The 118,027-nt window shown below is 34.9% G+C and overlaps 2 protein-coding genes and 1 long non-coding RNA gene across 5 annotated transcripts; all 3 read left to right on the plus strand.

Moving 5' to 3' along the window:
* Positions 1–9,555: 9,555 nt before the first annotated feature.
* LOC138308330 (uncharacterized) lies at positions 9,556–12,127 on the plus strand. Its single transcript, XR_011206114.1, has 3 exons — positions 9,556–10,344; positions 10,987–11,136; positions 11,501–12,127. It is a non-coding gene; the product is annotated as an uncharacterized lncRNA (long non-coding RNA).
* A 36-nt stretch (positions 12,128–12,163) lies between these two features.
* Positions 12,164–90,657, plus strand: LOC138308329 (uncharacterized). 3 transcript variants are annotated; one of them, XR_011206113.1, is made up of 7 exons: positions 24,731–25,734; positions 26,085–26,196; positions 26,839–26,988; positions 27,376–30,405; positions 30,878–33,237; positions 88,105–88,254; positions 89,324–90,657. XR_011206113.1 is itself a non-coding variant. In XM_069249323.1 (6 exons), the coding sequence occupies exon 1, from the start codon at positions 13,088–13,090 to the stop codon at positions 13,772–13,774; it is 687 nt and encodes a 228-aa protein (XP_069105424.1). In that variant the 5' UTR covers positions 12,164–13,087; the 3' UTR covers positions 13,775–14,004; positions 16,597–23,276; positions 26,085–26,196; positions 26,839–26,988; positions 27,376–30,405; positions 30,878–31,528. The 3 variants fall into 3 exon arrangements, 2 of the variants coding, with proteins under 2 accessions (XP_069105424.1, XP_069105423.1); XM_069249323.1 differs by lacking the exons at positions 24,731–25,734; positions 88,105–88,254; positions 89,324–90,657 and adding exons at positions 12,164–14,004; positions 16,597–23,276 and having other exon boundaries at positions 30,878–31,528; XM_069249322.1 differs by lacking the exons at positions 24,731–25,734; positions 88,105–88,254; positions 89,324–90,657 and adding an exon at positions 23,160–23,284 and having other exon boundaries at positions 30,878–31,528.
* Positions 38,974–41,650, plus strand: LOC138306871 (uncharacterized). The gene is made up of 3 exons (XM_069247378.1): positions 38,974–39,413; positions 40,023–40,172; positions 40,829–41,650. Exons 1-3 carry the CDS (start codon positions 39,206–39,208, stop codon positions 41,221–41,223), a joined length of 753 nt encoding a protein of 250 aa, XP_069103479.1. The 5' UTR covers positions 38,974–39,205; the 3' UTR covers positions 41,224–41,650.
* Positions 90,658–118,027: the final 27,370 nt, after the last annotated feature.

Consider the following 118,027-nt stretch of genomic DNA (forward strand, 5'->3'; position numbering starts at 1 on the left):
CCTGACTGAGCTTACAATTACCGAAATGATATATAAATATTTATCAATTACTTTTTCATAAAGTCTGACTGTATTGCATGGGTAGCCATGCAATACAGCCTCAGGCGACATGAGTGTATTGCCCTAGACCAGCCAGTATCACACCCGTAGGTATGAAAGAAAATTATCTCTCATCTGCAGTTAGTACAATGTATTTTGATAATATTTTCTTTGGTTTTGTTTTTATTTTTAATATGCATATTCAAAAATTCTTATTTGGTTGGTCTTTTTAATTCACGTTATTCGTACGTTGTGTTAGGTGTGTTATCCTTGCGTCTGTGTGTAGATGTATAAAATAATTTTAGTATATGCATGTTGTTCCGTCAGGTATAAAACCCGAAACTTGTTGAGTAAAAATGACAAGAATGCCACATTTTTTGGCAAAATTATTTAAAGGTTGGTTTGTAAAATCCGACCAGGCTCCGATTTTTTTTTTCAAATTTTGCATTAAAGTTGTATGGTCTATGACTTGTTGTATTTTTGGCATAGAAAGTATTTAAAGTGTTATACATATTTTTCTCCGCCTCTCTATGTTTTAAACTTTTGAAATTTACTGACATTTGTAAAATTCGTATTCGCAAAGTTATTAAACAATTAAATTGATGCTTTCATGGATCTGAAACATCATCTATAAGCATCAATATTCACACACTGTATGTTTTATGAGAGTAAGTGATGGCAACTTTAAAGGTCTAAGTACATAATTATTTTCTATGTGCTTTTAATCTATTTTGTATTTTTTAATAAATAAAGGGACTAAAATGATGTTTTCTATCAATACTCTGGGTATGTGGCAAGGGGACCCCTTGTGTTCACCTTTTGAACATATTTTTATTTTTGAATTATTTTTTGTTAATAAAAGATAATTCATTCTTTTATACCCATTTATAATGACATCTACTAATTATTTTCACTACAAATTGATTTTTCAAGCAGAACAATCCAAATTTTTAGCATGATAAAAATTGAGGATATTGGGTTTGCTCAAAATATTTGGCATGTTATCGATTCTGTCCACACTTTTAATCCGTTTTAAAAACATGATAATGGTATAATCTTATATTACATACTTTTTAAAAAAGGAAATGAAATCCTGGAAAAACATTTCTTAGGCTGAAATTTAGCCAGGGGAATTTTCTTCAAAATCAATATTTGCCTTATATGACTGTAAATGCAAAAATGATCATAGATACAGACTATAATAAAACAAAAATTAGTAATAGCTTTTGTAAACTAACATATACACTATAAAATAGTGTAGTTTCCCTAACTGTACAAAAAAGCCTAATAACTATTTATGCTATTGGATGAAACAAATAGTTTCTTTTTAATATGAGAAATCAATCAATTATTTGAAAGAAATGTATTTTTGTCACCAACTCAAATTCAAAGATATACATTAAGATTATCCATCCCTCTTATGTAGATACAAACAATCTTAAATAGAATTAAAAATGACTACAAAGGAAAGTTACATCTGCTTTTCAAATAAAGATTACAATATTAATTTTTTTTTTCACTAATTCAGGGAACCTTTTGTTCGTTACAATAACAACAAAATACTTAAAACTGTCATATCTCATTCGATATACATCATAACTCATATTTACCAATGTACACTTATACACATGTATCTAAAGAACTCAACCAATCAGAAGCCACCGTTTTGTTTCCATGATAACATATCTTTTTGAAAGTGACACCATGATATTAAACATACTTCATAACCCATATATATCAATTTTCACTTAAATCTGACAATATCTAAATTTCAACCAACCATAGGCCTCTGTTTTGTTGCCATGGCAACCAATATTTTAAAAGTGAAAAAATGTTACTCAGCATACCTCGTAACCTATATATACCATTTTTCATTTAATTATGACATTATTCAAATTTCAGCCAATCAGAGGCATCCGTTTTGTTACCATGGCAATCAATATATTTTCAAATGTGTTACCATGATATATAACATCTAAAATTATTACTGTACACTAATTATCACTTACATCGGACTTTAGAATCATAAACTGGCAAAGTATAGCTAGGTATACTTGCAATCTCTATTTTCGAATCACTCAAAAACTGTTTTTCCGGATTTTAATTCTGAAACAAATTTACGTATAGAGAGAAAATGTCATGAGATTATTTTTAATGCCGGGTAAAATTGAAAAAAAAACGTAATAGGGTGAAATGAGACGCTAAAGAGCAATTTTCGTTTTCGGTTTTTCCCTAAAGTGTAAACTTTTCATTTATTTCAAACAAAATTTCCCGTTAAATGATTTATGAATAAAAATGTAGAATATTCAACAAAGGCTAACGTATTTTGGCATATTGTGCAGGTAGTTTTAAGGAAAATGAATACGAAAAATTCCGGCGCTTTGGGCCTTTTTTAAAATCACAAAAAGAAAAAATATTGTCATTCTAAAGGGACAAATAGTAGTTCTTTCGATATGCAAAGTTTCAAGAAGATTGGGCTGTGGGTAGTTTCAATGGGATTTTTAACATTAGCTTGAACACCACCTTTCAAAATCAATTAGTCATTTTACTTTCAGTTTGTATCTTGTCACGATTTAAGTACAATGTGGCGCCTTTTGCAAACTTACTTATGGGGTATTACATTTACGGCCTAGATATGGTTACCAAGGGCGGATTCAGAAAAGGCTCCCATGATAGCCGCAGGCCAGCGCTTCGTGGCCAAAGGCCGAGGCTAAGGGAGAGCACGAGAGGGGATCAGTTGTTAAAAATCAACTATTTCTTAGCTAATAAAATGGATGATTAGGCATTAAAAATATGCTTATTCAGTTCTATCCAACAATGTTTAAAATTAATAACATAGATTATCTTTAAAATATTTTTCATTCGAAGCACATCGTGGACAAATTGAAGTTACAGAAATCTTGAATCGGGGGTTGGAGGGTCCTCCCCAAAATTTTTTGAAAATCAATATGCTTCTAGGTGACGAATACTGAAATCAATTATTTCTCACTTAAAAATGGATAGAATAGTCTTTTTTATGTTGGCAGTGTACAGTAGATTTGAAAACTTCAGCAAAATAAAGTGCAGGCTTTGATTATGTACACACAGCTTTTTAACCTTAAATAACATCGATATAAAAGTACATGTATATATTTTTTTAATCTACACAACATTTGTAATTGTTATGCAGAGTCCATTTTTGGACAGGTCTGCATTTTGTGGTTTTGTGAGCCTGTAAAAACCATGGTAACCAAATTATTTTTTTAATGCAAAAAATTGGGATTTTTAACCCAAAATTACACCCCCTCTAGGATGATTTTTTTTCTTTAACATAGTTTAAAACCAAGCATCACAGCCGTGATAGCGGTACTGAGCCTATTTCGACATAGGTATATCATTAAATATTTGAGCAATCTTACCTCGTACCCCGGCTGTCATTTTCTGCTGCTATAGTATTGAGTTTTTCCATCTTAGACGCACATTCGGATACCCTCTAATAGGCCATGGGCTAGGAGGGTCCCACATGCACCCCCCCCCCTCAAACCTCCGAACCAATATTTTTCTTAACCCTTATGACCCACTGATCACAAATCAAAATGTTAACATTGCATAAGTTGGGATGAACTTCCGGTTATGACGTCATCAAGATGGCCGCCATCTCAAATTTCACTAAAAAATGAAAAATAGTCATAACATTGACATTTTTCAACCGAAGTAGTCAAATGAGGTATCAAAATGACCATAATAGAACACTAAAAACATATCAGGACCAAATAACCAAATATATGTAATGATTTATACGCAGGAAGTGAAAAAATAGGATTTTAAGCTCAAAAATGGTAATTTTTTAGAATTTTTTTCATATTTTGCTTGACGCAGCAAAAACGTTTTCCAACCGCAAACTATTATTTCTAATTAGTTTTTTGTCCACTTATAAATCAGTTTAAACAAAAACAAGAAAAAAAACAATGTTAACATTGAATAAGTTCCGGTTATGACGTCATCAAGATGGCCGCCATCACGAATTTCACTAAAAATGAAAAATATTCATAACATTGACATTTTTCAACTTAAATAGACAAATGAGGTATCAAAATGACCACACTAGAACAACAAGTACATATCAGGACCAAAACATCCAATATATGTAGCAATTTGTACGTAGGAAATAAAAAAATAAGATTTTAAACTCAAAAATGGTAATTTTTCAGCAAATTTTTCATATTTGTCTTCATGCAGCAAAAATGTTTCCCAACAACAAATCATTATTCGTAATCAGTTATTTGATCTCTTATAAATCAATAAATCAATGAAAACACCAACAAAAAATTAAAATATATAGAAATGCAAAAGATAATTATTGTTATACCCTCATTAGGTTTACAAAACATCGCCAGGTGCGTATAATGGGCATATGCTATTTTTCGAACTCGAAACCGCTGACGCTGACCAGCGTCTCAGAAATAATTATTACAGCACAACACCTACTGATAGAGTAACAAATGTAACCTAAGCCTGTGTTTCTCTTTATATCATTTTTCAGAACGTTTGTGTCTTTGAAAATGAGAACATTCATTGTTTATTTCCTATGCATAGCATAGGCAAAATGTTAGATGGTTACTACAGTGTCACATATTTCTTTCATTGGTTCTTTATGATAACCATTATCATTGTACGTGCTTTCTCTCGACTCACTGCTCCATCCACTGAAGAGACTCCGCATGTCTGGTAGCTGGTAGTCCAAATTATCAGAATAATCGAGATATCAGTATCAAATTCGTCGAAAGCCATAGCGCTGTCTTCAATGTCGATGAGCTGATGTGACAGTACATTACCAGTGTTGTTCTAGCCTGTCATCTTTCATAACCCATCCTTGGCCAGAGTTCATATCAGGAACAATAGGTTCAGAGATGTGGGATCTCCCTCAGATTCTAACATATCGTATATACTGTTCCAGACTTCTTCGGCATAATGGAAACTGCACCAGATCCACATTATTCGAATGGTGGAATTGGTTCTCCTTAGCACATAGCTCCATAATTTGAAGTACCATTCATTAATCTAGTGGACCCTCGTGCGCCCATAAATGGCACAGGTGATATCATCGAGGTCATTAATGAGGCCATTAATGTTAAATGTTTTTCATTGGTCTGACTTTTCCCACTCCCTTGAAGGTGCTGGTTGTGTCACATCTGGTGTATGCGTAAAGAGACCATTGAAGACTCTCCAGAAATAAAATTTTCTACAGTGCTTTTCAGACTTGGCAAATAGTGGAACTTCACTGCAGACCTCATTTATGACCTCAAAGAATCCACCTGTGCCATCTATGGTCACTGAAGGTTCACAAGAATGAGGAATTGTGCTTCATACGAAATAAGGAGAACCAGCTCAAACCTTCGCAGAATGGGGATCTGATAGTCTGGAACATCATATACGATATTTGAATCACTAGGTTGGAAACAGGAAGAGCTCCTACATCCCTGACACTGATGTTTCTTATGTTAACTCTGGCCATGGACGGTTGACAAGCTACAACCACGATGGCAACCCGGTAATGTAATGTCACATCAGCTCATCAGCTCATCGCTATCGAAGACAAAGAACTAGTGAAAGAAATATGTGACACTGTTAAGTAACCATCTGACATTTCCTGACGTTATACACAGGAAATAATACTGGATGTGCTCATTCTAAAAGGCACAAAACGTTTCGGAAAGTGTCATGGTATTTACGGTATGACAGAATTACCTCAGTTTTAATTTGATACCATATAGCTATTAGTTGGCATTTTGCAGTTATAATTCAGTTTGAGACGCTACTAGTGTACAACATTTCGAACATGAAAGTGAATTATTTTGAAGTCCCACTTAGATATTCAGCCAACCTAAAATTCTTTGTTAAGATTTAAATTTTCAATAGCCACTATTATATTCAGGAAATTCTAAGACACCAGGAAACTGTAGTCTCGGCGGTTTGGGAAAAATACACTATCATATGACCTGTATACGCAAACGGTGATGCTTTGTAAACCAAATGATGGTATAACAATAATTCTCTTTTGCATTTCTATATATTTTGTTGTTGTTTTTACTGATTGACAAGAGATTAGATAACTGATTACGATCAATAATAATTGTTGGGAAACATTTTTGCTGCATGAAGACAAATATGAAAAATTTGCTGAAAAATTACCATTTTTGAGCTTAAAATCTTATTGTTTCATTTCCTACGTACAAATTGCGACATATATTGGATGTTTTGGTCCTGATATGTACTTTTTGTTCTATTGTGGTCATTTTGATACCTCATTTGTCTACTTCAGTTGAAAAATGTCAATGTTATGAATATTTTTCATTTTTTTAGTGAAATTCGTGATGGCGGCCATATTGATGACGTCATAACCGGAACTTATATAATGTTAACATTGTTTTTTTTCTTGTTTTTGTTTAAACTGATTTATAAGTGGACAAAAATCTAATTAGAAATAATAGTTTGCGGTTGGAAAACGTTTTTGTTGCGTCAATCAAAATATGAAAAATTTACTAAAAAATTACCATTTTTGAGCTTAAAATCCTATTTTTTCACTTCCTGCGTAAAAATCACTACATATATTTGGTTATTTGGTCCTGATATGTTTTAAGTGTTCTATTTTGGTCATTTTGATGCCTCATTTGTCTACTTCGGTTGAGAAATGTCAATGTTATGACTATTTTTTATTTTGTAGTGAAATTTGAGATGGCGGCCATCTTGATGACGTCATAACCGGAAGTTCATCCCAACTTATGCAATGTTAACATTTTGATTTGTGATCAGTGGGTCATAAGGGTTAAGAAAAATATTGGTTCGGAGGTTTGGGGGGGGGGTGCATGTGGGACCCTCCTAGCCCATGGCCTATAAACCATTAATCTCTAACCCATTTTGGTGAATTTCTTTATGCAAATGTGAAGCCTGCATATAATTCTCTAGATTGAATTCACCAATTTTAGGACATATACATTTTTTAATTTTTTATGCATATAATAAAAGAGGGACTTTCTGCTTAATCTCACCCATGGCCATTCGGTCTTACTGTACACTGCTACCTATAAATTAGACTTAAGTTTGTGTATTTGAGTTCTTCAAATTGCATATGAAACTGAATGTTTGTTAAATTTTGCTGAAATCCATTTCTCGTGCTTTGTTTTCATTTTGTTTTGTCAGATATGCAAGAAAACACTACTCACACATTGTACATCCCTTTCAGTTTCTATATACAATGTGTCACTAATCAAGTAATCAGCAGTAAAGACGTTGTCCTGGTAGAGCAAGTCTATGTCCATCCTCGGGACACATTGTGCATGCTTTACCTGTTACTGATATAACATGTGATGAACAGAATGATATGGATGAATGCACATTGTTGTTACTTTTAACATAGGCTACCCACCCGGTTTATAAGTGATGAATGCTTTGTATAGTAGGGTTTTATTAACACAAAAGGAACTGTGTTTTTAAGCTAGAGATCAGCCTCAAACTGTACTATATGTGTAAGAGGGAACAGCACTCGGCTCTAACGAGCCTTGTTGCTGTACCCTCTCACACATATAGTACAGTTTTCGGCTTATCTCCTAAACATATAAACAAGATGTATTAATTTCAGCTCATAAAGATTGCGCGTAGATACTTCGAAGCAATTCATCCTCTATTTCCATTACGTTTGTACATGCAGATTATACTGTACGATGCCATTAGAGCTATGGATATTACAGGATTATTAACGATTTTCATAAAAAATATAGACAAATCATTGATAAAAAATAAACCTCTATATGTCGCCTATCATTATACGGGATATGTAAATACCCCGGCCTACGATGTTTCCCAGCCGGCTGCAAATAAATGAAAATATTTTCGTGATTGTCGGAGTGAAATTTCCGATTTGCAAACGTTTACTTTCAAGATGACTTAAGTTAGTGTTACTATGTGTGAAGAATGATATTTTATTGTATTATAGGCGCAATTATACACGAGAACTTTATTTATGCTACATGTATGTATTATTGACTGGATGTTAAGCTCCTGTACTCTGAGCTAGCAAAAGTGTAGCAAAATATTAAAACAACCCCATGTAACTGTTTAAGCTGCTGAAATAGTGATTTTTTTTATCTTAAACGTTAGCTGGTCTTTATCAAGAATCACGATTTTCACATGATCTTTGATAGAGACGATTCTCTAAAAAGGTGGAGGGGCGGAGACGGGTCGGTCCCCGTCTATCTGCGCCTGGTTGCATCAGTACACAGCAAAAAGTGCAACGCATGTTTTACATACGTTTGAAAAAACATGCGTTAAACGTATGTTTAAAACATGCGTTTTACGTACGTTTTGGACACCATGCGTAAAACGTACGTTTGAACAAAACATGCGTTAAACGTATGTTTAGCATATGTTTTACGTACATTTGTTTTCCACCACATTAAAACGGACGTCTGTTAAATAAACCCTACTAATTATATGTAAAACATTAGTTTTATCAATGTTATTGAAGACCTGCAGTGATTTTATTTTTCAAAAATATATTTCCATATGCAAATACATGTTTAATAGCCTCTATGGTTTTGGTTTCACGTTATCTATATATGTCTTCTACCAACTTATAGTGAACCTCATACTAGCCTCATGATAGAATAATGCAGTTTCAACATCGTTTGATGATACATGTAGGTATACAATTATATGTGCATCTACTGATTGTGAACAGAAGCAAAACGGCTAGTGTGGATTCCGTCTTTTTAAATTTTAATTTTAACAGTTTTGAAGACTAATTCTCTGAATACATATGATCAATATCAGCTGACCAGCGCTTCATGATGTACAATGTAGTAGGTCTACAGCTGTTATTTGATCATACTCGATACTCCAGGGGTTCCGATCACTTACGACCTATGTACAGATCGTAAGTGATCGAAACCCCTGGAGTATCGAGGATGCTTTTTGATCTACGAGATCATGAGTATATGCCCTAGAATTGTCATTATAAATGTAACTAAGGATTATACGTGTAACTTCATTATGCATATGCAAAGGAAAAAATGTATTTACATGTTACAATGTGCAAACAACATAAATTGATTTCTGGACTCACTGAGCCAGAATTTGAAAACAATTGAACATTGGGCACGACTTTAGTAAAGATTTAAGCCTTTATTAAAAATTGATGAAGAAAAAATAAAATTATCCTGAGATTATGAAATTTATCAATATGTAGTCACTCGTTTGTAAATACAACATACTATGTATGAAAAAATAACAGTCATTGGACAGGTCATTGAACCGATAATACAAATAAAATGGAATTAAACTTTACTTTTGAAAATGACAAATATATGTTGCACTTCAAAGACCATGTAAATGTACATAAAACATTTAAAAAGGTGGATTTTGTAATAGGATAAAACGTATGTATAACACATGTTTTGATACGTATTACGCATGTTTAACACACGTATTACATACGTTTCGTATGTACATTTTACATGCGTGGTCCTCAACATGCGTTTTACATGCGTTTTATAACGTACGTAAAACGTGTATGCACTTTTTCCTGTGTAATATGTGAAATAATATCAATATTACTGGTAGTTTAGTCTGATAAGAGGTGTATACCCTAACCATAATAGGAGACCTGACAAGGAAGTTGGGGTAAAGGGGGAAAACCCATTCAATATGTTTACTGGTGTGTGAAGTTGAGATGCACACAGGGAGACGCAAAACAAATCTCATCTGACTGTTCGTAAGCAATACCACCACTATCAGCCTCTGATGCACAACCTGTCACAAAGTAGCACAAAAGAGTGCGTGTTTGGATTGTGTGTAGCACATAATGTGGCTAAGGAATACAGTCGACGATACTTATATTTGATCAACATATTATGACAATTGCCCTGGAGAATACAGTACCATGCATGTCATTTGTTGACCGATACCCAATCAATCCCTACGTATTTCATGACAACATTTTAATATTTTGTCAACAATAATGAATACCCACACATGAATGATCAGCAGTGAAGTATCGTTTACCACGCAGACACAGAACATAGGTTATGTTACCAGCAGACGACATTACCCGAGTTAGTTATACAGTCTGTAACTGAGGGAGGCATTTCTAATCAACAATGCCATCTGAAATATACAAATTATGCAGCCTCCTAGCTTTTCTACAACTCTGTCTGCAGATAGCAGCCTTAGTAACTGAAAGATGGTTCATTGCTGGGAAAAGAGGTACAGGAATCGGACTATTCGAGATAAATTCAAAAGGCTATATCTTTGCGGGACCATCAACTGCAAGTATGTATACAAAGTCGTTATAGATAAGCCGGTACATCATTCAGAATAATGAAAACAGTTGGTGTTGATAATAACATGCTATTTTATAAATGTTTGTCAAAAGAAAACACCACTTGCAGTAAAATCAAGACCGAATTTGCTATATATAGGCTTAGTTCTCAATTAATTGATGTTGAATTGGTGTTCATTTTTAATAATTTGTCTTGAAATTGATACCATGCTTATTCATTTACCGAATAATAAATCTTCTATGATAGCCAAAAACTGCACTCAATCATCGATTGGAATCGCATTACTGATCCGAAGATAAGTGAAGTTAATCGGTTCGATTTTCTGTTCATAGTCATTTTACAGTTCAATTTTTAGACACTAAAATAATGTATAAACAATGGACACATTTTCATTACAATATTTTGTGAAAAGATGTTGAATGAACAATTTAAACACAGAATGAATTCTAAATTTTAGACAGGATTTTCTTTATTTACAATTGATCACCCGATTAATCGAGTATGCAATATGAAATCAATGATTGAATCGGTTGAGTCAATCTAGCAGTTAATCGATTATTGTCAATCATCAGTACACACAGTATTCGGAAACACACCGCCACTATTTGTTCTCTATCTTTTGTCATTTCAGTTTGTTTCTTTATCTACATGGCTTTAAGCCTTTTTGGGTGCCTGTGTAACGTAATATCCATCGTTTATTGTATCGTCGAAGTATTCTTATCTACTCGCAATCAAGACCGGTTCTTCGTCAAAGTGCAAGCTCTAATTTGGTTTTTGTCAGGTAATGCTTATTTTCTTATTATGTTTAGATATCTAGTATTATTCAATACCGATTAAAACAGGTCGTTATGTAATAAAGTACTGATTGCGGATGTACCATAAGCAAAATTAATTATTTTATATGTATTTTTGTGTTTACTAGACACATACAAGAACATGTATATACAAGATTGAATGTTTGTTATTATTTGTCGTTCATGCTTTGGCGGTGATGGAGCATCTTTAAAGATGTTAAGAGAGACGGATTCGAAATTTTGATATGTTTATCATTTCTAACAGTACATCACATCCAACCTATGCGTAGTAACCTTGACGATCAGGCGATGACGTTTTGTGTAAGATATCAAATATTTCTTTGTTTTCAGGTGTAATCGCGATATCTGTGTTAATTTGGATGTCTGAATCGGTAATTAGAGAAATCCATTGTGGAAGATCTTTTTATCTCGGTTGTGGTGCTGCCGCTGCCAATCTGTTTGCCGCCATCGTTTTCATTATCGTCATTGTCAACCGCGAAATTGAGGATGATACATCATGTCTAAACTCCGAAGGTCCCGAAGTAATGATGGGGCCCACAGGAAGTCGGACAACTGGTAATACCTCATACCCACTAAACGACATACCAGGACAGTCTTCTCTCCCTCTCAGTGGCTTATTCTGATACCATCCCACTAGAGGTTTCTGAAAACGCATCAAGAATGTACTTCCAAACCGCCATAAAGGAGTACCCTGAAACCTATACAGTGGAAACCCCTCAAAGGAATACGGTTACTAGAGGATGTCCTACTGAGGATAAACTACCACAGGATGATCCGTCCTTCAAGTACGACCAGGACCCAGGAAACGACTTTCTATCACAATATTGAAGGGATAGTCATGTGCCTGACATCAGTTCTAATATAAAATGGATACCAGAGAGTTGTCTATCCTGCTCTTCTGATATTTTAAGACTAGCTGTGGAAAATCTAAGCCTTGCATCGGTTAATCACGTAACAAGTGGTAGTGGTTAAGCCAATCCTGAAATGGTTATCTGAAAACTCTTAAAGATGAACACGAGGATATCTTAGAATTGATGGCAATTTCACGATAACGATTTGACAGTTGGACCTTAAGGCTTGCGGAATGATTAAGATAAATCAGGAAGCCATCAATCAATATACTGTGTGTGAATATGTGTCTTTTTCACTTATAATTTCTAGATTTACAGTTATGTTTAGCAATAGTTGGAATCGGAGATTATTGGGATAACTTTAAATACCCCAGAGTTATTCATGTTACTTCAGAAAAAAAGGGACTAAAATGATGTTTTCTATCAATACTTTAGGTATGTGGCAAGGGGACCCCTTGTGTTCACCTTTTGAACATATTTATTTTATTTTTGAATTACTTTTGTTAATAAAAGATAATTCATTCTTTCTTTTATAACCATTTATAATGACATTTACTAATTATTTTAACTACAATTTTTTTTTAAGCAGAACAATCCAAATTTTTAGCATGATAAAAATTTAGGATATTGGGTTTGCCCAAAATATTTGGCATGTTATCGATTTTGTCCACACTTTTAATCCGTTTTACAAACATGATAATGGTATAATCTTATTTCACATACTTTTTCAAAAAGGAAAATGAAATCCTGGAAAACATTTCTTAGGCTGAAATTCAGCTGGGAGAATTTTCTTCAAAATCAATATTTGCCCTATATTACCCAGGATTACCTTGTTTTCATCGTGTGGTCCTTCATAAAAACGTATCATGTTTGTATAATGTAACTTTTTCGTCATCCAGCGAAAAGTTTATATGGAATTTCGGAGTGTTTGTGGACAATGTGTTTGTTAGACATGGTTTGAATTGACCACGGTGACCACTACTCACGACGCCACCAGTCACACATACATACATGTATTAGTGAATAGCCCGGACAGTGATACATATTTACTTTTCTACAGGGCAATATGTCTATCTCGGGATCCTCAACCGGTGCTAAAACCAGAAATCAGAGTAGCAGACAGAGTGATGCTGGACTAGATCCACATTCCCAGAAGAAATCAACAGATGAGAAACTTGAGGAAATTCACAGTATGCTCTCCATGATGGTCACCAAAGACTTTATGGAAGCAAAGATTCAGGGCTTGAAACGTGCCATCAAGCAGGAGAATAAGGATATGATCGGAAGACTTGAGGGAGGTATCTATGATCTTGACAATGAGAAAGACTATCTGAAGGAACGAGTACGTTTTCTTGAAGAGCAGTTGGATACAATGGAGACCAGAAACAGTGAACTAGAGTCTAAGCAGAATTTTGTATCGGAGACTGTAAAAATTCCGGTAGAGTCCAGAGATATTGACATTGCCCACCGACTTTGGAGATACGGGATCAACAGGCCAAGACTGATTATTGTGAAATTCACCCACAGGACCAAAAAGGCAGCTATTTTACGCGCGCGACTGAACCTGAAAGGGACAGGGACTGCGATTTTCGAAGATCTTACCAGAGCTAATCAAGGGAAATTAAGTGAAGCTTACAAACTTAACTGTGTGCAGAATACATACAGTTTGTACGGAAAACTTTTTGCTGTTTTTAAAACGGGAAGAAACGAAGATTATCATATAACACCGTACTCTCGGAGGAGTATGTGTTAAACAATGCCAACTTTCATCTTAACAAATAAGTGTCGAAGTGTATTCCGTTAGTTCAGCATGTGACTTTAGATACCACATGTCTGGTGTCTAGCTGAACTCATTTCTTGAATAAGCCTTTTTGGCAAGTTGGATATTATGTGCACGAGTGTGTTTCGGTGTGAAATTCTCTGTGTGTTTGGATTATATGGAGTATAACTTCAAAACGTACATAAGTACATGTACTTTATAAGGTAAGCCCTGTCCACCATACTTGAACCCATTATATATGCTTTTTATCCTCTTTAAATAACACATATATATAATATATTTATTTATACACGATGTACTTGTGGTTTATCCACTTTTACTTCCCTGTCTGATATTGGCTTCTGTTTATACAATATTTACATATATATACATACTGGGATAAAGCTTTTTAAAACAAATATTAGCGCTTGTAACTGTTAAAGCGTCCATAAATAGTAAAGCGTCCCTGAGTAAGTTCGATCGCAATTTTCAGGTCCGGTATTCACGGGTGGTCCATATTATTAACTTACATTATATATAATAATAATAATAAAAATACTGTTAGAGGTATCTTCATAATTCCAATTGTTCTGAAATCAGAACAATTTTTTAAGTGTTCCAGCGAAATTAATGTAGTGTAACTTAATTACTTTTGGATAAATTCGACTTTATGTGTCCCTATTTCCCTGATGCAAATATTCACTTTTGCCATACTTGGAAGGTCTTTATCTCTACGGTGTTTATTCCCGTTGAAAACAAACGTTCTGATGCCCTTCGCGGGTTAAGTTCATTTAACGAATATAAAGTCAACAAAAGAAGCGGAACAATATCAAGAAACAATGCATTTTCGGCTTTAATATCGATATTAGTCGGGCACAAAACTCGATACCAGATAATAAGAATTTCCTGTAATAGTTGCAATAGGAAAATATTACGATGTCAGTAAATAAATGTTCAATTTCTTTCGTTTGATTCAGTTTCTAAATTTGATGACTTGATCCCGAACATTCCAGTGACGTCACTTTTAGTAGGATTGAATGAAACGGCAGTCAGTCCCGCCAAACTGTGACGTCACAATCACCGAAATGACGTCGCTTACATATTTCCCACGGTAGTAAAAAGGAGTACACACTCATAGTGAATGCATCTTTTCTTGATCATCAAAGAAGTGTTTCGCTTTGAGCGAAATCGTGTAAATAACAGACAATTTGCTTTCGTTTTGAATACCATCTTCTGTATGTATAATGAAAAAGTTGCAGGATAAACAGAATACACGGTCACTATCTTAAAATACAATTTTTATCTTGATGTCGACACGGAAAACCGAGATGACTCGGCAAAACCTCCTCACCTCATTTCATCGCACAAACGATAGCAGCGTCGATATTAATTGTAGCAAAATAAAAATGTCCAACGTTGGAAATATTGCAAGTACATTGATTATTTTCATAAACCAGTAATTAGAATAATCATTTATTTCATCTAGACTAAATAATTTGCAAATCCTATACACCGCCTGCAAGGAGACGTCCTTGGCCTATCGCTACCCACGGTGCTCTCTCGATCGTGGTCTTATATTATGTAACTTTTCATGGGATATTAAATCTTGATATATCTGTTTTCGACAGTTATATTTCTAGGAACATGTGTAAAACAAGCAGTCTCTAAATGCTATTCCGAGGCCGTAAAATGCAATCTTGGTCACCTCAGTCAAAACACAGGGGCACACAGAAACGTTTATAAGCAATTTGAAACGTATGTCATTTAAAAGTATTTGAGACCTTTTGATATGCACGTGTATATCATGACGTTTCAAGTGGCTGCCTGTATTTATTTGTGAAAAATGAAATATACATATATGTTATAAAATTCGGAGAGCTTTTTATTGTCATTATTGTTATATACACTGTGATATTTAAACGAAAACACATGTTTTACCTAAGAAGCCAATGATACATCTAATGTAAGTATCGGTTAGCTTGTAAGTATATATATTTTTAATAATTTTTTTCCGTATATATCAGCTTCATTTTATACTGCATTTTGTTTACAGTCAAGGTCGTCTACTAACTTATTTTAACGATTTGCTCATTTAAATATGTATATGCTTATATTGGCACTAATACAGTTGGACCTTTTCGCATTGCAAAAGTACAAGTATTACAGGCAAAAAATTAATCTTCATAGTACGAGTAACCTCCCTTGGAAGGTACTCCTTTACCAGAATCATATATAGATAGAGATTGGCAACTCCTCCATTTTTACGATCGGCAGATGTACCGCTGTATGTGCTTAGGGGTTTTAGATAAACTCTTATATAGTTGAATATAGAAGAATAACTTTTATATGTTGTAAAAGTTCAGTAATTTTCAGACGGTTTGAGTACGATTTTGGATAGAAAAAATAATATTTTAACTTATTTATTAATAAAACAAAACACACTTCCGGTTTTGAATGCCTGATTTTCGGAAAAAACAGGTAAAATGCTTATTTTCATGCTTTCAAAAATCATATTAAATATCATCAATCGGGAAAACTGATCACTAGAGTGTTTAAAGCATTTTAAGCGTTTTGTGATCGTATATCGTAGAACAAAAATGATAATTTTGATTTCAGGAAGTAACGGACATCAACAAGTAAAATCGAGAAAAGAAAATACTACGTTTCTCATGAGATGGCAGCTGTAATATGTGCGATTAAAATGTATGTTCTGTAGAATTATATGATGTACAAAACATAATTAAACAATAGCAAATCGCTTTACAACAGAAATCCAAATGTTAGGTAATTTATGTAATGTTTTATTATAATTTCAGCTGGATGTCTCATTGCTTCAGTAATTTGGATCTTCATATCGCTGGTGGCTGCTAATGATAAACTTTCGACCACGCGCTCGCTATCATCCATTTCGCTCTCTCCCGGGTACTCCTTCTATATAGGCTGTGTAATTGGTGCAGTCCTTTTCGTTTCTGCCATCGTTATTACAATTATTGCCAGACGTCTCCCTGTGGTCGAGGCACCAACCACTGGCATCGTGATCAGTGGACATTCTCAGGCAGTTGAAATGGGAAATGGACAGTCATCTGTAGGAGTTATCTCCCCACCAGCATACCATCACGTCTACTCGTTAAACACCAAAGCAGGACAAGTTTAAACCGCCACAGGAATGTACCCTACGTCCCCCTCCGGACTTCTGTTGAACAAAGAAGCCACTGAAGGGACAGCTGGAGTTTTAGGGTCAGTTGCCGTATGCGTATGTATGAATGCATTGGTGTGTAACATAAATGTACATGCATTGGGCTACCTACGAATCAAGTGTATCGTGGGGAATAAATAGGTTGCCGGGTGAAACACAGAGCCGATGTAAAGATATGATATTAACTGGTTAGACACCTCTAAGGTTATAGTTAAATTAAAAAACTTGTACCAGCCAATAGGAGCCGAACTTTGTTGTAAAAAAACAACACACAATTGACTCTGTAGCTAACTCAGACCAGTGGAAACCTGTATATGTGTGATTTATGATCTCATTTTGTCTAGTATATGTTTAACATGGCCCTGCAGGTAGGGCGTTAGAATTGTACCTGCTGCCCCTATTGCATGATCGTAAAAGGCGACTAAATTTAGGATCTTATCTTTTCTCTTCTTCCTAACTGACTTTATCTTTCCTAATGCCTCCCTTGGCACCGCCTCACTTTTGGCCTTGAGTTGAGCGCTCGCCCCTGTGAGGAAGGCTCTGGGTTCTGTCCCCTGGCCGAGACACACCAAAGTCTATACAAGTGGTAGTTTCTGCTCCTGCTTAGCGTTCAGCATACAGGGAGTGGGACGACTGGTTCGCCCGTTGTCAGTATAATGTGACCGGGTGGGGTGTGTTGCTTGGTGTCTTCGGCGGCATGCTTCAGTGATATAGCACTATAAAAAGGGCAACAGTTCCACTATACAAGAAGACACTACATGAATATACCGCAGTCTCCCGAAACACGCACCTCGCACAACACACACACAACACACCGCATGCATGGGAGGCCGTCCTTACATGACCATAGCTGTTAATAGGACGTTAATAAATCAAACAAACAAACAAACAAATATGTTTAACAATCCAGATAAAACATTTGGAATGATAATTCACCAAGTGTGTTTGAAGTATAGAATGGGTATAGAGCTTTCTATCAAGAATCTTACAGAGTTAAAAACTAGCCGAATGGAACCGGAAATTACTGTATTAATTGATTTCTTATTCTATTTGTTATTCGTGTATTGTTTATCTTTAATTCATCGTACATGTATTTGTGTTGTTGTGTCTTAATAAGTCACTGACTGTTTTAAATTAAATTCAATAAATGCAATAATTCAATAAAACTTTTCACATAACATTGCATTTTTTTACCTATTTTCACGAATTCTTTACATGTTTTACATAACTTTTTAACATAAATTTTGAACATATACATTTTTCATTACATTTCTATTTTCACATTTTACATATTTTGACATCTTTTTAACATAAACTTTTGAAAATATACATCTTTCATTACATTTCTATTTTCACATATTCTATACGCATTGTTACATATTTTCGCATATATTTTAGATAAAATTCTTCAACGCTATGTCAATTTAACTCAATACAGACTACCACAGGGTAACACCTGTCAAAAGATCTATCAGTGCAAGTGACTTCTGCTTGTTCTGGACAATAATACAACCTGAGAAATGTGTGGAACACAAAATTAGGAGTATTATCAGTCAAATGCGATATGTGTTTTCATCGTATGTTTTATAGAAATTTGTGAATTTCTGTAGCTAACATTGTTGTTATTGTTTGGTGGTAACATAAATTATCCCTACCAATGATAATACCAGGAAGTCGTAATGAAAAGGGAAACCCCCTTCATACCCCAAGCCTACGATTGGCCCGCGACATCTGTTTTTCCCAGGTATACAGAAGCAATATGCAGAAAGGAAAATATGTCAATTCTTATAGGAATTTGAATTTAGCTTACAATAATGAGTCATCGCACCTGTTCAGAAAGAAAATTGCTTATTATAGGTGAATAAAGCATGGAGTAAACGTTCACAATTTTTTTTTTGTTCAATATGAATTCAGAAAGTACGTAGAAAATGGAAAAAGATGATTGTGCATAAAGTATGTCACCTCATTGAAACGCACTACAGAAAACACCCGGGGGCATTTTCTTGGTCATTGACTAACATGGCCATAGATTAATTTTCAGTTAATTCCCCAAAATCCAAAAACAAAAATCACGATAATTCTCGCTTTCAAGCACTACATTGGTGATTTGCGAAAATACCCTCCGTTAATAAGTTCCAAACCGTTAATGGCGGTATTTTACACTCATTTATCATTTACACAGTATTTGAGCAATCAGCCAAAGTCATACATCAGAATACCATATATGGCCATCAGCCAAAGTCATACATCAGAACACCATATATTGCCACAATGACATTATTGTGCCACTTCATTGGTGCACAAGTGTTCGTCACATACACCAGAATATATCAAAGCTAATATATACTAAAGGTTTGATGAGATGTACGTTTTTTTACACAACTTGTTAAAAGGGAAAATAAAGAGAAATATTTATTAAGTTAGTTCATTTGATCCACGTCTTGTCTATTTCTTCATCAAAGTGCAGGCAATGATCTGGCTAGTGATCGGTAAATATCTATTTTCTGAAAATAATGAAATTTAAGTAGGAAAGAACAAGCCAGATTAAATGGTCCATGCATTAAACAGATCTATACATTGCAGATTCGACATTATTTTCTCGAGCAAAATGCAGCTTTTAGATCGCAGTAATGATAATAGTAAACTCAAACAAAACAATATAGAGGAATATTATCTTCTTTTTTCGCAAAATTTTGAATATCGTTAATTGGTGGAGGATCAGTAATGATAACCTAGAAATTGAAGCCGGTAGGACAAAAACTATACCTCGACAACATCGGTATGTAAATTTTGTAATATTGTAGAGGATGAAGTGAGTGTAGAGGATAAATCTCATTTCATCCTAAAGTGTTCAGTAAATTCTATTGAAAAAAGTTCTTATCTAAATACAAAATTAATTCTGACCATGAAAATTTAGTAAAGTAATCGCCATCTAATGAACAACAATTTCCGCAAGGTTAGGGTCTCTTCCTTAAAAAGTCGTTTGAACTGAGGAAAGCGGGCTTGTTGAATCAATAAGTTGTACTTGTTTTATTATCATCATATTATACATGCAATGTTTTCTTTGTAATTTATTGTCGATCCGTGTTTGTGGATGTAAAAATGCAAATAAAATTAATCATATTATGAAGAGATTAGGCGACTTTCAATCAAAATCAAAAGACGTCGGCATGTTCTATTTCATGTGTATGCTTACATCAACATATCATTATTGCATTTTTGCTATCAACGTTATTGAAGTTATTTAATGATGGCAAGAGAGAACGATTTGGGATTTTAATGTTTGATTTTTTATTATTGTGTACTATATATTAATGCCATTTTCACTTAATATATTATTCTATGATATATCATTACAGTATACCTTATTGATAATTATATATTACATTAATGACAGCTTTTCCTTGCTTATGCATATATGCTTTGCCTTCCGCATTTTTTGTTTACATTTTTACAGTTTATCTGAGTATGACTTTTATAACACTTGTTCAAAACTTCTTTACCTGACTGAGCTTACAATTACCGAAATGATATATAAATATTATCAATTACTTTTTCATAAAGTCTGACTGTATTGCATGGGTAGCCATGCAATACAGCCTCAGGCGACATGAGTGTATTGCCCTAGACCAGCCAGTATTACACCCGTAGGTATGAAAGAAAATTATCTCTCATCTGCAGTTAGTACAATGTATTTTGATAATATTTCCTTTGGTTTTGTTTTTATTTTTAATATGCATATTCATAAATTCTTATTTGGTTGGTCTTTTTAATTCACGTTATTCGTACGTTGTGTTAGGTGTGTTATCCTTGCGTCTGTGTGTAGATGTATATAATAATTTTAGTATATGCATGTTGTTCCGTCAGGTATAAAACCCGAAACTTGTTGAGTAAGAATGAAAATAATGCCACATTTTTTGGCAAAATTATTTAAAGGTTGGGTTGTAAAATCCGACCAGGCTCCGATTTTTTTTTCAAATTTTGCATTAAAGTTGTATGGTCTATGACTTGTTGTATTTTTGGCATAGAAAAGTATTTAAAGTGTGTTATACATATTTTTCTCCGCCTCTCTATGTTTTAAACTTTTGAAATTTACTGACATTTGTAAAATTCGTATTCGCAAAGTTATTAAACAATTAAATTGATGCTTTCATGGATCTGAAACATCATCTATAAGCATCAATATTCACACACTGTATGTTTTATGAGAGTAAGTGATGGCAACTTTAAAGGTCTAAGTACATAATTATTTTCTATGTGCTTTTAATCTATTTTGTATTTTTTAATAAATAAAGGGACTAAAATGATGTTTTCTATCAATACTCTGAGTATGTGGCAAGGGGACCCCTTGTGTTCACCTTTTGAACATATTTTTATTTTGAATTATTTTTTGTTAATAAAAGATAATTCATTCTTTTATACCCATTTATAATGACATCTACTAATTATTTTCACTACAAATTGATTTTTCAAGCAGAACAATCCAAATTTTTAGCATGATAAAAATTGAGGATATTGGGTTTGCTCAAAATATTTGGCATGTTATCGATTCTGTCCACACTTTTAATCCGTTTTAAAAACATGATAATGGTATAATCTTATATTACATACTTTTTAAAAAAGGAAATGAAATCCTGGAAAAACATTTCTTAGGCTGAAATTTAGCCAGGGGAATTTTCTTCAAAATCAATATTTGCCTTAGATGACTGTAAATGCAAAAATGATCATAGATACAGACTATAATAAAACAAAAATTAGTAATAGCTTTTGTAAACTAACATATACACTATAAAATAGTGTAGTTTCCCTAACAGTACAAAAAAGCCTAATAACTATTTATGCTATTGGATGAAACAAATAGTTTCTTTTTAATATGAGAAATCAATCAATTATTTGAAAGAAAGGTATTTTTGTCACCAACTCAAATTCAAAGATATACATTAAGATTATCCATCCCTCTTATGTAGATACAAACAATCTTAAATAGAATTAAAAATGACTACAAAGGAAAGTTACATCTGCTTTTCAAATAAAGATTACAATATTAATTTTGACTATTTTTTTTCACTAATTCAGGGAACCTTATGTTCGTTACAATAACATCAAAATACTTAAAACTGTCATATCTCATTCGATATACATCATAACTCATATTTACCAATGTACACTTATACACATGTATCTAAAGAACTCAACCAATCAGAAGCCACCGTTTTGTTTCCATGATAAAATATCTTTTTGAAAGTGACACCATGATATTAAACATACTTCATAACCCATATATATCAATTTTCACTTAGATCTGACAATATCTAAATTTCAACCTATCATAGGCCTCTGTTTTGTTTCCATGGCAACCAATATTTTAAAAGTGTGAAAACATGTTATTCAGCATACCTCGTAACCTATATATACCATTTTTCATTTAATTCTGACATTATTCAAATTTCAGCCAATCAGAGGCATCCGTTTTGTTACCATGGCAATCAATATATTTTCAAAGGTGTTACCATGATATATAACATCTAAAATTATTACTGTACACTAATTATCACTTACATCGGACTTTAGAATCATAAACTGGAAAAGTATAGCTAGGTATACTTGCAATCTCTATTTTCGAATCTCTCAAAAACTGTTTTTCCGGATTTTAATTCCGAATCAAATTTACGTATAGAGAGAATATGTCATGAGATTATTTTTAATGTCGGGTAAAATTGTAAAAAAAAACGTAATAGGGTGAAATGAGACGCTAAAGAGCAATTTTCGTTTTCGGTTGTTCCCAAAAGTGTAAACTTTTCATTTATTTCAAACAAAATTTCCCGTTAAATGATTTATGAATAAAAATGTAGAATATTCAACAAAGGCTAACGTATTTTGGCATATTGTGCAGGTAGTTTTAAGGAAAATGAATACGAAAAATTCCGGCGCTTTGGGACTTTTTAAAATCACAAAAAGAAAAAGTATTGTCATTCTAAAGGGACAAATAGTAGTTCTTTCGATATGCAAAGTTTCAAGAAGATTGGGCTGTGGGTAGTTTCAATGGGATTTTTAACATTAGCTTGAACACCACCTTTCAAAATCAATTAATCATTTTACTTTCAGTTTGTATCTTGTCACGATTTAAGTACAATGTGGCGCCTTTTGCAAACTTACTTATGGGGTATTACATTTACGGCCTAGATATGGTTACCAAGGGCGGATTCAGAAAAGGCTCCCATGATAGCCGCAGGCCAGCGCTTCGTGGCCAAAGGCCGAGACTAAGGGAGAGCACGAGAGGGGATCAGTTGCCGCCTTCTGGTAAGCGGGTATGTGGGTTTCCCCCAGAAATGTTGGTATTCTAGATGCTTTTATGTAGCATTTGGACACTTTTTATTGTTAAAAATCAACTATTTCTTAGCTAATAAAATGGATAATTAGGCATTAAAAATATGCTTATTCAGTTCTATCCAACAATGTTTAAAATTAATAACATAGATTATCTTTAAAATATTTTTCATTCGAAGCACATCGTGGATAAATTGAAGTTACAGAAATCTTGAATCGGGGGTTGGAGGGTCCTCCCCAAAATTTTTTGAAAATCAATATGCTTCTAGGTGACGAATACTGAAATCAATTATTTCTCACTTAAAAATGGATAGAATAGTCTTTTTTATGTTGGCAGTGTACAGTAGATTTGAAAAATTCAGCAAAATAAAGTGCAGGCTTTGATTATGTACACACAGCTTTTTAACCTTAAATAACATCGATATAAAAGTACAGTATACATTTTTTGAATCTACACAACATTTGTAATTGTTATGCAGAGTCCATTTTTGGACAGGTCTGCATTTTGTGGTTTTGTGAGCCTGTAAAAACCATGGTAACCAAATTTTTTTTTTAATGCAAAAATTGGGATTTTTAACCCAAAATTACACCCCCTCTAGGATGATTTTTTTTTCTTTAACATAGTTTAAAACCAAGCATCACTGCCGTGATAGCGGTACTGAGCCTATTTCGACATAGGTATATCATTAAAATTTTGAGCAATCTTACCTCGTACCCCGGCTATCATTTTCTGCTGCTATAGTATTGAGTTTTTCCATCTTAGACGCACATTCGGATACCCTCTAAACCATTAATCTCTAACCCATTTTGGTGAATTTCTTTATGCAAATGTGAAGCCTGCATATAATTCTCTAGATTGAATTCACCAATTTTAGGACATATACATTTTTTTATTTTTTTATGCATATAATAAAAGAGGGACTTTCTGCTTAATCTCACCCATGGCCATTCGGTCTTACTGTACACTGCTACCTATAAATTAGACTTAAGTTTGTGTATTTGAGTTCTTCAAATTGCATATGAAACTGAATGTTTGTTAAATTTTGCTGAAATCCATTTCTCGTGCTTTGTTTTCATTTTGTTTTGTCAGATATGCAAGAAAACACTACTCACACATTGTACATCCCTTTCAGTTTCTATATACAATGTGTCACTAATCAAGTAATCAGCAATAAAGACATTGTCCTGGTAGAGCAAGTCTATGTCCATTCTCGGGACACATTGTGAAAATGTGCATGCTTTACCTGTTACTGATATGACATAAGATGAATAGAATGAATGCACATTGTTGTTACTTTTAACATATGCTACCCACCCGGTTTATAAATGATGAATGCTTTGTATAGTAGGGTTTTATTAACACAAAAGGAACTGTGTTTTTTAAGCTAGAGATCAGCCTCAAACTGTACTATATGTGTGAGAGGGAACAGCACTCGGCCCTAACGAGCCTTGTTGCTGTACCCTCTCACACATATAGTACAGTTTTCGGCTTATCTCCTAAACATATAAACAAGATGTATTAATTTCAGCTCATAAAGATTGCGCGTAGATACTTCGAAGCAATTCATCCTCTATTTCCATTACGTTTGTACATGCAGATTATACTTTACGATGCCATTAGAGCTATGGATATTACAGGATTATTAACGATTTTCATAAAAAATATGGACAAATCATTGATAAAAAATAAACCTCTATATGTCGCCTATCATTATACGGGATATGTAAATACCCCGGCCTACGATGTTTCCCAGCCGGCTGCAAATAAATGAAAATATTTTCGTGATTGTCGGAGTGAAATTTCCGATTTGCAAACGGTACTTTCAAGATGACTTAAGTTAGTGTTACTATATGTTTGAAGAATGATATATTATTGTATTATAGGCGCGATTATACACGAGAACTTTATTTATGCTACATGTATGTATTATTGACTGGATGTTAAGCTCCTGTACTATGAGCTAGCAAAAGTGTAGCAGAATATTAAAACAACCCCATGTAACTGTTTAAGCTGTTGAAATAGTGATTTTTTATCTTAAACGTTAGCTGGTCTTTATCAAGAATCACGAATTTTCACATGATCTTTGATAGAGACGATTCTCTATAAAGGGGGAGGGGCGGAGCCGGGTCGGTCCCTCTCTATCTGCGCCTGGTTACATCAGTAAAATGTGAAATAATGTCAATATTACTGGTAGTTTAGTCTGATAAGAAGTGTATATCCTAACCATAATAGGAGACCTGACAAGGAAGTTGGGGTAAAAGGGGAAAACCCATACAATATGTTTACTGGTATGTGAAGTTAAGATGCACACAGGGAGACGCAAAACAAATCTCATCTGACTGTTCGTAAGCAATACCACCACTATCAGCCTCTGATATACACCCTGTCACAACGTAGCACAAAAGAGTGCGTGTTTGGATTGCGGCTAAGGTATACAGTCGATGCTACTTATATTTGATCAACATATTATGACAATTGCCCTGGAGAATACAGTACCATGCATGTCATTTGTTGACCGGTACCCAATCAATCCCTACGTATTTCATGACAACATTTTAATATTTTGTCAACAATAATGAAAACCCACACATGAATGATCAGCAGTGAAGTATCGTTTACCACGCAGACGCAGACAAAGATTATAGGTTATGTAACCAGCAGACGACATTACCCGAGTTAGTTATACAGTCTGTAACTGTGGCAGGCATTTATAATCAACAATGCCATTTGAAATATACAAATTATGCATCCTCCTAGCTTTTCTACAACTCTTTCTGCAGATAGCAGCCTTAGTAACTGAAAGTTGGTTCATTGCTGGAAAAAAAGGTACAGGAATCGGACTATTCGAGATAAATTCAAAAGGCGATATCTTTGTGGGACCATCACCTGCAAGTATGTATACAAAGTCGTTATAGATAAGCCCGTACATCATTCAGAATCATGAAATCAGTTGGTGTTGATAATAACATGCTCTTTAATAAATGTTTGTCAAAAGAAAACACCACTTGCAGTAAAATCAAGACCGAATTTGCTATATATAGGCTTAGTTCTCAATTAATGGATGTTGAATTGGTGTTCATTTTTAATAATTTGTCTTGAAATTGATACCATGCTTATTCATTTACCAAATAATACAATTTCTATGATAGCCTAAAAGTACACTCAATCATCGATTGGAATCGCATTACTGATCCGAAGATAAGTGAAGTTAATCGGTTCGATTTTCTGTTCATAGTCATTTTACAGTTCAATTTTTAGACACTAAAATAATGTATAAACAATGGACACATTTTCATTACAAATTTTGTGAAAAGGTGTTGAAGGAACAATTTAAACACAGAATGAATTCTAAATTTTAGACAGGATTTTCTTTATTTACAATTGATCACCCGATTAATCGAGTATGCAATATGAAATCAATGATTGAATCGGTTGAGTCAATCTAGCAGTTAATCGATTATTGTCAATCATCAGTACACACAGTATTCGGAAAACACACCGCCACTATTTGTTCTCTATCTTTTGTCATTTCAGTTTGTTTCTTTATCTACATGGCTTTAAGCCTTTTTGGATGCCTGTGTAATGTAATATCCATCGTTTATTGTATCGTCGAAGTATTCTTATCTACTCGCAATCAACACCGGTGCTTCGTCAAAGTGCAAGCTCTAATTTGGTTTTTGTCAGGTAATGCTTATTTTCTTATTATGTTTAGATATCTAGTATTATTCAATACCGATTAAAACAGGTCGTTATGTAATAAATTACTGATTGCGGATGTACCAAAAGCAAAATTAATTATTTTATATGTATTTTTGTGTTTATTAGACACATACAAGAACATGAATATACGAGATTAAATATTTGTTATTATTTAAATGATGGGTATCGTTTATGCTTTGTCTGTGATGGAGCATCTCTAAAGATGTCAAGAGAGACGGATTCGAAATTTTGATATATTTATCATTTCTAACAGTAACATTCATTCAATGTTACATGGTCAAAACTTTTTAATCTGGCAGAGCTTACGCGATAACGTTTTGTGTAAGATATCAAATATTTCTTTGTTTTCAGGTGTAATCGCGATATCTTTGTTAATTTGGATGTCTAAATCGGTAATTCACACGGAGATCGGGTTTGATGGCACGAGAAGAGAAATCCATTCTGGAAGCTCTTTTTATCTCGGTTGTGGTGCTGCCGCTGCCAATCTGTTTGCCGCCATCGTTATCATTAGCGTCAATGTCAACCGCGAAATTGAGGATGATACATCACGTCTAAACTCCGAAGGTCCCGAAGTAATGATGGGGCCCACAGGAAGTCGAACAACTGGTAATACCTCATACCCACTAAACGACATACCAGGACAGTCTTCTCTCCCTCTCAGTGGCTTATCCGATACCATCCCACTAGAGGTTTCTGAAAACGCATCAAGAATGTACTTCCAAACCGCCATAAAGGGAGTACCCTCAAACCTATACAGTGGTAAAGCCTCAAAGGAATACAGTTACTAGAGGATGTCCTACTGAGTATAAACTACCACAGGATGATCCGTCCTACAAGTACGACCAGGACCCAGGAAACGACTTTCTATCACAATATTGAAGGGATAGTCATGTGCCTGACATCAGTTCTAATATAAAATGGATACCAGAGAGTTGTCTATCCTGTTCTTCTGATATTTTAAGACTAGTTGTGGAAAATTTAAGCCTTGCATCGGTTAATCACGTAACAAGTGTGTTAATAATCCTGAAATGGTTATCTGAAAACTCTTAAAGATGAACACGAGGATATTTTAAAATCGATAGCAATTTCACGATAACGATTTGGCAGTTGGACCTTAAGGTTTGTAGAATGATTAGGATAAATCAGGAAGTCATCAAGCAATATACTGTGTGTAAATATAAGTCTGTATTGTGTTTCCATTTTGAATATATCAAAATATATGACGTTTACACGTTTTTAGTAATAATTTATAATCATAATATATATATCATTATTAATTGTTAAGCCTCATATTGTACATTTTCATATCTACATAAAAGGTAGTTAAGTCTTAATTTCAATGCATGCCTCTTAAAAATAGGAAGAAGACAATGTTTAATTTCCATAATTTGTACATGTATGTTGATGAGTTATGTGCAATGATTTGACAATACGGCTTAATATAAATGTTCCGTTTACAATATCGGGTTTCCCTTGAAGAACACCTCGCCCGCTAATTGGTCAAACATTTTCTAGAATTTTGTATTATGCTTGCGCCATTGTATATATGCATAAAATGAATTAAAAATTTAAAAAAATAATTAAAATTCAAAATCAAACATATAGTTTTGTATTGGAAGTTTTACTTATTTTTTTTTCTATTTGTCACGATAAAAGTATAATGTTGAACCTTTCGCAAACTTCCTTATGGGGTTCATATTTTACATGTACGACCAATGTACATTGTACGGTTACTAAATAGATATATTCACCAATACAATGTGAAATAATGTCAATGTTACTGGTATGTAATAGACTCATAAGAGGTATATAACCCTAACAAGAGTAACCTGACCAGGAAGTCGTGGTAGAATGGAAAACCCCTACAATATGCTTATTTGTATGTGAAATATAATCAGTTGATATACACATTGGGACACGCGAACTGAAGCAGATCTGACTGTTCGTAAGAAATATCACTACAATATTACACCAACCTACACCGAATATTGGAATTTCATGTGTTAGGGTTCCATACACATTCTCACAAAAAAATCTACATATAGTAGGTATGATTGTGTTGTCTGTGTGTAGTACATTATTCCGTCTTTGCATTTCACAAAATTAGCTCCCTTTTGGGTAGGTATAGATTGTTACGTCATTATTTTGTGAGCGCAATTAACGTCGTTTTCTCCTAAATGTATGACGTTACGCTCGCAAACACGTGACGTCACAATCGATACCTACCCACAAGGGTAGATAACTCTGTAATATGCAAATACAGAATAGGGCTAAGGAATACAGTCAGCGATATCTAATAGACTACCACATTATATGGCTAGCACATTTAAGTATACAGTCGGCAATATTTCCTAGACAACTACATAATAGGGCGACCACACTGAAATATACAGTCGGTGATATTTAGACGACAACCACATAATAGGTTATCGAAATGAAGTATACAGTCGGTGATATTTAGTAGACAACTGTATGATAGGTTATCGAAATGAAGTATACAGTCGGTGATATTTAGTAGACAACTGTATGATAGGTTATCGAAATGAAGTATACAGTCGGTGATATTTAGTAGACAACTGTATGATAGGTTATCGAAATGAAGTATACAGTCGGTGATATTTAGTAGACAACTGTATGATAGGTTATCGAAATGAAGTATACAGTCGGTGATATTTAGTAGACAACTGTATGATAGGTTATCGAAATGAAGAATATAGTCGGTGATATTTTGAAGAAAACCTTGTTATAAGGCGACCACACTGAAAAATACAGTCGGTTACATATACTAGACAACGGTATGATAGGTTGTTGAAATGAAGAATAAAGTCGGTGATATTAAGTAGACAACCACGTTATAGGGTGACCACACTAAATGTATATTTTGAACAAAATATCCGAATATTGCTTATATGTAATGGATAATTTCCGAAAACCTGGCCATTATTAGAGAGAATGGACAGTACCGAGCCCGCAGGGCGGGGTACAATCAATTCTCTCTAATAATGGACAGTTTGAGGAATTTATCCTACTTAAAACCCATCATACCACTACCCACTACCTTGCGTACCCTGTTAGAGAAAGGAGACATCCACTTCAGGTATCACACAGGTGTTCACTCACCTGTGACAAATAATGGACTAACAATGTTGAGATGCATGCACAATCATTTAGTTTTACACCTTTGGAGGTACAACAGTGTTTTTTGAACATGTCGCAAAGTGATATATTCCTTACCCGGTCATCATTTAGGGATGTACGCAGCTGTGATTCAGATGATATAACGTTGTAACTGGAGTAATTGTTTACCTGTTTGAAGTGACCTGTTTATTCGCACAAGGACATGTGCATTGTCTAACTTAACACCAAATACATACAAGCAAGGTGAGTTTTCATTACAATTTAAAATTTACTGTTTTTTTTTGTAAATCGACCATGCGCATGTTATATATATGATAAAATAGCTGATTGATATGGTAGCATTGCACTGGTATACTGTTAAACCGGTCTAATCCGACACCACGTGTTAACAACTTGTTTGGTCAGATTATTCAGGATGTAGGAAAGTCGGATATTGTTGTATACTATTGTTGAATACGGAACAGTCACAGATAGGATGTAGGGAAACCAGGTGTCAGATTAGACAGGTTTCGTTCTACTATGATTATTATGTTATGTTTGACCATAATCATAAAATTATATGTTATAAGGGTTGTGAGATATCTGAGCGAAAAGACGGCATATTATCCCACCTCAGTCAAGAATCTAGAAATCCTATTCCTCCTAAATTACAAATTTTAAAAATATGTAACCAATAATAATGCAAGACTCTAATAATGTGTTTTGTTATTTTCAGAACAGTAACAGCTTGGAAGGGATATAATAATTTCGATGGAGCAGTGAACATAATTGTAAAATTCTGATTGGTCCAATAAACTTTTTTCTTACAAAATAGACTGTTCATTATTCTCCCGACTGTCCATTATTTTGGGGAATGATGGACAGTGGCCCAATAATAATTTACAGCAAGTTGCATAATGGACTCCTATGTGTCCATTATTTAATATAATGGTCATATACAACAAAGGAAACTTTACTAGCTGGATTTTAATATGTGAAAGATTGTATAGTCCAAAAGGAAGCTCTGAAGGGAAAACAACAACGTGATCGCAAATACAAAAAGAGAATACGGTACAAACCTCAGCCTCGACAAAGTATTTAAGTGCAGATGCATTTTGTTTTGATCACTGAAAATAAGATAAACTTCTTTAGCCAAAAGTGAATACTTTTATTAACTCGATTGAACAATCGACGATGGTTTTTAATCAGTACTTAATTAGCAACAGATAACCATTTTCGATAACCCGTGCGCTTTCCGATTCATTTTTTTTTGGACTGACTGCCTTAGGACATTAATGACAAAATTTGTTTCACAATTACAATTATCATGGAGTATTTATGTTGTTATTATATTTGTAATGTATACATATTAAACACTTTGTCTTTATTTGCCTCGTGTGTATTTATGTAGCTAACATTGTTGTTATGATTCCTACCACTGATACAGGGTGTCCTAGGTTACACTTTCAAAATGTTATTACTTTTGACATACATGAGCAACAAAAACGATATTTTTGAACATGAAAACATGCAATCAAACGTTTTATTGTATGCATAATGTAAAATTATAATTTGGTTCTGCTAAAAACCACTGACGTCAAAATGACGTCATCACTTTTAAGATATTGGCACATCAAGACGATATCATGCAGACACTGTGAAATGTTTTGTGCTTTGAAAAACAGTGTTTTTGGTCATGTAATATCCCAGTTCTCTACAACTCAAATATTTCCTTTGTGAGTATTACCAGAAGTACAGAAAATAATCACCAACACCAGACAATGTTGTCCAATGCATTAATTAGGCCTTATAAAATAAGTAACAAATCCTCAATACTTCTGTTCAAAGGTTGCTCAAAAATATGTCTTTTGTGAAACTCTTTGCTAAGATTACCTATATTTGTTTGTTAAGCTGTTTGTTAATCAAAATATGAAATGTATGATTGCAGACTTTCTGGAGATAAAATCCTGGTGCTTCACGTGCTGTATTAAAGGAAACATTGAACTTTAAAAGTGTAAACATAATTTATGGGACACCCTGTACTTCCAGGAAGTTGTAATAAAATTGGAAAACCCCTTCATACCAAGCCTCTGATTGGTCCGCGACATCTGTTTTCCCAGGTATACAGAAACAATATGCACAAAGGAAAATATGTTATTCTCTAGGAGTTTGCAGCTAGCTTACAATACAGTCATGTCACATGTTTAGAAAGAAAATTGCTTATTATAGGTGAATAAAGCATGGAGTAAACGTTCACAAAATTGTTATCATTCAATATGAATTCAGAAAGTACAAAGAGAATACATGCATGGATAATATTATTGTGCATAAAGTATGTCACCTCATTGAAACACACTACAGAAAACACCTGGGGACATTTACTTGGTCATTAACTAACATGGCCATAGATGAAATATTTTCAGTTCATTCCCCAAAATTCAAAAACTAAAACCACGATAATTCATATCACCCTCTCTGACGTGAATAACGCTTTCAAGTACTACATTGGCGATTTCCGAAAATAGTCCCGTGAATAAGTTCGAAACCGTTAATGGCGGTATTTTACACTGATTTAACATTTATACAGTATTTGAGCCATCAGCCAGAATCATACATCAGACTACCATATATTGCCACAATGACGTTATTGTGCCTCTTCATTAAGGTACAAGTGCTCGTCACATACACCAGAACATATCAAGCTCATATATACTAAAAGTTTGACGAGATGTACGTCTTTACACAACTTGTTAAAAGGCAAAATAAAAAAAAAATTAAAAAAATTAAAAAGTACGCACAAATAATGTACCTATGCAGTGGACTTCCGCGCAGATGCGGACAAATACCACAAGTTATGTTTCCAAGAGACAGGTTCACCTGAACCAGTTGATACAGCGGAAGGTAATTGTGTAATTCACAATGTTGTCTAAAGTATACATTTTATGTAGCCTCTTGGTAGTTCTACATGTCGTCCTGCAGGTAACATCCCTAACAACCAACAGTTTGTTCGAAGTTGTTTCTGAGAATAAAACATTGACCCAGATCGAAAACTCGCTGCTTGTGACGATGACATCTGCATTGGAGGGTCTACAGGGAGTAAGTATCTCAAGTGGTTATAAATAAGCCCTCATATCATACAAAATAATGAAAACCATTGTTTTGATGTGAAAGATGGTATTTCGTGATTTAAATGTTTGTCAAAAGATAGAACGTTTGCAGGGAAATCTATTATTTGCTTTAAAATGCACAAAAAGTCGGTGTACATTTACGTAGAAAGGTATCTTGAACCTAAGTAAATGTTTGCACTTTTACCAATGAAATTACTACTATTTCTTACATTTCCTGTTAAATGTAGCTTCGTTACCTTTGCGCTGGCTAACATCCTCGGATGTCTGAGTAACGTCGTGTCCGTCGGTTATTGTATCGTCAAAGTATGTTCATCTACTCAACGTCCTGTCCATTTCTTCATCAAAGTGCAGGCAATCATCTGGCTAGTAATCGGTAAATATCTATTTTCAGAATATGTTTAGAGATTAAGTGATATTTAACCATTTAGTAAACAAGCCTCGATATGTTCTATTTGATTTATAAGCTTACATCAACATATCATTTTTGTTTTTAACGTTAATGGAGGTATTTAATGATAGCAAGATTTGGAATCTTAATGTTTGATTATTTATTATTGTGTACTATATATTAATGCCATTTTTACCGTATTAATTATTCTACGATATATTGTTGCAGTTTGCCTTATTGATAACCCTTACATCATATACATATCAGAACAGGGTCCGAAAAGGAGGGGAGGAAGAGAAGGAGGAGGAGGAGGAGGAAGAGAAGGAGGAGGAGGAGGAGGAGGAGGAAGAGAAGGAGGAGGAGGAGGAGGAGGAGGAGGAGGAGGAGGAGGAGGAGGAGGAGGAGGAGGAAGAGGAGGAGGAGGAGAAGGAGGAGGAGGAGGAAGAGGAGGAGGAGGAGGAGGAGGAGGAGGAGGAGGAGGAGGAGGAGGAGGAGGAGGAGGAGGAGGAGGAGGAGGAGGAGGAGGAGGAGGAGGAGGAGGAGGAGGAGGAGAGGAGGAGGAGGAAGAGAGGAGGAGGAGGAGGGAGGAGAGGAGGAGGAGGAGGAGGAGGAGGAGGAGAGAGGAGGAGGAGAGAGGAGGAGGAGGAGGAGGAGGAGGAGGAGGAGGAGGAGAGGAGGAGGAGGAGGAGGAGAGAGGAGGAGAGGAGGAGGAGGAGGAGGAGGAGGAGGAGGAGGAGGAGGAGGAAGGAGGAGGAGGAGGAGGAGGAAGAGAAGGAGGAGGAGGAGGAGGAGGAGGAGGAGGAGGAGGAGGAGGAGGAGGAGGAGGAGGAAGAGAAGAGAAGGAGGAGGAGGAGGAGGAGGAGGAGGAGGAGGAGGAGGAGGAGGAGGAGGAGGAGGAGGAGGAGGAGGAAGAGGAGGAGGAGGAGGAGGAGGAGGAGGAGGAGGAGGAGGAGGAGGAGGAGGAGGAGGAGGAGGAGGAGGAGGAGGAGGAGGAGGAGGAGGAGGAGGAGGAGGAGGAGGAGGAGGAGGAGGAGGAGGAGGAGGAGGAGGAGGAGGAGGAGGAGGAGGAGGAGGAGGAGGAGGAGGAGGAGGAGGAAGAGGAGGACAGAATGTACTTTTAATTTGTATACATGCTTTTAGAAAGTAACTTGCTAAATTGCGAGAAATGAATTATATCATTTAATATCATGTATGGAAAATAGGAAATCTACATTTTAATATAATTAAACATATAACATATAAATATAAAATAGCATATAAAATGAACATAGTTAAAAGTTTAGACAAGATTTATAAGTTTTATCCATTTTTTCCAAACACTTACTTTTCTCTAAATAAATTTGACTCTTTCCCTATTAAGCAATATATTTCTGCAAACTATGTAATGTTTAATGGATCCAACTATTCTCGTAACATTTGGAGGATTTTATAAGCATCAGTCCTGTTATATTTGTTCTATTATGATTCAATAATTCAACAACACTGTTTCTGTATTGGTATTGTTTCAAAATCAGTAAAAACTTTTTTTTGTATTTCTGTCAGAACACCCCATAAGAGATTGGTACATGTAATTGTCTCCCTTTGTGTATAGCAGAGCATACATTGAGGATTATTAAACAGACCTATATAACATAAAGTCCACGTGACTTTTTCCCTTATAATTTCCAGATTTACAGTTATGTTTGACAATACAATTTTTAAATTGGAATCGGAGATTATTTTAATACCCTAGAGTTATTCATGTTACTCCAGCAAATAAAATATTCATTAAAAATGTTCCACTAGTGATAATCTCCTTTTAGTCTTGTTTATACAGTATTCTTTATCAACTAAATTGGAATAAAAAACATAGTTATTATTTATTTTTTTTATGTTTGCATTATACCATATTGGCGACTTTAACACCGATATTTTATTCTTGATATATTTTTTTAAAGATTTCGTGATTTGAAAACATTAATCCAAAAAGCATCTTTTTATCCTTTTTTATTACTAGGTGTATGTTTAATTAGACACTGCCACAATTGGCCAAAAAATGAAAGAAAATTTATTTTTGTTTTTAGAATCACACGCCATTTACTTTCTGTCTTATAAGTTCTACATATCCAACTATTTTTAAAGCACTGATACATGTGTATGCCACAAAGTTAACCAGTTTAGGCCACTATCCTCAGGTAATTACATCTCAATGTTATCATTGTTACTATTCCACACAAAATGCAAAGAATTGCGTTTAGCTGTTTGATAAAGCTATCATCAGAATTGGGTAAAGAAATAAAAAGGTGATTCAACTGAGGAATTAAAAGTGAATTAATTAAAGGCATTCTGCCAAGAGGTGTGATATTCCTCTTACTACATCCCTTTAATATACTTTGAGTTTTTACTATTTTTTTATCGTCGGTCAATTTTGGAATTTTCTATATCTCAACTTGAAATCAATACCGAGAAGGGTAATTTTATTTTAAGACTCCCCATTTTAAGTTTAGGTAAAAAGAATGTACAATGTATTAATAATATATCCCCCCTCAAAATTTTATTTTGCATAGACATTTAGTTCATCAACTGAAGTTATTCGTATGTATGTATGTATTTGACGAAATAGAAAATTGTTCATACATTTTTTCCATCTTTTGTTAGTCGCATGTCCGGGATCGACCATTCATTGTGTATGTTGAGGGGAAACGCCCTCCCTTCCCCGAGGATGCTGATGGGATATTTTCACTCCGTTCCCTGAGGATTTAAAGGCAATATCTGCCCTATGTTTGTTTAAATTCGTTATTTTTCTACATTTAATGAATCCTTTTCCTAGACGTCAACGAAACATTGGTATATTAAATGCATTTCTATATCCTACCAAAATATATACCGCATCTTTATGAAAGAGTAATTTTGTGTTCATTCATTCAATAGTTTCATACCAAACCAAAAAATGCCTAAGGATATTTTTTAAAAGAATGATATTAATTTAAAGTTACATGTAGGATAATTTTGCAAAAACGCCAACCAAAAAAACACACACATCCTACAAGGCAGAGTCTCGTTTCGACATTGATCAACGAAATTATGAGATTTTCAAATACAATTGATCAATATCTGAAGCAAGTTTAGGATCACCACCTCACGTTGTAGAACGAATATACGTACCTTCCACAATTTTTCACGTTTAGCTATTTCAAAACAAGCGTAAAAGGCTTGAGAAATTTTATATTTTATTGTTACTTGTCAGGAATATCTTTATCTGATAAATAATTTATTTTGACGCTTCTGATGTTAATTAATATGACAAAACCCATATTCTAATTTTCGCAATATTTTATAAATTATCTGACAGCATCCCGCATTGTTACTTCCAACATAATTTCTTGACAAGTACGAAATATGTTCAAATAACGTTCATGTGTGTAGTCATTTCGCCGAAAGAGCATTATAGAGTTATATATACAAGGCATGCAATGAGGAAATGAGCTTATTTGATATATCCGGGTGTATTCTACATGTGAACTAGGTACAGGGAGTATAGAGGTCACCAGAACATAACCCCGAATGGAAGGTTGTCAGATCATATACATTTTAGTCAGATTGGATGAAAATAAATTTTGTAAATGCGGGTTCTACACATCGTTTTAAAAGCAACAACATAGTTTAGGAGAAACATGATGTGCATGGTCTGTTCATTAAGAAGAACTTTGAAGACAATTTTTTTTAAAGTTTTAGTTGAAAAACGAAGGGGCCGTGTGATTTGGTTCAAAGCTGGCGGGAAGGATGGGGGAACCACACAATTTATTCAAATAAATAAGCAGAAACAAAAATCATTGCAAAGAATAATGGGCAAATCAAGGTAAATTACGTAAATTAAATCTTTCGATGAACAATTTTACACTTTTGGCACAGTGAGGACATGCATTAAAATGATTGTTTTAGAAGATTTTGCAACAAAATGATGCAAAATTATCAAGTGTTCTATGGTTATGTATTAATTAACAGCAGTGGTCTTTTAAGGACACATTTTTCTGTCTGCAACGTAAAGCAACGTGTTGCGTATGTCAATGTTTGTATCATTGCGCTTTTTATAGTTCTAATATCACTTAAGCATACCGTCAAGAACACAAAGCAGTACACCACACCTGGTCACATTATGCTGACAACGGGCAAACCAGTCACGACCAGAGGACAGAACCAAGAGCCTTACTCACAAGGGCGTGTACTCGATTCAAACCCAACGTGAGGCGCTGTCTAGGGAGACGTGAAGCAAGTCAGTTAGAAAGAATAACACAAAATTAGTCGCCCTTTACGATCATTTAATTCAAAAGTTACAATCTTAATACTACATCTGAACACTTTAAAACATTAAGAGCAATACTTTTAATTTAAATTAGCACGCCCTCTCCCACATGTATTTACATATGTACTTAATGTCAATTGCTCAGTTTATGTGGGAATGCGTTACCTGGAAATCACTCCTGAATGTTACTTACGCGAGCTACACGGAAGTCTGTCCGTCGTCACAGTCTACCGAGTACCTATACTCACCGATATTTCATTTGTAAATTGAGACGATAAATGAATGTACAATGTTAAGGCAGTGGTGATACACTCACTTGGATTAGAGCTGTACTGCATAGAATATGTTATACACAAACAGTGGTAGTGTTCCGCTTTTGTCCATTTCTGATATTATTACTTATGACTTTTATATAACGCAAAATATCTACATTAACATTTCATCAATAAAAATAATTTTACGAAAATGAATTAAACTCTACATGATAATTCAAGTACCCAATTTTGAAAAAAAAACGTATTATACACTATTCACATTTTAATTTGCTGATCAGCATTGAACATTCTCTAATCCATATGTAGTGTGTTTGCACTTGAAATCATTTACAAAATAACTAATTATGTCAACTATAGAAATTCTTTCTAAAAATAATATACTATGCAAATTACATGTCTACGTTTTTACAAGAATACGTCTTACCAGAATACATAAAAATTAAAAAGAGAGTTTACCTGGAAAGCCTTTCCTGTTACCTGGAAAGCCTTTCCTGCATATTATCTACGTATACGTAATGTGCACGTAAGTCTGTATCCGGCTTCACGGTCTAGTGAATGTTTGTGGTTACCGATTTTCAATAAAATCAATTCGAGGCACATTCCATGGGGAATGTAAAAAAAAAGAAATATGCATTGCAGTATTACGGCGGCGTATTAGGGCCACTATATAATTTAATTTATCTTGTACGTACAAGTTAGTATCTTGTAATATTTTTATAGTGATATTGCGTCGATACCAATCATTTAAAATGAATCAGCATTACTGAAAAGATGCATGTTTCTTCAGGCATTTTATTTTGACATTGATGTACTTTTTTGTTAATTATTCTTGCGGTTACGTGAGAAATAATTTTAAAATGAACGCACTGCTCCTGTATGCGCATGCGCAGATCAGCTTTTAATCTATAAGTCGTGCTACTGTGTTTATTTTGATTTATAATCAGACAGGTTTATTAGAGAGAGCTGTATATGTGTCTTAACCTTGTTAACGATGGTTTCTAATGTTACGATTGGAAGTGGCGTTGTAGCCTTGATGCTGCTAACTCTACATATCATATCATTAGCAACACCGAACTGGTTCATTGTTGCGTCTGACGGAAGGATCCTCGTACGAGTGGGGCTGTTTGCCGTCTGTCCAGAGGAAGGGGACACATGTATTCCGTACGGCGACATTATGTTTGAAAAGGATAACAAGTCATGTAAGTACCTACAGAGTGTATATATATCTAACACACAATGGTAATTTTACCCATTGTTACAAGGGTCCATCTTACCTTCCAATGTTCAATATGTTACATGCGTATGTCCAAAAACAACACAATATTGGTGATTCAGACAGGAGTATGTCCAAAAACAACACAATATTGGTGATTCAGACAGGAGTATGTCCAAAAACAACACAATATTGGTGATTCAGACAGGAGTATGTCCAAAAACAACACAATATTGGTGATTTAGACAGGAGTATGTCCAAAAACAACATAATATTGGTGATTTAAACAGGAGTATGTCCAAAAACAACATTATATTGGTGATTTAGACAGGAGTATGTCCAAAAACAACACAATATTGGTGATTTAGACAGGAGTATGTCCAAAAACAACACAATATTGGTGATTTAGACAGGAGTATGTCCAAAAACAACATAATATTTGTGATTCATACAGAAACTCGAACTCGTTATAAAATCCTAATCCATATTCAAAATGAATGGAATACGTGTAAATATTTACACAATCCATATACATGTATATTTTATACTTCACATTGACCAATTAACATTAACAAAACACTTTATTTCTGTTTAGCTGCCTATTTTGCCTACGTCGGACTCAATGTCATTGGATGTATATGTAACGTTATATTCCTCATAAGCTGTATCGCCCACGCATGCGCCACTCATCCTCATCCGGAGAGATCCTTTGTCACCCGCCAGGCCTCTATTTGGTTTTTCGCAGGTAAACATCGTCTTCTTTTATCATAAAACAGATAAAAAAATGCAACATAATTGTTATTTAAAAGTTGGGGGAATACACAACCCTACAAACGGTCTCTTCCGCATACAGTTTCACTTGTCTCATGACTACATACTTCACCCGTCACTGGGCTGCCAAATGACCAAGAGCATCACAGGCTGATGGGTATATAAAGACCGTGTAATTAATGAGAACTGTCTGTCCATTGGTTGGTCTTTATAAACAGATTTGTCTGTCGTATTAAAGTTTGGTAAATATTTATTCAAAATTATTAAAAAAATATTATCATACAGAATGTATATATTTGAATATTTATAATGTGATTTTTTAAGCTACACACGTATATCGATAGGTTCTGCCCTTAATTGCGCTTATAAAAATGCTAGTGCCACGTGACATATAGGGGGCAATACGTATGTATTACTGATAGAAACAACACAAAGGAAATATATGTAAATTGTGTATTATATTCAGTTCTAATACATACAAGAGAACCAAATGTTGTCATTTACTCGCTTAAACATATAAGTTTTAAAACTAGTATGAAAATAGTTTGGCTAATTCCCATATTTACTTGCGACAAACAAAAACCGGTTGAATTAATACTTTTATTAAATGCAATGTTTCCGTAATTTCAGCTGGATTTCTCATCGCTGCGGTGGTTTGGATATTTGTATCGCTGGTTGCTGCTGAGGAAAAACTTTCCTCATTGGGCTCGCTGTCCACTCTCTCAATTAAACCCGGATATTCATTTTACATAGCTTGTATTACCGGCGGTTTTTATTTCCTATCCGCCTCATTCCTTGTCACTTATGCCAGACGTTTGCCTGCGGTTGTCACATCTGGTGCTGTGATCAGCCACAATCCCCAGGTGATTGTGATGCAGGCAGGAACCTCGTCAATCAGCAGTACAGGGGACACACTGGGACAGTTCTACAGTCCTCCACCGACGTACCCCATTACTGGTACTGGAGGGTACCCATCTAATTACAGGACGCCACAAGACGACCCGTCATACAAGTACGATCAATAGGCATATCTTCATCCTTTCCGTGGGTAAAAGCAGATCTCTTCCCCTCTGGGGAATTTGCTGTTACATGGAATAAGGGATATGGCCAAGAGGAACGAAGGCGTTTTAATGTTTATTTATATAGACCGATGGCGAGTTTAAATCCCTATGGACAAATATGTTATAGATTTGGATGGTTAGATCATGTTAAACAGATTTCAATAATACTGGATTCACATATATATATATATATATATGACAGTGAAATATCTATGAATGCAAGTTTAAAAGCATGAAGATGACAAGGTCGTCGAAAAGGCTGCTTTTTAAATCTTGAAATCTTAACTACTTATATACATATACATTAATATAGAATAATTTTGTTATATCTTAAATCATGCTAAAAATTTGTTGAATTTAGAAATAAAGATATATATTTTGCAAATATAAAGCCTTTTTTATAAGTATGAAACAATAAGTTGCAAAATTGGATTGAGTACAAGACATTCGGGGAGATATGTGTAATGATGTTATTACACGTCTCGATGACTAGTGGGCTGTACCCTATCACCTTGACCCGATCAATTGTGTTAATGGATGTGACACTGGAGATGTAACTACATACATGCATATTCCAACATGAATACAATGTTTTGAAATATCCGGGGAGGTATCTGTCGGAGTAAAACATGTTTTAATTGTAAAACCATTAAGGCACTGACTAAATATATTGTGTGAATACTACCATTCATACTAGTGTAATGTGTAGGCTACTTTTTTATAAATTACATTTTTTAATTAACAGTTAAAGACATTAAATGTTGCATACATCCGTAATTAAGATTCGTTTTGCTGAATTATCTCTGCTTCCGTAAATCATACACAGCCGACCATAACACAAACATGTAAAGAGATTGTAATGGCAACAGTGAAAATTCAATATCCATGTAGAATCTAATGAGCCATCACTGTAGGCCGAATAAAATAGCTTAGCAGTATGCTGCGCAACTAAAATAAAATCGAAAAAACAACCTGTGTTCAATCTTGTATATAAACCATAATATCACAATATCTTTACACAAAATCTCTTATCAACATTTGCCATCAGAATAACATATACAAATGTATATCTGAATGATTTTTGTTTTATTAGTTTAACGTCCTATTAACAGTAAGGGTCATGTAAGGACGTGCCAGGTTTGTTAGTGGATGGAAGCCGGAGTACCCGGAGAAAAGTCACCGAACAACGGTCAGTACCTGTCAACTGCTCCACATGGGATTCAAACCCGCATCTCAGAGGTGGAGGGCTTGTGGAAATATATTGGGACATCTTAATCACTCGGTTACCGTGGCCCCTTATATGAATGAAAGGGTAACGTCCAGTTTTTTTTCATCTTTTGTCCTCTGATCACGTTCAGATCTACACTGATAACTCAAAAGATGACGAGAAAGTTGCAGCAGCATGCAGGTCATCATTATTCATCCACCCAACTTTCAGATGGTGTCTGGTGTCTCGACCATCATTTCTTGGAGGCGTGACCCATCCATCTGACTTACGGCCACATTAAAGAATATTGATCAGTCATTCAATTTTATCAATCATTTAAGATACCCACCATGTTAAGTAAGTAACCTTTGTAACTGAAGAATAATACTAAATCATCAGCTCCTGTTTTTGATAAAACAAAATTACCATTTGTCAGCGGTGGAGCATCTTTAAAGTTTGCATTCAAGACACACCGAAAACACTTTAATACGAAAACAAAAATAAAACTTGTATATACATATTTTGAAAGACCCTAATGTGCATAATTATGTACATTTATCTTGATTCCAATCCATGTGAGGATAAATGATAAAGCAGCCAAGACAGCGCTTAACATTGGGTTTGGTTGATCAGATATTTACGTCCTGTTAACAGCCAACCTAATCCAATATATATGGTGTCTTGTGTGTGTGAAGTGCGAGGTGCTTGTTTTGGGAGAAAAACGTGAGACGCTGTCAAGCGATACGTTAGGAAGAAGAAAGTTATTTAGGAAGAAAAGATGAGAACTTTAGTCGCCCTGTATAATCATGCAATAGTGGCGGCAGGTACAATGCTAACGTCCTACCTGCAGGGCAACAGCACTTTTAATAACATAAACAATTGAAATTGCCACAAACCGATCAAACCCTTTAATTCAATCAGCTATCAAACACCAATGACAAGAAGGCGTTTTACCAACAGGGTTTTAAATACCACTCATCCTGTCCAAGGGGATCAGATTGATGCACACTCTGTTCCCCTTCACCCAAGGATGTTTCTGGCTAAATTTTGTCACAATCCATGCAAAACTGTATGACCAGTAGTGATCGAAATGTTGACGTACGATTGATGGACGGACGCCACACTATGACAACAGCTTAACGTACCTTTGGACAAGGTGAGCTCATAAACCGTTTAAAGCACATTCTACACTTACACAAGTTGATTGGATCGTAGAGAGAAAGTTTCTTTTCTTTCCTCCACACCAGTCACACGTATCTCACTCATGTGCATCCCTCTATGTGCCATGAATATGACTCTCCGTTCACACTTTTCAAATTTTGCAGTGTCATAGGTATACTACTACTTTACATTTATAATGATATTTATTAATTATTTTGACTACAAATGGATTTTACAAGCAAAACATGTCAAATTTTTGACAGAATAGAAATTAAAGGTATTTGGTTTGCACCAAATATTTGGCGTGTAATCCATATTGTCCACACTTTTCAATAACTTTTTAAACATGCAATATATATAATCTTTTATCAGATAGCCAGAAAGGATTTTTTAAAGAAATCCAATTTGTCACAGGTGACTGTAAATTCAAAATTGACCATATTTACCGTAATAAAACACTAATATACATTCCATAAAATTAGTGTATTTTTATTCTTGCATTTTCCCTAACAGTACAAAAAAGCTAGACATGCTCTTGGATGAACCAAATCGTTTTTTCCTATAATCCTTCATCCCTGGAGATCCACCTTGATACAGCTAGCAACTAACAATATATTTGTACTATGGGCAGCCTGATGAGACTTATCCAAACTCAATTTTTGAGTTGTCTCTCTGTTAATATGTTAATATGATTATCATTCTTCTTTTTTTCTTGTGTTATTTTAAAATCATCAAATATTTAAGTAAGGTAACTCCTAAGAAACTAATTATGGATAAACACTAGTTATTACAAATGTAGTTTTAACTCCACAAATCAAATATATGTGTATTTTGTGAGATTGGTTCTTGATGCCCATCAGTGGATGGCTAATTGTGTTAAATACATGTGGACTTTTTAGCCTGTATCTGTTGTGGCGAATAGGACCAATATCATAATATATACATACTATCAAGTATAGCTAGAATTATGTGATGATATTTGGTTATTATATAACAAAAAGGAAAATTAACTGTTAATTTATAGATTTACAATAAATATGATCAAAAATTATGTCATTCCTCATCTAGGAATTACCTCCCCTTATTTTCATAAACCTCACCATGTATATATGTTTTATATAATTATTTGTTTGTACCACCAATATCGGGAGAAGACTAAGATAGGCTATGCCTGATGTCTAATCCAATTGACACTAACATCTTTTTGTCAATAAAATATTTGGAAATTGAAATTGAAATGGTTACTCTTTTAATATACGAAATCAAATAATAATTAGAAAGAAATGGTGTTTTTTTTCGATCGTAACTCTTACTCAAAAGATACAATTTTTTATTGATATCTGAGAGGATTTGATTACCCTGACGAGTATTGATCCTTCAAGGATATTCTAATCAAGTTAATATTATAAGCACTGGATAACACAGAAATAATCTAATACCACATTTTGAAAACTACTGGAAAACCTTTTGTTTATAAAATAAGAAAATATTCCTCATGGTGTGATTATATGTAAAACAAAGTATTTCTCAGAATTGTCATTTGAAATTTTAATTTACACGTTAAGTAAATTCTAAGTGGTAAATTTTAGTAATATCAATTATTTATTATATACATTCAAAATGTATAAAAACCATACAAATTTATTTATAAAACGCGTCTAAGAAGAATTTTTTTTAAAATGTTTTGCGAACATTGGTAAAAATGTAAACGTAATGTTACCCAGAAACATATCCAAACGTATCCAATTATTACATTTTCAGATGTTGTAAATGTTCTAAAAATGCTTTCGGTAGTGTGTACAAGTACAATGGGTGCTATTGTACAACTGTTCTGTCGTTCCTGCATAATAAGTTTTCTCATCAAAAACTGTAATTAAGCATGGAATATCCAACCAAATCACATAATCAACGTGTAATAATTTTGTATAATTATGTCACTAGTGTAATATAACCTGGGTCGCTCTCCATTGGCTATAAAATTGTGACATGACGTCAGTAAATAATGACGTTACGTCACGATTGTAAGAAGTCGCAATCAAAATGGCTGCCTATGCACGATATTCTACGAAATGAAGATTGATGTGAGTGTTTGATAAAAAGTATATATGTGAATTTTGTATGAAATTTTAGGAAACTCTTCGCGAATCTCATATAAAATGGATTCTTGTAAATTCGTTATTCATTTAGATTATTATATATCTTGTTCTGAAGTCTGCAGTTAAATTTAACCAATAAATGTATTGTATCTAACAATTAGATTACTACAATGTAAATAACAGAGTTCAACATATGACCAATAAGGGGGTCAAAAGAGGCCCAAACCAAAATATAGTCATTTGTGTACATTTTCATATATGATTTTCAGATACTTGTGTCGCAGTTTTAAAATAGAAAACTGTGTTATCAGTAATGTTACCATAATAAGTTTTTATGTAGTTAAAAAAAAACACAAAAAAACAATATAAAACTTATATCATCATTAACATTCAAGTGCGTTTGAAACAATAGCATTGTGTGAAATGGCATGCTTGTAATTTTGTTACGAAGAGTCACAAGGCTTATGCAATATTATGCTATTCCGTCTTTGCGTATCACAGAGTTAGCTCCCTTGCGGGTAGGTATCGATTGTTACGTCATTATTTTGTGAGCGCAATTCACGTCGTTTTCTCCGAAACGTATGACTTTACGCTCCCAAACACACGACGTCACAATTTGTTTGTTTGTTTGATTAATTAACGTCCTATTAACAGCTATGGTCATGTAAGGACGGCCTCCCATGTATGCGGTGTGTTGCGTGTATGTTGTGCGAGGTGAGTGTACTGGGAGACTGCGGTATGTTCGTGTTGTGTCTTCTTGTATAGTGGAACTGTTGCCCTTTTTATAGTGCTATAACACTGAAGCATGCCGCCGAAGACACCAAGCAACACACTCCACCCGGTCACATTATACTGACAACGGGCGAACCAGTCGTCCCACTCCCTGTATGCTGAACGCTAAGCAGGAGCAGAAACTACCACTTTTATAGACTTTGGTGTGTCTCGGCCAGGGGACAGAACCCAGAGCCTTCCTCACAGGGGCGAACGCTCAACTCAAGACCAAAAGTGAGGCGGTGCCAAGGGAGGCATTAGGAAAGATAAAGTCTGTTAGGAAGAAGAGAAAAGATAAGATCCTAAATTTAGTCGCCTTTTACGATCATGCAATAGGGGCAGCAGGTACAATTCTACGTCACAATCAATACCTACCCGCAACGGCAGATAACTCTGTAATGTGCAAATTCGGAACATTATACTTTCTGGTTGCAGTGTCGTCAACATGTTGATAGTTTACTACTGATTCTATCTAGCTGTCAAAGTATTTGTTAACAGGTTAAGCAGAAATTAGCTGGACCAGCAAAACCTAAAATAATTATATATGATCATTAATTTGGCCTATTATTCTTCAAACGTGACAATATTTCACTCAAAAATGTTCACATGAAATTCACAAAATACACATGAAACAATCTTTGCTTTGTATGGTAAACCTACCTGAGAAATTGTTATCAAACTAAAGGTGATTAACACAGAGCATTTTATGTTCTAAGCACATATGGGAGTACATCTCGGACCTAACGTAGAGCGATAGTTTTCTCTCCCATATATTGTAGTGTTCATTTGATCTCATAAGGTATTGTTACAAACTTAGTTTCAGATCTCTTTAACTTTTAAAAACAAACAAGCACTTAACTGACCTTAACATTGAAAAGGACGTTACTGTAAAAAAGTAAGATTTGTCGTGATAGCTTCCCTTTCCATAGTATTTATTTATCTTGTATGAAGTTAGACTTTTTAAAGTTATGCCAAATCACCCTTCTTTTCATGACAGCATATTCATTTAAAAGTACATGTAGTATTAATTGTGTAAGCTGTATATACTTCTATACAATACTATAAAATATTACTCGGATAAAAGCCTTCCCCTACTGATACAAGTGAGTTCCTATCCATGTTATTTACAAAATATTTTAAGTCATGTTAACTTTGTCTTTCATTTATTTATTTATTTATTTTATTTCTTCTTTTAAACTATAAAACCAGAAACACTATTGTTTAAGTTCTCTCTCTGTTGTATATGGTAAATATCAAAATGCTTCTTGCAAATGTTTTAGACTGGTAGAACCGGATTATTTAATAACTGCATCAACTGCCCATCTGGCTTTTTGCAGTTGATCACCGTTGATCGTAGTAAACTTGCTGCCTTCCGTCATATATGTTGCCGATTATAATAATGACGTCACGATAGATTATACCGACGTCATTGAATTTGGAAACTTTCGCTACGCTATATTTGAGTACAATCCGACGTCAAATAGGGATTGGAGTTAGCGCCCCACATTGAATATATTCTTAGAGGAATTGCTCCATACATGCATGGTTAACATAAAAACGAAGTCCAATCCCTATATTTACACTCACACGACTTTTTAGTTAAAAAAATGACGTAATTATTCAATAAAAGTCGGTAAAAAGTGGGAGGAGCTTACTCAATTGAACAGCGAATGATGACTCTTCACGTAAGGTAGAATTATTCATCCGCGACGACAAAAGAGTGCAATATTTTAGTGTAAATAAACATGACAAACAAAGTAAATTTCAGAGATAGTTTTATTTAATCGGCTCAAAACTTTAAATATATATTCATTTTGCTAAAAGTTAAAGTGAATAGTCGGGCAAAGAAAACCAGTCTAAATGCGTTCATTGGCCTTCCAAAAGTTTTCACATATTAATACGACGGCCAAGTTCTGCTTACGTTTCCCAGTTCTGACCATTAAAGAAAAGAAAAGTTGAAAGCATTGAAAGCGAGGCTGCGTGGAAATGTAACCACGGACATAGTGAGCCGGGAGGACGTTTTAGAATTTCCATACTTTAAATTAATTTCTACGTATGCAGACAGATTTTGACGAGAGATTTTATTTTTCCATTTCATAAGAAATTGTACTGGATACATTCACACCATTTTTACCGACTTTAGCCATCCTTGCCCGACTGTTCACTTTAATATAGCGTAATAACATAAAATATTTTAACTCGACCACATGTGTGAACTCGGTGACCGTTATTGAGCAGCGAGGCGAAGCTGACGCACGCTTACACACTGGAGTTTATCGAAGTTGTCAAAACACCGGTATTCAAGTAGCTCAACGTGTTCGAGATTGTCGTCTGACTTGACGATATCATAGCCATGTGATTGTATAATCTACGCTTAGATCCATCGCCATCGATAGATGGAACAACTTCACTTGTGATCGATGGATACGATGTATTTGTGCAGTATTGCCAACTCACCCGATCACTTTTCTCCGGGTTGACCCGTTTTTAGACATTTTATAATGTTATATAATTTTATAATAACCCGATTGACCTGGCGGGTCATCAAATTTTCAGCACTCGGACCAAAGTGTCAAAGAGCTCACAAAATTACTACAGATCAAGCCATTAGTGCAATTTTAATTACATCTCAGGGCTTAAGACTCATATCAGGCCCTTGTATAATGCTGGTAGCTATGTTTGTGTTTACACATAAAGGTGTGAAATTGTAGCAATTACTTTATTCAGTCATGCATCACGATGTCCATGATCGTTTTTAGCCAGAGCCAGCTAGCAAAATAAGACATGGCCAATTAATACTGTTCAAAATCAGAAATGATATCTTCAAAATTCTTCAAAAGTACAAACACTTGTGATCTCAGACAAAGATTTACTCACATGAATAAAACAGTCAACGTGAACGATGTCCTGTTGCATGCAGAAGGCAGGCTAGACAATCATAATGACCTCCATTTTGTTTAGTCCAATATAATAATGAAACCGGACACGTGTAGAACAAAAAATCCGGATTTTACTAATTATTATTTCAAAGATTTTTATTCAATAATTTCATTAATTATCAGATATTAATTATATTATTACAATAAAGCATCATAAGTATTATTGAATAACATTAACAATATCAAAATAATAAATATATGCATATTTAAGGCTTTTAAAAAGTGTTAAAAATTACACTAAAATATTGTTTCGCACATGACCCTTGTTTTGACCCTTTTACCCGTTTTTTCAAGGGTGATCACCCGATTTGACCTCATCAGAGGTTGGCTATACTGTTTGTGGTGACGTGTAACTTTCAACACGTGGATTACTAGCGGTGCATGTTTTATAATACACGTGATTAAATTATCAAAGAACAAAGACAAGAGAATATGTTTATAACTGACCTCTGTCAGAGGGTCTCGCGCCGTCAACCCCAAAGACTCGATCGTAGGACACAGACACAGTGGTAATGTTTACATTTGACATCCATCATTTTTAACAAAAATGAAAGCACTGCACGTCGCCCCGGTCGGGATATTTTTACCGTTTCTTTATACAATTGTTAATTAAAAAAATGTTTGTATCATATTTAAATATAAAACATAAATGTATTGTTTACTTTTTTCAAAATTCTATGAAAAACAACAATATACACGTAATGTTTTGTCAAAATGTAAACAAATCCATGTGTTTCTTTAAAATAAAGTAGCCCCCTTATGTTGCATTGAACATTTTCATACGCAAGTTCAAAGTTCAATGTTACCATGCAGTTATGGTAAACAAAATCGGTTAGTATTTGCGTATAGTGAACAAGCCTTGCAAGTGTAAATATAAGTGATTATGATGTCAAATTTAAAGGGATTTTCCCTTGATCTATTTTTGACACAGGTAACTTGACTCGCGAGAGGAATCTGGACTGAGTTCGGTAACCTCGCGGCGTGGTTTTCGCTACCGATTTTGGGGTTGATATCGCAGTTGATGAATACTTCTTACAAACGTATCGTCCAATCAAAATACAGCAAAAAAAGAGATAAAAACGTAATACAAAAGTATTACGCGGAAAAGCATTCCCCAACAGATACAAGGAAGTTTGTAGGGTCTTAGTTATGCGGTAAGTTCACAAAGCATCTAAAACACTATAATAATATATAAGTAAATATGGCTAATAGCCTCGAACTCCTTGTCTTATATACAGAGACCGGACAGAAGTATTCGGACAAACGCGTCGTGATATATACCGCTAAATTTCGCGCGGCGCGTAAAAATCGGAATAAATCCAGTTTGGCGGCTTGGTTCGCGTCATCGTATACGTCATCGGAAAGATGACGTCATGCGTAATGTTGTGGCGGTAAAAATAAATTACGTCGTCTGCTGACGGAATCGCAGGAATTCACGGAAATAACATGGGTCGTCGTGGTAAAGAAGTGACATCAGGCTTAAGAAAAGCGGTCGTAGCGATGATAGAAGGTGGGATAAAACAAACAATTGTTGCAGATAGGTTAGGCATACCAAAATCTACAATTTCTGATATTTGGAAACGATATGTGAGACGAGGAAACATAGAAAATACACATCGATGTGGAAGGGCGCCATATTTGACAGATCGGGACCAGAGAAGGCTCTTAAAAGTTGTGCGTGGAAATAGGAGAAAAACGTTGGATGAAGTAACAGCCGAATTAAATGACTACAGGAACACTGTAAATGATGTACAGGTTAGCAGTAAAACGATTGACCGGAATTTAAAAAATCAGGGATACCGTAGAAGGGTAGTGAAGAAAACCATGGTTGTGCGTGAAGTCAATTTGAGGAAACGTGTGACATTTTGCTTTGCTAAAAGAAATCTGACTGTAGAAAACTATTGGAAAGATGTTATTTTTTCTGATGAAAGTCAAATCGTGATCGGTAATGACAACAGAATTTTTATATGGAGGCGAAAAGACGAGGCATACCGGCCAGCCTGCATCTGTCCGCGGTCACACCGGAAACTTTCCGTGATGATTTGGGGGTGTATTACCCATCATGGAGTTGGTACTGTTTGCAGTGTAAATGGAACCATCAATTCACTAAAATATATTGAAATTTTGGAAGAGAATTTGTAGCCAGTTTTAGCGAGACGCTTCTTAAACCAAAACTACATTTTTCAACAGGACAATGCTCCGGTTCACAAGGCTCGTGTTGTGTCTGAATATTTTACAAACCATGGTATTCACGTTTTAGAATGGCCCCCACAAAGTCCTGATTTAAATATCATCGAAAATGTGTGGTTAAAACTTAAAATACGACTAAAAACAGTGGTCAACAACATCACTAATCAAACAGAACTTTTTGACGCAATACAAATCATCTGGCAAGGCATTGATGTAGAATACATTCAAGGTTTATACCAATCGATTCCCGATCGTCTGAAGGAAGTACGAAAGTCCAAGGGTCAGATCACCAAATATTAGGTCAGTATCACAACACATATATTTTTTATAAAGAGTTTTATTTTCCTAGCGAGATGTACACATGACGTTACGGCGGCCATTTTGTCCGAATACTTCTGTCCGGTCTCTGTAGCTTGTTTGTATTTTGCCAATGTTGAATTCAATTTGAATTTATAATGCAATTATAAGATGGATGTGTGTTTCTATTCTGCCATGTAAGTATAGCATATACCTTGTGTCGATTTCCAGGTGTGGTTGTTAAGGAAACGATACGAATGTCGTATACCAAAAAGAATAATTTAATAATAAAAGTGTTCCGCTTGATGAGCAACTAAGGTAAATTCACTACAGTATAGCGTCGGTAGTGACTGCGTTAACGCAGACACGTTTTAATTTCAATGCAACATTGTGCAACTGCGTATATTGAAAGTTTTCTGACAGCGTACCTGAATGTCGTTAGAACTGGGTCGTTCTTTTCACACTGGGTATAATCATGGCATCAAATGTTATATTTAGATGTGGCGGATTTGCCTTTATACTTCTGGCTTTACATGTGGTATCTTTAGTAACACCAAGCTGGTTTGTTATTTTCTACAATGGAAAAGCCCTCGCCCGAGCTGGAATGTTCACTATATGTTTTGAGGAAGGAGGGTTATGTGTTCCCTACTACGACCATATGTTTCAGCAGAAAACCGTGCACTGTAAGTATGTCATAGTATACATTTATTGACTGAGGTTTCGTTTAACATGACTTATGTTGAACTAGAGTATCAAAATGTTGTCTGAGACTGAGAGTTCAACATAACACATATTGACCGAAAACTATCTTTTTTGTTTTATCTGCTATCAAGCATATAAATACGAATGAATCTCCTTCATTACAAATGTATAATTATAATGCATGGTAACAATTAAAGAATGCAGATATTTCAGTTTTGAAATACAATGTTACTAAGAATTCATTCATTCATTTGTTATTAATAAATGGTAAAATATTTGGCAGAACACAGAACGATAGAGCATTGCGCACATCGGCAGAAATTGCCGAGTAGTGACGACTATGAATGGATTGTAACTTCATCATGACGTAAGCAGTCAACATTTCATTTGGCCACGTTTTACTTTAGAATAGTATAGGGAATACCACATGAAGGTATAACAATGTTAAATGTTGTGAGTGTGAAAGTACAAAACAGAACAACAACTATATTATTTGTTTTTATTGTCTTTATTTGTTCTTTTCACTATTAACTTTATTTTTTCTCAATAGGATGTGCAGTAAATCAACATATTTGAATATGAATACTATCTTATTTTGAAATAATGAAGTGTAACTCAGACATCTACAATATCAAAATAAATTTCTGTAATGACATGTAGTAATGTTTGCTTAAATGCTTTCTTATGTGGTTTTATTTGTGTTACCATAAGAACTACCACGATGCGCTATAATCATACCTATTGCATCAAAGATGTACGTAATCTATATTTGAAATTGAACAATTTAATCACCAAATATCAGATTAAAACATTTAACGGATTTGGGGGCCAAAAAGGCCACAAACCACACAGTTTTTTATTTGATAACTAAGTATTCTTTATTTGTTATCTATATTTGTGTAAATATAATCGTGAATTTGAAATGCATATTCTCAAAATTAAAAAGAAGACATTTTCAGTTTTTCCCAATAATGAAAAATGCCTAAGGTATCACCATGTAAAAGATAGTTTTTCATCATTCTTCATTACCATATAAATTGAAATGTTTTCAAAACAAACACTATCGGAATGTAAAAAAATATCATCGCATGAAGAAATAAGATGGCGTTGCTGTTGCTACCATTCACTGCTTAAAATTTCCTGAAACAACATCATAATTTCATAAAAATGAGGAGATTGTTCACAGATGATTTTCTTACTAGTGCCAAGTCAAAATATCAGAAGTAAGAAACCAACATTTAGATTCAAATACAATTACAACTGTATATGAAATTAAGAACACTAGTCGATTTTACGCGAGTTTCCTATTATAAACCTGAAACCTTCCTGGCTCCGGATTTAAATTGTTCACAAATCCATACAGGAAAGCAAAAAGTTATGAGAAAGTTTACGGAACAACCACTCGAAGTTGGCAGGAATTCCCATCTATTTGTCAATGAACATACAAATAAAATGAGTTCTGATGACGCATGCATCTGGGCTTTTTCGATATGAAACTGCAACTTACATATATGACTCCACACTGCAAATCAGTGTGATTTTAGGCATTTTCATCATATGATTCCAAATAATTCAAATAATTCGGACGTCGATCGAGGAACATGTACAAATACAGGTATGTGTGACACAACACATACACATGGTATTTAGTTAAAAGTTATTTTAATAGTGCTTCGCGTTGTGTTTTACATATCCTTTACATACTCTAGTTCCTAACCCCTCGGACCTCCGTCCGAGGGATGTTGCCTTGTGTCCTACATCCTTGAGTCTCTCTCTCAACTCCCTCAATTCCCAGTATATCTATCAACCTAACACCTACTGCTCCACGCCCCTTTGTGCATATATTAAAAAGGCACCTGCGTCCCAAAATCTCGAATCCCCATCTAACCTAAACCTTACGCTTTGCTGCGTTATCATGTTTGCTGTACTGCTGACCGCTTTGATAAACTGCAAGTCAGGTTCCGCCCTGCTCATCTTGGATATCATCTCCCAAGATGACAGACTATGTGATACTGCGCAAGCCAACACTGCTGCTTCTGACTATCACATATCTATACCTATCAATCTATTGTTTGTTTTACTTTCCCATGTGTACTATACCAAATGTACTTTTAAACTTAGCGTTACATACTAAATGTTAACCTATTTTGTTACATAGTTCACCGCCAAGAATATTAACCAATATTCCAAAACCAATATACAAAATGTTAACTGATAATTAGACCTAACACTATCTTAACTAATAATTAGATTCATTGCCAACTTAACTAATAATTATATTAATCATTAACCTAACTGCTTTCATATTTATCACTAAGTTACTTTGTTATACAAGTATCACCTTCTCCTTTAAGATTATCAAACAGTTAAAATTTTCACTTATATCTATAATAACTTATAAAGACATGGTATTCGTTAATATATTCCCCATTTACCTGTCAACCGATTGCTGAAATGAAGTCAGACATAACATTCCCGACATAATTACGAACCTATTGCAATTAAATATCCATAATGTCACACAGTGTCCTAATCTTTCAATTCACAGCAACTTCCTTTGTATTCAATTAAGTGTACATCCACCAATGAAGCATTTTCATTAATCATTCACAATATCCTAAACTGGCTAACATGTTCATTAAACTTCGCAGTGTCGTAAACTGATTTGCATGTTCATTAAACTTTGTTATATACTCCAGTCATTGATTACCTAATGACGACACCTAGCGTTGTTTATTTGTTTGTTTGAGTTTTACAGCCCATCGACAAGTTAGGTCATTTAGGGCCAAACTACAAGTCATGCATTAATATCAGCATAAAAAATCAGGTTAAGAAAAGGCAAGTAAGGACTAAAACACAGATTGTAACGTTTATTTAATAAAAAAAAAGGTTTGCATGGGATAAAATAGTTTTGGCTAAAACACATGAGAAAACTCATGCACAATGTTGATGAAACGATAAAATATTGAGCTGATACGATGATATGATGAGAAAACGTTCATATTTTGTTTAAAATACCGATCTCTATGAGATAATTGAAAATACGATTATGTCTCACGGCATGAAACAAAGTGTACATGTCGGAGACATCATAGTTCTTATCTCGTATGTGTTTAAAATCAATACAATGCAATAAAACATACTCCACTGTGTGGCATGTAAGGGATCCTCCCCTCTCAATAGATAGGAGTGTGTAAAATATGTGTGTCCAATTCGGAGCCGAGAGAGAACAACTTCCTCTCTGCGGTCTCTCCGACTGGACAAGTTAGGATTTAGTGTAGGTTGTATTTTAAACAGTTTATTGTTTGTTTCGGTAGACCACCTTTGTTGCCAATGGTGTTTAATGGCTGACTGAATGTAAGGTTTGATGTCGGTGTAAGGTAGTTTCAAATGTGTTTGTGCTAGGCGAAGAGCAGTCTTAGCTGCTTTATCGGCCTTTTCATTTCCCTTTATACCCACATGGCTTGGAATCCAGAGATAAGTAATTTGAGTTTTAGAAGACAATGGATATGTTAGGATCAAAAGATTTTGGATTAGTGTTTCTAGGGTTTTTTTTATTTCAAAGCCTGAAGAACCGAAAGAGAGTCGGAACAAATAATTGCCTTTTCAATGCGGTGTTCTTCGATATGGTCAAGCGCCAGACCGATAGCACATGCTTCTGCAGAGAAAATGGAGGCAACATCCGGGAGTCGGATAGAGGAGCAGTGATTAGATGTACAGCATGCTGCCGCAACATTATCACTATCTTTTGATCCGTCAGTGTAGATCTGAACATGGTCAGGGAAAGCCCTAATGCACTCCCGAAAGGAGGATTTGTGTTCTTAGGGTAATGCACTGGATTTTGCCCTCTCATGTAGAGATAAATTGATATCAGGTGTTTGAATGAGCCATGGTGGTACATCCGATACGGTGTACTCGTCAATGGTGTCGAAATTTATATTTAGTTCCAGCAAAAATTTTGAAATTCTGATGTCAAATGTTGATATGAGCTTTTGATTTTGTGTGAATATTTCTTGATGATGTGGATTGAATACAAGGTTAAATGTGGGATTTTTGGGGTTGGATTTTAGTTGAGCAGCATACTGTAAGGATAATTTCTTTCGTCGATCGTCTAGAGATGGCTCATTAGCTTCCACATGGAGACTCTTCACAGATGTTGTTCGAAAAGCTCCAAGTGCGAGACGCAGTCCCTGGTTATGTATAGGGTCAAGCATCTGGAGATAGGAGCTGCGAGCCGATCCATAGACAATAAAGCCGTAGTCAAGTTTTGATCTTAAAAGTGCCCGATAGATACAGGTACGTAGAAGCATTTCACGGTCTGCACCCCAATCAGAATGGTAAAGAACTCGTAGAATGTTCAGCGCCTTCGAGCACTTATCCTTCAGATGTTTGATATGTGGAACAAAGGACAGTTTCGAATCAAATATTAGTCCAAGAAATTTAGTTTGTTCAACTACTGGAATTTTAATTCCATTGAGTGTGAGGTCAGGATCATTGTGTGGTTTTCGTTTTTGACAGAAGTGCATGCAGACAGTTTTTGATCTTGAAAATCTAAAGCCATTTTCGTCAGCCCAATTTTGTAATTTGCCTAAACATTGTTGTAGTTGTCGTTCTATAGTGTGCATGTTTTATGATCTGTAACAGATCAAGAAATCATCCACAAACGGAGAACCTTCCGTAGATTGGCCAAGACATTTAGTTATGCTGTTAATTTTTAATCCAAAAAGTGTGACGGACAGGATACCACCCTGAGGGACACTCATCTCCTATGTTTCTGTTTCTGAATAAGTTGAACCCGTTCAAACTTTGAAATGCCTGTCAGATATAAAATTTGAAATAAACTTTGGCAAATTACCACGTATACCGATATCATTGAGATCGTTCATGATTCCATATTGCCAAGTTGTGTCGTATGCCATTTCAAGGTCAAAGAATACGGCCACAAGATGTTCTTTCTTGGCAAATGCTTCTCGTATAAATGTTTCTTGTCTAACTAAGTGGTCTACCGTTCCCCTGCGGTTTCTAAAGCCGCTTTGCAAAGGACTTAATATATTGTTTGATTCCAGGAACCAAACTAATCTAGTATTTATCATACGTTCTAGAGTTTTACAAATACAACTCGTCAATGAAATAGGACGATAGTTATTGGCATCAGTAGCATCTTTCCCGGGCTTCGGAAGGGGTATAATAGTAGATTCCTTCCAAGACTCGGGAATTTTGCCAGAAGAGTAAACTTGATTAAATATAGTTAAAAGACATTTTAGTGAAGAGTCTGGTAATTGTTTTAAAAAACATATATGGAATTTCGTCTGGTCCAGCTGCCGAGTCCTTTGATTTCTCATGGGACTCGAGCAATTCTGGTATCTCGAAAGGACTACTGTACCTTTCACTATTGGAGGATTTAAAATTAAGACGTCTCTTTTCCTTTTCTTTTTGAAATTTTTGAAATTTTTTGGAATGATTTTTGACGGTTGAATTTTTAGCAAAATGTTTGGCAAAGGCGTCAGCTATTTCGGATTTTGAAGAAAATATTTTATTTTTATTAATGAGGTGGGAGGATGGTGTTGCTTTTCTTTTCCCACTGATTTTACCAATCATTTCCCAAACTTTCTTCAAAGATGTATTGGAATTTATTTTTGAGACGTACTCTTTCCAAGTACTTTTCTTGTCGGATTTGATAGACCTTCGAGCTTTTGCTCTCCAAATTTTAAAATTGTTTTAATTTGAGACGGTTGGCGAAGCCAAGTACCGCCTCAGAGCGGAATTTCTACCAGATCTATTGATAAATGAATCATTTGAGAGACGAAACTTTTTAGGTTTTGGCACGGATTTTTGTATGGTTTTTGTGGCGATAGAAGTGAGCGCTTCTGTGAAAATTTTAATGGGGTCATCGAGGTTCAAAAATTTATCCTCGATAAGCTCCTCTGCGCACAAATTTTTAAATTGAACCCAGTCCGCCTTTTGTAGATTCCAACGAGGAATAGGCTCCTCAAGTTTTGGTGACCATATGTTTTTAAGTATAATTGGAAAGTGATCGCTCCCACAACGATTATCGTTGACCATCCAATCATAATCCAGAAGAATTGATGGATGGCACAACGATAGATTAATGTGGGTAAGCGAGCCAGAGGCAGGGTGTACATATGTTGTGGCATCGGTGTTATAAAGACATAAGCTGTTTTTATTAATAAACTCTTCGATACGTCTACCTCTATCGTCAGTGCCTGGGGAGCCCCAGAGGCTATTATGACCGTTAAAGTCACCAATGATAATACACCTAGCACAGTTCACAACATGGCCATTAGCTACATCACAACAATAATCCAATATAGTTCACATAATCCACGGGCCGAACATTTCAGTCACTGATAAGAAAACAGTTCACGGCATTGCGATAAGCTACAAAACTGAACGTCCACAATATCATTAAGTTACAACATTAATGGATACATAGTCCATGACTTCGCGACATCCACAAGTTTGTACAAGGCCATCTTAATAAATCCACAGGTTCCAGCAGTAGTACTTCAAACCCAGTTCCATTTTGAACCAATAAATTAAGTTTTCAATCTCCACATATCATGTTATCTTTTTCGGTGAAATATACGGCGGTATCCTTCAGCAGTCAATTAACGTTATACATCATTTCTAACTCAATGATGTGCATTGAAGAATTCTATTATTATTCCAGTATTTCCGAAATCGGTCCATGAGACGAATTGTATCTTCCTGTGCTAAAGTACTATCCACGCTATTCACCTGCTTCTGATTACTCGCCTCACTGCTGTTGATATCCGATATAAAATTTGAAATATTTGAGCCGATCCATAAACAAATATGCAGTCATGTCAGTTTCATATGTCTCTTTACATAGTCCTTTTCGTAATAGTTATTAATCACTTAACTTGTAAAGTCATAAAACTTCCTGCTTGTTAAGAATGTTTCAAATCAGCAGGATCCATTTAAGATTTTACAGCGGACCGTGAGTTACAGTTTCATAGTGAAATCTTTAGATACGTTACACAGCTACGTCATGTTTTGTAAAACAACTAGAGTCCACAAACAATGGTGAAAACAGTTATACTTATTAATCCATGATCCACAAACATGGTACTCCAATATGTCACGATACGACAAAAACTACTCTATACTAAACTGTTCCTCCAGGACACAATTTCCCGTAACTTATTCCATTAAAAAAATGACCGTGGTCACACAGACACCTCTGGTCCCTCGGAAACTCTCCTGCAGGAACTTTCCGCTTCCTGCCACAGGATGTGGAATATATCCCTATTCCCAGAGCGTAAGCCTCGCACTCCGTATTCCAAAGGGCATCACACTGGAGATCCCATTCCGGCTCCTCAATACATCAATGAAATAAGAAACATGAACTGTCCTTTCCTTCTGAAGGTTTCCACGACTCCATCATGCACACTGATGAATACAATGAACAATGACTAAACAATGTTTTTTTTACCAAATACAATGTTAACAACAGTTACGGGCTAGTGCTGCCCTCAGACCTAAGCCCCCAGCGAAGTCGGTACACATCATCATTTTGATTCCATGAGGTTGGAGTGCTGTCCAACAATCTTAGTCCAAAATAGTCCAAAAGTAAAGTCAACACAATTTCAAAATGTAACCCGTTCTTCTCCTGGTCACAGCACCAAAATAAATACCGTATGTGACATAACACATACACATGGTACTAGTGGGCGACACCTGAAGGAATGTCGTAGATGAAATGAAGAGGGTTGCAAACGGGATTTAACTCTAGCTAAGAGAACGATTTCACTAGCCCATGAAATAATGTCCCACAGTTTAAAGTCATTTTACGATTTAAGTCTATTTGACCCTTGTGACTGTGACCTTGAATGAAAGGCAAGGTCATTCATTTGATCAAACTTGGTAGCCCGTCATCTCAGGATACTACAAACGTAATACCATGGCTACAGGCCTGCCAGTTATTGATAGAGGAGCCATTTAAAGATTTTAGCCAATTTGACACTGACCTTGATTGAAGGTAATTAGGGCATTTATATGAACAAATTTGGTAGGCTTCCATTTCAGCATGTTACAGGCCCAACATCAGGTCTGTTGACAATAACTCATTGCAGTTGGAATAAAACTTGCACTCCCAATTCAAATCTAGTAGCTAATTCTTTTATGACTTATCCTAATCTTCGAAAGTATATTTTAATTCATTTACAAAAATATAGAGAATGTAAAGAATGTACACATTTAACACACCTATATGTTAGAAGTTTGTAAATAACCATGTATTTTAAGCTTATCTTATGAAATAAAGCAAAAAAAAAAAAAAAAAAAAAAAAAAAAAAAACAATGATTACATAATATTTATTTAACCCTGACATATGACTTCATAATCACTTAAAAGTGACAATTCTGAATATGCATTAAATGTTAATTTATATTGGAATTAACCAGTTCTTTTGAAAGTTGAAGTTGTAATTGGTATCATTGTAATCTGCTTACAGGCATGTACTGTGGAGGGATCCATGTTTGTAGTGCAAAGAAATAAAGAATAAGCTGGACATTAATTAATGAACTTGAACACAACCACGTCAGTGGAGAAATGTTCAGAACTACTCAAATCACTCTTACAATAATGTATTTACCTTTTAGGATGCATTATTTTGTCTTAAAAGTAACTTCCCCTAATAAAAGTAGCACCAAAATGGCTATCTAATGATTTTATGTATCCTTTGTGAAAATCTGCCTTGGTCTGCGAAATTACTTTTTCATTAATTCTATGCATTTTTGGCCCCTGTGGACATGCATTGTTTATTATACCGAAAATCTGCTAATCTATTATTTAATAATATTACTTAAATCTGTGGTGATCGGGTAAATATTTCCTTGTTAAGTATATACGCTTCGTCCGTCATCATTGTGCAATTAGAAGGGGAGATAACTCTGTGTGAAAGATGAACGGTCACTATGGGGACATGCACCTCAGGGAAATATGATGCTTTATTTCCATCGAGGGAAACACAATGTCTTATTTCTCAGCCATGTGATATGTTTCAACTAATCACAGACACTGTTATATATTTTGCATTATACTCGGACACACTCTATATAATAGCTCAAAAATGACTAAAATAGAAAGAAAATTACCTCCCTTTATTCAGTCCCTCTGGTTTCTGTAACAATAAATATGGAACAGCTTACCAGGTTATACATGTATACTTCAATTATAAATAATAACTAGATTTGATCGCGATCAAAACACGGGATTTCAATGCAGCAAAATTATCATGCTATCGATCAGACGAGATGATCTCGTCGACCGGTCGCGATCGTTATTTTTCTTTGATGATCAATATTTCTGCCATTTTGTATGATATGACCTTGAAACTCAAAATTGTTATAGACATCGTTCCATAGTATATACCTACATGAATGTGCGACAAATGGCCATTAAACACCGAATTGTAAATTCGCTGAGATCCCGTGAAATTCATTCAAAGACACGGACAAACATGTATGAAGCTTTATAGGCAGTCGTAACAAGACATATTTATGTACCATATTAGTTTTTGTCTTCACGCTTTATGTATGTTAAGATGAGAGCTTTGGTGAAAAATGTGTAAAATGACCGACAAACTTGTCGATTTAGCTACTTACTGGGTCTAGACAGTGCCCATAATTGTGGCTTAGTTGATGTTGTTTATTAAAGGTTTCTAAGTTTAAAAACATTGTTTAAATTGCACTTTAATGGAACTGATACAATAAAATCATCTGAATGGATCACTACCTGTCGTGTCTCTGGGCTTTCAAACTTTAAACTTTATTACTAGTCTCTTTACAAAATGCGTTGTGTAGAGAAACATATTTGCAACATTTAACATACGCAACATAGATGAAAGACAGATTATATAACTTTATGTTTACATACATGTTCATTGAACGGATTACTGCCTAAGATGCCATATTGGAATATACTATATCTTTAGATTCAATTTCAATATTCTGTGTGATTTATGTATATGTATATGTTATGTTTGTTTTATATGTGATCGTTAACACGTTACACTGCGCGTCCAAGATCTAACAGCATTCATAGAACGATGTATATGTTAATATTATGAAAAGGTGAAAGCACTTCTTTATTCAATTGTTTGTCCTTATGCAGTCTCGTAAATGCATTCTATAGTATATCTGTGGTTTCTTAACTAGTAAGTGAGTTAAGTCATGGTCAGAAGGACGCAATTCGAGATGATATCGCCGACCGGTCGCGATCGTTATTTAACTTTGATGATCAAATTGCCAATTTCATGAGCCAATATATCTGCTATTTTGTATTATATGACCTCGAAACTCAAAACTGTTATAGACATCGTTCCATAGTATATGCCTACATGAATGTGCAAAAAATGGTAATTAAACATCAAATTGTAAATTCTGTTGGATCCCTTGAAAATCATTCAAAGGCACGTACAAACATGTATGAAGCTTTATAGGCTCCCACACCCGTGATAACTAGCATTTATGTACCATATTAGTTCTTGTCTTTATGATTTATGTATGTGTTTAGATGAGAGCTTATATGAAAAAGGTGTGAAATGACCGACAAAATTGTCGATTTAGCTACCTACTGGGTCTAGACAGTACCCATACTTATGGTTTAGTTGATGTTGTCACTTAAAGATTTTTAAATTGAAAAAGATTGTTTAAATTGTATTTTAATAGAACTGATGAAAATAAAATCAATTGAATGGATCACTACCTGTCGTGTCTCTGGACTTTCAAACTTCAAACTTTATTACTAGTCTCTTTACAAAATACACTGTGTAGAGAAACATCTTAACAACATTCTACAAAATTAATGCAACGTAGATGGAAGCAAATTATATATCTTTATGTGAAATATACATGTGTATTGGACGGATCACTGCCTTAGATGGGATATCAAAATATACTTTATCTATAAAAAAAATCTCAATATTTTGTGCGATGTATATGTAAAGGAGGTGTTGCATATACATGTAGGGTGAAAATCTGCCCACGATATTTTTTTGATTTTCGAATTTAAATTAATTAATTGCATTAATACACATATGTCTATAATACTACTTAAAACCCGATTGGACCATTATTACAGCGCCCCCTACATTAACACTGGTAAATTTAAAGCCTCTTGGGCCATTTACCTGGCATAAGTCATAGTAAAACCACTTTAATCACGTTTTTCTTATGATTAAAAATACCACATAAAATTGCCTTTTTAACGACATATCACACTTGGCTATTTCGTGGATTTCGTCTACCCCCTGTATTTTCCATAATATCAAAGTACTGAGAGTACACTGTCAAATATTACCGACTTTAATTTAAGAGTAGAATGTGATGATGAGTTGCGTTTTTCAACCAAACCTTGAAATTATCATCATAAACTCATGTTTATAGTATTTTTTAGCAATTCTACTTATCCGTTTTGAAACAGTGGGACATATAATACTGACAGCTATGATTTAACATGTACACAATGCATGTTGCATTCCAGAAACTGTATAAGCATTAAGGTAATAAATATGACAGTATGTGTCATTTGCCCATTATTAACGGGAACTATCAATGTTGCACCTGCTATACCCATTGCATTATCGTAAAAGGCGACTAAATTTGGTACCTTTTTTGTTAGCCGAGGCGCTATGTCTCATTTTACCTTAGTATCGCGAAATAATACCATCAAAAAGTTAACCAGGTACTGATCACAAGTTATAAGTTTTTTCTAATCAAACATCCTTCATGAGAGTGCATGCTTTCTAGATTATCTAATGAAAGTTCTAGAAACGCTCTAAAAAGTTCTAGAACAGTTTTAACAGTTTTACAACTGTTCTATAACAGTTCTACAACTGTTCCAGAACGGTTCTACTATGTAAAAGGAGACTTTTTCAGTAATGTTCTGAAAATATTCTAGAAATGTTCTAGAAATGCTCCAGTGTTTTAATTCCAGAATTGTTCTAGAACATCGTTCTAGAAAACGTTGTAGAACGATTGTAGAATTCCTTTAGGATAATTCTAGAACAGTTCTAGAACTGTCCTAGAAATCCTCCAGTTTTCAATTCCAGAATAGTTCCAGAATTATTCTAGAACATTATTCTAGAACATTGTTCTAGAAAGATTATAGAACACTGTTCCAGAACAGTTCTAGAGCATAGTTCTAGAAAAGTCTCATTTAACGTTGTAGAACGATTCTATAATTCCTTCAAAATAATTCTAGAACAGCTCTAGAACTCTTTCCGGAACAGTTCTGGAGCAGTTCTAGAACTGTTCTAGAAATCCTTACAGGGGTATAAGCAACATATTCCCACTCAGTCACATTATACTGACAACATGAGAACCAGTCGTCATACTCCCTTAATGCTGAGCGCTAAGCAGGGTGTAACGTGTGTCTCGGCCAGGTGACAGAACCCAGAGCCTACCTCACAGGGGCGAGGTCTCAACCGAAGGCCAAACTTGAGGCGGTGTCAAGGAAGACGTTAGGAAGTATGAATTAAGTTAGGAAGAAGAGATGCTATGATACGATCCTAAATTTTGTCGCCTTTTACGATCATGCACTAGGGGCCGCAGTAGGTACAATTTTAACGCCCTACCTGCAGGACCGCGTTTTCATCGTTAGTTCATTTTAATGTCATAAGGTCATCTAAACCTAAGGGTCAGGATGACCTATTACCAGTCAAACTAGCCATAAAAATAGCTGAACCTCAAACTAATTGCAACAGAAGCAACTATGTATTTTTCTTACTCCTTGATATGTAGTGAATGATGTATTAAAATTCCCAAGAAATCCCAAAGGGGGAAAATTGAAAATTATCAGCTTTTCTTTGACCTATATTGCCTCGCAGATACGCATTGTAGATCAAGGGGGTAGGGGAATAAAATTGTTCTTTCTCGGAAAGTATTTATATGTATACAGTATATACTTGCAATATAACTACAAGACATATTAAACTTTGTTATGATCTTTCTTTTTATGTAAAAATCATTATATTATGAAGGTCAAATAAAGGTCAAAACAGACGAATTGGTTAAAAATGATGAAAGACCAGCAATATTTTCATATTTGCAAAAAATGAAGTTTTCTGGTCTCAAATATCACTAAATAAATTCAGAAGGAAACGTTAACACAATAACATATTCCATGAAACTACAAAATATACATGTAACCATGGCTACTGTATATAATGATCCATACAATGTCTATATTTACAATCAGAAAACACGAAAGTTCTGATTATAGGAAAAATGATCGTTCAAATGACAAACCGAATAAGCACAACTATTCAATTCATAACTTGAATAATGATATCAATATCATAAATGTGTACAAAGTCTTAATTTTCTGTTGTTCTGTAAACAACAAAAAACAGATAAAGATGATCACGCCAATATAACAACTGACCTCCAGAGAAGTCCATTGAGTAATATTCATGAGAGCACTATAAATTGCCAAAGTCTATCTACCATGTATACTGATTTCAAGAGTATACCATGGTCATTATTCCAAATCTGGAAAGTTGTATGTCTGTTCGTTTGTAACAGTTGAATTTGTAGGGATTTGTCCATTCGAACAACTCACCCCTTTACATTCACCACAACTGTGAGTACATTCAAGTCCATGTTTTCGACAAGAACATCGCTTAGAGTCGCAATCCTTTTTGCAGTTACATCTAATGATTTTCAGTAGTTCGGGAGGTGCAGGTGGTAGGCGGGTCTTTTCAGGGCGATACTTTCCTTCATGAAGTAACCAACCCCATTCCTCAGGTGAAAGTAGACACTCCATTTCCAGCCATGTTTGAACTTGAAGGTACACCCGTTTACTATGAAATTCCGCTGCTGCCGACGTTGGAGGAAGCGTGTGGACTTGTACAAAGGTTTTTCCGCAAACAACCTTGTCTACAAACCTATGGTAGCGCAAAATATCCAGCTTATCTTCCTGCTTGCCATTCGTCAGAATTGCTATAGCCTTTTCGCCTGCATCTATAACGTCAGCAGATGAAGATTCACCTCTACAAAAGACTTCTGCATATTTCTGTAGGGAAACGTCATTTTGCATTTTTTTAAATGCAGCAGCTTTACCCACACCGAATATTCTAGATGTTGTATCGCAACCTGTTATTGCATGAAGAAAGGGTAAAACATTGCAGATTATCTCACCCAACTCTATTTTCGTCTTCAGAATGTCCCAGACTTTCACTTTCCTATGTGAAGACACATCTGAGTGAAAGTAAATTGCAGACGAAGAAGTCAAAGCATGGTGTAGCAGGAGAACCAGAAGGTCTGTGTCTTCCCCTACAACAACTGTGCAGCTGTCAGCTGCACTTTGGATGGCCGTCTTTACAATGAGCACATCAGCATCATCGTGTGCGTGTATTGTTTTACAACCTTCTTCTGTCAAAGCTTCACTCAGCATGTTGATAAATGCCTGCTTATTTTCATCATTTGAAAGGAAGCGCTCCTTCTTTGATCGGAATGTCACATTGGTTGACAGGTTGACTTTAGGTCCAACACATCCTCCACTCCGTCTCATATGAGTGCTGTCTTTAGTTGACGGTCCATTAATATAACCATCGAACACGACTGTAGCTGTACCATACTTTGTTTTGATGTAATGAACATATCTCTGACATATGTCTGTGAATTTCAAACCTCTGTCCCACGGTATTCTGTGCAACAGAGAACCACCATCAAGTATGTGATGAACGTCTGTGCCTTTTGGTAAAGAGGAAGAACAGTCATTCATATTCCATATTGCTTCTGCAAGCGTTGCCTTCTGTGCTGCACGTAATAACCCTGATGACTCAAAAAGCGAAGATGGATAAGTGCTTAATTCATATTTGAATAAAGATGATGCATCTTCTAAACAACTATCTGCTGCCATGGTCAATCGCTGAAAGAGGAGTTGTGGGTCAATTTCAACTTGGTCGCCAGACGCTCTCTCCGAAGGTATCGATGATAAAGTAACAGCTTTATTGCATTTACGGAAAACATACTCATTCACTTTCTGACCTTCCATCTTCTTGAGTATATCTTCTCCGATTCGCTTGGCATCATCAGCGGTGGCTCTCCCATCGTCAGTTTCACCAGTCTCGATGCTACGAAGGGAGTCGTCTCCATCAAAGGGGTTTCTTTGGACGAGGTAGTCTAATACCATGGCTGTATCTTTCCCATCCCTTTCGCGCCTGGACTTGGAACATTCTTTGTGCTGTTCATTGGTTATATAATTAACCTCAGTGGCGTCTTGCATGGCTTGGTTGATGTCTGCACAAGCTGGCATGGAAAGCAACCAAACTGCTCTCTGCTGTTCAGACATTCCACGTCCTCGTGTGAGACCACCTACAGATTTTATACTGCGCATGAGAGCTTGTTCAATTACTAAATCTGTAGATAAACCAGCCCAGAATCGATCAGATCTCCGCAGGACATGGTTACCAGATACGAAGGCATGGAACACTTCAGGATGCTCTTGTTCTAATTCCTGCATTTTCTGAAGATACACATAGGAAGACTTTGTGTATAGATTGTGTCCAGCAGCCGCAAAATAGGGTAACATGTCGTGAACCGTCTTCAAATGAAGGAGCCACTGACCTGTCCTTTCTGTCTTAACAAAGCATCGCAATAGTTTCACCATGTGCATATACTGCAGCCAAAGTTTAGCCGTTCTCTTTCCTTCTAGGCCTTGGCATGTAACTGTTAGTTTCTCTTGAATGATATCTAAGACATCAGAGCTTAAAACGGTTTCCATGGACACTTCTTTTCCAATAGCTCGACTGCATCTACCAAATCACAATGAATGCGTGAAGATGAATCATCATTCAAATGTGCATTTCTTGAATCTTCGTTATTGGTCTCTTCTTTTCCCATTGGTAGTGTGATGTCGTAGATACTTGAAAGAAGAATGGCATGTAAAGCGGTATCTACAAGAAAATGCCCCCGTAATGCTCTCTGTACAGCTTTTCCCGACATCATGTGTCCAACTGCGTTGGATGCAAACACAGTTTCTAGTGTTTCATGTAGTCCAGAGTTGCCCATTAGATGACCTATGCATCCAAGGAAAGACATTTCGAGATGAAATCCTCCAAGTCTTAGCACAATAGATTTTAAAGGATTAGACGAAGATTCACTGGCTTGGATCATGCTTGCTTTCCAAAATAGCGGTTGATCAAATGTCAGCACTGGTGTGTTGTTGTACTTTCCTGCTTCATTAGAAACGAATTGGAGCGTAGAGTAGATGCATGATATGTCACTGGGATCAAGGTCAATTATAGGCAGAAAAACTATTGAAGACTTTCCTGGATAGTTTCCTTTCTGAACTGCATGCATCATAGCACCCCAGGCAGGACGCTGAGGAAGTAGTGGCCAAGTAACAAGAGACAGCATATCGAGCTTACTTGTGTTATCTTCTATATATATATGTCGAAGCATCTTGAATGTTAGCGAATCGAAATAAGACGACTGGCATTTGAAAACCTCAATGTTAATCCTTGCTAAAGAAGTGACATCTGATATGGAAACGTCATTTCGCGGTATAGGTCTTCTCCTGGGAGTTTGTGGAGTTATTCCTGCGATGATTCCCATCCCATGGAATGTTCCCTTTCCATCCAGTGTTCTCAGGTTGTGATCAACATTATCGGCAACAAATTGAATCATGTGGTCTCTTGTTACACCTTCTATCTGCGTTCCATGAGACATAGCTGCATTCCGTTCATAGGACTGAACCTCTGAGTATGAAAGGCAAACCCCAAGACTATTTAGAGTATCTACCAAGAAACGGGAACCAAACTGATGGTGAGTCTGAATGCCTAATCATAGCTGCAACGGTGCTATAATACCTCTAGGGGACGAGGATTGCATTATCGCCTGTCCAATGGAGGCAACTTTGAGGTCGACATCTTTCTCGGAGAAGAGAGTCCTTAACAAAAGCTGTAGACAATCAGATACAAAAGCTACGTTGGAATCATTTGATGAAACTTCTTCAGCTGTTGGATAGGTAGATGTGGATTTCCTTGATGCAATATCTTTGATATCACACTTGATAAGTTTAGCAGCAGTGGATATAATTTTCCTCTTCTCTTCCTCGGTATTTGAAGTCTTTGGTTCTTTATAAAAGGTATTCAGTATGTTTGAAGCCGTAGACGTCAGCGTAACGATACTTGAACATCCACTTTCTTCGGATATAGTAATTGAAGAACCAAAAGTTTTTTTCAGTTTTCTTTTCATGTATACTGAGCTATACGCATCAGTTCCAACCTCTTCTTCCATCTTTCTGACCAAAAATGAGATAGAATGTTGTTCTTCGGGATTGTCCATTAAAAGCTGCATAACTCGTTGGAATGCTTCATCTTGGAGATCACAAATGGGTCGACCTTGATGTGTCTTTAACGTTTTATTTGGTGTAAATACTCGAGGTACGTTTCTATTCGTCCTGAAATTCACGCTGCATGCTTGGTGATACAAAGCATCTGCTGCAGGGAGGTCACTTACACATTCCAAACGCCCCAGCACCTCATTAGACCACGCATCATTTCGATCCTGGCAGATTTCTGCAAGTGTTTTCTGAAAGTCCATCGTTCTGACAGCAAAAACGTCATGGCCTCTTTTTTTGCCTTCAAATTTTGCAGGAAGTCCACAGAACAGGCAGCATTCCAAGAAACTGAATGGTACAGCTTTTTGTGATCTGAGTCTAGGTTGCTGTTGTTCATCATGTTTGTTCTCTTTTTTAAACTTAGTTATGTTTTCAGGGCGAACATACCTTTTCCTACAATCCTCATGGACAACGTCTCCTGGTACTGCATGTATGCTATCCCCTCGTTCCGTGCTGGCATTGTTAATAGATACACATCCCTTGCTTCTGAGAACATTAGACGGTTGGTCGACTTGTACGGTCTCTTGGCACACTAGACACGCCATAGTCCTGTAACGAAAATGAATACAAAATATATTTTTTAAATGTGGAGTAAAAAGCTGCAAAGAAGGTAAATGGATTGAAACCATAATAGTGCGATCAGAAAGTAAAATGCTAACTTTCAGTAAGACAGCATATTAAGTGCTTATTTTACACTAGGCCTAAAATGTTATAGTAAAAAATAATATAGTATAATAGTGTAATAATATAGGTAAGATTTACCAACCTGCATAGTATCTGTAACGACCAAACTACGGCTAATACCAATGTCAGTGCCTTCAAGTTCATTAACCTCGCGGGACTCTGTAAAATTAAGAATAACAATAAAGTATGTTATCTATAAATGAAATCACATAAAAATGAACATCTACTATGGAATAACTATTTATCTAACTATGTATTAGATACTAAACTAATTAAGAAGAGGAATCAAAATGAGCAGATAAATTGATACATGAAAAATAACTTACCATGTTGTTATGTAAAGCCAACACACATTGAGACTATAACAAAGTGGCAAAAAAGTAAAATAATTACTGAAATAAAAGAAAAAAAACACACATAAAATACACACTTACGAACAAAAACATCAATAAAGTCACAAAAAATTAAAACACTCTTCGAAAAAAGTATTAAGTATCCAATTTTCACGGAAATATTTGTAAAATAGAAATTTCTGTCAATACCGCGCTAGCACAAAAAGGCTTCCATACTTTTTTTCATCAATGAAACGGGGTTATTAAAACTGACAAATTTAAAACTTAAACACATCGTAATCACAGAATTATTACAAACAAAAGATAAATTAAAGCATACACTGACAAAATATGGAAATTCATATGTGTAATATTTAACATAAATAGTATTATGGTCGTCAGGTTAGTGATGAATTGTCGGGTGGTTGCCGTCACCGACCGCTAACTATTTCAACACTTTATATCAGTGAAAAACATGTTGTTATGTATGATATGAATTAAAAAACTCAATAACTTACCTCACATTATCATAAAACTTGCCGATTGGATCATGATTGCCAATAATCAACGCCTTTGATATGTAGAGACGTGTGAATTGTTATTCGTTTATCCGCTGCATAACAACAATGTAGCTTTTTTCCGCCTCCTTTGTGGAACTCTTCCGATCTACGGCGGCCCATACGGGACACATTTACCGGCGGCGTAAATGGATTTAATAACAGGTGAAATTAACCACTTTCCCATTAAGGGATTTTTTGGGAATTTTTACCATTTATTTATACACGAAATCTAAACACATTTAATCAAAAATAATTTCTGTTGCAATTAGTTTGACGTTGAAACCTAGTTTGACTGGTCTAGTTCGCATTTCGTCGTTCGTATGAACTTTTCATTGAAACGACTTCTTCTCAATATCCGAAAGGCCCAAGAAACTGATATTAGGCATGTAGAATGCTGGAATGATGGACCACCAAGTTTGCGGAAATGAATTACCTTGACCTACATTCAAGGTTACAGAATTCAAAAAGACTAAATCTTTAAATGATTTCTTGTTAATAACTAAGATGTACCTAGATACCTGATACAAGGCCTGTAGTATGCTGGCATGAAAGACTACCAAATTAATTTAAGGTTACAAGGCTTAAACAGGCTAAAACCTTTAAACGACTTATTGTGAATAACTAAGAGGCATTGGAATCTGATATTGGGGCTGTAGAATGATAGCTTAAACGACTACTTCTTGTGAATAACTAAGAGGACTAGAGACCTGATATTGTACATGTAGCATGTTGGGGTGAAGGGCAAATGTTCCTAAATCATCTTACCCCATAGGTCAGGGTGACCTATAGTGATCGTACTTCGTGCGCCGTCGTTCATAAACTTTTCATTCAAACAACTTCTTCTAAATAACTGAAAGGCATTGATACATAATGTTGGACCTAACGTTTTCTCAAATAAAGGGCTACAAAGATGTTTGTCAAATGAATGACCCTGATGTTTATTGAAGGTGACAGGGTTGAAATTGGCAAACATAAACGACTTCTTGACAAAAACTAAGACGCCTTGCAGTATGCTGGAATAAAGGGCTTCAGACAGGTCAAATGTATAAAAATCTTCAAACAGCTTTTCAATATATGAAAGGCCTAAAGAACTCAGATAGTGGGTCTGTAAAATTCCGCATGATTTGTTTACTTGACCTACTTTCATAGTAACATTTTTTAACTATATCAGACACCAAGAACGCCAATTGAAGATTTCCTAGCGTGCAATATCTTATTTGGTGCCCCAAAAAAGTTGAGCAATTTCAGTCCACTGGATTTTTTCTTCATTACTGTATAGTTTGACCATGTTTTATTGTGTGGATAATAGTCAGACATGAAATCAAAACAACAGTATATCCTTTTGAGAAATATCTAAAGTCAACATATAAGTTACATCGATATACGTTTCGCTAAACCGAACATTTGCTTATTAATAAGTAAATAAACCCATAAAGACAGAAAAAAGAAATACTTCTGATGATTGGTGTAGGAAATATAGGTCATATTGACCCTATTTTGCTTTATGACACAAATTACTGTCTAGTTCAATATATGACCCTAAAATTAACATTTTGTGATATATAGGCAAAACAAGTTTTTATTTAGATGTAGATCAAATGTCAATATACATGTCAGTTTGACCGAACTTTGGTACACCAACTTACATGGGATATGTTTTACTCAGCTATGACGTCGCTAATGCGGCTTTTGATACATGATAGAGCCGAGAGAAGGACAGCTTCCGTTTAACATTTTTAACTCACAGTACTCTCAGTACTTTGATATTGGTTAAGAAATAAAGGGGGTAGACGTACAAAAGTGCAAAAAAGTCGGCATATCCAGTGATTCATCGACACAATACTTTCATGAGTCAATAAATGATATATGAAGATATTTTTGATTGCTAAAATTTTAGGGTACTCGGGGTTTGTCATTGTTATCTAAGGAATTACATGTAATTAAAAACTAAAGAAATGAAATTGCTCTATTTTCATGAAAAATTAAGAGCAAAATGGAAATTGCGAGGAAACCCCAACAGATCTGATGAAGTATTGTATATCGTTAAAAAGATAATAAGAAATGCTATGTTACTACACCAAAATAATTTATCTTTGGGTTTTGTATGCCTAAATATGATACATTAAAGGTGCACAAGTAGGAATCGGACGTAAAACTTACAAAAGGTGGCACTGTAGTCGCATGATAAATCTATTCATGGAATAAGTACTGTTCCGTTCCGATACGTATTATGTGCCGATTGATGTATTCGCACCAAAAAATTAAAAATCGATCGTGGGCGGCCATGCAACACCTCCTTTGTTTAATTTTTGTTTATACACAATACATATACCTATATTCATATTTTTCTGTAACAAGCTTTCTGCTCTTGTGATTTATATTTTATACTGAATTTATCGTATGTTGTAATCAGGGCATCAATGCAGACACATAGGGAAGAGGAGGGGGTCAGGGAATAGAGTTGGATGAGTGTGTCAGATAAGGCCTTTGACTATTTCAATTGAGGTCAAGTAGTCAGAGCTACAAATATGTAATGTCATTTTTTTTGTTCTGAACATCTAAAGGAGAGTGTTTATGCATGGGGATGTTATTCAGCCTTGGGCTGTGATTAATTGCTTTAGGTCTGGATAAGGAAGGGCAGTGATGTCAGAAAGGGAGTGGGGTCCTGCACGTGGTGTGGGTACATAATTTAGGGTATTAGAGTTTAGGGGATCTAGTCTTTACCAATCAGTAGAGGACACTTGCTTCAACAGCGTCCTTAGTTAGTCTTGGGCTGATTAGTCACATGACCAAGACAGTCAATTATGATTGGGCAAACCTTATGTGACAGGAATAATATTAGATACTAGGTAGCTGGGCTCTGGTCAATTTCATAATTCTTGGAACAGAGTCAGTTGCTTGTCCCAGATACTCCAAAAAGTTATGTAGTTTTGTTAATTACATATCTTTAATTATATTTTATTGCAATATGCTTTCTGAAGATACTTATCAACATATGTTAATATGATTTGGAGTTACTCAACAAATTACAAATAACTGGTTGCAAACAACAATTTTTACCCCCAATTCAAATCATTGATAAATCAACAAGGACATAGTCATTCAGATCCCCGGCCAATGGAGAGCTAAATCAATTAATGCATTAATTATACTCTAGTAAGTGTATAGGGAAAGTAATTTAAAAACCAACTGCAATGAAGAATGTATACAAAACATATTTATGTTTTTTAACAAAGTGAAACCAACTTTGAAAACATTTACTTCTTTGAAAAATACCAGAATTGATCTTAGCTTTAACAAAGTTCAGCAGCTAACAGTGCGATTTTTGATTTGTTTTAAACAGCGACGAGTTACATAGGAATTAATTGAATGTTCATAGTAATATAAAATAAAATGTGTCTATGAAGTTTCATGGAAATATCTCTGCTGGTTTTAGAGTTGTGCTCCGGAAACGATTCTTACTCAAAAATCTGCCATTTTCAGCAATATTTCCATGGTTACAGAAAAAAGTACAAAAAAGTGAAAACCTTAAAATAGCAAAAGGCACTACTAGACCATAAGAACAATGTGTCTATGAAGTTTCAAGGAAATATCTCTGCTGGTTTTAGAGTTGTGCTCCGGAAACGATTCTTACACAAAAATCTGCCATTTTCAGCAATGTTTCCATGGTTACAGAAAAAAGTACAAAAAGTGAAAACCTTAAAATAGCAAAAGGCACTACTAGACCATAATACCAATGTGTCTATGAAGTTTCGTGGAAATATCTCTTCTGGTTTTAGAGTTATGCTCTGGAACGAACCTGGTACAAAAATATGATATTTTCAGCAATGTTTCCATGGTTACGGAAAAAATGCAAAAAATGAAAACCTAAAAATAGCAAAAGGCACTGCTAGACCATAAGACCAATGTGTGTATGAAGTTTCGTGGAAATATCTCTACTGGTTTTAGAGTTATGCTCCGGAAACCATTCGTACGGACGGACGGACGGACGGACGGACGGACGGAACCCATTTGTGTATCCCAGCCAACTTCGTTGGGCGGGGGATAATTAGAATAATTTTCTGAAATGAAAAGGTACTCTGGTAAATAAGGTTGTCCCTGAAATAAAAGTTTATAAAGTTATACCTTTATATAAGATCTATCAATTAAACCAGAGGATTTAACTTTATACCGGCTGAGGTGCTATCCCTGGTAAATAAAGTTGTCCCTGGTAAATTCTTAACCTGATACCAGTGGGGACGCCCCCGGTAAATAAGGTCCCACGTAGGAAAATTGACTTCATACCAGATTGGTCCGCCCCTGGTAAATAAGGTCACCTCTAAATGCATGGTAGAAGTCTACCTGCAATATTTCTAAAGTTTAACCTGATACCAGATGGGTCATCCCTGGTAAATAAGGTTACATAACAGTTTAAAATTAAGGGTAGAAGTCTACCTATATAACAAGTATATTTGTAGTCATACGAGTAACTCCCAAGAAGCCACATGTTAGGTTCTTTAGTCATAGTAGGATTTAATTGCTTTTGAATTAATGTATCAATAATAAAGCAATTGGAATATAATCCTGCCTCATTGCATTGTGTGTAAAATGAAATAGAGTCACCGAGTTTTGGATAAACAAGTTCTGTATATTTTATATGTAGTCATTAACACGCAACACTGTGCGCCTCAGTGGCGGCCAAATCTAACAGTATTCAAAGAACGATGTATATATTAATATTTTGAAAACATGAAAGCACATCTTTATTCAAAATTTTTGTCCTTATGCATTCAATACTTTAAGTTTCATGGCCAAAAGGACGCAATTCGAGATGATCTTCGTGACCGGGCGAGATCGTATTTAACTTTGATGATCAATTGCCAATTTCATGATCCAATATCTCTGCCATCTTGTATCATTTGAATAAACTTGATAGGCCTGCTTCTCAGCATGCCAAATGCCAAATATCAGGTCTCTAGGACTCTTGGTTTTTAAGAAGAAGTCGTTTAAATATATTTCAGTCTATTTAACCCCCATGACCTTGAATGAAGATCAAGGTCATTCATTAGAAGAAACCTTAGCCCTTCATTTCAGCATACCACAGGTCCAATATCAGGTCTCTAGGCCTCTCGCTTATTAAGAAGAAATCGTTTAAAGATTTCAAGCTTTCTGACCCCTGTGACCTTGAATTAAGGTTAAGGTCAATGAAAAAGCATAAGTTCTGTAGACATTCGTCCATGCAATGTCTATTCAAAAATTTAAGCATGTATGTTAAGTATTAAAAGCGCTGAAACCTTGTACATTTTTGGCGGGAAAACGACAAAATAGCCATTTTCAAAGGGTTATATCTCCGCCAATTTTGTATCAGATGACCTTGAAACTTGCCATCATACATTTCTGAGAGCATGCCCTTTCATATCCAACTTTCAAATCTTTTCTGTGGCAATTTTCGGTTTTGACCTTTGTTTAACTCCGTAGCAAACTCTTGACCTTGACAAATTCTCTGATAACATGTTATGCACAAAAAACGCGCTATGTTACGATCTACCTTAATGACTTAACGGGGATAGCGTACACAGTACGGTAATGAAGTTATAAACGTTTAAATTTTGTTCGAAAAAAGTAGTTTGTTACGTCTGTGAACTTGACCTTGAACATTTTTGTAAAACCTCGAACGTACATTTCAACATGTCCAAAGTTGAGCTTCGTACTAAAAATAATAATAAGAAGAAGAAAAAGAAGAAGAAGAAACAGAACAATAACAATAGGGATTTCCATCCAATAGGGATTTCCATCCGTAAATGCAAATCCCTAATTAAAGGGACAATTCAGCCTAAGAGTACATTAAAATTTGCACACACAATGTGTATCGGAAACAAACCAGTTCTAATAGATATTAGATTAGTTGGTTTTAATGTGATATATGCTAGAAAAGCCCACTGTAGTGAAATGTGTGCGAAATTTTCAAACTCGCTTACTTTCCGTCATAACACATAGTGGTCGGATGTCTTGTATGCCGAACACTTGCCCTTGTCAGTGCAGTAAAGAATTTTTTGTCTAGAACTACCCAAATCGCTCGACTTTCAGTAGTGTGTTTACTTTATTAGATGCATGTTCTTGTCTAAAATAATTTCATCAACTACTCAGTGGTTATGTATTGCATTTGTTTTACTTGCGTGACTTTGGCTCGGGTATGGGTACAGCATACATGTTATACTTGCTTAATCGTATTGATCAACAATTTGGAAACTTAACAATGTCGTGAAATTTGTCAATATTTCCTGTTATATATTTAATAAGGAATGTAGAACAATACATTTATGTCATAGTAGTGGTTATGTAACAGAATTAGCCACACTGAATTGTCCATTTAAGAATTTGGTAATTGAAAGCACACCCTTTCAAAGTCAGTTTTCAGTAGTAATGGAGAAATTCATTGTTTTCAATTTCACAATTGAATCAATCTAGTTATACCATCTTTTCCTATAAGGGCCAACTTTGGATTGCTTTTACAGTACTGATCCAAAAAGAATGTTTGTTTTCGCAATGTTACAGAACTGTAAGTGTATGTTTTCGCAATGTTACCGAACTGTAAGTGTAGGGCCACGGTGGCCGACATAACCATAAGCCCTCCACCTCTGGGATGCGATTTCGAATTCTATGTGTGGCAGCTGCCACGTACTGACCACTGGTTGGCGTCTTTTCTCCGAGTACTCCGGCTTTCCTCTACCAACAAACCTGGTATGTCCTTACATGACCCTGGCTGTTAATATGACGTTAAAATAATAAAACCAAAACCACAAATACTCAATGACAACACCAATATCAGCACAAATCCTACAGACACTGTTGTTCTGCAATACGCGTAGATAAAATTATTCTCAATCTAATGATATTCACATTATATGAAAGATTTGGACATGTCATGTATATTTCTTACTGAAAACATGTATTTTTATGAATAATTATGTAAAAGTTTCCGCTATCCCCATTTTATCAAAACGAGACTGTTTTTCCTCATAAAAAAAAAATAAAAAAAAATTGGTTACAGTCGACAATATCATCCTGGCCGAGCACTCGATCTCTTGCATACATTTTAGGGAACAAGAAAAGTTAAAGTGTTTTTACATGAATAACAAAATAACACAATAGATTCCATGGATATGGATTGTATGACACTCAATAAGTTATTATATATTGAGTTAGTTTTTCAAACAAAAACAATAATTTTAGCCGAATCATGTAACATAAACCTTGATTACATACCATGAAAATGAGAAAATAGGCCAATTACCTACCCTTACCCCAGGTTAAAATCTTGGTTTGGACCAACCTGAACGACATCGGGCATTACACATAATACATGTGATTTATCTCCCATCGGTTGCTCCGGTTGGGTTCGGACAAGATTTGGTCAATTAATTTAATATCAAAGGCACATGTCAGACTTAGAAATCTAAATTTATTCATTCAACTGCTTTAAAGGCCCACTACCTTTCCGAAACGGTTTTAAATTTTTAAAATGGGAATGTAAAACAAGATCGATAATTTTGTAGAGTCGCAAAAATTATTAACTTACCGTTAATACTACATTTATCATCTCCTTCTGAACGATTTGATTAAAATAAATAAAATGTTTATTTTCATAACGCGGGTCGTATTATGTTTCCCGCCGTCGTCCTGAATACCGGGCGGTAGTTGACTATCACTGCGCCAGACGGCAAAACAGCGAATTGACTCTCCACTGTTTTCATATATTACGCAGGAAATCTTGCATATGCTTGGTGTCGTAACCTTATTTTAGGCCATCGGTACGCATTTTCTGATGTTATTAATGTTTTTTTAAGAAACCTTTATATTTTGCTCCGGAAAGGTAATGGGCCTTTAAGCATACCTGTACAAAAGTATATACATGTATATACATGTATAATTAATCTGCACAACATGTGCAATTGCATTATGATATTCAGATAGTATTTCTCCATTTCCTGTGCTTATTCATGCACTTTCTCAAATGTGCATTTTTAGAACATTTTAGTCGACTAAAATTGGTGGCAAAAAGACATGTTTGCAAGAAAAACAGGGGGAGTAGTGTAAAAGGAGCGGGTCGGTGTGACTTGTAAATAGAGCGGGTCGGTGTGACTTGTAAATAGTGTTAAATACGGTCTCTGTCACTCAGCTGACGGAGCATGCTTCTTTGGCTCAGTCGGTAGAGCCGTAGATTTCCACGCCGGAGACCCGGGTTCGATTCCTGGTCGGGGCACTCGACAGGAATGTGTATTTTTTCTGTTCTTCTACATAATATTCAGTTTACTGTTAAGTGCTCTCCCTTGTCACTGTCACATTGTGTCACTTTCCTTCTGATCTTATCATGGTATAAACCTAAACACAAATTATTAATATCATGCTTGGTGCTATTTTCAGACAGCAGACGTAAATTGCTGAAGACCAAACAGGTGTCATCGTATCATGATAGCATCCATGTGCAGAGGTTTCGGCACCGAGTAGTTTCGGAACTTCAAAATAAAGTCGGTACCATCTGAAAGTCGTTTCGGCATTTGCACTTTAGGGTACCGAAACGACTTCAGCAAGTACCGAAACGACTTTGTAACGAAACGACATGTACTGTAAAGCTTACATTGTACACAATACCGAAACGACCTGCATTAATTTATGGTTTAACTACTAGCAATTAAATCATAACAGTTAATTATCAAATAATACAGATTTATTACGAGTTACTTAATGTTGTCAGTTTATGTGCTGTTAAGCCATATGATTTAGAACGCATGCATGGTTCTGTTGTCAGGCACTCGCGATGATGATCATGAAAAGCCAGACTAAGTATGTTTTTTTAAGGCCTACAAAAACAATAAAAAATATCGGATAATATGAATATCTACCGATAATGATATTGGTGTCTATAACAAGTAATACGCATCTACTTACCTGATATTGCCGGTTATAACTTGAACACCTAGGCGGCTTCAACGTTTTTACTCAACCGGATGCAAACAATACACAATCCTCATAGGGGGCGCACTAGTGTGCGGAATGATTTTGTGTGATCAAGACACTCCATACAGATCCATTTCACTGTTGCACATTTTGCACGCATTTTGTAACAAAATTGTGATGATCAGTGCATACATTTTATACGCATTTTATGATGTTTAGTTAGTTCTACAGAAAATTTCATAGATATCACTCATTTTTAATTGGTATATTTGCCGGTATAACGTTGAAAATGGACCTCCGTTGAAAATTGACCTCGGGTCATTTTTCAACGTTGAAAACGGACCCCGAATGCCGTTGAAAATTGAACATGCCGTTGAAAATTGACAGCGTCTAGGGTCAATTCTCAACGACAGGTCTGTTAAAAAATGACCTTGGCAAACTATCAACGGATGGTCTGTTGAAAATGACCTTAGAACATTCACATATATAGCTGTTGCACAAACATAATATAAGCGACCCTTCTGTGCTGGTATTTAAATTACGTAATCACCGCGATTTGAATTGTTATCATCGTAACAAATACCTCATTTAAACATTTTAGGTGCTTGTATATTTATTATGGAGAATACGGCACTAAAAACTTTCATTTTTCTATAGTCATTTTGTCCGTCCGTGTATATATACTGTTAATTAAATTGTTCTCAAACTGAGAAATTGATATATAACACTGAGGTAACGTAGTAAATAAAAAGGAATTGTTGTTATCAACTGCATGCAAAGTTTGTACTACGCGATGTTCACTTCCGAGTACCAGTGGATAGCGTTACAAAACTATGAGATATTATTAATTTGTTTCTTCATGATTTTTATGATTATATTTTCGACGACAAATTATTTTCCGTCACAAATTATATCTGTTAAACAACTGAACCTGCCTTATGATGATTGCGTACAGGAGCACAATTTGTAGACATTAAAAAACAAAAAACAAAATCAAAACAAATCTGCAATCTCTAGCGCTTTCGCAACTATCGCTGCTCTTCAGGAGATGTTTAGTATATATAAATATAGTAAGACCAACAAGACCACTCAAGTGTTCAGATTTTTTCGCTTTTGGTGTTAGAAAAAACGCGAAAAAGCGAAAAAATGCAACCTTTTTACGCGTTTTCCTGCTACGAAAAAGCGAAAAAGCCAAACAAAAAACAAAACGAAAAAACAACGGAATGGTTTTTCGCTTTTTCGTTTTTTTTTTTTTTTTTTTTTTTTTTTTTTTTTTTTTTTTGCTTTTTCGCCTTTGGCTGGCTTTTTCGCTTTGCATTTTTTTGGGGTTTTTTTTGCGTTAGAAAAAGTGCGAAAAAACAACGTCGGATTTTCGCGTTTTTCCAACGCGAAAAAGCGAAAATGGCACAACATGCGGGCAAGTAATTGTATCATCTCCTTCATGTAATTCTGACTGGAACAATTACGAATAAGTTGTTCGTGTTTAATCAGAATCCGGAAAAGGATCCCTTTCCTTTATCCGTTTCTTAAGGGGTAAGGAACAATTGTCGTAGGTACTATGATTTTTTTGTGTGTAGATTTAAAATTCATAACCACATCCCCATGCTTGGATAATGGTATCGGATCAGTTCCTTTTTCCAATATTTCACTACTACCTGCATCAGAACTCCGGGTGTCCTGCATATAGTGCTTCAGTCTCCTAGCATTTATTATGCTACGTAAACCTTCAAGGCGATATGTCCCTTTTGGAAGAATAGATTCAATCTTGTATGGGCCAAGCAATCGCGAATCAAGCTTTCCTTTTCATGGTGTTATGAAGAAGGACTTGGTCACCCTTATGAAATATTGTTTTTGACGCTTTCTTGTCATGATAATGTTTCTGTCGACCCTGTGCCCGTGTTCCGATGCCTGTTTCCGTGATGCAGCTAAGTTGACAAAACACTCCACCTTCAACTGCTTTGCAGCCCCAATGGGTAAATCCTCTCCGACAACAGATAAATCCAGTTCAACTGGCAGCACAGCTTTAATTTTCTACCATATACAAATGATAATGGGTCCATTTTGGTAGACTCGTGATTCGTCGTTCTGTATGAAAACAGAGCAAAATCCAACTTTTCACCCCAGTCGTCGCAATTTCCGTTTGTATATGACGGAATTATAAAGTACATCTTAATTGAAGAATAGGGGACAGAGAGTGGTCTTTGACGGATTCAAATCTACTTTAAAATCCATACAGGCAGGGGTTCCACAAAGATCTGCCCTGTGACCATATTTCTTTCTATTGTATATTAATGATGTTAGTGATGATATTTCTTCTAATGTTATATTGTTTGCTGGCGATACTTTCTTAATAAGTCTCATTGAAGGAATTAGACCGGAATCTGCCGAAGTTCTAAACAATGATATGAGAAAAATATCTTTATGGGCTGAAAAATGGGGCATACTTTTTAATCCTGATAAAATTGTATCTGTTCTTTTCTCAAGGCGAGTTGAACCCAAATATTAATTCCAGATTTATTTTTTAACAATACAAAAATTAATAATGTTACCAATCATAAGCACCTAGGAGTATATTTCAATTTAATGGCAAATTGGTCTACCCATATAAATTATATCTATGAGAAAGTATACAAAAGAATAAACATACTCAGAATACTAAAATTCAAACTTGATAGAAAATCTCTTCAAACTATTTATACCTCCTTTATTCGACCAATTCTCGAGTATTCCAATATACATGTAGTATGGTCAAATTGCAATGTATCTGAGTGTGATACTTTGTAGTCAATTCAGCTTGAAGTAGCACGCATTACAACTGATTTAAGAAGGGTGAAAAGTCACGCTATAATTTACAGGGAATCTGGCCTAATACCACTTATTAAACGAAGACATCTACATCCAAATATAACTTTTTTTTTAAATATATTTACTAAAAATTGCCCTTCTCATATTTGTGATTTATTACAACCCTCTATAGATATAAGTGATAATTACAATTTTCGACATAACATATTATTTAATGTTCCTGCTGCTAGAACCCAACTATTAAAACAGCTTCTTCACATCTATTATGACCGAGTGGAACGAACCGTCCTGTCCATTTCCTACAATGTCATCTGTTAGATCCATCAAAAGTTTTACAGTAAATACATATATCATTGATAATAGAGCTCAATGCTCCGTTTTTTCAAATATAATGGTGGTCGTATGTCAAATATTTTGTTATGTTAGTTGAGAAATTTTGCTAGTAACCTTAATACGGGGCCCGGCACCATAAAACTTTCTCAGACAAATTCATATACTTGAGTAAAAAATCTGTCTGAGAATAGTTTTATGGTACCGGGCCCTGATCTCTTTAATTCCCATCTCAGTGACAGTCCAGCCTGCCTGTGTTATACGTCAACCCAAGACGACTCCTTTTTAATTCTATTCTTGGAACTTGACAATGATATATCACTAACAACACAAACATTTTTATATCGCTCTGAAAGACACGATATTAACATTTATAAAGCTGCTTTGGATAAAGTTCAGTGCTTTATCAGGGATACCAATATATTTCGTTGAAGTTTGTTGAATAGATTTCGTTGATATCGTTGCATATCTTGTAAAATCATTTTATCTATATGTAATGATATAAACTAGGAGACATTTTGTATATGATGTTTATCAATATCTAGCTTGATGTTTTAGAATATCATCATCGTTAGATAAAAAATAGCAATTTACATTATTTATGCTTCTATATAGATATTGATTTGTATCTACTGTTAATATGTAAGGAGAGGGCATGTATAGGCATGTTGCCTGTTGCCCAATTTCGATTGTCTTCAACATCTGACAATAAAATATTCTGAAATGAAATCATTGTACATAGCGTCCTGTTATACCTCTCTGTAAGGCCCTCGGTCTGTGGATGATAAGGAGAAGCTATTCGGTGCTGTATCCCCATTCTTTTGCAAAGAGCTTCGTTTAATACGTTGCAAAATTCACGCCCTTGGTCGGTTATAAGAGTTTCTAGAACACCATTCATGATTCGAGATGAAATGCTCAAAGCACTTGAGTGCTATTTCGGCATTCTTACTTTGAATAGCTTTAGCGTCCACCCACTTTTTCCATGCTTTCGATGAATGTTAATATACATTTATTCCTTGCAATACAAGAATACATGTATTTTATATCTGCGTATGGATCAGCTATCTTGTGTTCTGCGTATGGTTGTGTTGTGTTGCGTTGTGTTGTATTGCGTTGTGTTGTTATGTTGTTTTGTGGTTGTGTGTTTTTGTGTTGTGTTGCTGTTATTTTGTTGTGTGTTGCTGTGTGGTATAGTGTGTTGTTGTGTTGTGTGTTGTTGTGTGGTGTGATGTGATGTTGTGTTGTGTGGTTGTGTGGTGTCGTGTTGTGGTGTTGTTGTGTGGGGTTGTGTTGTTATGTTGCGTGGTGTTATATTTTTGTGTGTTGTGTTTTTGTGCGTTGTGTGTGGTGTTGTGTCATGTTGTTGTGTTATGTGTTGTTGTGTGATGTTATGTTGTGTGCTGTTGGATGCATTGTGGCTGTGTTTTGTGTTGTGTTTTGTTGTGTGATGTGTTTTTGTACGATGTTTTGTTGTGTTGTGGTTTTGTAAGGTATGTTGTTGTGTTGTCTGGTCGTGTTGTTGTTTGTTGTTGTGTTGTGTTGTTTTTGATGGTGTTGTGTTGTTGTTACGTGGTTATGTGTTATGGTTGTGTGTTGTGTTGTTGTGCTGTTGTTGCGTGTTGTGGTGTTGTTGTGTTGTGTTATATGTTGTGTGATGTTTTGTTGTGATGTTGTGTTGTGTTTTTGTATGATGGTGTCGTGTGTTGTGTGGTTGTGCGTTGTTGTGTTGTGGTTATGTGGTGTTGTGTTGTTGTTGCGTGGTTGTGTTATGGTGTGGTTGTGTGTTGTGTAATGTTGTGTTGTGTGTGGTGTGTTTTGGTGTTGTTGTGTTGTGTGATGGTATGTTATGTCATGTTGTGTAGTTTTGTTGTTGTGTGATCTGTTGTTGAGTGATGTTGTGTTGTGTGATGTTGTGTTGTTGTGGTGTTATTGGTGTGTTGTTGTGATATGTGATGCTGTGTGGTGGTGTTGTGTGGTGTGTTGTGTTGTTGTGTAAAAACTAGTTCCTATGGGGTCACCTTTCAACGGGGTCCATTTTCAACGGGTCGGTGTAAAAAGTGCGCTTAAAATTCAGTTTTCAACAGTTTTCGGGGTCCGTTTAAAACGTTGAAAAATGACCAGAGGTCAGTTTTCAACGGGGGTCCATTTTCAACGTTACACCGGTCCAATCGTTCAGAATACCTCCGAAGGAAGGCGCCAGGGACCCCGAAATATCTCGTCTGTTGTGGAAATTTACCGAGAACCTGCGAAATACCACCATTATTCAAGACTGTGTTGTGGTCGTTGTATGTAACATTTCCAAAAGTCAGAAATACCGTTTTGTTCAGAACTACAAGGACTATTTATTTGTAGTCTCAGATTGTTAAGTTTATTACATGTAATTATTTCACTAGGGCGAATTAAACAGAAACCAGTGGTCAAAATGCCGATTTTTGCCTGTTTGACCTAAAATATCCCCTTTAATGAATTTTCGTAGCTGACATGATTAATTCAATCGATAGATCACGCTGGGATTAACTTACATTCAAAATTTCAGCAAAATATATCGGTTAGTTTCCTTCTTACCCAAATCGCGAAAATAAGCGGGTTGATAGGTTTATTTATCCGTGTTAACATTTCGTTCTACTAACGAAAACTCTGTTGTAACAGAGTTGTCGTTCTATCTTCATTTCATATTTAGTTAAACGTTATTTTAATAGTACTTCGCGTTGTGTATTACATATCGTTTACATACTCCAGTTCCTAACCCCTCGGACCTCGAAGGCCATCTAACCTAAACTTTACGCTTTGCTGCGTTATCATGTTCGCTGACCGCTTTGATAAACTGCACTTAATTTAACTAGTTCGATACATTTCCTATCACATAGTCACGAGTGTAAGATTATATTTGACACATGATTTTTGATAATAGAATATAAGTAAAACTTTAGTTTCGTCTCTGTATAAAACAGTAGAAATCCGGCTTGGATGTGACGCTTCCGTCTACTGAGACAAGCATGCGACGTCATATACTACTCAAAATTTGCTAAGGATCACATCTGAAACCTTAGCTAAAATTGGTAGAAAATGAAAAATAATTTTTTTCTTCTCTATAGTTGTACGCCTGCATGTAATCGTCTCTGTGTATCACGTGGTAGTCCAATCAGTCACCCGTAACGCCAGCGACACGTGCGAACACGTGTGTATACCATGTGAATAGCGTACATTGCATGGGCCCGCGATCATGCTAGATGGACTGTCAGAGACTGGACCCCTGTTTTGTTCACAGACGAGTCCAGATTCTGTCTCGACTTCACAGACAGGCGTGCTAGGGTGTGGAGGCTACCAAATGAAAGATTTCACTCGGCTAACATCTCCGAACACGACCGATATGGCGGCGGGTCTGTGATGGTCTGGGGCGGTATAAGTGTCCAAGGTAAAACAGACCTCCATGTCTTTCCGAACGGCAATTTGACGGCCCAGAGATACTGCAATGAAGTCCTTGATGTCTACATTAGACCATACGCTGGCGCTATAGGTCCGGAATTCATTCTTATGGATGATAACGCTCGCCCACATAGAGCTCGGGTCACTGACGCCTATCTTCAGAGGGAAACTATTGAACGCATGGACTGGCCAGCTCGTTCCCCGGATCTAAATCCGATAGATCACGTGTGGGACATGCTACAGGTAGCAATTTCTTCCTGCATTAACCAGCAAAGATCACTGCAAGAACTTGGAACGGCTCTGCAAGAGGAATGGGCATCCATCCAGCAAAACCGGATACGGAACTTAATTACGAGCATGCGTCGGCGATGTCGTAGTGTGATTGAAGCTAGGGGACGTCACACAAGATACTGAAACCAATATTTTACGAGAAAACTGTCTTTAACGCGAATTTCATTTTTGCTCCCATTGCCGTGTTTTTGTCATTTTGGGGGGTTAGCTCTGTTTCGCAAGTAATGCATCGAACATTCGTGAAAATTTCATAGTTTTTATGATGGAACTTCTGTTTAGACATTTTAAAGACATCATCAAATGATTTTTATGAATAATGTACAATAAAATGAAATTGATATACTATAAAAAAAAGTGATCCTTAGCAAATTTTGAGTAGTATATATAGATTATGACATCAAAACTATCTGTGATGCCACAATATATAGTGTTGTAAGTTATTACACATGTGTTACGATATTTATGACATGTCCGTATGACATGGCTGGGCTGGCTAGTTATGTGATCAATGCAAATATGCATATTGTACAACATTGTATATTTATTATACGCACAGAAGCATTGCGATAAGAGATACGGTAGTGACATAAACAATGTAATTTAATTTGTCTACATTAGTTTTATATTTACACACACAAACCAAATCTACAAATGTTCATGTGGTATCTAAGTCACTGAATGAATATTGAATAAAAATGAGTCCTACTGTATTTCTGTTTCAGACGGCTATTTATCGTATGTTTTGCTGAACTTCTTTGGATGTGTATTTAACTTGACTGTCTTGGGACGGTGTATCAGCCACGCTTGCTGGACCTCGGCTCAACGACAAAGTTCCCTCATCTCAAAATATGCTGCTCTCTGGTTCCCAGCAAGTAAAAATAAGTCTCCTATGATGATTAACTCAAACTGATGTATTATTGGAAAATGTGGAAAGCCTGTTTTAGATATAATTACATGTAACTCTCTTCGTTATATCAACGTCCTATTAACAACCATTGTCATTTAGAGACGGCCTTTCGTGTATGTATTGTGTTGTCTGTGTTATGTGTCTGTGTGGTATGTGCGTCCTCGGTATATTTATGCTGTATTTCTTGCAATTATAGTACATACCTTGCCCTTCTAGAAGTGATATTTCAATGAAGCGTTCTGTTGGATGCACAAAAACGCACATCCCATACGTCACATTATACAAAGGATAAGCCATCCCTTAATGCTGGACAGGAGCTGAAACTACCCTTGTTATAGACGACTCTGTTTCTCGGACGTGGGTTAGAACCCAGAGTCTTCCTTAGAGGGACTAGCGGTCAACAGCGGCATTACCAAACGGGAGACGATAGGTAGAAGAGTCTAGATGCATTCTAACGTCTTACATGTAGAGCAGACCAGTGGCTGCGGTATAATAATATTTTGTCCTATTTTAATAGTGAAAGTCATGTCCTTTTGTAGTGCTTTCACATTGAACCATGTCAATCATGATACTTAGGAGTACACCCAGCTTGGTCATATTAAAATAACAACAGGCAAATCAGTCATCAGAAACGTTTTAATGTAGACAATAGTGTGTCCTGGCGAGGGGACATGATCCAAAACATTCCTCATGTGATCGCGTGTTCAATCACAGGTCGAAATTGAGATAATGTCAAAGAAAATGATAGGATAACGAAACTCTTGAAGAAAGTAATAAGACGAAATTAATCATGCCATTTTGGGGCTGGTACATTTATATCTATAGGCCACAAGTTATTTTACATACGTATAAACAATCATTATAATATTATAATTAATTTCTATGTTAAAACTTTGTCTGACACACGTTTTACATAGTATGACAAGTATATCTATCTAAACAAACGTACCCATTGTTGTCGAACAGGCACGACTTTGCAAAGCAAAACTATTACATCAAATCGAATTGAATGAGTCGTTATTTTCTATTGGCAGCTATATGTCTCATCGCTTCAGTGGTGTGGTTCTCTATATCGCTAATGACTACCAAAGATCGACTTTCGCCGATAAGCTCCATTTCCTCCATCTCAGTTGACCCCGGATATTCGTTTTACTTAGCCTGTGTTACCGCTGCTGCTTACTTGATAACCGCCATAGTCATCCGTTTCTATGTCAGGCGTCTGGCTGCGTCCGAGACACCTAATGTCACAGGAACTCCCCAGGTGATTGTGATGCAGACAGGAAACTAGCCAATCACCAATACAGGAAACCCCTCGACTACTGATTTGGGACATTCCATCCCTCCACCGGAGTACTCAAAAAACCCTACAGGAGGGTATGCTTGTGGCGCCACAGGAGAATACCTTAATGGCGTCTCAGGAGGGTACCCTCAAAATTTACCAGGAGGGAACCTTGGCAACTATGGATTGGGACATAACAATCCTGCATTCATGTACGATAAATAGACAGGTCGCGAAATACATATTCATAAATAATATCATTTGAAACATATACATATATATATTATCTAATCTAAAACATTTGGTCCAGGTATTCGACAAGTAATTATAAATTAACTCTTGCTAGGCCTGTTTACTATACGCAAATACTATCCGAGTGCGTTTACCATAACTGCATGGTAACATTGAACTTTGTTATTGCGTATAAAGATTTCTATGCAACGGATAGGGGCCACGTGTCTTTGTTTACATTTAGATGCACATTACATGTTGTATTGTGTTTAATAAAATTGTCAAAAATATACAGTCTACAGTCTATATATATACAATACATTTTTTAAGATTAACAATTATAGAAACGGGGGAAAATATCCCGACGTGAAGTGCTTTATTCAAATTTGCTTTGTTAAAATGTAAACATTACCTCTGTGTCTATCTTCGCCCTACGATCGAATCTTTGGGATGGACGGCCATGAGGCCCTCTGAGAGATATAAGTTATAAACATGTCCTCTTGTCTTTGTTCTTTAAGACTTTGATAATGTGTATTATAAAACATGCACCGCTAGTAATCCACGTGTTGACAGTTACGCGTCACTTACAAATACATTGTATCATTGAACTCAAGTGAAGTTGTTCCATATATCGGTGAATCTACCGTAGATAATCACATGACTCCCAAGGATTAAATATCAAGTCATACGACAATCTCAAACATTGAGCTACTTGAACACCGGTGTTTTGACAAATTAGGCAACTCTAGTGACTGACAAAGTGTGTGTCAGCTTCACCTCGCTGCACAATAGTCACCGAGTTCACACATGTGGCCGAGTACAAATACTTTATGTAAATACGCTATATATTAACTTTTACTAAAAATAAATACATATTTAAATATCTTATCTGAATAAATAAAATTATCTCTGAAACTTATTTTGTTTGTCATGTTTATTTTACACTAAAATATTGAACTTTTTGTCGTCGCGGATTATAATTTTACCTTATGTGAAGAGACATCGTTGGCTGTTCAACTGAGCAAGCTCCTCCAAGTATAACTGGCGTTTATTGAATAATTACGCCACTTTTAATTAAGCATTGAAGTCACTATTTTTTAATTTCATCGGGGTATGAAATAAATTTTGTTTGCAAACTGTGAGAATCCGCTACCTCACAAAAGTTTGCAAACACAATCTAAAAATAGTGACTTCAATACTTATAATTAATTTCCCAGGCTACTTTATAAAATGAAATACATTTACACTTACGATTCCATTGATTTTTTTCCAAGGAATTATTTTTTTTCCAAATCAATACGCAACGTCAATGTTTCTATTGTGACGTCATGATAACGTCGGGAATTCCGCGCCATTCTCGGATTTTTTTTCATCATGTTGTTTATATGAATTATCTAACTATATTTACTAAATAGATATTCTGTGAATAAGCTTTTTAGATAGATAATATTACTATTTTGATCGAAGTGTGATTTAGTCAACTCGTCCTTGTATAATTACATGGGACGAAACGTCTTACAAGGCAAACTTTACTATAGATAACAACTTATTATAAATAATGTACTAAGAGACATTCTGTCTGAAGGTAAATGCATACATATAATGTATTGTGTTCATCTATACAAATATTGTCAAATAGGAAATCCAGGTAATTTACACGTGTAATTTTGTACTCATATCTCATTATTTACATTTTATATCTCTAGTCAATTTTGTGTATTGATATCAAAGTATTAAGGGTACTGAGATAGAATAAGTTTTTAATTAGGCATGTGTAGTTATAAGAACACGTTTATTGCCTTCATTTCCATGTGTTGTAATCTTTTACCTTCCTCCGGGGAAATCTGTGAATCGAATACCTTCTTCCGGGGAGTTCTGTGATTTGGATAATTACCTTCCTCCGGGGAGTTCAGTGAAAGGAATAACTACCTTCCTCCGGGGAGTTTTGTTAAATAAACAACTTAACCTACAGAAAGTTGAGTCATGTCATTAACACCACAGATATGGAATTTATTACACACGAGTGAGTTATTTTTTAAAAGTTACAAAAGACACGAGATTGTGCGAGTGTCTTTTGTAACTTTTAAAGAATAACTTACGAGAATGTAATGAATTCCATATCAAATAACCCGGAGTTGTGTAACCTGTTTCTACCACAACGAAATCATCTACAAGAAGGATAAAAAAGATAACGTTTTTGCCGACATATGCAAATAAGGTGTAGTGACTCAATAATATTCTACAATCTTAATTGATTAAATAGTGTATTAATAACAAATCATTATAATTATGAACAACCATTCCATGCATTTCCACTTACCGACCGTCTTTGTGAATCGATATTTCAATAGGTACTTGAACAATAACCTATTCATTGTCGAACTACATTTGGACATGTTTACAGCACAATGACATCTACTTCCCGCCAAATAATCATCAAACCATTGTTTCCAATTTAGAGTCCGGCCTAGATGCGTTAAGTCACCGAAATTACCCCAAGGGTGCTCGTACGGCAAGATACACCACTAGATAAAAGACAATTATGAATTTTGCGTCGATAGTTTATGATACGAATGTGAAATCCTTAGCCGTACAGTATATGCTGCGCAACTAAATTCAAATCCGAAAATCCTGCGTTCAATCTTGTATCAACCCATAAAATCAAAATATGTTCACACACAATCAAAAGTTACGATGGCCGAAAGCGGTACATATTTGAGTAAAAATTGCTTTGATTGTGAACCATACAAAAGTGTACCACGGTACGCAAACGGATAAAAAATACTTCGTTTGTGTACCATGCAAAAGTGCATCATAGTACACAAACGATTAAAATATCACCCGGCATCGCCTGGTAAAGCCAGGTACAGCCCGGTTCAACCAGATATAGCCCGGCACCACCAGATACAGCCCGGCACCGCCTGGTACATCTCGGCACCGCCAAGTACAGCTCGGCACCGCCTGGTACAGCCCGCAACGGCCCGGCACCGCTCGGTACAGCCCGATACATGTACAGCCCGGCATCGCCCGGAGAACACATTTATTTGCCCGGGCTTTTCATTGAAACACCAATAAAAGTATAGTCGACATTTAGACCATAAAAAGTATGAAAACATTGAAAAACGAAAGAGGTATGGCTTCGCGAAATTTGCGATCTCGCAACCAAACAACGGCAAAGAGCTGTCATATTGTTATTTATAGATGTAAGACCGCCCGGGGTACATTTATCGACCGCCGGACTTTTATCTTTATTCAAAAACGATTAAAAGTATAGTTTAAAGATAGATACATAGCGTATTCATAATTCTGCAAACAAAAGTGTGAAACTATTGACAAACGATGGCGGTACGCAACCGAGCCGATATTTTTTTATTTGTACATTAAGACTGCCTGGGCTTTAAAAAAAAACCAAACACACAAGCACGTATAGGAATTCAACATTGAGAAGAACTGTAAACACTGTAAGATTGGGCGTATTTATCCCCCTTTCTCCCCTTTCCATCTCATTTATTTTGTATAAAGTTAGAACATGTCGTGACTTTTCTCTACCATATTCATTTTAAAGTACATTAATTGTTTAAGCTATAGATACATCTATACAATACTATGAATATTACCCGGAGAAGTTTTCCCCTGCAGGTACCAGGAAGTTTGTAAACGTCTTCACGGTCTGTGTTATTTAATAATATCAAGACGATAAGGTAGAAAGGAATGTACTAGAAAATATATTTTACCGGGGTCTTAATTAAGTTAAAAAAAATCTAAAAATAAAACCTTTCAATCGCTTCGTACGTCATTTTCTCTTGACGTGTATTATCTTTAATGCGCTCTTTGTTGTGTATGACACATTGGCGTCGTTATTAAGTTTCATATATTTAATCTTTTACTGGTACCCCATCTAAACACATTTCTTGTATAGTATTAAAACAATATCAATGTTCATATATATACGCGGTTTGTATGGTGTAAGGGCGTCCAAATAAAGCTTTTTCTATTAACCGTTCTTAAAGGTCCATAAGTTCCTATTAAAACAAATAAGACAAACTATTAGCTGTAAAATATTAGTTTATCAGTTAACAACCGTTTCCCCTTTTCTATTTAAGGTCGGAAATATCTAAGGCTGTTTTATGGTATGTCTCCTTTGTTCTAGTCATATTGTAGTGTACTCGGATTATAGAAGGGTATGTATTACGTAAATAGGGCTAATAGTCCTCAGACTCCTTATTCAATCCCCTTACACCTTTAAGTCTCTAAATAAGTTTATATTTTGTTTGTATTTTGCCATTGTTGAATTGTTTTGAAAGTTTTAGATTGCAATTATTAGATGTGTGTTCATGTTCCGTTATGTGACGTGTAAGTACACCATATATATCGTATCGATAAGCAGGTGTAGCAGTTTCGGAAATGATACGAATGATACAGATACCTCGATGTGACTTTTGTCATATACAAAAAAGAATATTGTGTACGGTATTAATTTGTTTCGCTTAATTAACAACTAATGTAAATTCACGATAAAGATAACGTCAGTAGTGACTGCGCAAACACAGACACGTTTTAATTTTAGTGAAGCATTGTGCAACTGCTTATATTGAAAGTTTCCTGGCAACGTACCTGAATGTCGTTAGGACTGTCGTTCTTTTTACACTGGGAAATAATCATGGCATCAAATGTTACAATCGGAAGTGGGGGATTTGCCTTTATTCCACTAGCTGTCCATATGGCATCTTTAGCAACACCAAGCTGGTTTGTTATTTTCTATGATGGAAAACGCCTCACTCGAGTTGGACTGTTCACTATGTGTCTTGAGGAAGGAGGGCTATGTGTTTCCTACGGCGACCTTATGTTTCGACAGGGAACCTTGCCTTGTAAGTATGACATAGTATACATTTGTTAACCGAGTTTTCGGTCAGTATGCGTTATGTTGAACTAGAAAACCAAACTGTTGTATAAGGTCTCCGGCCGTAGGCAACAGTTCGGTACGAGAGTTCAGCATAACACATATATTGACCGAAACCTCAGTCTACCAATGTTTTGTTTTTTCCTCTATCATGTTTATAAATACTAATTTCCTTCATTATTCATTAATTTGAAGGACACACACCACACATACAAATTTAGTTTATTATTGGAAAACTTTGTATTCTTTATTTGCTATTTATTTTTGTGTTAATATTATCGTGAATTTGATACACTTTGCAGTTTTTCCCAACAATGTAAAAATGCCTTTAGTAAGGTATCACCGTGTAAATTATACTTGTTTCATCTTCCTTTGTTACTGATATAAATTGTTTTAAATACAAACAGTATCGCATGAAGAAATAAAATGGCGTTGCTGTTTATATCATTGCTTACGATTTCCTGAAATAACAACGTCATAATTTTATAAAACTCACGAGATAATGTAGATGATTTTCTTACTAGTGACAAGTCAAAATATCAAAAATTAGAAACCATCATTTAAATTCAAAGCACAATTATATAAAATTAAAAAAACAAATATGCACATACATGTTATATCGTCTAAAGTAATTTGTGGTGGTACAAGAGCAATACGTTATGGAGATAAGCCAAAAACTGTACAATATGTAGGATAGAGAACTGTATCGAGGCCCGTCAGGCCGAGATCTGTTCTCTATCCCATATATTGTACAGTTTGAGGTTTATCTCTAACTTAAAACATAGCAAGTCTTTGTGTTAATAAAGTACACTTTTATTTCTAATATAAGCCAGTTTTTTGCCTTTGTCTATGAACTCAGGTAACTCTACCAATGCGCATTCAACCATGACAAATCCAATATAGACAATGGGAACATAGAATTACCTTTTCCTGTGTTATATGTGATGAATAGCATTCATGAACAGAATACATGAAGCATGCTTTTGGGTTGGACAATTATCTGTAAATTCACTTTCACCATGTTCACCGACAGTGATGGAGGGATATCATTTTCTCAATTTAAGCGATATAAGGTGGCTTTTACTAAAAGGACATTTCTTTCTAATGTCTCATGTGACATATGAAACTAATCTTGTAATTGAGGCTTTTGTTTGAAAGCGTCTTGCTAAAATGAAAGCATATAAAAGTGATTTCCAGGCCAGTTCAAAACAGTCGGTGCCCCCAGAACTTTCATTGAATTCAGGGGATTTGAAATTTCGACCTCTCTAGGGACAGTTTTCGATTTATATATATTTATACCATGTGCAATTTCATTCAACAAGCCAATGGAATTTAGATAAAATTCTGAAATATTGTTGAACCAATATCAAAATAAATGTAAAACTACAGTGTAGATGATTTGAATATTTAAAACAACATGGTTTCAGAATGTGGAAATTGGAGGTAATGTTGAAGATAAGTGTTATATGGTGAAATCATAATAAGGAGGAAAACTCTCATCTGGGATATATACAGAAATTCTGTGGATGTGTTTAATTCCGCATCAATAGAGGATTAAATTCTCTTCATATTCATTGTGTGGGATTTTTTCTTAATTTGGATTTAAAAATAATGGAATATTCCGGCAGGTTGTGTGTTGTGTGTTAACATTATTATGGGATTATTATGCCTGGAGACATGTACTCATCCGTATTGTGTAACTCTCCCATATGCTACCTTTTACTGTCTTATATTAGAGTCACATATAAGACAGTAAAAGGTAACGTATAGGACAGTTACAGGTAATGGTCTGATAATCCAGGAGTTGAAGTACAGAAACAACAATAGATGACATCACAACTATATTTTAAATATTGTTACTGTACGCGAATATCCTAGTAAAAGCCTGAAACATTTTTGGTTCCGAATTTGAAATATTCACAAATCTACAGAGCAATACAGAAGGTTTATAACGTTCAAACTTGTATACCATGTACCTTACAACAGAGCTGGTTTATCCTTAATCCTCTACATGTATATAAATATACAGTGTCTCATCCGTCTTAAGATGTGTACATTGATGTTCTCCTATTACATATCATTTCTTTGCCCCCCTGTACTTTTCCCTTCACTGTTGTCTCAAACTTTCATCTGTCACCCTTACTCCCCCTTTTCTCATGCAAGCATTGAGATGTCGAATGTCAATTACCTCAATACCTCTGGCCACCTATATACCTTACCCCCCCCCTTGATGGGATTTTGTATTGGTACATGGAGGTGTGCCATTGGTGTATTTTATTACAATACTCATTGTTCTTGTATAAACAAAATGTTATATGTTATTAAAAAAGCAGAGTCATTCATGTTATATGTTATTAAAAAAGCAGAGTCATTCATGTTATATGTTATTAAAAAAGCAGAGTCATTCACCTTGTTATTGAAAACTGCTGTATATTCTAGTATGCTTTTCGCTTATCTAAGTTGTATGCAAGCCGTGTCTCCCAAACATAATGTTACTATTTTATTATTGCTGAAATTCGTATTGTTTTGTGATATATGCCAATCACCCGACTCAAATGTGAACACAAATACAAACATTTTTCAAAGCACATGTATGGTGGCAAATTATGGTTACATTATAAAAATGATAAGTTTACTAAGTGAACTTATACTTTCTTTCTTCCATAACTCCGAGTTTTCTTTTATTTTATTGTTGCTTTTATTAACCCATATGGATGTTGAGTCAAACCCTGGCCCGGGCTTTGGCGAGCTTTCAATATTTCATCTGAATATTAGAAGTATTCGAAATAAGTTAGATTATATTGAAGACATAGCAGGAGAATATGATGTTCAATGTTTTACTGAAAGTCATCTAGATGAAAATGTCCGTTCCGATGATATTCTTATAACGGGTTTCCATGCACCCTTTAGACGTGATAGAAACTCTTCGGGAGATGGAGTTATTGTGTATGTTAACAAATTGTTGAAAGTAAGCCGTCTAGGAAACCTAGAATTCCATTGGATACAAATCACTTTGCAGCAGGTCACTTTTATTATTTGTACTGTATATAGACCGGAAAATTCTGTTTCGCCGTTTTGGGATAATCTGCTATTTTCTATACAAAATGCTCTCGATTTGTCATCGAACCTTATCTTGACTGGTGATTTTAATGTAGATTTGCTAACAGTTGCTCCAAACCATGTTTTCTTGGATATTATGAGTTATTTTTGTCTAACAAACGTAATAGTTGAACCTACACGTATCGGTCATACTAGATCTAGTTTGCTTGGCCCAGTTATTCTTAGTGAGTATATATCCTACATTGACTCAGCTGTAATACATATTGATAGATCAGTTAGTGATCACGAAGGTTGTATTGTTTGTATTACATTACCATGTGTTTTTAAATCCGTTTATAGGCGAAAAGTCTGGTTTTATAAAAGAGCCGATTTTGCAAAGTTGAATAATCTTATATCGCAATACGATTGGAATGACTCTTTGCTAAGTAGTGGTTCTGTAGACAATGCTTGTGAAACTTTTACAAATGTTTTTGAGACTTTGTTTCATCGTGTATACCATAAAAAACTGTTATTATTAGGCCCTGCGACAAACCTTGGATTACTTCTGAACTAAGGAGAAACATTAGAATTCGAGACAGGTTACATACGATAGCTAGAAAATCAAACCGTCCTGAAGACATTCAAAATTTTAAAAGACAACGAAATAAAGTTAATAATATGAAAAAGTACAGTCGGTTAGTTTTTTATGATAATGTTCACGGTATCATTGATAATTACTTCTCTTCCGACCCAAAGGCTTACTGGAAGTTAATTAAACGTCTTCTAAACTCTAGTGGAACATCACAGTCCATACCAACTCTAGTAGACCCAGTCACTGACAATATAATAACAAGTGATGATAACAAATCAAATTTATTAAATGATTATTTCTGTAGCATTACCAGGCTCTAGGAAAACAACGCTCCTATTCCTATTAATGATCAAAGAACAAATAAAACTCTACACTCTATCAGAATTAATTACTCGGAAATTAGAGACGTACTGCAAATACTAAAGCTCGGCAAGGCCTCGGGTCATGATGAAATTAGTCACCATATGTTGAAAATGTTTGTCATACTATTTGTAAGCCACTAGAGATACTATTCAATATGTCACTGTCTTCCGGTATCTATCCAAAATTTTGGAAATTGGCAGTTGTTTTGCCTTTGTTTAAAAAAGGTGATAGGCATTCTCCGTCTAATTATCGTCCAATATCCCTTCTGTCAACTGTTGGCAAGGTATTTGAACGTGTTATATTTAAACATATTTTCAATTATTTCATCGAAAATTCTTTGTTTTATAGATACCAATCTGGTTTTCTGCCAGGCCATTCTACTGTTTACCAGTTAATTGAAATGTACCATAATGCATGTTTATCCCTAGAAGAAAGAAAACATACTTGTATTGTCTTTTGTGATATTTCAAAAGCATTTGATCGGGTGTGGCATAACGGGTTGTTCGTAAAGTTAAAATCCTATGGTATAGGAGGCGAATTATTAGTTTGGTTAAAGCACTATTTATATCAAAGGAAGCAAGAAGTTTGTGTAAATGAGTCGTTTTCGAGATTAGGTACCATTGATGCTGGGGTTCCACAAGGGTTTATCCTAGGTCCTTTATTGTTTTTGATATATATAAACGATATTGCAGATGTCTTTGTTTCTGCGGCCCGCATTTTAGCAGATGATACTTATCTTAAATTCTCATCTTCTTGCTGTCTTGAAATTCAGACCATCTTAAACAATGACCTAGAATCTTTGAACATTTGGGAAAACACTTGGTTGGTATCTTTAAATCCGGATAAAACTGATGTCTTTTTATTTCTAACAGTAATTATATTGACGAAATTGTAGAATTAGAATTTGATGGTAATATTTTGGATTTTACAGATCAGCGTAAGCATTTGGGTGTTATTATCAGCTCTAGTGTCAAGTGGTGGAAGCAATATATACTCGTATGTCGGTAATGAAGAAAATAAATGTTATGAGAAAATTGAAATTTTTATCAAACCGAGATGCTTTGTTACTATCGTGCTTTCATCTTACCGGTATTAGAATATGCATGCGAGTTATGGGATGGCTGCTCAAATTCTGAGTCAGAAAAATTAGAAAAAGCTCAACGCGAAGCTGCTAGAATTATAACGGGTCTTCCATCTTACTCTAGTATAGATTCTTTAAATTTTGAAACTGGTTTAGAATCCTTATCTTCCAGACGGAAAAGAAAAAAACTCCATCTTCTTTACAAAATGCACACACTTCAGACTCCAGACTATCTTTCTTCTTTACTTCCTTCCACTGTAAATGAGCAGGCTGGCTATCAGTTGAGAACCAGAGATGACTACAGAATACCCCTTTTTCAGACTTTCATCAACCATTTCTTCCTTTCTACCCTCTACACTTCGTTCTTGGAATGACCTTGACAGTACTATAAAGTCATCAGTCTCGCTAGGTATCTTTAAAAATTCACTGAAACCTGAGGTTGTATCTTCTCCTTCTTACTTTGGCTTTGGGGATCGCAAATTAAATATTATACATACGAAGCTTAGACACCAGTGCAGAGCTCTTAATTATGACTTATTCTGGGTAAACCTTGTGAAAACCCCATGCTGTACTTGTGGGCATATTTGCGAAAATGTTTATCACTTCATTTTCAAATGTAGTCGATATAGTATAGAGAGAAATATACTTTTGGAACGCCTAAATGACATGAATTTAGATGAAGCTTGCGACTTACATCTGCTTTTATTTGGAAATGAAAATTTATCTAGCGACTCAAACTCTGAAATATTTCTACATGTGCAAAATTTCATTAAAGCCAGTCATAGATTTGGAAACCAAGTCTTCTGCACAATATATGTAACTTTAATTTCATTTTAAATTTCATTTTGTTAGGTATCTCATAAAAAATGATTTATGCTAGTATTATTGTAATTCTGAACCAATGTTAATGTTATTTAAGTTTTAATATAGAGGTGGTCCAGTTGGTACTAAGAGGAATGTTTATGGAAACGTGGAAGGACCGGTGTGACAAAGACAGAAGGATAATCAGGAATGAGACGAACATTTTGTATTGTGAGACACGAGTGAGACTACAGTCCAATTGTGGCCACTTTTATATTTTATCTTTTATATTTTATATTTTATAGCTTCATTCTCAGTCATGTATTGTTAATTTACTTAATGGTGTAATACTTTTATACTAGTATTGATAGCATAAGTTACAACCCTCTCCCCCTCCCCACCTCTCTCTCTCTCCCCTCCCTCTCCCCTCTCTTTCTCTCTCTTTCTCTCTCTGTGGACAAATTGCGTATACTTGTATATTTTGTACCATATTGTGGAAAGGGAGTGTATATAAGTTTTAATAACTTGGACCCAATCCGTTTGTTAATTAATGCAATAAAATATGTTTAAAATAAACTAAATAACATTCCGGACAATTAATGCGTAAATACAGTGATCCACAGTTTATGTTACGTAACATATTTCTAAAACAAGAGAGAGAACAAAGTCATTTACAATTTTAAGTTATGATTATTGCTCGATTTCAATCTGCAACACACATTCATATATATTTACACTTGCTATGCTTGGTCACTATACGCTAATACTAGCCGATTTTGTTTACCATTACTGCATGGTAACATTAAACTTTGAACTTGCGTAAGAAATGTTCTATGCAACGTAAAAGGACTACTTTTTTAAACAAACACATGGCTTTGTTTACATTTTGATGCAACATTACGTGTATATTGTTGTTTTTCATAGAATTTTGGAAAAATGTAAACAATAAATACATGTTTTATATTTATATATGATTCAAACAATTTTTAAATTAACAATTGTATAAAGAAACGGAAAAATATCCCGACCGGGGCGACGTGCTTTCATTTTTGTTAAAAATGATGGGTGTCAAATGTAAACATTACCTCTGTGTCTGTGTTCGTCATACGATCTAGTCTTTTGGGTGGACGGGCGTGAGACCTCCTGATAGAGGTCAGTTATAAACATATCCTCTTGTCTTTGTTCTTTGAGAATTTAATCATGTGTATTATAAAACATGCACCGCTAGTAATCCACGTGTTGACAGTTACGCGTCACCACAAATACATTGTATCCATCGAACACAAGTGAAGTTGTTCCATCTATAGCCTAGATGGCGATGGATATAAGCGTAGATTATATAATCACATGGCTCCGAAGGATGTAATATCGTCAAGTCAGACGACAATCTCAAACAAATTTAGCTACTTGAACACTGGTGTTTTGACAACTTCGGAAAACTCCACTGTGTAAGCGTGCGTCAGCCTCGCCTCGCTGCACAATAACGGTCACCGAGTTCACACATGTGGCCGAGAACAAATACTTTATGTTATTACGCTATATATGAACGTTTTGCAAAATTTAATACCTACTTAAAGTTCTGATCTGATTAAATAAAATTATCTCTGAAATTTACTTTGTTTGTCATGTTTATTTTACACTAAAATATTGAACTTTTTTTGTCGTCGCGGATGAATAATTCTACCTTACGTGCAGCGTCATCATTCGCTGTTCAATTGAGTAAGCTCCTCCCACTTTTGACCGACTTTTATTGAATAATTACGTCACTTTCAAATGACGATTTTATTGCATAAAATATAAATAAAAAGTCGTGTGAGTGTAAATATAGGGATTGGATTTCGTTTTTATGTTAACCATGCTTGTATGGAGCAATTCCTCTAAGAATATATTCAATATGGGGCGCTAACGCGCCCCATAGAATATATTCTTAGAGGAATTGCTCCATACAAGCATGGTTAACATAAAAACGAAATCCAATCCCTATATAGAATAGGGACTAAAAAATGTAAAAAAAAAAAAAAAAAAAACTCTTACACTCTTACATGAAATGTTAAGAATATGATCAGAAACCTATTTATATATTTAGAAAGATTGGCAACCGCGCTTTTTTAAGATCAGCTGAGTCTATATACTGGTGTCGCCGTAATTAGCGCCCCGCGCCCTATAAGCGCCCTTCCTTTTTCTGGTGAAGAGTGGAAGTTGTATAAACGCCCTCTTACTTTCCGTGGATTTAACAATGTTTTACAACATGAGATGCCTCTAACATTAACATTAAATATTGTATCCCATATTACATGGCGAAATTTTACACCTGAATCACTACATAAAATGCATCTCAAAGGATAAAAGGCATAAGTATGTTTACTGTAACAGATTAATGTACCATGAGTACAGAAAAAAATATATTTTGGGAAGAAATAAAGGTTACTTGCCAATAATAGAAATGCATTTCTGGATTTGAATGAATATTTTTTAGGAAAAACATGATCCAAAAAAAAAAAAAAAAAAATACAGGCTTACAGTATAGGTTAGCCATCTATATTGGTACTTAAAATAACTTTAAATAGCTGTTCTTCCATAATTTATTTTCAAATAATAGATATACATGTAGCATCCACCGTCATGATGATTATGCATTACATGAGGCCATTTGGCCTTTTCAGTTATCTGTCATTGAACAAACCATCATGAATTTAAGAATCAGTATATTTCGTATGATGAGAATAGATGAATTGAAATAAAAAATAAATAAATAAATAATAAATAAATAAATAAATAAATAAATAAATAAATAAATTTCTCATTAATCAATAACGTCTAGGCAACATATACAATGTACACTTGTATATATACACATTGTTGACATAAGTTTGAATTACAACCATATTAATTCATACCAATCAAATTCATTACCTGCTAATCAATAATATATCATTCCCTTGTAATGTAGTCTACTACACATACAATGTAGATTGAATTACACATTCTTAAACATTTTATTTATTGTTATTTTATTTTACTTTCTAGACATTATTACATTTGTGTATCATGAAGTGATTTAATGTGAAGTTAAGATTGTTTTGCGATATTACAGGACAAATTAGAGCATTCATAGATATTTTGTTTGATACATTCAGTCTTTTTATTAGATTTTAAAAAACTACAACTGAATAATTAATGTATTTGAAAGAATTATAAACTCATTTGTCCAAATTATATTTACAGTATTTTTCCTATGCATATTGAAATAAGGATTTATGAGCAATTATATTCAATTGCAGATCATAAGGAAATACATGAATATCAATAAAAAGATTTCTACTTTAATGTAGTTTGTATTTTGTTTGTTATTTAACAATACAATTTGGTAAATCTTTTCTATATAAATTATCCACTATTCATCAGGATTCACTATTTTGTCAGAGAAACAAAGATCTACTTCTTAGATCTATGCAATGGTCATCAAATCCACTCATTAACAAATATAGCAAAAATATGGAATCATGAATATTGTCTAAATCTAAGGTTTTAGACCCTGTTTAAACCAATGACTTTTCAATGCTGGTATATATATTACTTCTTAGGTGTACTTGAACATGGTTTTGATAAATTGTGTCTATGAATCCGTCCTAACCTTAGATATTAAAGTTGACTCGTACACACCTGCACTGCACATACCCTTTTTATCAACTTTGTTAGTTATGATCAAGTGTACCACAGGTTATATATTATCTTACAAAATATCACTAGTTTGAACATGGTCTAAAATTCTAAGGAACAATTTATACAGGTAGAACTGTCGCCAGGATGGACGACTAATATTGTATACACCGCTACACAGATTTAGGTAATATATAAACTCCATTATTAGGGGACATCGTAGAACTTTAGATATATTTTACTCAACTCCCCTTTATGTCAGGGCTCTGGGTACAAAACTACTAATTTCATCAAAATCAGTCAAGTAGTTGAGGAGGAGTTCGCCGGACTTAACCTCGTTGTGGGGAGAGGGGGTATAGACCTATCCACATCAATCCGCCATCTTGAAATTTTAGAGTTATCCTCCCCTTGATCGGAGTAAAGACACTTCCGGTTTTCGTTACGTACACTGTAATATAGTAACAGCTTACTACCTTTGGAACGAATTTTCCCGATTTGTTACACGTTTCTTTGCTGTGTTGCTGCTAATATTATTTGAATTACATATTTCCATATATGTAGGTGTTTTTTTTATCGTAAATATTGGATAGTTTCCCAACATTTTCGTTCATTTTTTTGAGTGGGCGTGGCCGATATTAAAGTTTCAATGGAGAGTTCATTCAACTTTTTAAGTCCGATCTTATGTCTTCCATCTTCCCCGAGAATGTATTAAAGCATGGTGAAAATAGCATGTGGTAACGTATCTACTTATTACGATAATGTATGCGTTTATTCCGACATTTTCTCACTAAAACCATCATATATATGTACCAGAAACATGCAATGTATACAGGTTTTTGTATACATCTTACATGTATATATATGTGTATGTTTGTGTGTACATATCGAAGTTTTTAAAAGAACTGGGTACATTCACTGGCATATCATGCCTAAATTCCAAACTAGAAAATCAAGATGTTCGTCTGCAGAGTGAGACTGTTTTTGACCTTCAATTGTACCTTTGAAAGTAATTTACAAGTACATTGTACATGATCCAAATTGGTGATGAAAACCACTACATGTAGTTCACGCACCGTGTTTACCTCTCATATGTGGTGTCTATTAAAATATAGGAGTCTTGTCATTTGAAATAGAAATACAATGTATGTATGATTTTTTTCCTCATATAAACAGCACCCTTCCATCCAAAAGTCTAAAATACAATAATGACATTTGTGCATACATAGATTCTTTTTGCATATGTTGTAATATTTTCCATGTGTTCTTTCTGCACCCAAGGCTCTGGAAATAAAACTGTTACATGCAGCTTACCATCACCAAATGTATTGCTTATGTTTATCCTACTTGTAATAGTTTTAAATAAATTATTTATGTGAAGCCAAATCTTACATGGATTGACTTGTACCTTAAAAGGTTTGCTTTCTGAAAGACTTTGTCAATGATGATAGTCAATTCATTCTAATCAGATTTTTGATACCAATCATGATATGTAGGCCCACCTTTATGTAGATAGATATATTTCAATATTTCTTTCAAAATTAAATGCACACTCTTTACACATACTTCATAGCAATATGTTGGTGATTTATTAGATACATATATCCTGAAAGTGGACATGGTTTCAAATAAAAAATAGACAAACATGAAATGATCTAATCCTAAAAGCAGATGACAACAATAGGTACAGGTATTTGTTGCTGTCTAAATGAAGAGGAAGCTGAATGAATGTGCATGTACAGTATGTACTTGTTTTTTTGTGCGTGTATATTTATGTGAATTGTACTCCATCGCCTTCATGAAGAAGTTAAAGTGAACAGTCGGGCAATGATAGCTAAAGTCGGTAAAAATGGTGTGAATGTATCCAGTATAATTTCTTATGAAATGGAAAAATAAAATCTCTCGTCAAAATCTGTCTGCGTACGAAGAAATTGATTTAAAGTATGGAAATTCTAAAACGTCCTCCCGGCTCACTATGTCCGTGGTTACATTTCCACGCAGCCTCGCTTTCAATGCTTTCAACTTTTCTTTACTTTAATGGTCAGAACTGGGAAACTAAGCAGAACTTGACTGTCGTATTAATATGTGAGAACTTTTGGAAGGCCAATGAACGCATTTAGACTGGTTTTCTTTGCCCGACTATTCACTTTAAACCTGTTACCTCTTCCATTTTTGTGTTAATTTTTTTTAAGTGAAACATAGATTGTCAACAATCAAACAAATTATTTATAGATTGATGATTACTATATAGTACAAATAATGCAAGTACATACATCAAACCATGTAGTGATACAAATGCACTATGATAATGTATGATACTACAGTAACTTATGTAAAAATGCATAAAGTCTTTTAAGAATGCAGTAACTATTCTAGAAATATATATACATGTACATGTATATCAAAACTGGGAAGAAAACCTGGTCTATCTACATGTATTGTACATATTTAATATACATTATGTATATATACATGTAAATCAATACAATAATTGTAAATCTCTTGTGAAGTTACAGAAGCTAGTATATTGCCCAAAACAAAAGAAAACAATATCTTCAAATCTTGGCATTTCCAAGATGACAGATATCTTGTAGTCTTCACTAGCCTCATTGAATTTTCCCTTTATGGGAAATGGCCATGACAATAACCCATAGGGAAACTGTGAAACAATTTTACACTATGTTGCTTATATATATTAAGTCACATCATAGATAATGGTAATTGTAGGTAGGTTTGAAGACATATTTATTTATTTTTGTAAATGGAATATAGATGGTGGGACACAGAAAATTCTGAAAATTGATTCTTTTATGCCCTCTTTCTGACAGGAATACATGAAAATATTCAAGTTCATATGATCTTTTCTACCCAGTTTCCCTACCAATGCTTCCAGAATGGGTTATTATTGAGGTTAGTTTCAAGCAAGGATTTATAAGTGTCTGTGTCCTTGGTTTAAAGATTTTATAGCTCTCAAATCACTGTGACCTGGCTTTAGGCAAGTACAATAGCCAAATATGCATTTTTAATCGTCACTACAAGTACATTGTTGCAAGACATAAACATACACTTTTGAATGTTGTCTGCATCTACATTTATACATGTACACAATTACCACATTAATTTAGACTCTAGAGGAAGATAGATTGCATGTTTCCAGATGTGGTTTATTAGATGACAGCTTCAGGCTACAGGTACGGTACATACTAGACTTTTAAGTGGGGCAAGTTTACAGGTTATGATTTTTAATTTCCGCAGATTTTATTATGCATGAAAACACACATACTGTAAATGGATTAGGTAACAGGCTAAGTCTATATAAATCTTCTCCATAGTGGTGTAATACATATATATTGATTATATTAATTTAGTTTTATTTAACTACTCCCCCACACACACACACACACACATATTCATTCTCTTTTTCATTCCGGTAGGCTAATGGTTTATATTCAATCGTCGAATTTAATTAGGATTGTGAATATGGACTTTATGTGTACATGTATAAAAATATTTATACATGAATTATTTTTTTATAACATTAGATAACAAAAGGACATAAATTGGAATTTGTACAAATGGTTAGATATACATGTAGTTCAACAGAGACAATAGAGATGTCATCTTAAACATTTACCAGGGTAGTTACAGAAATACATTTATACCGTGTGACTTTGGACAAGATAAATCATATCCGTTCCTATCTTCATGTGAATCTATGTCACCAAAGTGGGCAACTCCATATTAAAAAAAAAGAAGATCACTGCATTGTTTCTATTGACAATGCATATTATTTTAATTTTCTAGAATTATAATTCAAGAATATAGCAGAAATATGTAGTCCAGCAGGATTTTCATTATTCATTTTAGCTTTAAATAATCCTAGCAATGGTGCTAAAGTTATATCAGGATGGAGTGTGTTCCAAATTGGCATGACATCAGGAAAGAAGCTATTGCCAAAATTGATCTAAACGAAGAAAAACCTACACTGTATGTTACCTCAGATTATGTAGTTATGTACAGGTTATGATAGTAGAAATGTGTACATTCATACAAGTACATATATAGATAACAAGATGTTGTTAACATAGTATTACTTTATTCAGTCAAAATACATTAACTGACATAAGTTTGACGTTCTGTCAATAATAATTAGCATCAGCATAGTTTTAATGTAAATAAATGTATTTCTATGAAGTTAGTGTTGGTATGCGACTCGTCAATCTCCTACACGTACATGTACCTTGTCGAAGCAGATACATATACATAAGTGTACATGTGTATTATGAGAAGACGCAGTATTTACATATAAAAATAAATTGATCTATTTCACTGAAAACGGCAACTTTTAAGTGCTAGAATTAAACTAAAAACGTTTACAAAAAAATAGGATATGTAGACGTTATATTTGTACCTGTCAAATTACAGTCAACAGTAATACAGGGTGTATATGTAAAGTATCTACAAAATGTACGCGTAAATTGTATCACGGCGATATCATCATACCGCCATTATCACGTCACCGGCGACTTAGATTCGGTAGTTTTTGCACTAAATTTAACTTGACAGTTAACGATATTCTTTCATGTGGTTTAAAGCAACAGTTCAATATCCAAACGTAACTCACATATACCTCTAACTTTTCGTAATTAACTAGTTTTACGTTAAAGATCGGCTGACGTTTACTACCATACAATGCTCTGTCCATGTAAACCGGAAGTTGCTTTACTCCGGGCGCCACTATCGCTTTACAAAGGGCGATAACTCAAAAAAAGTTATGTGGATACGTCTATAAAGGACAGAAGATTTAGAAAAAAATCAATGTAAGAATGCATTGGACATCAAGACATTGAAACATTGGCAGCAAGCAGTGCAGTTGAGTTGAAGAACATTTTTGGGATCAACACCGTAAACGTTTTAGCAGAAACATACGAGTGGCATCAATACATTTTTTTTCGGGAACCCGAAAACCATTTTAGCGGCAGAAATCCTCTTGGGACCTAGACACTTTGGGATCAATCCCGAAAAAAGTGTTTGCAGAAACACCTTTGGGACCTACTAACAATTGGGATTTATCCCAGAAATCGTCAATTTTGGAAGAAATTTTGAAAAAAGGTGTGCTCTTTGCTGGTTTTCAAACCAATATGCCATACATGAGGAAATGCAATGGCATAAATAAATGGTTTGGGAGTATTTATCTTTTTACCACTTTATACAAATGCATATTCCTGGAAATGCCCAACGAAAAAAGGAACACCAAACTGTTTTCCTCTTCTCGAATATATTCGGTTAAAAACAATATACTCAAAAACAAAATATTTACATGCGATTTTACTTTCATTCCACCTTTTACTGACTATGATGGCGGCCATACTAAAAAAACGGAAGTACATGTAGGTACTTTTTCAAAATATTTCTTATTCTTATTTTGATTGTCTTTTGCTACTCACATGCCAATTTCAATGCTTTTAACAAAATTATAGTTTGCTATTTCATACCTTCTCCGGGTATGATGTACGAAAATGCCAGCTAGTTTTAATGTGAAAAAAACGCTATTTTGAATAATATCGGAAGTAGGTAATTTTTTAGTGGCTCCAGGTTAAAATCTTATTTTGATTGTCTTGGATACTCACATGCCATTTTTATGCTTTTATCAAAAACTGCAGCCTGCTATTTTATAACTTGTATTGTCTACGAAAATGCAATCTACTAGTTTTGCCTACAGAAACCTACGCTATCTCGAATAATACCGGAAGTAGGTACTATTTTGAATGTCTCCAAGTTTTTATCTCATTTTGGTTGTCTTGGCTACTCACATGCCAATTTTTATGCTTTTATCAAAAATTGAAATTTGTTTTCATAACTTCTCCGGTTATTGCTTACGAAAATGCTAGCTAGATCTGCCTACGGAAATGAACGCTATCTTGAATAATACCGGAGTAGGTATTTTTTCAGTGGCTAACGATTGAAATGTTATTTTGATGTCTTGGCTACTCACATGCCAAATGTTATTTCGTTACTTCTCTAAGTTTCGCCTACAAAAATAGCGGCCATCTTCAAAAATAGCTTTTCAATGGCCTCCTGCTTAATTTCTATTTTTGGTTATCTTAGCTACTCACATGCCAACTTCATGTTTTTCTCAAAAGGTGCAGCTTGTTATTTTATTAGTTTTCTTAGTTTCACCACGAAAATGGCGGCCATCATGGAAAATATTGGAAGAAGGCACTTTTTTGCGATGGCTCCCGCCCTTATTCTGTTTTAAATAGTCATAACTACTTGCATGCCAAGTTTTGTGCTTGTATCATAAAAATGCACGATTTTCCTTGTTTTTGGGGCATATGCCTCTCTACTGATAGGACGTTAATACAATCAACCAATCACAAACAAACGTCTACATTCAAATTCCAGAATGTGTGATAGAGGTGCAAAACCGTTTTGAATACGCACCTTTGACTTTTGTTTCAATTTCTGGGAAAAGAGATAATTATATCTAAAACAGGAGTTCCACATTTTCCAACAATACATCTGTTTGGATTAATCCTCAGATGAGACTTATATTTACCTGCTAAGAACCAGGCAACAGCAGGTTTTGAGATGAGAAAACTTTGTCGTTGAGCCGAGGGGCAACAAGCGTGGTAGATACAACGTACCATGAAGATCAGGTTACATAAACATCCTAGGAGGTTTAACCCAACATACGCTATGTAGTGGACTGAAACACAAATACAGAAGGATTTAAGATAATCATTTAGTAAATTTAGATACCACATGGACTTTGTAGATATAGTTCATACAAATGAATGCACATTACATTTTAATGTCACTACCGTATCTCTTTGGACAATGCTTCCGTGCGTATTATAAATATGCAACGTTCTACAGTCTTGCATGTAGTAATCCTTATGACAATCCAATATTTACATGTTGTGTCGGCAACGCTGTGTTGTTCGCTACAACACGTAGATCCAATATGTATTTGTAGCGTTTCTTGGTATGCAAATGGATCAGATATGGCGAGACAACAATACTCTTGAGTTGAGTTTAATTAAAACAACATTAGAAGCACGACAATATATTATATATTGTGTTCATCTCAGAGGACTGACAAGACCTCTTCGTTAACTTTAGAGATCGTTCGAGAATACCTTACGTAACTTTGGATGCTTCGAAATATAAACTAAATCTTACCATTGGAGCTATTACAACAAATATAATCGACATAATCTATTGAAGTGATTGAAACAACGGTAAAACCCTATGCTACAGTAACACACTCACGGCGCCGGTATTCAAGTCTTTGTAAACATGAACGTATCAATGTAGAACTCAAGTGATCGCAATGTTTTGAATCCGACGGCGGGTGACAACTACGTTAACTAACTATCCTAAATATCGATACCCTACTCAACTTTATCCTTCGATAAAAACACCAGAAATATACTTTAATCCTTGTTTGCAATAAGGTCCCTGATATTTAGTTTAAATATGTTATTTGTATTTTCAATAACCGAATTCAATAAAGTAAGTTTATAGTCATTATTTTACTCTTGCATTTGACTTAGGTTTACTGAGCCAACAGATCCGGGTATATTTGTTATTATAATTACCTTATCTTGTTTTAGATATTTAAATTTAGGAACATTTACGCACATGTTTTATCCAAGTATCAGAAAAGCATCAGATGGATATATATTTTAGTATAAGTATTCCAATAATGTTACTTACACAGTTAACACACATATTCTAATCCATAGGTTCCATCTATCCACTAAAGAGCTATTGCTTTCCATGTCAACATGACCACAACACAAACTAAATGTTCCGCCTTCCTCACATTTCTAAATCACCTTTCTCTATTCTCTCCAGATTGTGTTAATCGGAGAATCAGATTTTTTCACAGATAAACAGAACCAGCAGTGGATATTCCCACAGTCCTAGGGAAAGTGATGGTCACTCTGTATATGAATGGGAGTGAAAGGTAAACAAAGGTGGGTCTGTCAGTTTTAATGTGCTTCAGATGAATATTTACACAGTTTATGTTACAATATATGTTTCGCAAATGTTTCAAAATTTGATCATTTAAGTTAAGTAGATTTTAGATATATTTTCAAATTAAAGGAAGTGATTATGATGCTTATTCCATGTATTGTTCTGACACTGACACACCCCACTACCAAGTATAACCGTCTTATTGTCTCAAGTTACCATCATCTCCCACATGATCAGGCAATCAAACACCAGCCGCCTATTGTAAAAGATGCACAGCTTCACCACTTCACCACCCGATCACCCAATTTATTGAAATATATTAACTATACATATACTATAACATTATGAATTTATAAAACGAGACAAATAGAAATAATAGTAGTCAATAAATATGCATAGACATTAGACAAGAAGCATTTTAGGTCTACTGACTATGGTCTCTATATGCTGATTAGGTGAATATTTATGACCCCTCCCTTTCTTCTCCAATCTCAGTGTAGCCCACTTGTAAAGTTGTGGCTAGAGATTCATTGATAAGCTATAGTGAATGTAGAAGGGGCTGGCATTAAAAAAATAATTAATAAAGTGTGTATGGATAGTGTGTGTATAAATGGGACAAATCATATTTTTACAATTCACGAGTTATTTTTATATTTCAATAAATATCCACCCTTACATATCTGCAATGCCTTTTTGATATAACTTTGTTTTACTTTGGCCAGCCTTTGGGTATAAATATATATCAAAATGCCCACCTTATCCCCCCGTATTATATATAAAGTAAAGACGTCGGTGGAGGTTACAGAGAAGGGGAAAGGGTAAGGATAATGAAGCTACCTGAGGTTGTGCTGAAGTATAAAGATTGTATCTCTGTTGTACAACAGTGTCAAACAGCTGAGCTGAGCTGGCGCTCACCAGCTCACCAGGGACCGGGGCTGACTGGGCCCGGTGCTGGCTAGGACCGTGGTGCTGTATTTCGCTTAAAACAATTTTCTTCAACATTATATCTTAACATTGTAGCAATATTTGCCTGAGATATATGCCATGCTAGGTGGTTTACCTAATTATAAACCAAAATAACTGAGAATTTTGATATTTTTTTTATTACAATTTTTAATTTTTATTTATTCTTGATTTTTTGACAGCATTTGCCTCCCTTTGATCGTTCATATATATCTCAGACATACAGTTTAGCTCAGTTCTTGGTAGTATTCACTCTTATGCATTAAAGTAATTGAAACCATATGCATTATTTATACATTATTCCCAATGCTTAAATGCTTATATTTCAAACTATATTTTAAATGTCGCAGTCATCGTAATAATTGTGTACTTGTAGTTATATACATATATGCTGCGGTATAATATAAACGGAACATAATGAAGTTTAGACACTAGATATGTATAGCTGTGGCTTCCAAGGGTTAAAATATACCCTGTATACCAACAGAAACGTAAATATATAATTATATATATGTTTCTGATACCAAGACTAAAACTATCATAAACGCATTTGAAAGGTTCGCAATTATTGAGACTGTCCCAGTGAGGGATAATTTGAATCAGGAAATGTGAAAATATATAGTATTGATATTATTTGCATTAATTAATACTGAAATACTTATAAAAAGCAAATGTATAAAAGACCCGCTATCTTTTCCAAACAAAACATGTGAATTAATTAAAAATAATAATAATATAATAACACAAGAAAATGTATCTTTATATGCCTAATATAAGATTTCAACACATAACAAATGCAAGATTCCCGTCATAATCCATACTTTCTATTATTTTTACAAATGATATAGCTAATGAACTTGAATCAACAACACGTTTATTTGCTGATGACACTTCTCTTCAGAAGTAATCATCCTCATCGTCATGAAATAGAAGTAGTTTAAACAGAGATTTAGAAATATTACCGGTAAATCGATTGGCAAACACTTGATTGACTTCATTTTTTTAATACTAATAAAACTGAGGTAGTGTTTATATCATTCTGATTTAGATTTTTTTTCTTGAAACCGTTGTTACAATTGCTCTTTGGTTGTGCTAAGAAAGAAGAGCTTGACGTATTTTCATTTTAAAGTGGCGTTAGATATATGTCTTTGTAAAGCGTGTCAGTCGCGATCTATTCAAGTCACCGGCATATGTTTAAGTTTTGTAAGATTGTGCACATGCCATATTGGGGCCAGTTTATAAATACCGGATTTCAGATTTTATTTTACTCTCAGACATGTAAGTTTGTATCAGGAGGTCACTATACATTTATTATAGTCACATATGTATAAAGGGCACATAGCGTAACAGTGCATTACAATGTGTGACAGTAAATAGGCCTTTCATTTTGATAACAGTATGGTTTTTATAATAGTAGGTGTATATGTATTTTTCTTAAACCTTTCAGCATTTCATTACTGCATTAAAACAAATAATGGTATTCGATTCCAATATCAGTAAAACTTATATTACAAGTTATATTTACTTCAGATGTCCCAGTCCATCTTCCAGTTTCTATAAGTAAGTGCATGATTTGTCTATCTGATGACTTTAATTAAGATATGTTTTTTTTTTTTTTATTTCAAAATTACTTTTAAAATACAATAAGTATGACCTCTTGATGATTTCTCGCTACCACTGAACCATTTTTATACAAATTGATCTTGTTGTCTTTGTTTTACGATAAATTTTAAGTATTCTCTAATATTTAAATATGACCGTCACAAGGTTTTTTTTTAATTTTATCGGGGAATGAAAACAAAAATGGTTGAAAACTGTGTAAATCTCACAAGACTTTGCAAACAATTTTTCATAACCTGATTAAATTAAAACATAGTGACATCAATGCTTATAATTAATTTCACGCCATTCTCGGATTTTTTTCATAGTGGTATGCAAATAAATTATTGGCCAATCAGAAAGCTATGATATATTTAGATGTTGCTAGAAAGATTATCAGTAGTGATCAATTTGTGCCAGAACATAATTATTCTGCTTTACAAGTAACCTCTATATAGTGAGGGAATCTCCCTGATTCACCAAATATATGTTCCTTTGGAAACTTGGCTTTGGAAGTAAATTGTCATGTATTTTGATTTGTGCAGTCATTTATAATTTCCAGCAGATGATTTTGAACAAAATGTAATGGTATACATTTGTTGACTCAGTTTGAGGTCAACATGTTTTGTATATATGTTAAACTTAATTTTAAGATGTTTTGATGTTTACCAGTCAACATTTCAATGGCGCAAACATCTGAATTGATTCGTTTTACTATAGAATAGGTATAGGGACTACCAGGTTAAGGTATAACAATTACGTTGTATTCCCTATAACTATTTTATAGTAAAACGAGTCCAATATTTCAGATGTTTGCGCCTGTGAAATGTTGATCGGTCAACATCGTTTTTGATGTATCCCGTATAGGTGGTCAAGAAGTTTGCTTAATATAGACCGAAATCGGGTATATATCGGGTATATAAACGTTATATTAAATTTGTAATATATCTGGTTTTTATTTTAAGTTTAGCTTGCCCTACTGTTATTTTTATATTAATACATTTATCCGTTAATCTAGTGGAGAAAGCTGATGGATTCATTATTTTTTTTAAAGAAACGGAGTCTGAGCGACGCCGATAACATCTATATCTATACATGATTAAATAAACATAAAGCATAAGAATTTTGCTCTATGTATTGCATGGTTGTCGTTTATTTCGAAATACAATTTTTCAGCTATAAACTGCAAACATAATCAATTGTAATGAAAAATCTGCAATGAGGTTTTACAGCATTATCTCATTTTATTCATATAATTAGGCAAACATCTGTTACAAACATCTATCATTTGTTATGTATTAGTTAGAGTATTGGTTAACGCAAATACCCATTTAAGGGGGATTTTAAAACAAAGTTTTAATACAAACTTTACATCTTAAGACAAATAACATTGAAAATGTAAGCATGTAGATAACATATAGGTAATATACAAAAGTCAATTGTCAAAATGATATCACAAACATAAACAAATTTAACTGCTTGTTATTTAGGATACACTGTATACTTAATAATAATCTAACTAGACAAATTACTCGGTAAATCACACATTTTAAAAAAGATCTGTGATCTGATCGAATGCGATTTTCTGAATGTGCAGTAACACTTTGTTTTAAAAGTTTAAATATTATTAATGTTCTAAACACTTTTCAAAAACGATCCGCTTACTTCTCAATGTGAATGGGTCTGTTTTAATTGTTCACAATAACGTTCTTCCTTATTTTAGAGATATTCACATGATGATAGGGACATCAAATTGAAAAGTATGCTTTCCTAAGAGCTTCTTTGATGTTAAGTTCAACAAAAGCAAATAACAAATTAGTAGCATTTTGCTTAGATAAAAGAAACATATTTTATATGACTATACTACATTTGTAGATCAACTTGACTCAATTAATTCAGAAATGCATACGCTAAGCATTAAATTGAACTAAATCTTTGACTATCACTACGCCGGACGGCAAAACAGCGAAATAAATCTCGACTGTTTTTATATATAACGCATGAATTCCTGCATTTGTTTCATAATGTTACCTCATCTTAGGCCATCGATATGTATTTTCTTATGTTATTCATGTTTTCAAGTAAACTTTAAATTTTCCTCCGGAAAGGTAGTGGACCTTGATGACACCGAACTATGTTTATTTGTGGATGTATTATATTTTGCCAATAATTGGTTTGAATTATGAGCATAAGAATAGACGATTGTTATACTATATTTCATCTATGGTTCAATGTTTAAATTAGACAAAACGTACATAACCAAAATATGAGTTTTTGTTAATTAAAAAAAAAATAAGTCGATTTCGGTCTATCAATCGTTTTTGTACCTGCTATAGACACTAGTTAATATAACGGCATGCTTATTTGTGAGCTTGTTTATTTATAAAATGTAAATTTTGTCATGTTTTCTCATACAAGCAACACAACAACTTACGAGACAACAGCGTTATTTCGTGAGAGTCCCAATGCAACTAATAAAGTGATATATAGTTAAGCATACAGAATATCTCATCTGTTGGCAGCTGGTATTACGGGAGAATCGCCGGGCCCTTAATCCGTAGAGTAATTAATTATCCATGCCTGTGGCACTAATCGTTCAGTTTTATGCCCCCCCCCCCCATTCTGAGAGGTATTCATCGTACCCTCTCATCCCCATTATCTATAACAAATGGCTACATCAGTCTGTGAGATCTGCCAGTGTCCACATCTATATTACATACGGTCAACATGTACATTTATTTGTTGCTTATAGTTTTCCTACGTGTTATGTGTATTGTAATTGTACATTTAAGTAACCGGAACCAATTGTTCTGGTTTTGTTGACAACAAGAGTCCATTAACTTATGATAACTGATCAGGTTTTAATTTTATTTTGCTCTTTCTATTGAACAAAAGATTGTTGTTGTTGGATTCTACATTTGCAGATATCCCAAAGTTACCTTCCACTAAAAGCGTCCACAATATCGTCTTTTACATTTGTTCTAAAGTCCATCTAATGTATCATTAATATTTTGTAGATTTCAGGATTCATTATGAACAAATTTCATCACAACACCTGCTAATTACCAGTAGTAAAGCTATAAAGGGACATGTAACGCTTGACATTCATTTTGGATTATTACTGTAAACCAACTTTCTTTCACGGCTACTAAGTTACTAAATTTCCATTTCAAAACAAGTTCGCGAAGATGAATATTCGCGAATCTAAAATTAGAATGGAAATTCATATCAATATAAATTATGAAGA

The sequence above is a fragment of the Argopecten irradians genome, chromosome 14, assembly GCF_041381155.1.
Source record: "Argopecten irradians isolate NY chromosome 14, Ai_NY, whole genome shotgun sequence".
Taxonomy (NCBI): Eukaryota; Metazoa; Mollusca; class Bivalvia; order Pectinida; family Pectinidae; genus Argopecten; species Argopecten irradians.

Coding starts and splice junctions, on each gene's coding strand:
- LOC138308329 (XM_069249322.1), top strand. CDS start 23,162: ATGGTTACCAAGGGCGGATTCAGAAAAGGCTCCCATGATAGCCGCAGG. Junction 23,285..26,084: donor TGCCGCCTTCTGGTAAGCGG/GTATGTGGGTTT, acceptor CTCTTTCTGCAG/ATAGCAGCCTTAGTAACTGA. Junction 26,197..26,838: donor TGTGGGACCATCACCTGCAA/GTATGTATACAA, acceptor TTGTCATTTCAG/TTTGTTTCTTTATCTACATG.
- LOC138306871 (XM_069247378.1), top strand. CDS start 39,206: ATGGTTTCTAATGTTACGATTGGAAGTGGCGTTGTAGCCTTGATGCTG. Junction 39,414..40,022: donor TGAAAAGGATAACAAGTCAT/GTAAGTACCTAC, acceptor ATTTCTGTTTAG/CTGCCTATTTTGCCTACGTC. Junction 40,173..40,828: donor CTCTATTTGGTTTTTCGCAG/GTAAACATCGTC, acceptor CCGTAATTTCAG/CTGGATTTCTCATCGCTGCG.